The sequence below is a fragment of the Vigna umbellata genome, chromosome 5 (genome assembly GCF_029865625.1).
Source record: "Vigna umbellata cultivar VRB3 chromosome 5, Vumbellata_1.0, whole genome shotgun sequence".
Lineage (NCBI taxonomy): Eukaryota > Viridiplantae > Streptophyta > Magnoliopsida > Fabales > Fabaceae > Vigna > Vigna umbellata.
The window spans coordinates 10,822,490-10,966,668 of NC_142169.1; the positions used below are offsets into that span (position 1 = coordinate 10,822,490).

The following is a 144,179-nucleotide window of genomic DNA, read 5'->3' on the forward strand; positions in this document are numbered from 1 at the left end:
TGAGTACAAAAACAGTGAAATCATCTCTTCTAAGAGCAATCACCACCAGCGACCATTTCCTGTGGTAGAAACTCCAAGAGAAATATCATACAAGGAGATTGTTTCTGCTACAGATAACTTCTCTGATTCAAGAAGGGTGGCTGAGCTAGACTTTGGAACTGCTTACCATGGCATCCTTGATGACAAATGCCATGTTTTGGTGAAACGCCTTGGGATGAAGACTTGTCCTGCACTGCGTGATAGATTCTCCAACGAACTCCGGAACCTGGGACGGCTTCGCCACAGGAATTTGGTTCAACTTCGTGGATGGTGCACTGAGCAAGGAGAGATGCTTGTTATTTATGATTACTCGGCAAGTAGAATCCTCAGCCAACTGCTTATGCATCATAACAATGGAACTCGAAGTGGAGCTTCTTTCCTCCAATGGCATCACAGGTACAACGTAGTGAAAGCACTGGCCTCCGCAGTACTCTATCTACATGAGGAATGGGATGAACAAGTGATCCACAGAAACATTACTTCTTCCGCTGTCATTCTTGAGCCAGATATGAATCCAAGACTCAGCTCTTTCGCTCTGGCAGAATTTTTGTCAAGGAATGAGCATGGTCATCATGTAGTTTCTGACACTAGAAAATCGGTTCGTGGGATTTTCGGCTACATGTCACCAGAATACGTGGAATCAGGCGAAGCAACCACTGAAGCTGATGTTTATAGTTTTGGTGTGGTGGTGCTTGAAGTTGTGAGTGGACAGATGGCAGTAGATTTTAGGCAACCAGAGGTACTTTTGGTGAAGAAGGTTCATGAATTTGAGATGAGAAAAAGACCATTGAAAGAATTAGCTGACATTAGACTCAGTGGAGAATACAATGACCAAGAATTGATGAGATTAGTAAGGTTAGGAATTGCTTGCACAAGTTGCAACCCGCAGCTAAGACCAAGCATGAGACAGATAGTAAGCATCCTTGATGGCAATGACAAATTACTTGTCCAGAGTAGCAAAGAGAGCAGGGAAGAATGGAGACAAAGAAATTACCGTTCTTTGTCAATGGTTAAGAGAATCCAAGCTCTAGGAATACAGTAAGAAATTGCAGAAGGACATTGAAGTTACCTAATGGGAACTGAAATTTTTGTAACATAGAAAAATCTCTATCTTGTTTTTGTCTCCATGTTTTATCCATTTTGTCTACTTAATATCTATACTAGGTTGTATATTATATAAAAGAAGCTTCATGTATCAGTGTATTTTTATGCAGAAGCATGGCAAAAATCATGTGTTTCTATTCATACTTCAATTTTCTAGTTTTCAATTCCACAAGCAAAGTGTATAATATTCTCCAACACAGTGTTAAGAACATGGAGACAAGTCAAGCTCACACATTTAGCACAATGTAACTTCAAACTCTTCTCTCTATTCATCTGCTTCAATCCCAACCCAATTAATGAAACCAAATAGGAACTCCCTGAACGTGACCTGACCATTCTTGTCCCAGTCCATTTCTTCTGCAAGGAAGACAAAATCAGAGAGGGAAATCAGAAAGGTAACATAAAATAAGAGAGGAGAAAGGAAAGATCAAAAACAGATCATGCTATAGAATTGAAGTGAAGTAAATAATACGAAATCGGTGTTTAGAGATGCGCGCAGGGGATCTTTCACGAGGGTTGGTCTCATTCAGTGTCCTGATCATGTCCTTTTTGTTGAGCTTTCCATCACCATTTTGATCAAAAAACACAAAGGCCTCCACTATGGTATTGAAAATTTCTCCAACCTGTTCTAACCCTGCTTTAGATGACTGAAAGAAAAATGTAATCATGATGAAGTCATTGCATAGTTTAAGCAGCAATTTCAAGATCAATAAAGCATAAAATTAAGTTTCCAATGAGTACATTAACAGAGGATGAAGGTTCTGCTAGTAGATGGATGAGGCATAGAAGAACTATAAACTCATTGAACTGTATGCCCTTGCTTCCATCAAGATCACAATACTCAAAAAGATTCTCAATCTCCTTCTCTTTAAGATGAAGTTCTAGATGTTCTAAGAACTTCTTTAGCTCATTGGGTTCTATAGATCCATTAGAATCCTCATCTGTGAATGATACAAATATAAAACACTTACTTTTCTACCAAAATTGAATTGTAGCTCATTCAAAACAGAATATTGGGGCTGTTATTGAAACTTACCATACTGTTCAAACATTCCTCTTAGAGTTTTCAGCCTCTCCTTAAACATTGGGAACATCATAACTATACTATCAACTGATTTCAACTTGCTCTGTCCAAATTTATATCTTCTCATTTCAACTATTTTTCTTTCAATCTTGTCATCCAAGCACATATTCTTGCTTGACTTGCCAATACATGACATTATCACTCCCATTTTATTGGCAAAGACTTCTGAAGAAAGCAAAAGGTAAGAGTAACAATCCTTGAAATCAGGTATACGGAAACAAAAAAGAAATTAATCATGTGTTAATTTTTGTGAATCTAACAATAGTGTCTTTGATATCTTTCAGTTGATAAATATCAGAAGTAAACGAAGTATTTTTAGTTTTTCTTAAGACTGTTATCAATATGCATGTGCAAGGGACACAAGAAATTCTCAATTCTTGCAATTTTTCAAATTATTTTGTCAAGTGATGTTCTAGTAAATTAGAAATTCCAAATGTTGTCCAATGCCTAACAAAATATGAAATGGATTAAAGAAGAGAAAAGAATACGACAAGAAAAAGAAACATACCTGCCAATTTTCTGGTGCTTGGCTTATGACAGGTAAATAAGGTAGTTTTGGGAGAACCAAAGGATCAGAAAGAAGCAATTTCTAAATATGCAAAAATTTTGAAGAATAGAGAAGCATCTCAAAAATTATACGGAAAGAAAAAGAGAAGTTTAGTGGATTCCAAGTGGGGAGAGTAGCCATCTTTTCTTGAGTGCTAGGCCCTCTCCAAGTATCCAAGTTCCAAAGGGGTACTTAAGGAATATGTTCCATTGACTTTAAAAACTGCATATTATGCTTATTCGTTAACAATTTTTCATAACAATTTTTTTATAATAAGAAAAAAAAAACAAACTAACTTCGGTTAGAAGTACAAACATTCGGTCTCTACAGTTAAATAATAAAAATGTTTTTAGTCTTGAAATTGGAATTTATTTGAAACTTTCTATCTTTAAACTTTAAAAATCATGTAGTGATACATTTTATTAGTCTTGAAAATGGAATTTATCTTCAAACTTTGGATCTTTAAACTTTAAAAATCATGTCTAGTTCAAATGTTAATCTTAAAACTTATTTAACATATAATTTTTTTTAATATATTTATATTAAAAATATTATATCTATTATTTTTAAAATTTGAATATCAATATATCAAATTAAAAAAAAATTCTAATTTTACGTCTAATTTAAAATCTTAAAAATATATTTAATGATAACCTTTAAGTTGGTTTTGCCTAACGTTTTTCTAGGCGCTGCCATTAGTTATAGAGAAATAGAACATGACCAGGTAGCCACAGTTGTTCCTGGTTTCTCCTTGTACCGAAGATATCATATTTGACAATTTTCTGGTGAATAATATTGCTGAAACTGTGTCCAATACTTTGCACATTTCTATGTTGACATTCCTCGTAGATAATGTAATGTTCTTTGTCGAGAAGTTTCACCAAAAGGGTGAAATATGAGTCAATTTGTTTAACATTCCGACTTATAAAATATACATCAAGGGCATATGAAAACCGTGGCAGTATTGGACAAATCAGAAACAGCAGTTGGAACACAATATCACGTCATTCGTTGGATGGTCATCTAAATTACGTATAAATATCTCAGTTTTGTTCAGTTTTAATTAATATAAAATTTCAGCAGAGCTGTGCTTTGGAATCTATCAGTTTTAGAGTGATGCTCCCTCCGGATCCCATCTTCTCCCTTTTTACTTTTTATTTTTAACAATTTTACTTTTTATTTTTCAAAACTCTAATTTCAATTTTCTCACTTTCACTTTCATCAACAAGTTATTCCTCTTCATTATCACTTTCTCTCTTTCTCTTAATTTTTACATTGGTTAACACAAAATTTGACAGAAAAAATAAATTCTTCATAGTATAAATTTAAAACATTTATAGATTCTGATGAGCTTTGAAGTATCATGATTCCATAATATAATCTGCTAAAAATTTCTTTCACACTTCCTTGTCTTTAAATAACCAAACTTGAAAATCTATATTTAAACTTGAAACTCTAAACCACCAGGAGATAATAACCCTTGCCATTGTAAACCAAACCATTTAGGTCGCAGGAGCTGAACTTCTCTTCGATGATCACTGGGTGTTTGGTGAATCCCGCAAAATTTGAAAGAAAATGAAAAATATTATGTTAACGAAAGTGAAAATTTGCACCCACTTATATATTATAAATTGACCTTATCTCTAGTCGATGTGAAACTTCCAACATTTGGTATGCATTAAGTAGGGGAAAATCTTAACACCTCCACTCCCAGTTTCCGTAAGTATCCTCTTCCTTTCCCATTGAAGCGAGAAACAAAAGCAACATAACGTAGTGTAATTCATGAATAAATGACAGAGAAGGAGCTAGGAGGGGTTGTGAATTACCCAAGTTCAGTACAAGGAAATGGGGCTGTTAGTATCTATACTGAGTCTAGTTCTTGCTTGTCTGCTATGATTCACTTTATAGATTTCTGTTGATGGTAATGTTTAATTCCTGAACTTTGACTCCTTATTATTATGCACTCTATGACTCCTTAATATTTTAGGTTTCTGTTGAGTAATTCTGCTATGATTCACTGATATTTCTATTGATGAGTATTTATAAAAAAAACAGGGTTAGGTCTTTCATCCAAATAAGCCAGGCCCATTGCGTTCACGCGTGCTTTCATCCTTGATTCTCTAATCCTATTTTCTGAGTTCTGGAAGGTCATTAACAAGAATACCAATTCACAACAACAACGATTCTACCCACCTCCTCCATAGACATGGTTTGTTTTCGTTATTTCTACCCTTTTTGTTTTTCTGTGTTTTAATGGAACATTTTCAGTTTCAAATTTTAATTTTAAGTATGAACGTTTGGGGTCTTATAATTGTGTGTTTGATTCCAGGCTACCCTTGCTGATTCTTTTCTTGCCGACCTCGATGAACTCTCTGATAATGAGGCCGAAATTCTAGTAAGCTTCTTCTTCTTCTTCTTTATCTTTTTATTTACTTTTATCTAAACTAAGTTTGAAAGAATTTAGGAAAAGTTTTGCTACAAATAAGGTGGTTGATTCCTTTTTGTTTCAGGAGAATAACGATGTTGATGCTGCTGACATGGAAGAGGATGTTGATGGTGATCTGGCTGACCTAGAAAACCTCAACTATGATGACTTGGACAGTGTTTCCAAGTTGCAGAAAACACAGAGGTACATTGATATTATACAGGTAAGTTGCTCCTCATTTCTTTTGAAGTGATTATAAATTGACCACAGTCAAGCATTTAAATTGTGGACATTGTTTCATCGTGTTCCTTGATATTATGCCAAATTGGGGACAGATGCTGTTGGTGCAGCCACCACCATTGTGATCTTTTTACAGTTGCAGACACCCTATAAAACGTGACGTTGCAGCCAAAATGATGGTCACATACTGTTACTTAAAACCTTGCTACCAGTTGCTGTTGGTGGGACCTTCAATATCGCTACTACTACTTTCACAATTTAAAACCAGGCTTGTCTGTGAATAGTCATTGTTATTGCTATTGCTGTTGGGTGCTTTATTGACTTTTGTAGAATCTAAAATCAGTTTGTCTAAGCGGGGAATTTAGGTTTCTTTCTTTTTTATATTGTGAATGGTGTTGTTCTGTCTTTTTAGTTTCATTTCTTTTGCTGATATCTAGGGTGTTTTATTTATTGAGACATACATATTGACATTGGGGCATGAATAAGGTATAATGTTATTTTTTATTGCAGAAAGTGGAAGAGGCCCTTAAAATGGGGTCAGATGTCTCCACTCAGGGACTGGATCTAGAAGATGATCCTGAATATCAATTGATTGTGGATTGCAATGCTCTGTCAGTTGACATTGAGAATGAAATTGTTATAATCCACAATTTTATTCGTGACAAATATCGATTGAAATTTCCTGAGCTTGAGTCGTTGGTGCATCACCCGATCGATTATGCACGTGTTGTTAAGAAGATAGGAAATGAAATGGATTTGACTCTTGTTGATTTAGAAGGGCTTTTACCCTCAGCCATCATAATGGTTGTGTCTGTTACTGCTTCAACTACAACTGGCAAGCCTCTTCCGGAAGAAGTCCTTAGTAAGACTGTCGAGGCCTGTGATCGAGCACTTGATCTTGATTCAGCAAAGAAGAAAGTTCTAGATTTCGTTGAGAGTAGAATGGGCTACATTGCACCCAATCTCTCTGCTATTGTTGGAAGTGCTGTTGCAGCTAAACTGATGGGCACAGCTGGTGGTCTGGCATCTCTAGCAAAGATGCCTGCTTGTAATGTTCAGCTTCTTGGTGCCAAGAAAAAGAATCTTGCTGGGTTCTCCACAGCAACATCACAATTTCGTGTAGGATACCTTGAGCAAACAGAGATATTTCAGACTACTCCTCCATCTCTAAGGATGCGAGCATGTCGACTCTTGGCGGCAAAGTCTACACTTGTAGCACGTGTAGATTCCATACGGGGTGATCCATCTGGAAATACTGGAAGGGCTTTCAAGGATGAGATTCACAAAAAAATTGAGAAGTGGCAGGAGCCCCCTCCTGCAAAGCAACCAAAACCACTACCAGTTCCTGATTCTGAGCCTAAAAAGAAGAGAGGTGGTCGGCGGCTTAGGAAGATGAAGGAAAGGTTAGCATAGGCTTAAATTTTTGTTTGTACTGGAGTTTTAGGTAGCTGTGTTGAAGGTATGCTGCCTTGTGCCTTTTTTTTTTTAATTTATGACCTGTTGATTCTAATTACAGGTATGCAATAACAGACATGAGGAAGTTAGCCAATAGGATGCAATTTGGAGTCCCAGAAGAGAGTTCATTAGGTGATTTTACCAGTTTGCTCTTGTCCTGATCTGATTACATTTGCATAGCAATATTTTCCTTTTTGATTTTTTTTTTAATTTGATGCTTGAATTTATATTTATTATATTGAAAAATATAGGGAGTTAGGGATTATTTAAATGGAATAAAAAGGAGAACGGGAAGTAATTAGACTTTTAATAATTAAGTTGTGATAGTGATGCAATACCGATCACATAAGGAAAGTGAAGGATTATTTGGAAAAACAAGGGAGGGAATTGAAAATATATCCACCCGCCAATGTAGTTGGTGGTAGTGGGCAAAAAGGAATGTGACATTCTGTTAGGCTATTAGTGAACAACAGGATTGAAGTGAAAAGTGAGCAAGAATTGAGTTTGGAAAATGGTGGGTGACAGGAATTTCTCTATTTCTTTGGTCCAGTGTGTTCTTCTGTATTACACATCAGAGATCCCAAATAGCTAGCTTTTTCTATCCGTTTGTTATGGCAATTCTGGTCTAATTCCTAACAATTATTAATCCAATTATACTAATAATTGATGCAGCAACTATGCGTGAAATTCACAACTCAATTTGATGAATTCTGATATTTTTTAATTCAAAATGTTCTTAAAAGGCAGAGTATGAAGACATCTCAACTCCAGGTTGGGCATGCAAATAGTAAAACTGAAAATGAGGTGAAAATTAGGAAAATAGCTTGAAATATAATTTTATGGGTTCGGTACCTTGAGATATTGAGAAGAAAAGTCTGAGTTGCTTACTTTATCACTCATCTGCATATTATATATATATGTATGTGCGTATGTGTATGTATGTATATATCAAAAATGGAGCAATGAGTATACTAACATAAAAGAAAGCAGAGCAGGCTTCGCCTATGGATGGCAGTAGGCTACAATTCAGAATAGGGGAGAAGAAGACAGCTTTTTTCAATTACAAGAAGTGCATACAATATATTATCTAAAGTTTAATTCTAGAACTCCCCTTAAGTTGGAGCATATAAATTATATGGAATTTAAATTGATACCCTTTTAAAGACTTTGAGGCCATCTGCAAATTGATCATTTAAGTTGAAAAATTCAGTAGAAATTTCCTTGGCCAAGAACGTCTCTTGAATAAAGTGACACTTAATCTCTATATGTTTGGTTCTTCCATGGAACCCTGGGTTAGAGGAAAAGTGAAGGGCTTCCTAGTCGTCACAATATAACTTCATTTGTTTAATATTAGAAAATCTTAACTCTTGAAGTTGTTTAATCCATATCAATTCACAAGTGACTATGTCCATTGCTCGGTACTCTGCATCTGCACTAGACCATGCAACATTCTCTTTCTTACACTTCCAACTAATAATATTACTACCAATGGATATATAATGCATTCTCTTTCTTACTCTTCCAAGAGATAATATTACCACCAATGGATAACAATACCTAGTAGTAGATCTCTTGTCTGGTGGATATCCTGCCTAATCAACGTTACATACCTAGATATTTGTCCCTTCATCCCCATACAATAGACCTTGAGCTGGAGTTGTCTTAATATACCTTAGAATAATAGGAATCACAACATTCTAATAATAGGGAGCTTGTGACTAATTACATCGACTGCAAAAAAAAAAGAAATATTAGATCTTGTGATTGCATGATAAATGAGTTTTCCCACAAGTCTTCTATATTTCTCTCCGTCAAATTATGGCTCACCCCTTTCTCCCATTGACTTCTATATCTATGTGAATATTACTTCCTTTTCTTCATAGTATTACTCCTGCATTCTTGTGTGAGTGGATCATGTGACTGTGTTGGTCACATCCAAACTTGTATGAATAGGAGTATCCTCTTTCCTCCAAAAACACTTTTGAGTACTCTTCTCTTCTTATCTTGGGTCTTAGCCTTGTCAGTTCCGTAACTTCAGAATATCACTAGAGAGGTTCCTTTTATATTCTTGGGGCTTTAAAGGAAGTGCTTAACCACACCTTATGTGTTCAGCCATTGAGCATTATCTTCAGATTGTATTTCAATTTCCTCCTCTATGTGGTCATGGTATCCTTGACCAAGAAAACAAAGCTCTATTCATATGGATCATGAAACGTAGTTCTTTCCATTCAGTTTTTCAGTAGTAAGGTTAGGTGTTCCAGAGAAAGACAACTGGACCAACAGATGATATGTTTGGGGACCAAAACATGAATGAAAATCTCCTTCAAGGACTAAAGGAGAAGAGTGAAGTGCCCGTGCCTGTCAATGACATAAAAAGATAACATCTAATCCTGAATTTGTTATAAACATTAGCAAGAAAAAAAATTTGATGGTTGCTGGCAACAACAGATGGTGGTGACAGGCAGTGGGGTGGGATAGTGATGTCCAGTGGCAGCAGGTGGTGATGGATGACGGTCGCCATTGATAGAGGCAGCAGATTGAATTAACGTGCTCCGGTACCAGCTTAAGATATTGAGAAGAAAAGTCTGAGTTGCTCACTTTGGCACTCAACTGTATATTATATATATATATATATATATATATATATATATATATATATATATATATATATATATATATGTTATGTGTATATAAAAAGGGAGCAATGTATGCTCTAACAGAAAATAAAGCAAAGCAGATTGCCTATTATAGATGCCAGCAGTCTACAATTCAGAATAGGGGAGAAGAAAACAGCTTTTTACAATTACTAGAAGTGCATATATAGTATATATATTATCCAAAGTTTAAATATACCAGGTATAGGTAAAAATAGTAGGTTTAATTATTCTTTTGGTCCTTATTTTTGTCAATAAGTTTCAAGTTGATCTTTTAGGTTTTTTTGTCTTAATTTGATCCTGACGTTTTAAAAAATTATTTATTTTTGTCATTTTCGTTAATACTGTACAGTTGGTCTATATATATTTAGTTAATTTGGTCCTTATTTTTTCTTATTTTTTAAAATTTTTCTTCCACATGTCACTTCACAGTTGGTCTCTCTCTCTCTCTCTATATATATATATATATATATATATATTTGCTTTTGAGATTCAATTTAGTCCAAATTTTGTAAAAACGGATTAATATTGTCTCTCTTTAAATTGGGACGAAATTTATTTTTTTGTATAAATCTTATACCGTTACTTTTACTAAAATTGACATTTTTATTAAATATTTCTGAAAATATTTTTAAACTAACTTTAAAATCTATATAAATTTATTTAAAATCTTAGTTAGAGTTTGAATGTGATTATTAAATCTAATATGAAATGGAACACAAATTGTGCAACCAAAAAAGACGTGAATAAATTAAAATGAATAAGTTGAATAGTATAATTAAAATGAATAAGTTGAATATATATATATCAATTCACCCGTGTGACTTGTCTTAAATTAAATATTTAATTTTATTGTTTTTATACTTGTTTTCCCTTTCAAAAATTATTTGTTAGTTTCAATTTGGTATAGATTTTAAAGTTAACTTAAAAGTATTTAATAAAAATGTTAATTTTAATAATAATATCAGTAACAAATTTATACAAAAAATAAATTTGTCCCAATTTAAAAAACAAATGTAGGGATCAAATTGAGACTGCCCACGAGGCACTATCACATCACACTGTTATTGTCACGTCACATTGACTGTGTCACTTGGCACAACTTTGAAGTGACATGTGGAAAAAAAGAAAAAAAAGTAAAAATTAACACATGACATTAACTTTAACACCATTTGGACAATACCTATGAAAAAGACCAAATTGAATCACTTTTTACGGAAGAATCCAAATTGAATCACTTTTTTAAAAAAGTCAGGACCAAAGATGAAAAAAATTGGAGGACTTGACACTTTTCAATAAAAATAAGGACAGAAAGAATAATTAAACAAAAATAGTACTTAAGCCCTATGCAGAATACTATGTCTCTAATGTTCCATGTTTGCAATCCAGGTCAAAGTACAATGGTAATAGAAAGGTAAAGTATTGCATGCTTAGCCAAATTGCTCTTATAACACAATAAGACCCTTAAGTACTAAAATGGCATTAATTACTATGTATGACATCCTTTGGAAACTTAAAATGGAAAATTTTTAATCTGTCCTTATATTCTTATATTTATGCATGTGAATTATAGGAGATGGTCTGGGTGAGGGCTATGGAATGCTTGGTCAGGCTGGCAGTGGCAAATTGCGTGTGTCTGTTGCTCAAAGCAAACTTGCTGCAAAAGTTGCAAAAAGGTAAGTGCTTCTCATTGCTTGAGTTCTATATTATGTTCTAGTTACTTGATATTCTGATTTTGTTGCTAGATGATAAATTACCATCCATATCTCTAATACCTTATTTATCTAACTGACCACGATGACAATTCTGGTGGACTACTTTTCATTTGTCAGATTCAAGGAAAAGAATTATGGTAGCAGTGGTGCTACATCTGGTTTGACATCAAGTCTTGCATTCACACCAGTGCAGGTTTGGTCATCTTTTTGTTGTTTTTGTATGTTTTCTCCTGCTCTCTAGTACCTAACTAGTGCAAAAGTAGTGAATTTTGCACAGAATTGTTATGACAAGTTGTAACTGGAAACATTGTTTAGCATTTAAATTATTTAGGCTGTACCTATAGTCTTTGGAGTAGCAGTCATCCTGCTATCACTCCAAAATTAGTGAATTTCTCCTCAATGGGTTGTGGGAAGCTGTGAATGAAAACATTGTTTAGCATTTTAAATAGCTTGTATCTATCCATAGTGCTTGGAATAGTGATCATCTTGCTATCTCACTAACACTAGTGTTTTTGGGACTGACCAAGGTAGTTGAATTAGGATACTAATTGTGAATTGGAAAGCCAATTTTCCAAATTGCAAACCAAAATGTATTGGGAATAGTAAGATTCACTATTAATATAATAAGTTGAACATACTTGAACGATTGAGGAGGAAATCTGATTCAATTTCTTGATTGTAAACTAGTGCAAGAGGATACATTATTTAAAACTCTACTACCCTAGAAATAATTGCAATAATAAGTAATAACTCTTTGTATACCTAAAATATTTTATTGGTAATAGTTGCAATAATTGATAGTATCCCCTTGTAACTCAACACTCACTGGGAATGAATATTTATTATTCTCTCCTTGCATGTAAGCATGTAAGATCAGGAAACTGTTCTATGGAAAGTCCTTTGCAAACAAATCTACAAGGTGAAGTCCTTATGGGATATAGAAAGTAGATGTAAGGCATGTAATTTTTCATTGAAGTGTTGGTCTATCTATGTTTATGTTATCCTGTTTTGTTGAATTGGATTATGAGCAATATTAATAGCTGATTTATTTTCAGAAAAGAATCATAGGTTCCTTACGTTTCACTTTAAGATCATTCAAAATAATTTTCAACGTCAACAATTCACATCTCTTGTGCCATAACTTGAGATTTTGGACCTTGGTACTACATTTTTGGCCACAACGTATCTCGCAGGATTTATATCGGCGGATAGCGCATATGCACGTGTTCTTTCTTATGAGTTAGTTCATATCAATAATTTAACTGATATTTATATTGACAATGGAATACTTGATTTTGATAGAACTTTTAGCACAATAACCAGTTACTTTTTCTTTCTTTTAAGTTTTGCATTAATATTGGTTACTTATATTATTTTTCAGGGGATTGAGCTGACAAATCCACAGGCTCATGCACATCAACTTGGTAGCGGAACTCAAAGCACCTACTTCTCTGAAACAGGAACATTTTCGAAGATTAAGAGGACATGAAACCGTGCATGTATTCAAATTCTCATTCAGTCCAGACAATCCTTGGTTAACATGCCTAGAAACTGTTGATGCCGGTGGATATTACTTCGTAGGTTTATGATAGATTTTTGAAGAGTAGCCGTGTTGTGATTATGTTGTTGATACGTTCGCTTGTATATGACTTCTGCTATGCCTTATACCAGGTTCCTTTTCATAGTCACAAATTAAGATTTTTTTTCTTAAAAATAGAGATCTAAATTACACAACCTAAATAAAAACAAAAGAAGACTTTTGTATTGTGTGATTTAAAAGCCAACAATGATTTATAAATTGTGCAATTTAGAGGATAATAGTAATTAACACCTCAGATTAGTAAAATCATTTTATATTATAAATTTGATATTAGACAAACATAACATAGAAATAATCTATGTATTACAATATTACTTATAAGTTACATAATAAAGTTTTATCTAAAACATAATTGTATTCCAAATTAGAGGAAATATCTAAAACATTAAAGGAAATGTACTTAAACAATTCTTTCTATTAACACCACTCCAGAGTTATCTCATTACTGATAACTTTCACATACATTATCTTCTGGTCACCTAAAAAAAATTAGGTAGATAAAACCATGTATAATATACAAAAAAAGTGGGTAAACTAGAGATTATTTAAAACTTATTTTAGATTGTGTAATTAGAAGACCGATAAGTTTCATATTGTGTAATTTGGAAGTCAAATAATCTTCGGATTATGCAAGTTGGATTATAGAACTTGGAATTCAGTTTTGGTTTTCAGATTGTCCAATTTGGAAGTAATTTTTATTTTTGGTTTATTTAATTTGAAAGCTTACTAGATTATACATTTTGGAATTCAATTTTTATTTTTGGATTGTACAATTTATGAAGATAATAATGGTAATTTTCATATTTGTAGGATGTAGGACAAAAGTACGGGGTGTAGGAAGAACTGGCTGCAATTTTAAAACTTAGTATCTTCATTGCCTGAATGCTTAAATTTAAGAAGGCAAATTCTTCCTACATCCATAATATTTTGTCCATGGATATAAACATTTCCATTTCGCGTTTTTTAATTGTATAATCTGAAAATTAAAAACTATTTTTAAATTATTCAAAAATCAAATAATTTTATATTTTACAATCTAGAAGTCAAAAATATAAAAAATATTTACATATCACATAATTTGGATATATATATATATATATATATATATATATATATATATATATATATATATATATATATAAAGACTTTTGGATCGGACAATGTGAAAGCAAAAATAGCAATTCGAAAGCCAGAAATGTCTTTTAAGTTTTGCAATTTGAAAGTTATTGCTTTCTTAACCACACTTCAAAGTATGAAAGTCATTTTCTTAACCAACTTCAAAGTATGGAAGTTATTTTTTATTTCCGTATTGCATGGTTTGAAATTCATATGTGACTTCTAGATTACGTAATTCGAAAATGTGACCATATAATCTAGAAGTCATTTTTAACTTTTATATTGTACAATCAAAAAGTTGTTTTTTACTTCTACATGCAATCCGAAAATATATTTTTAAGAAAAAATATAATTTTAAATTGTGTAGTCTGAAAACATTTTTTTATTGTACACTCCATAATTCATAATAGCAGTAAATTAGGTTACTTCATGGTGGTGTAATGTCATAATCTAATTATAAGTATATTAAGAACCTAGGTAACACCTACAAGTTTTTAAAAGTGAAAACAAACGTATCTTAAATTGTCCCTTTTAATGATTACTTATAAAATTCTACCAAAACAAAGCATATTTTTATATCATCATAAAATTTTAATTCAAATTGTAATAAGAGTTCAATTTCATCCAGGCTTAAAAAATTTTACAGTATCAATCAATAAAAAAAATATTTTAGATATGAATTTTGACGTATTTTTTTATATAAATTAACAAATTTATCTTTTATGACAATATGATTTTGATTAAATTGTTGTGGTAACAACCATGTTAGCCAAATTTTATTTGTTATAGTGAACTGTGTGATTACTAGTTTCTTAATGTGAATGAACATATATAAAAACAAGTTCAATCATATAAAAACAATTGTCGGATTCACTTTTCAATCAAAAGTTTTGAAAATATTTTTCAAATAGTTTTAAAAGGATTGTGTAACCCTCATTTCTCATATGTAAATGAAAATATACAGGACTAAGGTCATTGTGGAATCCAAAAAAGAAATTCAAAAATATTTTCTTTATTAATTTGTATTTGTCTATTTTGTTTAATTTTTGAGGAAAAATAGGTATTTTAAAAATTACATTAATGTTAAACATTTAATCAAGGAAAACCGTTTTTGAATAAATGTTGTAAATGCTAATACTTTTGTTATGCGTAACCAAATCTTGAACTCGACTTAGTTTCACAAACTATTTTTATTTTAAGTTTTTTAATAGTTTTTCTTAATAAACTATGATGATGACTCTCTCACTTTTGAGACGAGAACAACTATGTTCTTTAAGGATATTGAATTTGGAAGGAATAACAAGATTAGAGATTTTGTATTAAAGGAAGAATCGGTGACAATTTCATAACTAATTTATAGAGTCTCTTTTGATAAAACAAGTTCAGAACCTCTACAAAATATTACCATTCAAGAAAACTTGGTCGTTCATGAAGAACAAACTTAAGATCCTCAAGATCCTTAAGAACATGTGCTTCATGAACTAGTACCTTCGTGGAGATCCACGAGAAAAAGAAAAAGTATTATTCTATATTATTATGTGGTATTTCTCTAAGAACATGAAAAAAATAATGAGATTATGGAAGATAATTAAATCATGCAAGATTTCAACTTAGAAAAGTATATTGAAGTAATGAATGAAAAATATAAGTTCATAAGAGACTTGGAAACTTGTTATGTTACTAAAAGGTGTCAAACCTATTTATTACAAATGAATATTTGAGACTAAGCAAGATTCCAAAAGTAATATAAAATTATACAAGGTCCATGTTGTGATTAAGGATTGTACAAGGAAAAAAATTGACTTATATTTTCTCTCAAGTTTGTTTGATTAAGATTTGATTCACATTAAAAAAATGGTTTTAAACCATGAATGTTCAAAAGAACACCTAACTAAAATTAATATTTGAAATAAATTGATTTTATTCATATAGACCTTTATTAATGATTGATTAAATATATATTATAAAATATTAAGAATATAATAAATTAACTTAGTTTTATTTACTTAAAGGATTACAAATTGAATAATTCAATGAACCGATGGTATAAATTTAGTAAGGCAAGTTTATATTTAAGTAATTTTCATTTTGTAAAACTAAACCTAACATCTTCATATCATAGTTTATCACATCACATAGTTTTAACAACAATAACTCAATTGAAAGTTTATTTTATTTTTCCTTTATCTTCTTATCTTTATTTTTATATTAATATTTTATGGTTTATTTCATCTCTTAATTTTTTTTCTTTATTTTTAGTTTTATCTTCAGTTTTATGTTTGTATCTTTTTGGTTTAATGTCTCGGTAGGTCCCTATTTTCGGCGTGAATCTCAAATAGGTCCCTTTTCTTTTCGGCGTCTCAATTGGGTCCCCATTTTTGTAAAATTGTAACAATTAGGGGTCTGCCGTCAAATTGAACAAACGGCCGTTTAATTGTTTGTTACGTGGCATGAACAGTGTTTTCAATAATCACACGTGGCATGATTCCCATTTGACATGTAAGAAACAATTAAACGGCCGTTTGTCCAATTTGACGGCAGACCCCTAATTGTTACAATTTTACAAAAATGGGGACCCAATTGAGACGCCGAAAAGAAAAGGGACCTATTTGAGATTCACGCCGAAAATAGGGACCTACCGAGACATTAAACCTATCTTTTTCTACCCACTTTTACTTTATTTAAATACACTTTTTGTATAATTATCTATGTAATGAGGACAGTAGATGCTTATAATTTAGATTGATTCTTTTGATTTAATCTCGTTTGACCTACTCAAAATATATTTTAATATTTTCACAAATTTTATTTTTGAAACTGTTTTAAACTTTTATTTCTATGGATGCATTGGATATCTTTTCAAGAAATTTAGTTTTCAGGATGATTTTGATTGAATTTTATGAAATGGATAAGGATGGATAATATTTTTAATGGATCAAAATGAATTAAATATTTTATTTAGTCTCTTATAATTTAAAATAAAATTTATCTTATTTATCAATATTGTTATTCTTAGTTTTCATTTTTGAATTATTATTATGGATTTGATGACGAATTTAAATATACTTATACTATACATTTAATAATTCTAAATACTACTTGCATCATATAAACTTATATTTATAATTTTTTACTTATTTTTAAAGCCAAAAATAATTATATTATACATATGTAATTGGTGAATGTTGAGTGAAAAGATTCCAATGGAACATACTCACCCTTACTTTTTCTTTTGGAAAGTTCACTTATTTCTTTCGGCTATTCCCTTTCTTCATATAATTAATGGTATCTCTCTTTGTGGTTTTAAGTAAAGTAAAATAGGACTCATACCATTTAACTTTTAAACATATATTTACTGTTAGGTTTTTAGTAAGTAATATTTATCTCTTTATATTTTTAATAAATAACATCTAACCCTTATACTATTAAAAAAGTAACCATAACAATTTTACTTTATTTAAATTTAAGATATTAGGGGAAACATATTACCATTTGTTTGTCCACATTTTTTAAATATTTGTATTATAGCATAAGTTAACTATGTTTGATTATAGTTTACGACCAAATTCAGCATTTTTTTATTCTTTTTCAATTGGGAGTTTCAGTTAGTTGGTCACTATCATGGTATTTTACTATAGCAAACTTTCTATTAATGTTTTAATTGTTCATTTTTATAAAATTATCTTCAAAAAGCTTATTTTTGAACTTAACAATTGATTGATAAAGTCTCTCAAGGAAAAATGAGCTCTCTTAGCACTGGATGAATTGTTAGTAACCTAAATTATATTTTTTAATGAATTTTTAATTATATTTTTAATTAAAAATATAATGTGTGTGTACTATGGCATGTTTATTATTATAATGAATTTTTAATTATATTTTTTATTTTATTATCATAAAAATGCGTACATACAATAATAATATGGCATGTTTAATAAAGGAGAGGATGTTTATTTTGTCAACAAACTAATATAATATTACTTATTAAGAATTAAATTTATTTTCCTGTTTGTTTTTACTTTGAGACGAAGTAACCTAAATTTTTTCTAATATTCCTTCCTTATAAAGTGAAATAAATTTTTTAGTAACTTTGGAAGTAGAGTGGACAGGTACAAAAGAATTAAGCTCAAAGTAACATTGGTGACTCGTGCAGAGCACGTGACAGATGAACACTAAAAAACTTGACTGTTCATGAAGAAGTGTCAAATGAAGACATAAATACATTACCTGTGAGATGTTACACTCGTCTAACATGCACACCAGTATTTCAATATAGGTTACACGTGAGCAACAATCTATAGTTAAATTATATTAATTTCAGAATTATAGTAAATTAAAAAATACTTATAAATTACATGCACACATATGTCTATATGTGTGCTATTTTTTACCATAATAAAAAGCTGTAATTATTACAATAAAAAATTGTTATTAAATTTATAAATATTCATACATATAAATATCATACTTATATTTTATTAATTTTATAATATTTTTAATTTCTCACTACAAATAATCAATATTTATGATGAATAATTTAATGCATACCATTAAATTAATAAAATTCATTATGTTTAAAGAGTAAAATGATGGAAAAAAAATTGTACTAACACCATCACTATAAATAATTATATTTATAAGACTAGAAAGAAAAAGTAGTGGAAGTAGTGGAGAGAGTAGTCATAAAACACAACTCTATTTATATAAAGTATAAATTATTCTTGAAAACTATGATACATTTGTATTTACTTTTGGTATAATAATAAATAATATAATTAAAAAAATGTTACTGACAAGAATATAAGAAGTTATATACACAGAAAATAATTATAAAAATATGTTTTACTAATTTTTAATGCTATAATTATATAATAAGAATACTTATCATTTTCATCAAAATAAAAAAAAAATTATACAGTAACAAATACTTCTAATTTTATAGCTATTTTTTTAAAGTAATAAAAACTAAAAAATTATTAATAAATAAAAAGATAAAAATATTTAAACCAAATAGAAACTATATAAAAGTCAATCCATATTATTAATTTGTTATAAATAAATTAACTATCTTACAAATCTTTTAAAACTATTTCAAGTTTGAAAAGAAATTATCATTCTAAACATATAGAAAATGATATTTTAGAATTGCCATTTAAAAATAGTAAGATTAGATTATTTCAATATTAAAAAGATCTAGTATATATAAATTTTTTATAAATAAGTTTTATTATTTTAAAACACACAATCTCTTAAGAAATCACTTTTTTATAGTTCTCTCATTTTTCTATAGAAGTTTTCCTTCTATGTTTATTTCTTTGAAGATCTGAAATCATTGAAGTGATACTTTTGACGACCTCTTCAATTTGGATTGATTAGTTTTTCCGTTCATGTAGTCCTATTTTGGTCTAATCTGTTTTGTCTTTGCATGCAGTCCTATTTTGGTTGCATGTGTCATTTATGCCATCAATAAGGTTCTTTATTGGTCAATGATCATAATAGTATGATATGATCATTATTGTGATGTTTCTATGTAGATAGAGCATCTTGTAGAACTAAAAGATTCATGGTATTTAGAAATATTAGAGTTGTTAAAGAAGCAAGGAAAGCTAGTTTATTATTATGATTGTGCCTATATGTTGATATTTACATTACATGTGGATGGTGTGACAAATCTAATGTATAAATTGTTGAAACTGTGTTAATTGTTGTAAAGATAATGATTTGTGTTGAATAAATGTTGTAGTATGTGTTTTGGAATATAATGAATTATGGTTTGACATGGAAATTGAATGAGAATATTCTAAAATGAGAAATTATCTTGATTAGTATCAACTAAAGACTAGTTTTTAGCTATTTGAATTAAAGAAAGAAGTAGATGTACCAATTAGAGGTAATTGATCAAGCTAGATAATTCTCATTCATTTTTCTGGTGTTTGATATGGCGTTGAGCGCCAGTGGAGGGGCATTGGGCGTCAACTTCAAAATTTCAAGGTCTGTAGCCATTTCGCCCTAGGGTGTTGAGCGTAAGATGATGTCGTTGAGTGACACTTTGATAGTGGCTCTTTGACTTGGTTTTCCTTGGGCGGACCTATGCTACTTTGGGCAACACCAAAGTTAGTGAGGTCACTGACTTTGAACCGCTGGGTGCCACCCTATGCTCTTGAGCACCAATATTTAAAATTTACCTAGAGGTGTTTTAGGGGTTTTGTTGTTGAGTGCTAGGTCCCTTGAGCACCAACACAAGGACGCCTCTAATATCGCTTAACGCCATTTGTTATGTATCTTTTGGTGGTTATTTTCTTTAATGTTATGATACCAATTGTGGTTTTAATACTCTATTTGGTTTGTAAAGTGAACAAAGGCATGATTGAAGGAGTTGTAGGGTATTTCCAGGGAGGAAAACTCATTGAATGTGTGTTTCACTAGGATGTGCCTTGAGGTGAGAATTGTTTCAATTTTTGTGTAATTGTCCTAAACTCTATTAATCTTCATATTCATGTAGAAGAGAATGATTAAGTGGTGAGAGTCACAGAAGATCCTAAAGTTTTTATGATCGTGACAAGGACTAACCTTGTGTGTGTAAGCTCAATAGAGTAGTATTTTATGACCCGAAATGCTTGGTTTCACTAGTCTGACTTAAGAGCACGTATCCGGATAACTTGAGTTCTAAAAGAGTTTAGTTGTATGTATGTTTTTGTATGATAGTTAAATGACATGTTATATTACAAATGTATGATATGTCTTTTTCCAACTAGCTTACATTCTTGTGTATTTTGTGGTTGTTGTGTTGACTTCTTTTTTTGTATTGAAAAGGTAAGCAACTGAAGATGCACATGTAGAAACACCTCTTGTGGATGATGAGCTAAATGTTTAAGTCATGAGACAATATTATATCATGTTAGGTATAATTATAATATAGTAACTTTTGAAAATGTACATCTCTTATATCATTATAGCTTTATCTTTTAAACGATTGTACTGATATAATATATACTTTATATAAATTGTTTTCTGAATATTTATGATAAAATATTTTATTTTAGTGATGAAATATTTTATTTTAGCAGGATTATGCTATTTTTAGTTTTTGAATATATTGGTGTATACATTTTTATTACTCCTTATCATAATAAGTTTTTGAAAATATTTCTTTTGAAAGAAAATTTTGGTGTTGGTGCTTACAATATAAGTTTATATTTAAATATTACAATTTAATGATCATATATTGAATACCGTCATTGTACGTATCCTAAATGAAGATTTTATTTATTTATAAATTTAGGAATCAAATATAATTATTTGCATTCATAATAATAATTCTAGCATCATGAATATTAGCTAGATAAATTAGTAAAATAGTAAGTTTATTTGAATTTGGCCGGTGAAAAAAATATTCTAATAATCTTTAGGATTCATTTGAAGGATGGAAATTCAATTATAAAGAATTTGATAAAAAAAATTATTAATGTTGGGATAAATTATTCATACAACTAATTATGATACTACTTTTCGAAATATTTGTTTTCATACGTTATTTTTCTCTAAGTTCGTACTTTTTTTTAAGTTATTTTATTTTTTATTTTTTAAATAATCTCATATTTTACACTTTTATCTAGCGATAAAAAGATAGAAAACTAAACCAAATATAATTTTGTTATCAAATCTTTAGTTGTTTTTAGCATTTTGCATACGTAGATTTCGGAATGCTCCGTAAAATCCAAACAAAATCATTGCATTTTGGTTAATTTATGTTATAATGATGTATTTTGTTTGTAGGACTTTCAAGTTAGAATTTTTCAAGTAGGTGTTGTTGTTGGCTAGGAACATAACAGTGAGTTTAAAATTTTGAGACTTTATATGGCATGGTTGGATTTAAATGGATGATGTAGAGTTGGCCTTGATTTTAAACACAATTTTGGTTGGTATAGCTGTACTGAATTGTATTAGTTATATTTTGCAAAATACGTATAAGGTATTCTTTGAAATGCTTAAAGAAAGTTCGTTGCTATGTCGTTTTATGTTTTTTAATATGGTATAAGATTTTTTGAATGATCATTTTGTTTATTGGGTAACAATTTTTTTGTTTACGTGGGTATATATAAGTTTAATTAAAAAAATAACTTCAACTTAATATTTAAAAGTAAGTGTAAGGTTTATAATGAACAATTTTGAGTTGTACTAGTTTTGTGAAATTGATTAAATTTGTTTTTTAATTTTTAAATAAGTGAGAACTTTTACCTCAAACAAAAATTGTAACATCTCATTTTTAAATAGAATTAATACTATAAAGGAATAATCACATCACTAATAAAAACACAAATATAAAGTTAATTTATAGTCATCTAACATAACTATAAAAACAAATTTTATATATAAAACACTAAGCTAAAAAAAACACAATAATATGTATGTGAAACCACCAAAGTTAAAACATAATTGATAAGCATATAAACACTAAAGTTACTACGCCTCTAAATCAACTTCACCTAACACTTGCTTCACCGTCACATCATCTTTCTCTAATCACTCACTAAAATGATCATTGCCTAAACAAGTACATAAAGATAACCGAACAAAGAACACACAAAAACAAGGTAAGCTAGTGTAAACAGAAATGTCAAAGAATATTTAAGATTTCAACATAGATCACATTTCAAGCCAAGTAATCGAACATCCTAAAATCATGCAATAAACTTAGACTTGATTATCCGAATATAATATGAATGTCGAGCTATGACGGATCAAACACTTGTAGTGGTGAAACAATTGATCCACTCCAAGCTACCACAAAAGGTTAGTCCGTTAAACAACGCCTTAGGCCAAGGTAAAGTCCCTAGACTAATACCTCCTACTACTCTCACCACATGTGTCACCCCTCTCTACTTGAGAATGTATGATCATTAGAGTGTCAGGATAACCCTTAAGATTAAGCTCCCTACATTAATACCAACAACACTGTGATACAACCATTAAGAATTCTCCTTAAAACTCTTATAAACCTCACATTCATTCAATCATATGTTCCAAACCATATTACTGAGTATCAGATAAATCATCACAGCATATAAATCCAAACACATAAGAGAAATAAAAAATAAAACAACCAAATAACCCCAAATCACTTGCTTAGCGAAAATAGCCTACTCGCCTAGCGAGAGCCCAAACAGGAAGCCTCCTCAGTCAAGTGAGGGAGCTCGCCCAACCCCTAAAACTTACTGCCAAAAACACCTAAAGCTTGCCCATCAAGTAGCCTTTGCTCGCCCAGCAAGAGGCAAAACAATAAGGGGCATAAGCCTAGCGAGCTGGCTCGCCTAACCATTGGAACTCACTAATAGAACTCCCATAAACTTGTCTAGTGAGCCATTCTTGCTCGCCTAGCCTCGCTGCATAATTTTGCAACACTAAAATCTACACTCCTAAAATCCTCATGACCTATCCTAAATACTTTTACCAAATTCTATTACTCCTAGATTGAATCCTAAACTAAAATGGACCTAACCAAAAGTGTATAAACCAACTTAAACTACTTATCAACATGATTTACAACCAGATTCAAACTTAAAACACTCAAAACACCACTTGTAAAGACCACGATTCAAATCTAACAATTTTAGCTTATAAACAAGTGACTTAGGGGTCTGAACAAGTCACTTAGGGGTTTGAACAAGTCACAATTGACTCAAAGGCAAACCTCAAACAATCCAAATCTCTTCAGGTCTTTCAATTTAAAATCTCACTCTCGAACACCCCTAAAATGCACAAAAATTCACTTCAAGCCACCTCTTACTGTCTATTACACACTTCTAAATCACCACACAACCAAGTCTCAAATAGTCACACAAAAGTTATTAACTTACCATACCTCCTTCTAGATCATTATTTCTCAAATTCACCTATCAATGCTCTCATTTTTACACCAAAACTAACTTACACTAGTGCAGAAAAAGCCTTTAACATCACCCTTTAGACGTCCTTTAGAAGTCGACATCATATCGGGAGATGTTAAATTGATGTCGAACATAGAACAATTCGACGTTAATCAAACTAACGTCAAATTTTGTCAATATTCGACGTTAATCAATTTTTTTTAATTAATTGTAATCCTTTTTTACAACTCAACGAGACCTGAAAAATAGGAAAACAACAAATTTCAGTTTTTGATATTTTATAAAGCATGAACTTTGAATGTGTAGTATCAACAACAAACAATAACAAACAACAAATAAGTTCAATCAAACAACAACAACAAACAGGTTCAACCAAACAAAAACAACAAAGAAGTTAAAAAAAAAACAAGTTCAACAAATAAGTTTTTCAAAACGAAAACGAAACTAACCTTCAAAAGTGGGTTCGTCAAAATAAAATATTGCCACCAGTGAGAGAGAAAGCAGAATGCACCTATGAAGGACAAGAACACGAAAATAATCGGTTAAAACAAACGAAAATCATACATAAAGTAGTTAATTAACATGCATTTGTAACAAATGAAAGAAAGATTACATGTGATGGTCGTCAAACTTTGTTCCAGAAAAGTTTGAGCAGAGAAGAGGGTATCGCGCGCTAAGATAAAGTGAATGAATTTTCAACATTTTATATCCTTTTGACATCTAATTCTAGGGAATTCGACGTCATACGTAAATACATTTTCACCTTTGCGCCAAACATTTTTGCAAAATTTATCCAATATAACAAATTGACGTCGAATTACAATTCTAAACTGCGTCTAACAATTGCATTTATTTACAAAAATGTCACCGGTCATTTTTAACGTTGGTTATTCAGTGGTTAAGTGTTGAACGTGTGACGTTATACACTGTTTTTGAACTAGTGAGTGTAAAATTCATTCAATTCTTAACCAACTAGTTAAGTTCTACAAGATAGAATACTTGTTGAGACAAGATCGTCTAGAGAGAGATTGGATCGTCTAGAACATCTCTAGTTTTAAAGTTTAACAACAACATTAAATGTCTAGAAAAAAGGGAAAGGACATAGATATATCACACAAATAATAAAAAGAATAAAATTTCAATCTCTAATGGTCATAAGAGAGTGAATGTTTGAACACTAGAAAATGGACAACATAGAATCATCTAGGCATCCATCAAATGGACCATCTAACTGAAAAAAGAAGTCAGAAAGAAAAAATGTCTAAAGATTATAAGCATTTAAGCGCCAAGCCAAATTAAAATAAAAATCAAAGGTTATATCTAAGGCTACACAAGATGTTTAAACATTAAAATAACGAAAGAAATAAGCTAAAATGCTTGATGTATTCTTGAGAAGAAGCATCTAATGAGTAGGAAAACCCTACGTACACTTATCAAGACACTGTATTTAAAGATATATATATATATATATATATATATATATATATATATATATATATATATACACACACACATTCACAAAGTGATGAGTATAAAAGTGTCTGAGTAAATCTGGTAAAGCATTGAACGCAAAAATCTATCAAGTGAAACATTATAATGGGTACCTTCTAAAGGACCAATGCGCAAAACAAAGGGATATACCTTAAGTCTAAAGGATGACACTTCACTCTTAAGAAAATATATAATACTAGAGGTTGATGTCTCAAAATTAATCAGTGCCACAAGAGGAGAAAAAGCTAAGGCAAAAACATCGTTTAAGGGATATTAGCTCTGATCAATAAAGACATGATCTCAAACTTGTAATCAATGGAAAGTGTCTTGCAAATAACATTGTAGGATGAAAAGCGCATCAATCCTTATGTATCAATTACTTTTCATCTATAAGTGTATAATTCTTCACAACAAATAACAATATACCTTATATTGTCTAATATTATCTGAATGTTGTGATCAATTGATATATTTATTGACATGATGCATGACAGGATGTTTTGAGCATATAATGTAAGATAACGTTCATAAACAATCAAAACATTTAATGTCATTTAATGCATGTATGGTAAAAGTATTATTTACTTGTATACCTTGTCCTTGTTTAATATGCATATCAAAATTACACAATGGATTAATCAGAGCAACTACAAACGTGGATAAACACGTTGGGAGAAGAAATGAATGTTATGAAGATGATCTAAGTAACTACTCGACATGACATATAAGTCGCGGTTTAATAAAGATATGATCAAATATTGTACCTTTGCATGACAAGACAAGTGAGTGTGACCATCTACGAAAATGTACTAAAGAAGCCTACACTAAGGTCAATTCCATGTCCAACGGTCATCTCTTCAAAAGGCTATATAAAGAAGATCCGAAGAAGAGAAAAAGACTAACAAAGCAATAAAAATAGAAAAAGAGAAGAAATGATCATGATGCCTAAGATGGGATGAAGAAAAGAGAGAAAAAAATGAGGTTGAAAAAGTTGAGGTTGAAATGAAATTAAGAAATGAAGTTGAGAGAACATTAAAGGAAGAGAAGAAAAGAAAGAGAGCATAAATTGAATATTCACTCCATTGCTTACCAAGCCTATACACATTATCTAAAGTTCTTCCATCCATAAAGAATGAGGAAGATAAGGAGAAATCATTCGAAAATTTATTGAATATTCAATATAACTACTCCTCTAAGCTAACATAGTCTATAGTTCTTTGATCAAAGAAGAACAATTTCATCAATGAGAAGAGAAAAGAGAATGTGCAAGTACTTGTCCTACTGTTTTTCACGTGCATATCATCTGAAGCTTCTCCATTCAAGAAGATTCAACCTCACTGAAGTTAAGAGATAAAGAGCAAACATAAGCATGAAAATTGATCATCAATGATGTTACTCATCAAGTTTACATCGTCTGATGCTCTTCAGCAAAGGAAGCAACCTCTAAATTACAAGACTACACTTCATTAGATTTATCCTCTCTAGGAGAGTTTAATTAAGTTTGTAACTTTACAAGTGTTACATTGTAATTGTAACCATATCCTCTCATGGAGAGTTAAACATCTGTACCTTGTAATATCCCGTAGTGGATTTGTTGTATGTTTTGGAGAAAACTAAAACACTTGTAACCCAAAGTGAGGATACTCAAGTAGACAACATATCAAGTTGATATCAGACGTCTAGGTGTCAATAATTATGTGAATACTCAACTAGACAGCGTATCAGGTTGATATCAGACGTCTAGGTGTCTGGAGTGACTGGAATAATCAACTAGACAACGTATTAGGTAGATATTAGACGTCTAGGGATGCTAGGAGTGATGAATAATACTACACAACCAAAAATGGGTTAAAATTAACTAGAGAGTTGTCTAGGAAACTAAGAGTGGTGAAATTCAAATAGACAACGTATTAGGTTGATACCAAACGTCTAGTGGTGAATAATATTGCATAACCAAGAGCAGGTTAAACTCATGTGTAATCTTTGAAAACGATAAATGGAACCCCTCAAGAGTTCTTGGGAGAGAGGCTGCACGTAGCTTAGTTGGAGTGAATCAGTATACAAACCTTGTGTCTATATAATAAGTTATTCCTTTAAATACCTTTTTGCTTTAATTATAAAAAGACAACGTCTGAACAAGTTGGTTAAACTATCTACTTTTCTATTTTTCACTAGTCATTGAGTATGTGAATTACAACATGTGAATAAGCACATTTTTATTCAGATGTAAGATGCTTAAAGTATTCTTTTTGAAACTCACACTTCTTTTTATTACTAATTTAAACGCTATATACAATTATTCTTGTGAAATCCTTCTAAACAATCCCTATACAATCCAACGTCTAAAAATGTCCCTCGCTACTAATTCTCATTTATTTATTAGACGCTATGTTGAAGAATTTGAAAACACTATTCAAACCCTCTATTTCTAGTGTTTTTCTGTGATTTCAATACTATTATGAAGTACAAACAAATATTCTTTTAAATTGTAGTCACTCTTGGCTAATCATGTATGAGTATTCTTTTGGGTCGTAACTACGCTTGGCTAACCTGACTAAGTCTTCTTTAACACTTAGTCACTTTTGACTAAAAACCTCAAGTTTTATTTTGAATTGTAGTCACTCCTAGCTAACACTATTTGAGTATTATTTAGATAACAAGACATTCTAAGCTTAACACGAACATTATTTAACAACAAACCACTCTTGGATATAAACAAATAAAATATCTTTATGGTTAACAAATTGTAGGATTTTCTCACTAAAAAAGGATTGAGTCTTTTTATGTTTACAAGGGTGGACATTCTACATTAGTTTGCTAAAATGAACACAAATAATGTTATTTACAATGCTTTCGAGCTAAAAAATATTTTTTCATCAATTCAACATTATTTTTAAATTTAGCTCTATTGCTCTTCTTAAAAGATGGGTTTATAAAGGATTGTGAGAGAAAAAAGTCATTATAAATACTTTTTTTTATTGTTGGGTTAGCTTTAGACTTACTTAAATGACTTCATTAAATTAGCTTTGACGTAGAATATGAATTTAATGTGTTTTATGCGTGCGTTAAAAACTTCATTTCTTTAAGAAATATTTTGTCGCGTATACATATAAGTATTTTTGTTATATTTTGTCCGCGTATACATATAAGTATTTTTGTTATCCCTAAATGCAACATTTACTTAGAATTTATGTGCATATTGTATAAGCATGTAAATGTTTATTGAACATAGAAATAAGACTACATAGTTCAACATCATATGAAACACTTGCGTCTTTCACAATTTATTGTTTGAGCTGTGTCTTATTTGTTTTAACCACCTAATCAAAATTATGAGTATCAAACTTTCTTAGCACTATGCTCTAGATGTTTAAATTTTGAGTGATAATCTAGCTTGAGTTGAAACTTTTTTAGAACAAGAAATTACATGTAAGAGAATTTGTAATGTTTTCTATAGAACCTTATAATTGATCGTTTGAATGTGAAAATGACTTGTGAATAAAATCTTGATTTTCATGTAGAGATTATGTATATTTGATTGTTTGAAATTGAATAAGAATGTTATTTGAGTTTTTGATTAATAAAGAATTGTTTTAATATGCTTTGAATCTGATACTGTTTTTGAAAGCAAAATCTAAATTCTGTGAAAATGCAAATACAGATAATTCAAAATGTAGCAAAGTGCATCCTTTAACTAACTCAGGAGGTGGGAGTTTAAGTCAAAGTAGCTCATACATTACTTTTTTGGTTGCATGCATGAATACCTTGCAGTTTGCTTTCTTTCTTCCCTTTTCTGGTTTCCAGGAATCACAAATTGGGTATTCTTTGTCATTCCAATTTTAGATGATGCTGCTATCCTTCTTTTCCATCGTATATCGTGTAATGTTTGGTTATTTGAAATACATTGGTAAGAGCCTTAATAGGACTTTAATACTCATTCAACATTTGATGCAGGCAATATATTGCACTTCTTGTACCTATATATGTGATACTTAGACATAAAAGGAAGCTTTATGGTTCAACGTGTTCTTCAAATTTCTGAATAATGCATAGAAGACATGGCTGTATATAGCAACCATTTTCACAAATACTGATGGTGGCTCAATGTTGCAGGTCCACTTTTGCTTTTAATCATGAACCAAGGTTTCCATAGTGACAAAGCTAAACATAGAAAAATAATTAGGCTGCCAAACTATGAATAAATTATTTCAATTTCTTTATAGCTAATATGTAAACTTGGGACATGTGTGGTCTACATTTTTGTTTACATTATTTGATCTTGTAACGATACTTGATGAAGTTGTTGTTTATGTTCATTTTATAAGTATGTTACATGCTAATTATAAATGTTAAAATTTTAAAATCTTGGACTTTTATAAACTTTCATTTGTTTTAGGATTTATGAAAAAAAAACATAGCAAATGAAATATTACTGGGAGTTTGAAACCCCAAGAATAATTATTGAAAATTAATTATTGACATTTGAGGGATTTAAAATTCCCGGAAGTAGTTTGAGTTTAAAAAACCTCCAAAAGTAATAGGGGTTTTAAAAATCCTGGGAACTAGATGAAATTTTATGATCTCTCAGGAAGTAACATCGTTTCAAGGGTTGTTAAAAATAATTGATAATCCACTTGTGACTTAATTTATAATAAACTTATCATGATTTATTATTTTTAAGTCATATGTTAATTTTTCTCTTCAATTGAATTTGATGTTAGTCTCTAACAAGACATGTAATAAGAGTATAATTGACATTTAATTTGTTGAATATACTTTTAAATATAGACTTATGAGGTCTATATGGTTTTTAAATGTTTGTATTTGATAAAATTATTTTTTTTATAATTTTTAGTTAAAATATTTCATTTTGTTTATATTTTTCTTAAGTTAAATTTTTGTTTTAATAATTTATCTTGCGTGTATCATTTGTGCATTGGTAGATATGATTGTACTAGAGGATATATAAATAAAGATGTATGAACTACGTATCAAACATATTAAAGATTTAATTTTGACTCTCTCTTTCATATATATATATATATATATAATATATATACTTATCTTATATGTTTAAGTTGTAATTTAAATACTAAATAAATTCTTCGTTGTTATTTTTTATGGAGTGAAATGCTTAGATTATTTTATAAAATATTAATATTTTCGACGAATTTTTACCGACGGATCAATATCTGTCGATATATCTTAATTTCCGACGGAATTATCGACGGTGTTTTTAATCTTTTTTATCGACGGTCAAAATCCTTCGGTAAGGCCGTCGGTAAGTGACATGCACATTACCGACGAATTTACCGAAGGTTTTTGGCCATGGGTAAGTGACATGCACATTACCAACGGCTTTACCAAAGGCTTTTGGCCGTCGGTAAGTGACATGCACATTACTGACGGATTTATCGAAGACTTCGGGCCGTCGGTAAAAAGAGCGGGAATTTTCCCGCCCATTATTTCGCTGGACGACATTATCGACTGATTTACCAAAGGCCTCTGACCGTTGGTAAAAAGGCGGAATTTTTCGAGACCAGCTTCGCATCCAGTGCCAATATATGTGGAAAACACTCACTTCTCCTCTCATTTCTCTTTATCTCAATCTAATACTTCTTCCTATCGTTGCTCTCCACCGTCACTGCTCTCCACTGCCGCTGCCCTTCACCGTCGCTGCCCTTCACCGCCGCTGCCCTCCACCACCGCTGCTCTCCACCACCGCTGCTCTCCACCACTGCTGCTCTCCACCGCCGTTGCTCTCCACCGCCGTTGCTCTCCACCGTCGCTGCACTCCCGCCGCTGCCCTCCACCACCGCTGTCCTCTACCACCGTTCTCTCCACCACCGCTGCCTTCTACCACAGTTCTCTCTACCACATTTTTAGGATTAGGAACATTTCTCTTACAAATCTGAGATTTGTAGAAAAACTCTCTATGATTCCCTTTGATTTTAACTATTGAAAATAAATTGGTTGTTTGATACTTTGGAAATTAGTTTGTTACTCGCGTGATGCCGTTTTGGTGGCGGAGTTCGTGGAAATGAAAAAACAAATTGACACAGCGACGAAGGAAGAGGAAGAAGATGAACCAGGTCGCGACTTTGATAATTACCGACGGACGAAAGATCCATCGATAAAGTTTACCGACAACGTTTTTACCGACGGTATGTTGACCGTCGATAAGCCGTCGGTAAATGCTAATTATCGACAGATTTTATACATTACCGACGACTTATGACCGTCAGTAATCTCAATCATTCTTGTAGTTATAATAATAAGCTATGTGAATATTTTGTGACATTAATTAAATTTCCTCCCAAAATCAAATATTTATTGTAAATAATATTCAAATTACTTTAAGTAGATATCTTTATTATAAAGGTGGTTTAAAATCTGAGTCTTATAAAATCTTTTCAATTTTATCTTTATTATAAAAGGTGGTTTAAAATCTGAGTCTTATAAAATCTTTTCAATTCATAAAATTTAAGATTTAAATCTTATATCAATCCTGATGAATAAAAATATTTATTATCTTTAAAATATCAACAATCAAATAAAATACCAATTAAAATTTAGATCTTGTAATACATTCTATTGCTATTAAAGCCGTGCCATATAATAATAACAATTCCATATGTATTAAAAACTTAAGCAACTAGGGTAGGTTAAGACATAAACGAATGATAACGTGCTTTAAAATCTTCTAAACAGTCAAAATGCACGTCTAGTAAAGTTTCATATATTATAAATTAAAATATGTATTTAGCTAATATACTTTTATAATCTTTACTCTTTTAATTAGATATTTCAATGAAAAATGTTGGTAATATAATTTTTAAAATACTTTCTGCTATTAATTGAAATCTATAATATTTTGTAAATCTCACTAATATTTGGATTTGTTTACCGAAAAATATAAAGTTTATGCAAATCTTTCTATAATTCTTATTTCCTGAATTTTACTTATATTCTAATATATTCTAATGGGTTCCACTAATTCTATTTAATATTTACTGAAAACTATAAAGATTTTTCAAATCTTTCTATTATTCTTATTTCCTGAGTTTTACCAATAACATATTAAAAGTTGTGTATAAGAAGTTAGGATATATTATTAATGTTTCCTTTCTTTTCATCTTCCACCACTTTTATACTTATAAATTTCACTATTATTTTAAATACACTCGTCTCTTCTGTGTTTTATATTTTTATCAAAACACAATGATTTTCTTTTATTTTTTAAATAAATATTTACGTATATTTATAACTTTAATAAATAGCATTTAATAATCTTATATTTTTGATAAATTGATACGCACTTCCTTATTTTATTTAAAAATTCATATTCATTAACATTTGAATACAAGAATTAATCTTTAAAAATTTAAAATCTGCAATAAACAATATTTAAAAAATATTTCTTTTTAAATAAAAAACATTATTTTATTAGAAAACATAAAAGTATGTATAATTTATTAAATTACTTGGTAAGTAAGTGTATATTTAAGATATGAATATCATTTAATATAATTGTAAGCTCTAAACTCCTCGTCTCCTAATTTAAATTATATTTCTCACATTACTCTTATAATATCTAGTAATTTTTAAAAAATAATTTTATACCGTTCTTTACTTTATTAAGTGTACAAGTATATTTGTTTCTTAACCGTATATCCATTTTAGTTTATTATTTTTTGACTGAAGGAAATTATTAACACTTAGAGATAATCTTATACCACAATTTAATCTTTTAATAACAATGAGTTATAATTTATATACTAAAATATATTGATTTATCATAAATTTCAGTTATGCTATAATTTATATAAAATAATACTTATTAGAAAATCTAATTATATAATAAAATATTTATATGCTGCAATATTTGATTAGAAAAGTTTAAACTTTAAGCATGTGTTAGTTGTTTAGAATGTGTTAATGGTAACATGATATAACAACTTTTGGAGTAAATCATACGACTTTCCATATAAAAAACATACAACGTAATGTTTTTTAACCACTGGTAAGAACCAATACAGATAAAAAGAGTTAGAGTAATGTATGTAATTTTAAAAAATCATAGAAAGTCTTAAAGAAATTTATTCTAAATTTTACTGAAAATTTCTTTGGGGAAGAATCTAAAATAAACTATATTAGCAAACTACTTGAATTTATATGACCACTAATTTCATGATTTGATATGTTTAAATTATTTGAATAATAACATTTTAGAAGATTATAGCAACAAAATATACTTGAAAAAGAATCCTCCATCTAAAATCTAAAATACTATACACTTCACTCGATAACTGTTTGTCAAGAAGATAATAACTATTTTTAAAAAAGTAAAAAAAGATAATAAAAGAAAATATTACCAACACATTTAGATGCTCTCCTTATGTACTAACTAAAATGTCAAATAATCTTATCGCAACTAAGAAATCTCATTCCGGATCACACAAACAAACTAAACTAAAAGAAAAACAAAAATTGTTCATCAGTTCATTTATGTTGCAAGGAAAATATATGATATGAATTTTATGATTAAGAATGTAAGGACTAAAAAGTATGACAAAGAAAATATAAATGTGCTAAAAAACTTAATGTTTAAAAGTAATTTTTACATTTTAAAGATTTTAACTATTTTTTTTAAATTATTACGATTGACTCTAGAGAAATTCTATTCATATTAACACGAAGGAGGGATATACATTTAATTGAAAAAATTTCGATAGGTCAAGAATAAAAATACTTTTTTATTATAAATAAAGTTTTTTGAATTAAAAACTATAAAATTTGAAATAAGAATTGGAATAAAACTAGAAACCATGTGTAGTAGTTTGTTTGTATTATCTGGATATATAGTTAAGAAATTGAATATTAATTTTGAATAAATGAAAAGAATTATGATAAAAATAAAAAATCTAGTATTATGTAGGGGTTAGTTTGTTATAAAATAATTTGTAAATTTAAGAAAGTAAATATTAAAGAATTGTTTAGAAAGATGGATATTTGATTTATTATGAATTGAGAAAGGGAATGAAGAAAGGAATTAGAAGGAGAGGAGGGTATCTATGATCTATCTCACCAAAAGCGCGAGCGAGGCGTTTCTGAAATGATCTCCTAAAAAACCTACCCTTTCTTTTGACCACTCTCTTAAGCCTCACTCTTAGGACGAGTATTTTCGTTTTTGTTACCACGCTTTCGCACACTACTCTCTCTCTCTCTCTCTTTCTCTTTCTCTCTCTTCTCTTCCCAAATCGCCCTTTCCTTTCTTCTATCCATCGGTCTCAGGTACACACGCCACTGGGAAGCACCATCCACCGAATAATAACAATACAAAGGGAAAAAGGAAAACAAAAAGAAACCCTAATTGCACACTCTTCAGGTGCCTCACTCTCTCACCCAACTAACCTCACTTTTTCATGTTGTTCCTCGTACGGGCTTTCTCTGCTTGCGTGCGATGATGACGTGGATCTGCTTGTTTCGTTGCAGGGGAAATTGAGGAGGGAAAATTTCTATTTTTTCCTCTCTTTTTGTGTTTTTGTTTTGTTTTTCAAGAAACTTTGATTTTGAGGAATTAAGGGTTGGGATTTATGTCCTTCAATCAATCAAAGTCCGAGAAGAGCGACGCTGTGTACCGAAAATCCGGGCGATCCGCCAGCTTCAATCAGCAGCGAGGCTCCTCCGGCGGTGCGTACGGCAGGGGCGGAGGCGGCGGTGGCGGCGCCGGGCCTTCTCCGTCGCTCTCCTCTAACCGGAGGTGAGTTTGGTAGGGTTTGCAATTTTGAGGTTTTCTTTCTATTTGATTTTATTTTTCTTTCTTTTTGAACTTTTGCGTGTTCTCATAGGTGTTGGGATTGCGATTCTTATTTAACCTTTTTTTTTTTAATTTCGTGTTGGGTTGGGTTGTTTTCAGTGTGAGGTGGTGTGGATTGGAATTGAGTTTGTTGTTCGGTGACCTAGGGTTATATTATTTGCTTGTGTTTTCTCTTTAATCGTTATAAGTGGCGTGCTTTTGTTCTTTATTTTGTTTCTGTTTTGTTATTGTTATTGATTTATTGTTGCCTGTGTTAGTTTTAACAAGAAGTCTAATAACAATGCACAAGGTGGGCAATCTAGGGTAAACCCTGCACTGGTGAATTCGGCTGAGTCTAATAGTACTTATGCAGCCCGGACTGTTCCAAACGGTTCCCACTTACAGCCACAGATTCATGGTAAGTTTGATGTAAATATGTCTTTTTGAGAATTGGTTCTTCGCTTAGTTGGTTTTTGAGTGCGGTGGTATGTTGTTTAGGGGAATTATATGCACATTGCAATTGGCAATGTGAGCGTATTTCATGTATTTATTTGAGTTCTTGATATTGTTTTATGGACGCGATCCGCTTGTAATATTTTGTTATAGGAGTATCTGATGCGCCAGTTACTAATGCAACTGCCAAGCCATTTGAATCGTCAGCTGTGCAAAGGAGCACCAGAGCTGTTCCAAAAGCTCCTACCTCTCAACCTCCCTCCATGAGTTCTGATCCAGCCGCCCCTACAACTCCTGCTAAGGGTATGTTGCCCTTGTAAATTTTTTATGCTGTACATTAAGTACAGAAAATTAAAATAAGATTTAATCTGAATCGTAGTTTAGGGTCATAGTAAAGTTACATGTTATGAAATAACTTTTTATTCGTTACATTAATTTGTTAGAGTGATTTGAATGTTGTTGTATGCCCCAGCAGATGCATCTAAGTCGTTTCCTTTCCAATTTGGATCCATCAGTCCTGGCTTTATGAATGGGATGGCTGTAAGTTTAATATCTACTAATTGCTCACTGTCCTCCTGGAGTAAACTTTTGTTCAGTACATAGCTCCTGTAACTATAGGGGGTTAATCATGTTTTGCTATTACTCGCAGATTCCTGCTCGCACAAGCTCAGCTCCTCCTAATATAGATGAGCAGAAGCGCGATCAGGTTTGCATTTTATTGTCTGTCCCTTCCCCTTCCTTTTTAAATGTACAACAATATAGATATAAATTTGCTGCCGCTGCTGCATAACACTTTAGAAAGAAAGTTGTAATTGATGTCATTGACATCAACTCCTTCTCTGTCATAGAAAGTTCGCTATGACTTCCTTTTTCAAAAATTATAATCTGATAAGTGGGTGCATGCGTCTGTGTTTTAGTACTCAGTCTATTGAAGTAATCTTCATCTCCAGTTTGCATACTAATTCAAGCATTTTGTTTTTGGTGTATAATTTCATGAAATTCAGGCACGGCATGATTCTTTTAGACCTGCTCCCTCCGTGCCAACACCTCCTGTTCCAAAGCAGCAGGTAGTGAAGAAGGATACAGGTGTTAGTGACCAATCTAATACTGGGGAGACTCATACTGGGACTAGGGCAAAAAAGGATACTCAAGTGTCACCGTTACCCCCAGCAAGCCAGATGCAAAAGCCCTCTGTCATTCCTTTAACTGGAATTTCAATGGCAATGCCATACCACCAGTCACAGGCATCTGTACACTTTGGTGGTCCTAATCCACAGATTCAATCTCAAGGTATGTCATCAGCACCTCTTCAGATGCCCTTGCCAATGCCTTTGCCGATTGGAAGTGCCACACAAGTGCAGCAACCGGTTTTTGTTCCAAATCTTCAACCTCATCCTATTCATCCTCAAGGAATCATGCATCAAGGTCAAAGCATGGGTTTCACTCCTCAAATTGGCCCTCAGTTATCCCATCAGTTAGGCAACATGGGTATTGGAATTAGCCCACAATATCAACCGCAGCAAGGAGGAAAATTTGGTGCTCCTCGTAAAGCTACTCCTGTTAAGATAACCCATCCTGAGACACATGAAGAGCTAAGACTTGATAAAAGGGCAGATGCATATTCAGATGGTGGGTCATCTGGTGTGAGACCTCATTCTGGTATGGCTTCTCAATCTCAGCCTGCCCAGCCATTTGCAGCTTCTCATCCTATTAGTTACTATCCATCAAGCTCATATAGTACCAATTCTCTCTTTTATCCAACTGCTAGTTCTCTTCCATTAACAAGTAGCCAGATAACACCTAATTCCCAGCCACCCAGATTTAATTATGCTGTGAGCCATGGTCCGCAGAATGTTAGTTTTGTAAATTCATCATCTCATAGTTCCCTGCCTGTTAATAAAGCTGGCACTCCTATTACTGGAAATGCTGAACCACCTAATCCTGAATTTTCTCGTGATGTGCATAGTGCAATCTTATCTGCTCCGTCAGGAGTAACCTCTGTGTCAATTAAACCAAGTGGTGGATCTGGTGTTGTGGATTCGTTTGCCAATTCCAGTACCCAAAAGAGTGTATCTCCTAGTTCTGCATTAACATCTGGTGATGCTTTCTCTTCTGCACAACTAAAAGGGTCTGAAATAGCTGAAATATCTTCCCAGCAGTCTAAGTTATCCACTGATTCATCAGTCTTGAGCTCATTTCCAAATCTATCTTCTGCAAAGCCTGCATCAGCTTCCTTGTTGCTTTCTACATCTGCTGTCTCTGAAGATTCTGTTTCAGTTATACCTAATAATGAAGGCAGAAAGAAGGAATCTGTTAGTAGGTCAAATTCTTTGAAGGATAATCAGAAGAAAATACAGAAGAAAGGGCAATCACAGCATCAGGTACGTAAGTTAATATTTGTTAAAAACATCTTTTTCCTCGTTTGTTTTGATTTGCTTCAATTGTGAACATTCTTTTACCTTTTTTTTATCACTTTTTCACAGGTTGCTGTGCAATCTGCTCCTGTGCTTAATGTGCCTTCCCAAGCTGTTGATGGTGGTATACCTGATGAAGTTTCTGAAACTACGGGAACTGGAACAAACGATTCTGCAGTAATTACGAGTGAAAATATCTCAACTGCAACGTCAGACTTTTTATCGGCTACTAGTGGCAGCATGCCTTATGCTGTTGAAATGAAAACTAATGATTCTACAGAAGTGTCAACTCGTGCTTCAGCTGAGGGATCTTTCATGGGGGTGGATGATTTTAACAATCTTAAGAGTGCTGAGCTAGATGAACTGTCACAACAGGATAAAGTATTGCAGTCAAATATCATGGAAGTAGTGGGTAAAACAGAAAACTTGTCGCTTGAAGGATGTAAACAAGATGTCAGTGTTGGTGGAACAGAATTAAGACAAACTAAACAGGGTGATGTAAAGCTAAACACTGAGGCTGTAGCCTTGAGGTCTGCGCAGCCAGGGCAGGATGGATCTACAAGTTGTAGTGCAGGAAGTGATGGGACGGCTGATGATACTTCTTTGGATAGGAAAGATGTTTCCTTGATCAGAAATGACAGTGTAATTAGTAATGAAGGTTTTTCTACAAATTCTGGCACATCAGATCAGCAGTCTGCTGATAGCATAGAAACATCTTCAAAACATTTGAAGGATGGTTCAGACAGTACTAGCAGTGGTGCAGTGTCTCTTCCAGCATCAGGTACCAAGGACAAATTGGTTTCGGAGCCTAGTAAGGGGAAACCTACATCAAAAAGTAAGAAGAAAAGAAAAGAAATTCTTCTGAAGGCTGATGCTGCTGGGTCAACATCTGATCTTTATAATGCATACAAGGGACCTGAGGAAAAGAAAGAATCTGTGATAAGTGCAGAGAAAACAGAAAGTGATTCTGCTTCTGGAAATTTAGAGCAGTTGCCTACCGAGGTTGCACAGTCAGATGATGTAGCAGACAAGCAATCTAAGCAGAGTAAAGCTGAACTTGATGATTGGGAGGATGCTGCTGACATGTCTACGCCAAAACTTGAAGTTTTAGATGAAACTGAACATTTTATTGAAGGAATTGCTGTTACTGGCAAAAAGTATTCTAGAGATTTCCTTTTGAAATTTTCAGAGCAATGCACGGACTTTCCTGAAGGGTTTGAAATCACGGCTGACATAGCTGAGGTTTTGATGAATCCTAATTTTAGCTCTCATGTAACTGAACGTGATTCACCTTCTAGTGGAAGAACTATTGATAGGTCAGGCAGCATGTCTCGTCGTGGGAGTGGTATTACTGAGGAAGACAAATGGAGTAAAGGTTCCAATGCATATCATTCTGGTATGCGTTTGGATGGTGTTGGTGGTAATGCAGGATTTCGTACCGGCCAAGGAGGCAATTTTGGTGTTTTAAGGAATCCACGCACACAGACACCTGTGCAATATACTGGAGGAATTCTTTCTGGTCCAATGCAATCCATGGTAAATCAGGGAGGAATGCAAAGAAATAGCCCTGATGGAGAAAGGTGGCAGCGTGCTACAAACTTCCAGCAGAGGGGTTTGATTCCATCTCCTCAAACTCCTTTACAGATGATGCACAAAGCTGAGAAAAAGTATGAGGTGGGTAAAGTGACGGATGAGGAAGAGGCAAAGCAGAGGCAGTTGAAGGGCATATTAAATAAATTAACTCCTCAGAATTTTGAGAAGCTTTTTGATCAGGTCAGAGCAGTTAATATTGACAATGTTGTCACTCTCAATGGTGTCATCTCACAAATCTTTGAGAAGGCCTTGATGGAGCCTACCTTCTGTGAAATGTATGCCAATTTCTGTTTTCATCTGGCTGTTGCATTGCCCGATCTCAGTCAAGACAATGAAAAGATAACTTTTAAGAGACTATTGTTAAACAAGTGCCAAGAAGAATTTGAAAGGGGTGAAAGAGAGCAAGAAGAAGCTAACAAGGCTGATGAAGGTGAGGTCAAGCTGTCTAATGAGGAAAGAGAAGAAAAACGAACCAAGGCAAGGAGACGTATGTTGGGTAATATTAGATTGATTGGAGAACTATATAAGAAGAAAATGTTGACAGAGAGGATAATGCATTCATGCATCAAGAAGCTATTGGGTCAGTATCAGGATCCAGATGAAGAAGATATTGAAGCTTTGTGCAAACTGATGAGTACGATTGGGGAGATGATTGACCATCCCAAAGCAAAAGAACATATGGATGCATATTTTGAAATGATGAGATCACTGTCAAACAACATGAATTTATCTTCTAGGGTGAGGTTCATGCTGAAGGATGTAATTGATTTGAGAAAGAATAAATGGCAGCAAAGAAGAAAAGTTGAAGGTCCAAAGAAGATTGAGGAGGTTCATAGAGATGCTTCTCAAGAGAGGATGGCCCAAGCTGGTAGGTTGGGTCGTGGTCCAGGCAACAATCCACCTAGAAGAATGCCTATGGATTTTGGTCCAAGAGGGTCATCTATGTTATCTCCTAATGCTCAGATGGGTGGACTTCGTGGATTGCCTTCTCAAGCTCGTGGGTATGGTTCCCAGGATGCTCGTATTGATGAACGGCAAACTTATGAGGCTAGGACATTGTCAGTTCCCTTACCACAAAGACCTTTGGGTGATGAATCAATAACCTTGGGACCAATGGGTGGTCTTGCGAGAGGAATGTCCATTAGAGGTCCACCTGCTGTTTCAAGTTCAACCGGTCTTAATGGTTATAATAATTTTTCGGAGCGCACTTCATACAGCTCTAGGGATGATCCTGCATCAAGATACGCTCCAGATAGATTTTCTGGTTCTACTTATGATCAATCTAGTGTTCAAGATCATAATGTGAATTATGCAAACAGGGACATGAGAATTGCAAATAGGTTTGCTGAAAAACCTGTTGTAACTTCGCCACCTGCCAGAACACAAGGGACAGCAGTCTCCCAAAATATTACCCAGGATCGATTACAGGACATGTCCATGTTAGCAATCAGAGAATACTACAGGTACTGTTTTCTCTTTATGGTGTTTTTAATCCATTTTGTTTCAGCTTGCTAGGCCAATTGTGCTTTTTCTTTGAGAAACACAATTTATAATTTAGTATTAGTCATTTAATTATAACTCCCATATAAGCAGTTTTCTTTTTGTTCTCACTTGAAAGCACCTTGTTTCTCTTGTAAGACAGAATATTCCCTTTTGGTGAAGGATTTTTTTTGTTGGTGGATATTGTGTCTTTTATTGTTTTGTTTCAGTAAATGCATTGCTGTCAAAGAATATTAAAAAACTGATTTTAAAATTGCTGACATTGATATTCTATGCACATTTTTAAGCAATGAAATTTATGCCAAGTTCGCTGTGGGTTCTAGCATTAGTAAATGTGAAGAAAATATGTATATGAATTTGATGTATACATCAATTTTTAATAGCTATATAAATGTAAAGTTATAAATGGATGACTTCATGTTTTATTTGTTTCTCATTTTTTTGGCCTGATTATTTTTTCTAATCCTATAATTTGATAGAATAATGCCATTTGAAACATCCCTTCATTACTTTTGTATGCACGTGATGAGTACAAAGTGATGACCAAACAATAGGGTTTAGTTTCACTCCTAAACTATGATATCTTTTTATAGTTTTGAACCCCTGACCTTTACAGTTGTGGTTATTATTTTTTATGGTTGCGGACTTGCAGTATGTTTAATGGATTCAATTTACTGTATTGGGAAATGTTCTGACGACTAGATTAATTTATCATGTTTGGTCTGTAATTATTTTTTCCAAGCGTGGATCTTGACCTCGCTTCATCTTTTTATCTATACGGGGCAAAGTGATGACCATACCATGGGTTTTAATTTTGTTTCTCCCTGCTTTTATTTCTATTCCTCCGGTGATTCAAACTGTTTTTGTTGCTACTGCTACAATCATTTCAAATTGTTATTTTGCTGCAACATCCGGTTAATGTTGAAAATTGTTCAAGATATAGACTCGCCCTTTAAGCTTGTAATCATAGTTTGTTATTAGAACCTTATGATTCACAATTCAAATCCTATGATTTGGTTATTTTTTTCATTTGTATTGTGAGATGTATATCAATGACTTCTATACAGTAAGTTAACATGAATTGGATTTGAGCAATTTATATCCCTGACACAAATCACGCCATTTAGTGATTGTTATTTTTTCTTTGTTAAAAAGATGAAAAAGCTATATAAAGCTTAAATTGTTAAAAGATATTTAAGGAACACTTAGTCTAATTGATTATTCCACATCTTAACTCATGCAATGCACGTACTCTATTTGGCTATTTCTTTGTTTTGTTCCATGTGTCTAAAATAACTCAGATGTAACTAATAATTTGTTTTTACAAGACTTATGGTTTAGTTGCTTTATTTATTTCTTGGACATTTAACACTACATGATATAATATCTATAAGTAAATTCTCACTGTCTTTGAATCTTACAGTCCAATACAAATTATATTTCATGATAAAAAATTAGCTTGAAGATTCACTGTTGAATCCTGACTTAAAAGCCTTTTTTAAGCATTTTCCCAAAGAATCTTATTTCCAAGTTATTGTCTTGTTTGGTATTCTTCTGACTGTTTGATTGTTCAATCTAGTGCGAGGGATGTGAATGAAGTTGTTCTATGTATCAAAGATCTGAACTCTCCAAGCTTTCATGCTTCCATGGTTTCTATCTGGGTCACAGACTCTTTCGAGAGAAAGGACACCGAGAGAGATCTTTTGGCCCAGCTGCTTGTCAAGCTTGTGAAATCTCAGGATGGACCCTTGGGTCAAGCCCAGCTCATCAAAGGGTAAGATTTTTTTTTTATAGTATGATGACAAGTATTTTTAAGACTCTATCCTTTAAATAAAATAAATTGTTACTGATTAACATTTTGTGCTGGCTAGGTTTGAATCTGTTCTTAGTACTTTGGAAGATGCGGTTAATGATGCCCCCAAAGCACCGGAGTTTCTTGGCCGTGTTTTTGCCAAAGCTATAACAGAGCATGTAGTCTCTTTGAACGAGATTGGGCATTTAATACATGAGGGTGGAGAGTTACCGGGGAGCCTATTAGAAGGTGGGCTTGCAGCTGATGTTCTTGGAAGCATCTTGGAGGCAATAAAAATGGATAAGGGTGATGCTGTTTTGAGTGAGATCTGTGCAAGCTCCAACTTGCGGTTGGAGAGCTTCCGGCCGCCGGAACCTCTTACATCAAGGAAGTTAGAAAAATTTATTTAGGGGGATAGAGGAAAATATTTATTTATGTCTAGTGCTAATAGGATGCTCAAATTTTCAGAAATGGTTCTCCATGGAGGTGGGTGGGGAGATTTTATGTTCGGATTTCTGTCTAAATATTATTTCTGCCATATCTTCACTGCAATTATAAAATGCTTCAGTTAAGCGTCTGAAAATTTTAGGCCGAGTTATATCATGAGGTGAGGGGTTTGGTTTATTTTTGTATCATTCAACTGTCCATGAAAATATACTGCCATATTGATCTGCATAACGTCCATGTATATAGGTAGACTCCTAGTTTAGTAAGAATGTGATGTAAATGGGATATGTGATTAAGTATAACGCGACATTCTAAATTGTTTTAAAATATTACTTCACCATTTTTCCCTTTGTAGTTTTGGTAATGGGAGAAGTATGTGATGCTCTCTGTCGACCAAGTTGAAAAACCCAAAACTAGATATTGCATGGGCATTAATGGACGTATGCTTATAGTTTAATTATTCGCATTTTCTGTTTTGAAGATTCTGATTTATGTATAATTTTTATTAATTCAAGATATTAGTGTAAATCTCAACGACTCTTTGAACTTGCTGAAAGATTTTAAATTCAAATTTAATGGTGTGATAAACTATCTGCTGATTATTATATGAATATGTGTACATCTAGATATAAATATCTGCCTTGGAAACTAATGTGATTCTGAGCTCCTGCAATTATCGTTCTAACTATTAATTTTATAATTTAGTAATTTTTAGAAAAACTAAAACTGCACTTTCGTAATGTTTATTGTAATTACACATCTACTCCTCTTATCTATACCAAGAGTCACCAAACTTTTGTGAATTCGTTGTTCTAGTTGCAATTTGCACATGCATTTTCTCTCTTGTTTTTTATTTTTTGTGCTTTTAAGTGGCATAAAATTCCATGACATTTATGACCGTGTTTTGTTATATGTTATTCTGACTCCACATTTTCAAGTTAAGTTCAAATTTAATTTTAAAATTTATGCAATATTATCTTCCATCTCATTGGCACATGAAATACTTAAAGGTGGATAAATGTACATTTTTTTGGTTACTTCACATATGTGTAATTCTTATACCTTGTTAGAATAAATTGTAAAAGTAAATTTTGATGACTTTCCTTAGGAGGCACGTCTTGATCAAGATTTTGCATATCTTCACATAGGCATATCAGACTATAGAAGACTTTTTGCAACCAAGATTGTGTTGGATATCATTTTGATAGAAAAAGCACAAGTTAATTCATGGTTAACAAGAAGCAAAACTCTTGACTTTATCTATAAAAATGGTGGAGTACATGTTAAGCAAAATCTACTACTCGTAACTTTCATAGGTAAAATACCAATTAAAAGAATTACTTTTTGCTTTATAAACAACATTTGTATCCTCATAATACTAGTACAATTAATATATCTAAGAACTCTATCCAACATTCTAATCTTAAGTATACATGTATAGGTTGAAGAAACCTCAGACCACAGAGGGACGAGGACAGCTCAACCTGTACCAAGAGTTTAGAGACATGTATGACACTAATGTAATATAGATTCATATAAGCAAAAAGACAGATCGTAGAAGAACTAAGGATAAGAAAGTACATTAGGAACCCTAAAACTTACCTACGAACCTTAGGTCTAACAAACATGACCTATCCAAATACTATATATAGTCATTGTTCACGAGGTTTGTTGGTAGAATCATTTATTATAACTTTATTATTTATTGCTAGCAACTAACTTGAGCATCGAAGTATCTTTGTAAACTCCCTCATTGAGGTCATCTCACTCTTACCGAAAGAGAACACATTGCCATCAGCAACAAAGGATGTATAAGAACAAGAGTAAAGTAGAGTGGATACGTGAAGGTGCCCGATATACCTAGACCTAATAAGAAGAATAATGTGCTTTTTAGGTACGTCTAGGTCTAGCATGAACGTTTGGCACCTACATGGGGTCGAGTTCCATCTTCAAGCATGGTATCGACGAGGAACATGGCAAACAATGGACGTAACAATGACGCAAACGAAGGACTGAACCTTATGAATTGGCGGAGTTGAGGAAGCAAAGCGTCAAAGACACCGAGACAATAAGAGTGTGGAAGAGGAGATTATGGGATGAAGAAGAAAAGGGAGGAGGCCAACCTCAGACTAATTCTAAGACAATTGAGCAAGGAACAAACCAACGAAGAATTAGCACAACTAACATATCCACAATGCTCCTGGGCATAATGAGTCATCCTTTTATAGATGGTATTGTGGAGACACCTCTCCCCTAGGATGGAAGGCACTCCACATGGACAAATACAATGGCAGTACCGACCTAGAACGACCATATACATTCTTACCTTACTTAAGTTTGGTTCTATTCCACCGAAGACACGGTCCTATGAAAAGTGTTCCCTACTTCCTTAAAGGCATAACCATCACTAGGTTTATCAAGCTCCCCTCAATCTCTATAGATTGCATCGACACTCTAGCCTTCCACTTGGGACCCAATTTTTCATAAGCAGACCACACCATCTCACATTTATAACTCTAATTGACATACGCTAGGAAAAGGGAGAGTCATTATCAACATTCATGGAATGCTTTGGCAAAGTAACATTCAACATTCCATCCTTAGTCTCGAAGTTGCTCTCCATAACATGATGACAACTCTGTGGCCTACCCTTTCATGGGCAACCTGCGTAAAAGCCTGACAACAATGATAAATGAGCTACAATAAAGAACAACCAAATACATGCAACTCGAGGAATTAAAGGAGTTCAAGAGAAAAATTATAGCTGAAAACATGTATGAAAAAAACCAAACACAGATAATGCCCATAAAATAACGTCTCAACCTTTCTTACCCAAAACACCAAGATTCACCAGGTACACCCATTGAACGCCCCTAGGTCTCAAGTATTGGAGGAGGCTATAAATGTCGTCCTCCTCACCACCCTGAGGAAGGCAAACTCACTTCCTATCGTAAATACTATTCGATAATGCCAATATTACATAAACTTTAGTCACAATACAGGCAAATTCACTACGATCAAGGATAAGAAGGAGGAACTTATTTAGGTTAAGCATCTACGACGTTTTATAGCTTAGGAGGGAGAGTTGGTCAAAGGGAGCCCAAGTGATATGAAGAAAGGAGAAGAGATTACCAAAGACGTAAGAATGAATATAATGATCATAAGAGACGAGATCAACCAATGAAGGGGAGAAATCAACATCCTGATTCCAAACCCTCTTTTAAAGGAACTATTAACACCATTGCAAGAGGGTTTGCTGGAGGGGGTCCTCGACAATCGTAAAGAAAAAGTATCTAACGACAATACAATCTGTTAATGCAATGTTGACATCCATGAGAAGGTGTATGCCACCCATCACCTTCACCAACACAAACTTTAAGGCCATAGATCTTAAACAAGATGACCTATGGTGATAACGGTGGAAATAAAATGTTTAGCGGTCAAGAAGGTACCTTGATTAAGGAAGTTCAACAACCATTATATGTTAAAACAATATCGTCTAGAGATACTAGACTGTCAATTCCAAGTTTTGAAGTTTAACATACAACACTTAACGAAATATCATTTAGTGAAGTATAACGTCGAAGCGAAGTGCATATTAGGACATATTTATCAAACGCTAGCAAGATAAACAATTATGTGTCAATTATAAAAGGTTAAACACAAAAGCGTGTTTAAGAGACTAAACACTAAATATTTTATCAATTGAGACACTACTTTGCAAAGTACAGACTCGCACTAAATGCTCATACAACGAATCATGCCTAAACACTCTCTTAACGTAAGAACATTAAATGCATGAGCGTACTGTACTTCTATTTATTTTTCTTTTTCTCTTTATCTATGTAGGTAGTGACTACCCTAAGTTTACTTAAAAGCATTGCACATGGATCAAAAATATGTGTAGAAATAGGAAGACATTCTTGGAATGTTTTCCTAAAGCTTTGTGTCCTGTCATAGTCTTACAAGCTCTCACTGCTAAAATAATGCTGCTTTTCCTAAGATATAGAAAAGTACAAATCTTCGTACTAGAAGCCACCTACTCTCAAGAAGGTCAACTCTTTCTGAGTAATGATCATTTCTCGAAGAAAGCTATACAAGGAGACTTGCTAAAGAGAATAAAAGAACTTTTGCTATCATTGAATCGTTACGCTGTTATTCTCTTTTAATGCTTACATTGTCTGAGTCTGTTCTTAGAACAAGAAAAATTCTTTCAAGTTATCATATTTCATTGTATTCAATTTCTCCTCTCTTTGAGAGTTATTTGAATATGTACTTGTAATTAAAACACTGATTGTGTTTGTATATTAAGTAAATTAATACACTTGTATTGTTTAACTCAGTTGAGTTAAACTGTCTAGACAATTGTCTAGGATTGATACCAGGAGTGGTTAAACTCGAACTAGTTAGGTTGACCAGGGGAACCAAAAGTGGTTGATAATACTTGTATACTAAGAGTGGGTTGTACTCATTTATAATCTTGTATAAGATTAATGGAAATCCTTAAGAGGTGTTAAGGGAGAGCTGAACGTAGCTTAGGTTGAGTAAACTAGTATAAAAATACTTGTGTTATTGTTTTTTTTGTTCAAAACATTTTCCTAAATGTTTACTCGAAAACACAAGCATCTAACCACTATTGCAGTTTATATATCACTCGTAATAGTTATTAAACATTATTTTTGCGAAAGGAATTTGAAACACTATTCAAAACCCCCGTTTCTAGTGTTTCCCTATATTTCATTCTATATTGGGAAACATTCAAGAAACTACGAATCTTGGAGGACAGGATGTGCCCACACATCGATGAGATTGTCAGATATATAGAGAGTAGAAACTCGGGGATATATATACCTATACACCATGTTTGGTGAAGGTCAGAACACTAGGACGATATTCATAAGGTACCTTGTAGTTGATGCATGCACTTCTTACAACATCCTCCTAGGATGCCCCTCCATAAACATGTCATGAGCTATCATATCAACACCTCTCTTAGCTATGAATTTATCATCCTCAACGGAAGACATTATCATGGTTCATGTGAACTGGAAAATAAGACAAGAATCCTACATCACCAATTTGTAGCTCCCAGCCTCGTAAATTCCCCATTCCTTTAACAATGTAGAAAAAGTTGTTTCCCAGTATGAGCTCAAGGCAAAGGATCTTGATCCAATGGTAGAGGATGAAGATCGCGTTAAGCCAATAGGGAACACCAAGTCCCTCTCGATGATGTCAAGAAAGTCTTAAAAAATGGGTACCATTCTTTAGGGGTAGGATGAGGAAACTTTGGCCATTGTTCTTAAGGACAACATTAGGTCATTCTCCTAGATAACAATAAAGCTATTCGACATAGATTCTAGCATAGCATGTTGTAAGCTATCAACTTTCAAGGAAGCTAGACCTATGACACAAATAAAGAGGAAACTAGAGGAGGAGAAGAGAGAAGTCGCTAAGGTGGAGGTGGGTAAACTCTTATAAGTTGGCTTAATCCAAGAAGCACGCTATACAACATGGTTAACGAACATAGTCTTAGTTCACAAATCTAATAATAAATAACGCTTGTGCACAAACTATACCGACCTAAACAATGTTTGTCCCAAGGATGCATACCCTCTACTCAACATAGATTTATTGGTGGATGGGGTAGCATGTCATGGCATACTTAGCTTCTTAGATGCTTACTCATGGTATAATCAGATACCCACAGATCCTAGAGATAAGTTGAAAATGACATTCATGACTGAGAGTGCTAATTTTTATTATGAAGTCATGCCTTTTGGTCTAGAATACACAAGAGCCACCTACTAAAGGCTCATGGATCAAATGCTCAGGGGCTTATTAGGCCGAAGCGTTGAAGTTTATATCGATGACCTAGTCATCAAGTCCAATTCGCTACAACATGTTCAAGACTTAGCTGAGGTCTTCTCTACTTTACAAACATACAGTATAAGGCTTAACCTAGACAAATGTATGTTTGGAGTAAATGATGGAAAGTTTATAGGGTTTATGTTAAAAAATAAAGGGATCAAAGCCAATTCCGACAAATGTCAAACAATTATCAACATGTGAAGCCTGAGGAATGTCAAGGAAGTTCCAAATCCGATGTGAGCCAAGAAGGATGATAAAAGCCCAAACTCAGAGTTGGACATTTAATTGGATAGTATCAAGTTAAAGGCAAATTGTTACTTTAATATTATCACATTTTTAAGATGATGTTAAAGGGGTTTGAAGAATTCCAAGTAAAGCATGTTCCTACAGTCAACAATAGCAAAATTGATATACTTTCTAAGTTAGCTAGCATTAATAACAAATGCAAGTATTGTTCAGTGTTGCAACATGAGTTGTCAACATTGTCCACCAAGACCAACAAATGCATGTCAATTGAAAACACGAGAAGTTGGATGACACCCATCAAACATTTGCTAAAGATAGGAGATTGGCCGGAAAATGCTAAGAAAAGACTTTGAAAAAATGACGACCAGGTATACATTGATTAGAGATGAGCTCTTCAGAAGAGGGTTATCTTCATCACTACTCAAGTGAGTTGACCCCTTATAGACATACTAAATTATGTGAGAGTTATACAAGGAAGTGTGCGGGTGTTACTTGGGAGCAAGAGCAGTGACAATTAGGATCTTGAAGGCCGAATATTATTGGCCCACTATGATGGCTGATTCCACCGAGTATGTTAAGAAATGCATGTACTATATGTTGTAGAGGCTGACAATAGAACAATAAAGATCACGAACAAAGGATTTCCCGATTCGTGTAGATCATTGTCTTTAAGGACTTATCCGCGGTGTATTGCGCAAGCCCCCTAGGATACAACAGGAACTGCTCATAATTTTTGAGGATCTTAGAACTAGAAAGGATCTCAGAACTAGCAAGGATCTCTAAAAAGAGAATAAAATAAACCCATAATATTTTTAGGAAAAGAAGAAAAGAGAAAAAATGAAACCAAGAGAAGAGAGAATGAGAAAAAAATGGTTTTTGATGATGTTTTTTGGAGTGAATGAAGTGCTCTATTTATAGAGCTGGGGAACCAGGCCCATGATCCAAAACATCCATAATATTTACTATTAAAAAATTATTTGTAATAAAAAAAAGGAACGTTGAAACCAAAATCTAAACGTTGGCAGCGTGCATTTTGAGAAAAAAAATGGTTTTTGATGATGTTTTTTTGGAGTGAATGAAGTGCTCTATTTATAGAGCTGGGGAAGCAGGCCCATGATCCAAAACATCCATAATATTTACTATTAAAAATTATTTGTAATAAAATAAAAGGAACGTTGAAACCAAAATCTAAACGTTGGCAGCGTGCATTTTGGGAAATATCTTCAAAGCAAAACGTTGGAAGCACACGAAGCTTGCGGGAAAAGATTTTGTAATCCCTAACTTTACGATTTGATCACGTAATCTTCAAAACGTTTTCTCTGATAAACTTTTGCAATATATAGGCTTTTTTAATAACCATCCCCACATATTGCAAAAGTCGAGAAATAAAAGAAAATTTCTTGGGTTTTATAAGATGTAAAGTTTCAGAGCTGGTATAGCAAGCTATATGAATGGGTCCTAGATCAAGAAACTTAACACACAATGTAGTTGGTATAGCAAGCTATATGAACCAAAGACACTTGAGTGTGTTAGAGGTTTATCAATCATAGTACACCCCACAATCCTTGATGTTATCGTTGTGATGCGCTTACTAGGCAATGCGTGTGCCCGGTATTCATGAGTTCTATAAAGATCATGCCAAGATCTCATGCAAACTACCCTACTTGACACTCATATAGGTGATTTCATCAAGTGTATGATGCAAATCATACACCATCCGTGAGGGATATGGAGATCATTAAAAACTTTGTTTAATCACGAAGTTTAACCTCTTAAATATGCAGTCTCTAGCACTTTCACACACCGTAGGAAAGGGACATATTTGATTTAAAATCAAACTAGTGCTATTAGAACTAACAAGTGACTTGTTTTTTCCTGTATGAACCTTATTCATGGGATCTCCAATCACAAAGGTTGGGTTACAATCACCTGTTTGTTTGCCAGTGGCTTAAGTCACATTCCCCTCGATGTTTCTAAAATTTTATTTCTTCCCAAGGCTTTTTTTAGAGGATCTGCTAGATTCCGGTCCGACTTCACATAGTCAGTGGAAATAGTTCCACTGCTTCACCAAATTGTGTCTCAATTGGATATGTCTATTCTTTCCATTGCAATTCTTGTTTTTAGCCATTAGCCATTGTTGATTGGCAATCATAGTGTATTGACACCGATGTGATTGGTTTCATTGCTAATGAAATATTTGCTAAGAAGTTTTTCAGCCACTCAACCTCACTACCAACCATCTAAAGAGCGACAAACTCATATTTTATTATTAACCTTGCAATAATTGTTTGTCTGGCTTATCTCCATGTAATCGCACCACCCCAAGTGTGAATACATAACCACTAGTGGATTTTGTTTCATTTGAATCAGAGATCTAGTTAGCATCATTGTACTCTTATAGTATAACGGGAAATTCATTGTATTCAATGGTAATCTATTGAACCTCTTAAGTATCTCACAAGCCTGAAAAGTGCATCCCAGTGTTCTTGATTTGGACATTGAGTGTACTCAGTCTACCTACTGCATAAGCAATATCAGGTCTAGAAAAATTCATGAAGTGCGGTAAGTTCCCAGTTATATGGGCATACTGATGATGAGATACAAATTCTCCTCTATTTTTCATTAATTTAGAGTTAACATCATAAGGGGTACTCACAGGTTTGAAATCATAATACTCAAACTTCTTAAGAAGTTTCTCAATGTATTGTTCTTGAGATGGTAATATATTATTTCCCTTCCTTATGATTTTAACACCTAAAATTACATTAGTTTCACCCATGTCTTTCATTTCAAAGTTCGATTCTGGAAACAATTTAGTTCTAGCAATAATCTCATTGCATGTACCAAAAATTAACATGTCATCCACATACAAACATATAATGACACAATCACCATTTTCAAATTTAGAGTACACACATTCACTAGTGCAGAAAGAGGTTTTAACGTCCGATATTTTGGCCTTTTGACGTCCGCCGTACGCCCGACGTTTATGTGGGTGACGTCGCTCAGACGTCCGTTGTGGAAGGACGGACGTCTCTGTAAACGTCCGTTGTGTCAGCACGGACGTCTACATGAACGTCCGTTGTGTCATGACGGACGTCGACATGAACGTCCGTTGTGTCAGGAGGGACGTCTACATGAACGTCCGTTTTGTCTGGATGGACGCCTATGTAAACGTCCGTTGTGTCTGGACGGACGCCTATATAAACGTCCGTTGTGTCTGGACGGACGTCTATATATACGTCCGCCTCCTCTCCCCTGACGTCTACCTTGCTGAAATGTTTTAGGTAGGAGCTTGGGGGTGGACGTCCGTGTGTGCACTGACAGACGTCTATAGACGTCCGACTGTGCACTAACGGACGTCTACTGGGCGTTTTTTTTAAAAAATTAGTTTATTTTTTCAATAAAACCACACCTGAAAAGCAGAAAAATGTCCCAGAACAATTTTGCAATAATATAAAAATGCGTTTTATATAAACAAAGTTCTACTTAATGTGGAGTTCAATCCACTACCAAACTATCAACATAAAACTTAAACTAAACAACTAAACAATGTTCAACAAGAAATATAACTATTCCTAACTCCATCTTTGCAGAAGATAAGCGGTCCACTCCTGCCTTATCTGTTTAATTGTGTCTTCTGTAATAGGCGATGTAGTCTTGAAGCGCTGCAAAATTCAACAAAGATTCATTATTGTTTCATATATAGTTGAAGATGAATATGATTTGTAATGTATTGAAGGTATACATCATTACCTCATTCCAGTCATCTGTAATGACTGCTCGAATGATGGTCTTAATCCAACACATCACATAGAAGCCACATTCCCATGAATCTAGCTGGTGGTTACACTAAAATAACAAACTAAATAGTTAAGAATTTAGATCATTCAATAACATAAATGAAAAGGAAACTATAAATGACTTACAACCTTTGGATACAAAATTTGAACCAGTTGACCACGAGATTTACCAATAACTCTGTATAGATTGAAAACACAAAGTATAATTAATATGACTATTTTATCATAAAAGTTGAAGGTGAACATCAAATTCAAAGTCATTTTTGGAGAAACACTTAACCTTGAAGCATGGTTCTCAACTCAATTTTCATCCTCCTGTGCAACAGACGTGTAAAGTTCGAGCATCCTGGGAACAACGGTTGCTCTGAATCATTAATAAGAGAATCATACAAATTAGCCCTTACAAAATTATCTTCACCGACATCACGTATCATGTCCTCTAAATGGTCACTCATCCATTCTTCCACATAATCCGTTCCTCGTGACGTGGTTTGCTGCTCCAGTAGTTCTCCATGCCAAGTCCAAACGGTATAAGTCCTCATTATGCCGTACATGAATAGATGGTCACGCACATTGCCTAAGTCTTGCCGTATTTGATTAAGACAACGCACACAAGGACAAAAATATGTCCCGTTGACAGACTTAGCATTTTGTTCAACGTATTGCAAGAACTTCGAAACACCCTTCTCATATTCTTCACTGATGCGACGTTCCTTCATCTAGCTTCGATCCATACTATGTTCGTAAAATCATTAGTTCAAGTGTTTTAACTCTCACAAGGTTAGGCCCTACCCATTCAAAAAAACTAATTTTCACAATTATATCAGCCACGTGCATTGAAGTCTACATCATAAAATTGATAAGATTTCGGCAGCATTTCGCATTGGTCTCCGAAATACACGAAATGAGAGTAGTCAACGATGACCACAATCAAATATGCATCCGGAGAACAACACAAGTACTGAACCGAAATTTTATCAATCTTATCCTTAAACTCCAAATGACATGGAATTGCAAATTATGGAAATTAATTTTCTCAAACTGTCCAATCGGACAATTCAAAATTTAACACAAACGATTAAAAGATTAATCGTTTGTCTTAAATTTCAAACGGGAACTAAGTGTCACTCAATGATTTGATACTTATATAATACACAACTAATACAGATATATTCAAAAGCCAATTACGCAGTCACATTTTACAGTAAAAAACGTGCATTCACAAAACTCAATTACATGCATACAAAAAATTTTCAACCAACAAGCTAACCTGAAAAGTAGATTCGAAATGAAAAAGGATGAAAACGGAGGAGTGAACGGCCTAAAATGCAGTCCAAAAACAGTCAAAGAAGCCGTCCAAGAACACGCAAGAGTCTGCAAAAAAACGGACCGAAAACGATTTTTAATCGGTTCAAATCAAAGGTATTTCATCACAGAGCAATGTAATCGGATTGAAAATGAATTTAAACGGTCCAAAAACGATAAAACTCACCTGGAAATCAATGGCGCAGCAGCGTTTTGCGGAGGAAGACGATGAACAGTGCGTTTCCAAACGTTAACTGGTCACGGGTTCGCGGGAGCACGATATTATACTCTTAGACGTCCGCCGAGCTTGTGGACGGACGTCTATAATATTATAGACGTTCGGGTCGTCACTAATGTGACGTCTTTGAGGATTTAAAAATGATATTCGCGGGGTGGGTTTAAACGTCAGTCCTTGGTTGCGCCGACGTCTGTAATATGATAAACGTCCATTTTGGGGGGCTGACGTCTATTATATTGAACAACTGAACGTTTCAACTCCCCATGGCAGGCCCTCAACGTCAGTGCTAAGAGGGCCCGGACGTCTATAATATTATAAACGTCCGGCCCCGCATATTGGACGTCTCAGGACCTGAAGAGAATTAAATATCCAACCACCCTGTCAGTACATTAAACGTCCGGTCTACGAGCTCGGACGTCTATAATATTATAGACGTCCGTGCCCCCCGAACCACAGACGTTTAAGGACCTGAAAAAAATTAAATATCCAACCACCCTGTCAGTACATTAAACGTCCGTTATGCGGGCACGGACGTCTATAATATTATAGACGTCCGAGCCCTCCCAAAACAGACGTGTAGGTCCCTACTTGGGAAATTGAAACGTTCAGCCTCGTAGACGTCCGTCCCCCTGACACAGACGTTTAAGGGCTGCCATGGGTACTTGAAAACGTTCAGCTATAAACGTTCAGCCTTTTAACGTCCGTCTCCTAGGACGGACGTTCGCTGAAATATAAACGTCCGTCTCGGCCAGGGACGGACGTTCAAAGGCTGCACATGGTTTTCACTGTTCAGCCTAATAAACGTCCGTCACTTAGGACGAACGTTCACTCAAGTATAAACGTCCATCTCGGCCAGGGACGGACGTTCAAAGGCTGCACATGGATTTTCACTGTTCAGCCTAATAAACGTCCGTCACTTAGGACAGACGTTCACTCATGTATAAACGTCCGTCTCGGCCAAGGACGGACGTTCAAAGGTAACACATGGTTTTCACTGTTCACCTTATAAACGTTCAGTTGTCTGCGTATTAAACGTCCGTCACATGGGACGGACGTTCAATCAAGTATAAACGTCCGTCGCGGGCAAGGACGGACGTTCAAAGAGCTGATAGGTGTTTACTAGTTCAGCCTATTAAACGTCCGTCACCTAGGACGGACGTTCAGAACATTATAAACGTCCGTCTCGGGCAAGGACGGACGTTCAAAGAGCTGATAGGTGTTTAGTAGTTCAGCCTATTAAACGTCCGTTACCAAGGACGGACGTTCAGAACATTATAAACGTCCGTCTCGACCAAGGACGGACGTTCAAAGGGCTGACACGTGTTCACTTGTTCAGCCTATAAACGTCTGTCACCAAGGACGGACGTTCATAACATTATAAACGTCCGTCTCGATCAAGGAAGGACGTTCAGAGGCTGACAGGGGTTCAATTGTTCACCCTATTAAACGTCCGTTTGGCAACGCTGGACGTCTATAATCTTATAGACGTCCGGCTCGATCCAGGACGGACGTCTACAGTTCCACTTATTTACTAATATGCCACCGGTCAATTATATACGTTGGGGCTTTTGTGGACGGACGTCTATTGGGAGACGTTAAAACCCCTTTCTGCACTAGTGATTTATCAGCATCATTAGGTGAAAAACCATCACATAGCAATACATTATCTAGTTTTTCACGCCATTGTCCTAAGAGGATTTTCGTTTCTTGCTCTACGCCTGCACTATAATGCATGATGGCCCGACTTCCCACATACGAAGCAATTTTCTTTCTTCTTAAAGGCGGGGTTAGATGCGTTGGGGAGATATTTTTGAAAAATATTTTTCTTATTGTGATCAGGTTTGTGTTCGTACCTTTTCGGAACAAATCTGTCTTCTACCATGTTTGCTTTTGCAGATAGAGCTTTGGCCCTTGCAGCAGTACACTCTTTCTTGTTGGTATCTTTAATAATTATGTGAGTGATCAGCTCTGAAAGTGACATTTGCTTGTGTCTGTATTTCAATTGTTGCTTATAATCAGTTGAGGAAGGCGGCCGTTTCTCGATCAAAAGCTCTGAAACAAACTCATATGGTAGAAGAATATTCTCCACTTTTATATCTTCTAGTAGCTTATGGTACTCATTGATTTGCAACTTTATGTCCTTGTCTTCAACCATTTCCCAACGATAGGAACTCCCAATAATGAACTTTTGTCTGACTATAACTTCAGTAGTGTATTTGAGAATCAACGAATCTCAAATGTCTTTCGCTTCCTTATAGGAACAATACACATCGAACAAATCGTTAAAGAGTGCACTAAGTAAAGTATGACGACATACCTTGTTTGCATGAACCTAATCTTCAACTTGTTTCAGATTTGGAGGGAGACCAGAGTCAGGTTTTGGAGATGAAAGAGCAAAGGCGACTCCGTACATGTCTAAGAGGGTTGACACATGTTCTTACCAGCTCCGAAAATTCTGACCAGAGAAGACTTCGATTTTTGATAGCTCCGAAAAAGGTTTCACGAAGACCGTCTAAGTTCTGGAAACAATATTCGGATTCTCCAGGATTGAGTTGTTCTTGTCAGCCATAAGTTCTAAAGATTGTTGTAGAGGATGACAATAAAAGAATAAAGATCACGAACAAAAGATTTCCCGAGGCGTGTAGATTATTGTCCTTAAAGACTTATCCGCGGTGTATTGCACAAGTCCCCAATGATACAAATGAAACCAAATGAAGAGAGAAGGAGAGAAGAATGGTTTCTCATGATGTGTTTTGGAGTGAATGAAGTGCTCTATTTATAGAATTTAAAGCAAGCTCATCATCCAAAATATCTACTATTAAAAATAATTTTAAATAAAATAAAAGAAACGTTGAAACCAAAATCTAAACATTGATAGCGTGCATTTTGGAAAATATCTTCAAAGCAAAACGTTGGAAGTAAGTGAAGCTTGCGGAAAAGATTTTGTAATTCTTAGCTTTACAATTTGGCCACGCATCTTCAAAATTGTTTTCTCTGATAAACTTTTGCGATATATAAACTTTTTTAATAATACTATATATAGAATAATTCTTTTATAACCTTAATATTTATTGATAACAATTGACTTAACGTTAAAATGTGTTTGCAGACTCCCACGCCGAGGTCAACTCACCTTTACCATAGAGAACATATGGACATCAATAGGAAATGATGCATGTCATGAAGGTAGAGTGAATACATAAAACTTCTTAGTACACCTTGGCTTAATAAAAAGAATAGTATGCTTCTAAGTATATCTAATAGGTTTATCAAGAACTTTAAACATAAGAAAAATATCACTTTATTTGTGATTATGAGTATAAAATTTTCAACTAAAATTTGTTAAGATAAATCATGAAATAATTGACTTATTTATGAAGACATTGTCCGTAAAATGTTTTGAAATCAATAAATCAAACTTCAGTATCAATATTATTTATTTTTTTGACGCATGATTGATCAAGCGATAAGTTTAAATATGTACGTGTTTAAATAACATGTGAGAAGTTTATTTCCATAATTGTTTCTAAAGAAAATAGATAAAATAAATAATTGGTTTAATATAATAGATATTAACATATTTGATATAAAGAGAAAACTATACTTTTACAAATTATGTTAATTTTATTTAAATTTTGCTAATAGTTAATATTTAATATTTTTTAAATTAATTATATGTTAACTTTATTTGTTTTTATTTAATAAACATATATGTGATAATTACTAAAAAGACAAACACATATCTAGTTATTCCAACCTTTTAATAAAATTAATTTATGTATTAAAATTATAATATTTTTTTATGATACTAAAACACAAAATGGATAATGAAGTCCCTCTTTATCCAAATAAATATGTTTTGAAAAAAAGAAGATAAAATTTTACTTGCTAAGTACCTTTCTTTTATTAATCAATCATATACTTGATAAGATATATATAAAAAGTAAAATAAATATAAACAACAAAAATAAACACCAGACCAAAATCATGTAACCGATGGATTTTACCGTTACAGATCGCAGTCCCAATAAACTATATACTTGATAGATTTATTTTTTATAATTATATTTGATATGTTTTATTTTGAATCATATCTATATTAAAAAAATTTAAAATATCTTTGTTGATTTTAGCGAAAATATTATACTATATTAAAATTTGCAGAACCTCTGTTACTCCAGTTAGTTTGCCCCAACGGCGATGGCGTCAAAAGGTTCAACACCTCCGTATCCCAGTGCTGCTAGAATCGCCGATTCTCAGTGTTTTCCGCAATACACCGCTTCTCTCAAATGTCAGTACTCTTGTTGCTCTCCTCCTTCATCCTTTACATTTTTTTTTCTTTTTCACTTTTACTTTTCAAATTGATCAGGCTACGGTTTCTGATGATTGATGTTCTAATTGAATTTGAAATGGCCGTAGAATGTCTTATCTTTTGGATATAAGTGCGTAATTTCCGTACCTCAGATATATATGTATTTTTAAAATAATTTAGGTATCACGGTTTTGGTGATTTCGATTGGGAATTAGTGGATTCAGTCAAGTGGAAATCAAGTAGTTATCTTTTCAAGAATGAAAGAAGGAAAAAGATGTAAAAGAAAATTGAAGGAACCTGGGTAAGAACATTCAGTTTAGTTGACATGGTGGATGAAATGGAAAATTAAATATTGTTGAAAATAACTTGATCTCCATCAACATAATTTATGATCCTCTGAACTATTTCTCTGTGTAATAGGCTTCATTTTTTCTATGCTAAATATTTTGTATGACCATACCGCAGATTATAAAATTTATTTGCTTAGCTATATTGGTTTTTGTTCTTTTATAACATTATTCGAGAATAAGATTTTGGGCCTTCCTAATGTATTAGGTTGTGTTGTCGAACTTTCATATCATACTCTTTATTGTAGTGAGTGCCTTCTTCTGATTGATGATTGAATTAAGCATAAATGTTGAGTAATTGTTGGACCAGGGCAACTGTTGATGGTATACCTAAGGAGTGACAGTTCATAGTTATGTGATTATTTTGAATGTTGCACATTTCCTTTATGGGATCATATCGACCTTGAGCTATTCAGCCAATTATCAGTGTATCTTACACTCTTTTTAAACATTTCCAGGTTTAGAAAAATTTAATTCTGATAAGAGTAAATGTCAAGAACATTTTGATCTTTACAAGGAGTGCAAGAAAAAAGAGGTAACAGAAGTTATAGCATCTTGTTTTTTGTATTGTTTTACATTTTTCAATATTTTGAAAGTGTTTACATGGATCCTAGGAGGATTAAGTGATTCAAATGAATTGTGTATCTCAGCTGAAATGGGATGCTGGTATACAAAACAAGGAATCTGTCATGTTGGCTGAGCATATTTAGTTTTCTGTCAGCACAGAATTGTTCAGCCGTTAAGCATAATTTCTCCTTCCTTTGTCCATGTTCTCTCTTTCTCCACACTACCTTCAGAATGTTTACTGGGGCATAAATATTTGTAGGTTCCTCAGAAACACGGGGAAGAAAATTAGTTTTCATGGTGACTTAGCTAGTTACGTAAAGTTCAATCAGTCAATCTTTACATCAAATGGGCAATTAGCAGCGGAGCCTTGTCAGATCAAATTATGAAACTAATGGCATGACATATATATAATACAAAAAGAGGTTTTCAAAACATCATGTTATTCAATGCTTGTGATTTTAAATCACATGTTATAGTTTTTTACCAAATCTCTTATTATTTGAATCATAATAACCTCATCTAGCTTTGCAAAATTTTATGATGTAATATTTGTTATTTGGTTGGGTTGGGTCATTATTGTTTTCACTGATTCATTGTTTTAATGTGATTGTTGAAATCAGTTATAACATGGAAATATGTAAATTGGGGCTGGTTACTATGATTAATCTTTAGTGGGAATAGATTGTAACAAGGTATTTTAGGGAACTTGGTGTATTAAAATAATGCATTGGTGGCTAAATATGTTACTTTAGGGTGTAATTCTCTATGACGATAGGTAATCCGTAATAAACATGATTTCTATCACAATTAGCAGGGAAATTATTAAGGTTTTGCTTCTTCTAAACTAAATCTTATGGGGTTTGGTAATCTGCAGCAAACATGATTTTGATAAAAATGAGTACGAAACTTACCTCTTAAGTTTATGCCTCTTTTAAAACACGTGTCATGTAGGGCTTGAATTATGGTTTTATAAGTACTTCTAATTGCATCTTACAATCCATTGAACAAATAGTGCAATAAACACTGGTGTAAATACGATCCATTGCTACCTTTGTGACTGTTCGTCAACTTAAATAGGCAGCTCCGAACTGATGGAATACAAGGTTTTTTTAAGTTTGGGCATTTTAAAATAATACTGAACAGGGCGTAGGGTTAAAAATGTACCATTTGATTCACCAAAAATGGGCGAGTGTTAGAGCAATATTTAAGTTCCTTTTGTGGCCTAGTGGTCAGATGCTCAAATCCTATTAACAGCTTCTCTACATGTGGGAGTTGAGGCTGTAAAATCCAGAAAATAATAAAATGGGGTATAGAATAAAATAAAAATGAGTTAGTCTTGTATGGATAGGTGTTGAAATTGTTGGAGGAATAAACTAACTTATAAATTTGTGCTGTTATAGAAACACACGGCTGCAGCTCAATGTTCATCTTTATCTTTATTGTTTAACACTGTTAATTCCCCTACTCAAATCCCCCTCCTGGTTTGCCCCTGAATTTTAAAATGGAGTTAGAGCTTGATATATCTTCCTTGGGAACCATTGCATCTCTTCTTCTTCTGCAAACAGTACTCAGTACTCATCTTTCAGGGAATTTTTTTTATTGCTGCAATTTCATTGTCAAAATATTCTTTTCAGAGTCGATTCTATTCAAGTTGATGTCATTATCCATAACTGATACCAGTTTCTTCATTTTAAATAATATTCAGTTTATGAAGGTCTATTACTGGACACTGCCAGCAGTCAACAAGTTTTGTCATGCGTAAATTTTATTGGTTTTCATTTGTTCTCACACCTTAGAAAACGTAGGTCTGTGCCAATCACGACAGCCTTCTCTGATAGGTGAGATAACTGAAGGATATTCTAACTAGGAATGATCATGAGGTCACCTGACCAACGTTACCCGGGCTAAAATTTAGTTAAGTTGGGTTAATAGGTTGAATGAATTTCAAAATGTATGAAGTAGAAGTAACCGGTTGTATTTGGAAATTTTGTACCCAACCAACCTACCAAAAGCACTTGATATATGTAATTATCTTTAATCTTCAACTTTATTTCTCTATTCTTTTCAAGATCCAACTTTTGATATAAGATATCAGTTTTCTTTCAACTTTATAATTGTCAGATTTTTTTTTCCTATTCTTTGTGGGTTATTTTTTCCAGTTTTCTGTTTTATTTATTTTTAAATATTTACTCCAGCGAGAACCCAAATTGATTCTTATGGGGTCAGGTTAACATCTATCTGAATAGCCATAACTTCAACCGATCAATTTTATCAGTTTGTGTTCAAGATTTTCCTGAACTTGGATCCAATCAATGATCACTCCTATCCACAGTCTCTTACTGAGTATTATTAGTTAAGAAACCATATTACTGTCATTTTGGATTCTTTATCATTATCTCCTGTATTGTGTTCTCATTCTAAACATGTTTTATGATAGAATATAGTGGTATCAGTTGGTCTATTTAGCCAATTCCACCTAGTGTGAGAAAGGGTTTGTTGGTTGTTTTATTCTTATTATGAATTTCAGTTTGCCTGCATGTTTCCATTTGGTTACACGAGATATAAAAATAAATGTTTAACTCAAGGCATCGCATAAATTAAATGGTCGTAATATCTCTCTTAAGGATACAATGAATTTCGTTGCAGTACTAGTTTAGCTTGGCACTGTTGCATTTGTTGAGATATAATCGTATTAACTGCACATATATCCATGAATACATTGGAACTATGGCCAAGTCTTCCTCTGTTTTCTTTGACATAAATGCGCCGACTAACTCAGATCTAATATTGTTTCTAAAATTAATTTTCATTGTATTACCCATTGCTTGATAATGCTGCTTAAAATGTTTTGACCAGTTCCTTCACCTTGTTTAACAGAGGGAAGCACGATTGGAACGAAATAAAAATCGGTCCCTCTTCTCATGAAACCCTGGCTGGGATTTTACTGATTGTATCATAGAAAACAAAATCAAGACTTCACCAGGCCACTGGTTCACCTATTATAGCACTGAGGTTATGAAACTTTCTGAAACTGCTGCGAGATGATGTTCCAATAAATGTGTACAATGGTATTCTACACTATGCCCTTTTTGTCTCAATTCTTAGTTAGGTTCCTTTTTCTTTTCTTTTTTTTACTGCGGTTGTCTCACAGGGCCACTAGAGCAAAATGCATAGAAGTGTGTTAACGTCTGTTAAATTCTAGCAAGAAAATTTAAGTTAATCGGTGAGCACCAATGTTATTAATGGCAGTTAGCTAGCAGCAAGCGAATAATGGACTATGGCAAAAACATGGTAGCAATAAAAAACGCAAGTGACTAAGTAACATCTGTGCTCTATGAAATTGTGGATATTCTTGAGTCTAGCACATGGCGGAAACAATATTAGAATTCAGCAATAGCTAGAATGAACGTTTCTTTAGAGAACAATGCATCATCTTAAAGCATCACCTTACATGGAGAAACATAGATTGACTCAATTTTTGATACCTAAAGCTACTGAAGCATGCTTTTTCAGCACACATTTTTCTGGTTGCTTCTCCATGTTTATAATACTTCCAATTTTGTCCTTTTTAAATATATCTAAATTAATAAAAATATTATTTTGACTTACACGTTCTAAAATGTTTTTTTTTTCAAATTATGTAAATGACGGTTGCATTACGTAATTTTGAAATATGTATTCCATAATATCTTTTACTATTATTCTGAAATATATTTGATTATATTTCGGAATGTGTCTGACATTTGTTTGAATTGTGCATTCGGAACACTCCTTACCCTCTAATTTGTTATCCTGAATATGTAATCTGAGGTTTTTCTTCCTGCACCTCCGTAAAAAGTTGTTCTTTCCAAACTATCTTTCATTAAAAATATAATAATATTTTTTACACACTATCTTTCATTAAAAATATAATAACAATTTTTAGACGTCTTTATTTTTAATACTTTTCGGTTGGATCTTTGGGAAGGTAAAAAATGTTCTCTCAGACACGTAATTTGAAATAAATAAAAAAATGTTTCATAAGATATTTTTAGATTCGAAAATATTTTTTGAAACCCTCGTTCTTTCAAATTTTGGATTACAATTTATCTTTTTCAAACAAGTGTGAATTGAAAATACTTTCCTATTTCGGAAGTATTTTTTAAAATACTCCAAACATCTTTTTTCCATGGTGGCAGGCAGCGCCTCTGTCGTAGCGTTTCCCACACTTGTCACATTAGGGCATCATCTTTCCTGTTTTTCTTCACATTTCTTCTTCTTCCCATACATTTCTCCCCACAACAGAGAAGATGAGGGACGCCATAGTAATGCTGGAAAGGTTGAGGAGTTCGCTGCAGACCTCCATTCACAGGGACTATCAATCCTTTCTCCTGAAAACGTTGATGCTCCCGTTAAAGCTCCTTCGCTCATTATCTTTGCAATGCCGCCACCACGAACGCAAGATGCATCACTGTAAAAGTGAATAAGCCCTTTAAATAGGCGTAAAAAAACTGACAATTCTCTCGACAAATGTTAGGTAAGAGAAAAGATAAATGCAAAATTATTTTTATATTCGTTCACTCTAAATGACCTACTTAGAGGGTTTTATTATAATCTTCACAAGATTACAATTAAGTATTTTTATTACTTTTGGTTTGAGTATTCACACTACTCCTGGTTTGAGTATTCACACCACTCTTGGTACTAGATTATCGCCCCTAGATTTTCCTTGGGTATTCGCACCAATTTTTGTACTAGATTACCGTGCTTAGATTTCTCTTGAGTATTAGACTATCGTGCCTATATTTCCTTTGAGTATTCGCACCACTCCTAATACTAGACTACTGCACCTAGATTTTCCTTGAGTATTCGCACCATTCTTAATACTAGACTATCACGCGTAGAATTACCTTGAGTATTTGCACCACTCCTAGTACTAGAATATCGCGCCTAGATTTCTCTTGAGTATTCGCACCACTCCTGGTAATGAGGTTTAGAGGTTGGACGAGCTCTCTTGCTGGGTCGAGGAAACTCTTTGTTTGTGCTCTCACTGGGCGAAGAGAGTAGCTCGCTGGGCGAGCAAGTCATCACTGAGCACCAGATTAAATGTGTTGAGCGCCACTTTTCTAGTAGCGCTTGCGTTGAGTGCCAAGCTAGTTGCGTTAAGTGCCACTTTAAGACTTAATACCTATTTTGGTCCCTATATTTATTATTTTTTTTAAAGTAATCATTGATTTTTTTTTATGTTCAAAGTGATTCTCGAGAATTTTCGGCGTTCAAAGTTTTTTTTTTTGTAAAATTTGTTCAATTTAGTCTTTTTTGTTGACTGCGTCTAAATTTCTAATGACATAGAGTCCGCGTAAGAAAAACGAAATGAGCTGTCACGCAATAGAGCTCACAGTGGCGGGCTCACATCATCATCTCGTTATGTCATCACCATCTTCCTCAAATGTGCACCACACTCAGGCCACCATCTTTTTCATGTCATTGGACCATCGTGAGTTTCGCCATTAGCAAACGCCGTACTTGCATCTCCATCCTCGCACAACCATCACCATGTGAACCATAATCAACATCTCACCATCTTGATCTTTTTCATCGCGAACCAAAGAACTTCATCTTCGCGAGAACCTCTAAAGTGAAACCCCAAAAATCACAACACCATTGAACTTGTAGGAAACCCAAAATTCCCAAATCTCCTTCGAAGATCAACCCTAGTTCGCTTAACAATCACTAACCTTTTCGAACTAGAACCCTAACTCACGTAGATCGCATTCAACCCTTAAATCGAAACTGAGATCCTTCATCGCAGTAGGTTGTGTAGCCTTCATCATCTTCCTATTGCACCATCATCAACACAAATTGCAAAAACCCAATTCGCGATTAACCCTCAATTCGCAAAATCGCGTCTCTTCCATGAAAACCTGCAAAATCTCAAATCACACCATCATTAAACTCGTTCAACCTCCATTTATGACTCAAAATCATGTACAACGAGTGAAACTCTCAAATCGCTTTCCATTAAATCACAAAACCTATCGAAATCAGAATCAACCACAATCCATCATCGAACTTTCATGCCTCCACCACTGACTTCACGACAATCAGACCACAAACATTCAGAAAACCCAAAACACAGTTTAGATTCTTGCGCCAACCATCTTCTCCTCATTCACAACCCAATTCAGACCAGAAGCCAACCACCATCCCACTAAATCATTAGTCAGTCACTATGAGCTTAGGTCTATTACGTGATAGCTCATTTTGTTTTTCTTGTGTGAGTTTAGCTCTATTAAGTGATAGCTCATTTTGTTTTTCTTGAATGAATTCCACGCGCTTAGCAATTTAGCAATTTAGATGCATTAGCAAAAATATCAAATTGAATAATTTTTTTAATTTTATTTAAAAAAGAACTACTTTAACTGCAAAAGAATTCGAGAAAAAAAATGATAAATATAGAAATTAAAATAGATATTAAACTTAAATTAAAATAATTTTGGATTGATAAATTAAGATAGTATGAATAAATAAATGGAGTTTTCTTTTGTTTCAATGAGTCCGACACGATAGTGAATGAAATTTCCGAAGCATGGGTTTTAAATTCGAATACGAGATTCGCAGCAGTGAAAGTAGTACTCTGCAATGACTACTTCGACACTTTTCGGAATAACCACTCCGGAAATCTTACCGCGGTACCGCGTCAGGTTCACCCACATGGGCGTTAGCCGGGAGCAAGGGAAGTTGAGCGGATTGCCATCGACGACCGGGGGTATTATGGCAACGACAGATCGACTGCGGAGATGCAACACACTGTTTACAGCGGCACATGGTTTACGGCAGCCGCAGTGAAGGAGAATGGGGAAGAATAGGTCAGGTGGTAAAAACGAACTGAAAGGCATTTTTGTCTTTTTAATTTTGCTACGGGGTTGCTGGTTGCAATTAAGGTGGTGCAGGACGCAAAAGTCCTAAGTAATGGTTCGGGTTTTTGGGCCGAGAAAACTAGAAGAAAAAAACCGTTGATTATTCGGGTCATGCCGGACGCAGTCGGATTGGAAGTTTCATAAACGGTGACCGGAAAGCAGAAGAAGCAGAAGATGGAGCAGAAAAATTGGAACCTTCTGGACGAATCGCTGGGGCTTCACATTAATGACGACGCGAAGCCATGGCCTCTGTGTGGTCGCTTCGTGCTTGTGGAGGACTGTGTTGACACAAGCGCCGCTTTCGTTCTTCACCACATCCTCAAACGCTCCTTCTCTTCTCACCCTTCTTCCGCCGTTCTCTTCCTCGCTTTTTCTCATCCTTTCTCCCACTACGATCGCGTCCTCCGAAAGCTCGTATTTCCCTTCTCTCTCTATACATATATGCTCTCTTTTTTTCATGGGTACTGTAATCCTGTATTTATGTACGTTTCTTACTGTTGATTTGGTGGTGAAATTGCTTTTGCTATTGATAAGGTGGCTAAATATTCAATTTCACATTGGATGCATTTGATTCTGTTATTAGCTAATTGTATTTTCAACGACTGTAGTGCCGGAGGCACTATGACAGTGCCAGTCTGTCTATCTTTATTTTTGGTGGATACTAGAAACTGGTCCTTGAAGGTATAGACCATGCCCTGAGAACTATAAATTGAAAGAAAGGTTTGTGAAAGTGCAATTTGTCACTTAGTTTAATCTAAAAATGAAAAACGTACTGTGAATAATACTTTAACATAATTTTAGGGACTACAGTTATAGACTGATAGCATGAGGATTTATTTTGAAGTTTCTCCCTGGTAGGAACTAAGACTAAGGACCAATTTGGGTATTGGACTTTTTTTCTTGAGTAAACAATCAATTTGGTATAGCGCGTGATATTTCGCAAACTAAATTGATCGTTTGCTCTTTTGTTTTCGTCGTAGTTTGGTTTCATAACATGCTAGTCAATTGTTTGTCAACCAGCATTGGTTGACCACAGCGGTAGTAAATTGTGTCCCTCAATCAAGTGGTCCAGGTTTTGAATCCTGATTATGCCACTTTAGGTATGAAGTAAATCATGTTGGGAGAGGAACACTCACCTTCTGTGCCCTAAAGTTTCTGAATCATTGCTTCCAGTGATGAACGATCCTTACTAATACCATGGTAAAAATGTTGTTTGTCAATATCGTTTTCTTGTACTCTGTTACGATGTCGTTGTTTACTTGGTTGAATTTACCAATGTTCACGGGTACTTGTGATGTGATAGGGTTGCAACTTAACTGCTCAAAGAGATAATGGCAGATTCTTTTTCCTTCCTATGCTTATGTTTCAGTGTCCAGGTGAGAAACTTTGTTATTGGTATTTAGCTCTTTTTTCTCATTGTTTGTTTGAAAAAGATTACTGATGCAAGAATGAATTTGTTCCAATAGTTTGTCTTTAATTGTTACTGGTGTACTGTGTTTAAAGTTTAGATCAGAAACTACATGAGTTTGTCATTCATGAGTCTTTCCCTAACTCTCCTTGATTACTTGATTTCATTGTTATAATGGTTAAAGTAGGTGACGGAGTTACAATTATGTCTAGGCGATGTATATAGAAGAAATGCACAAGAATGAATAAATAAGTTTAAATGGAGAGTTAAGGAGTAATTCGGTATTAATATGTGATTGTTGTATGGAAAGTATGAACCAGAGACACATTGTGAAATTCTTGATGTTCTTCAGTAACTGGACAATTTTCTTAAAATCTATTGATGCTTTTTGACGTCAGTAGTAGCAATACAAATTTTTACTTTTAGATACTCAATATACTTCCACTAAAAGAAACAGAGGAGCATGAAGTTTAGGTGGCTATAGGTAGTCAAATTAGTTAGTAAACAATTGATGAAAAAGAAGTGGAATTTTTTAGTGGTCTACTTGTGTGTAGCTCGTTCATATCCTTGTTTGGGAGGATATGCAGGTAACTGAAGATAGTGAAAACTTTCCTTTATAAGTCACGTATGGACTGTAAATCTCATGACATATATTTGAGGTTGAGAATTTATCCGTGTTTGGGTCCCCTGATTCACAATGCAGGTTTTGTAGCTTTCAGTAGTAGTGAATCAAAAGCAAGGTTTGAGAAACATATTCAACATTAAAGAATTTAAAGATCTAAATTTTAGATGGAGAAAAATGAATCAGCAGCCCAGTGTTTGAAGCACAAAAGATTTGTTGTGTTAATTAATGATATACGAAAAGTATTTGAGCTTATATGAAAGTGTTTTGGTTAGTCAACAGCGATGAGAAGCCAACAATGTGTTTTACATATGAAGACACTTGAAATTTGGTTCATGTGTTTCTAAACTTCAATAGTTTAATAAAATCCTTTATTCAACAATTTCAGCCTGAAACTGTCAAAGAAATTAGAGTGTTTATACTTTATTCATCCGATTAAAGTAAATAAAGTCAACTATTATGTTAGATTGTTAGATATCCCATATTGACTTTTGAGTTGGTTTTGTTAAGTTTAGTTAAAGTCCACTTTCTAAGATGGGATTAGAACATGTATTAGCAAGTCAACTATTATGTTAGATTGTTAAATATCCCATATTGACTTATGAGCTAGTTTTGTTAAGTTTAGTTAAGCTTAAAGTCCACTTTCTAAGATGGGATTAGAACATATATTAGCAATGTATACTGGGTCATTATATCATCTACTATCGTGGTGTTATTGGACCATCCATCCATCCATAAATCTCTATTCTCATGTTTGAGATGTTCAGCCCTTGGTGGTGGGAATTTGTTGAATACCACATTTTTCATAGAGATATGATCAAATTATAATATATAAGTAGGATTAAACCTCATCTTTTATGTCAATTTTGTGAGATTGAGTTAGGTTTAAAGTCTACTTTCCAAGCTATTAAAAAGTAGCAAAAGATTGTTTTCACAATTTATTATATGAAGCTAAGAATGAGTCATAAAAGATGTCCAGAAGAAGAAATAACACTAATTTTAATCTAATTAATCTTGACTATATATTTCAAGATGATCCATTCTCTCCTTAGATCAAGGAAAGAGAACATCCACTGATGGAAATTGGGTGGTTGCTGCCTAGAAATGATAGTGATAGGGAGGGATATATGGAAGTTGGTGACAACATATCCAAAGATATCATGCTATAGGCATGACAGGAATCTAATGACTGGTGTGATATCTTCTAGACCTATTCTTTCTAATGGTTTATTTGCTGATAGCAAAAGTTCTGTGGTTAACATTGTAGGAGAGGAAAAATTTAGCAAAATGTTATACCTGAAGATTTTTCCAGTTCTATTATTGTACGAAGTTTTAGAGACCATGGTATTGATAAATATCTCAGAGTAGTTAAGGGTCAATAGAATGGCAAGTGAAAATCATTATTTTGGTGCAGTGTTGAAAGTTCTATTCCATTTAAGCATTTACATCCCATAATTCTGAATTAGCAACTGATCATAATGCGAGGTGTGAAGTTTGCGTGAACGCCATTCATCTGATGAGATTAAGAAGTTAATAATTATAAGAAAAAACAATTAGTTCCATTCCATGTCGACCCTTGTGTGGTTCTGTCTACTCCTTACGTATCTATCAATTCAAACATAGCTTTAGGAACATTAATGAAATTTAGAAATGTAGAGTCTGTTGGATTATATACATCCCTGAGTAACAAATTTTTTTGATGCCTAGGGGAAGGAAAACCCAATCATGATGGGCTTGCTTCTGTGTTTGAGCAAATTGAAAGAGTGATCACTGTGTTACATCAAGACAAGAAATCCATCTCTATCATTATAGATGATATATCTTTTCTTGAAGTTGCTGCTAATGGTTCTTCAGATGATGTTTTAAACTTGCTGCATTATTGCCATACGTTAACATCAGAATATGTAAGATAATACTACCTTTTCTTTGTTTGAAACTTATTCCTATGTTTTTAGTTCTTCATTTCTGTGTTTGTGTGACAGGGTTGTGCATTGATTGCACTTGATCATAAAGATATTTATTTGAATGGAGACAGGACTGCTGTTATCTTAGAGATGGAGTACCGTGCTGACATTTTGGTCAAGGCTGAACCATTGGCCACTGGTTTAGCAAAAGATGTGCATGGTCAGGTAGACTTGTATCACTCTGCACTGCAGTATAATAAATTCATACTGAAACTGTTTATACAGACCCAAGTTTTTCTAGATCTTAATCTTATTGAGAATAACCCGTTTAACTTCCTTTGGAGTTGACACCGACACCTTATAGGTTTTCCTGTCCATTGTAATCTAAGTTTATGACAGAATTGTTATTTTATATTTTTTCACTTTCTTGATTAAGTATACCCTGCCACTGCTGCCTTTCTATTGAAATGGAATATAGAATAGGATAGCTTTGGCTTTCAAAACATGGATTGCTACAAGGTTTTCAGTTTGATCTTTACTAAGAAACCTTATCTTAAGTTTTATCGTTTTGTAATGTCTGCTCAGAAGTCCTCATATTTAAACTCCCTTTCTCCATGTGGTGTCTTTTCAAGTGTATATGATGAACTTATTTTACTCTAATTCTTTATGGTGTTTGGGTAGAAATCAAATGACTTAACTTTTCATATAGACCTATTAATTACGTTTTTCAAGTTTCTCAATTCTTAAGTTAAAGAATTGAATCTGAATTCGACCAAAAGCAGTATTGTGTTAAAAATTCACCAGGGTATAAGTAGTCTGCTTATTGAATTTGATTTCTCTTTTCTATTCTTTCTGATTAATCGTCACAGTCCATATACGAGGGAGCTCCAAGGGTTGCTGTTATGACAAAAGTATCAGAACAGTTAATAAACAGAGTAATATGGAATATCAGAGAAAAGTTTATTGATGGCAGATTCTATTTTTTCTTTCCCTGCTACCATGGATGGTCAGGATACAATGAAAGCAATTAAACAACCATAATAGAAAGTCACAGAGAGAATTTCTCAGAGAGATGGGTCAAGTTTCTTTTTCCTCACTCTTTCTCTTTCCTCTAACAGAATTTGTACTCTTTGTCAACACTGAAATCCACGTAATTTTGAGCTGGCTCACTTCACAAGTGTGCTTTTCCTGCACTCAGCCTCTCCTTTTGGTTCCACCTCCTTTTCAACCATTACAGTTGCTTTTCGTATTTCAGTCAAAGAAAAAGGTCTTATTTTTATGTTTTGTCGCTAGGCCTAGCTTAAATTTATTCTATTTCAGGTTCATCTTAAAATATAGCAGAGCACTTGTTACAGAGTTGATCTGCAGACCCATAAACGCAATGACATTTTCTTCTATATCATGTTTTGACCCACAATTCATTTTCCCCAGCTTCTCATTTTAGTACCTCCAAAGTTTCAAATAAGGCATTCTGATCTTTATTGATTAAATGTAAAAGAGATAACTACCATTATTGTTTATCTCCCCTTTGTTGAATTTTGTTGTATAAGTGACACTGCAACTGCTAATAGATCATGCTACTGTTTGCGTTGATTCCTTTGGATTTCTCTTAGATGATGATTTAATATAAAAACTTATCTGTAACTTCTGATTAAATCATATATCCACCGTGGTTGATTTTGTTTATTGTTCGTTTTATATGTAGTTGATGGTGTTAAATAAGGAAACACAACATCAGCATGGAATTACAGCCATTAAGAGTTACAATTTTCACTTCAAGATCAAGGAAAATGGCATCGAGTGCTTTTATCCTGGTACAAAAATCCAATGATGATCAATGATTCTTGATAGGTACAATACTTAATCGATTGTGAGATGATAGAATCCAATGCGATTATACTTGAATTGGTGATTGACACACTTAGAGTTATTGGTTTTATTTGTGCATCACTGATTGGTGTCAAAGATTTTTTTCACTTGATCGTGTATTATGAGTAATGAAAGCCTTGGAGCAGTAAATTTTAGCCATACATTCAAAATGGATGCACAAGTTTAGATTTAAATAAAAATAATATTAATTATTTGCATAGTTTTAAGACGAAGATTAACTTCTCTCCTGCTTTCATTAGATACGCGAAAAAGATTCAGTTAAATTTATTATGAAGGGAAATGTGGAGAGCATGAGTTGAATCATTTTATTAAAAGCTTTTCAATTTGCTTCACATCAAAATACAGATGAACTTCCTACGCCTTTTATATTTCCTCTTGCACCCTTTTTTTCTTTTTTTAAAGCCTAAAAGTATACATAATTGTCAATACATAATAATGTTTGTGTTTCGAAATAACTAATTCAAAGCCCTCAAAAGGTACGGGTGTACATTTTAGAATACGTATTTTGAAGTATAAAGATAACATATTACTTATGAAGAAGTTCATATAAAAGGCGTATGTTTGTTTAAAATAGGTATCTTGTAACATAACGTACTTAATTTCAGAATAATTATTTAGGAAAGTAATGAGTTTATTTTGGAATGTTCTAAACATGAGATGTAACAACAGATCCGTTAATTTAGTAGCATCTTTATATCACTTCGGATATTGTAGTGCGGATTTGGTAATTGGGAAACATATGCATGATAGATATAGCCGGTGAAGTTATTAGATGAGAGACTAACATAAGAATTTTACATGTCAGGTATAGGGTGTAGCATTTGCTTTGTATGGTATAGAAACAAAGGTTGATAGACTAACATGAAGAGGCAGAAAGAGAAGAAAATTAAGTAGATGAAAAGGTACATGTTAGAACAGAAGTAACAAGCAGACATGTTTAGAGATATTACACGACAAAGATATTACAGGAATATCTTTTGAAGATCATTTCGATATATTCTGTGAAGTCATCTTGATGATCTCGACAAAATACCATGTATAGTTCATCTTAACAAAGTATTGTTTCACTGAAATAAAGTATAGTCTAGGCTTGAATTTAACATTTATTGATCTAAAATTTATTTAATATTATTTTTTCTAGTATCTTATTTTTTTATAGTAATAAAATCAATTATATCAACATGCTAAAGAAAAATCAACGTTGGGTATAAGATCACCGAAAAAGTACACTCTAATTAATGGATTGATGAATTAGATTTTTCTCTCTTGTGTCAACTTGGTCTCACGAGTAAAAAAATATCATATTAACTACATTTAGATAGATAGGCTTTTTTATGGTATCAAAGAATCAAGTTGGTAAAATGTATTAAATAAAATTTATACTATATTTGGTTTAGGTGCATGTAACGACGCAATGAAAATTAGTAGAAAGTGAAATAAATTTATTTTATTTATTATTTTTAATATTTTTTAATTTAATAATACAAAATGTAAATCTTAATAACATGTCTAAAACATGTTTGATTATGTAACATAAACATAATTGGTTGTGGTGTGATACAATTGATTATCTAATATAAATATAAGAAAACATTAATGACAATTAATCACGTTGGTTACTTTTCATGTCTTTCTCTTCATCTGTGATTATAAAATGGTTGCATCCTTTTCTTTCTTACAATTTTCATTTTTCATGGTCATTGAAAGCAAATGCAGAGAGCGTTAGGTTTACCATGTCTTGCAAGATTATATTTTTAAGGTTTAAACCCTTCCTTGTCCTCATTTTTGTATGAAAATCTCAGTTTGGTCATCATTTTTTCATCTGTCTCAATTGGGTCATATTTTTTGTAAAAATGAACACATTTTACCCTAACCGTTAAATTGTAACAAACGGCGTTAGTTGGTGCTGACGTGTTACATAATTAATACGCTGATGTCAAAATATTTTATTACGTGGAATTTTTATTTAATTTGAGAGATTATGACATGGCAACCTTTGGTCGTTCTCTTCTTCTTCGTTTTGATCTTTTATCTGGGGCAAGGAAAGTGCTCGCGATGGCGCAACCAAATGGCATTTACGGTAGCTCGTGGCGGCGTGAGAAATAATTTACTAGGGCTTAGATTTTGTATCTCCTTTCTTGAGCGTCAGAGATTTTTTCCCTTTCTGGAAGACCAGAGACTGCATCTTGTGAGTGAAAAACCTGTTTGCATCGGTGGAAAGCAATGGCTGGTATCTACGCATTATCAGAATCAAGCTCCTCCTCCAAAATGAATCAGGTGAGCATCCGAGAAAGCCCCATCTCCCAATTAAGGGACAGCCCCAAAATGGGGATTTCAACGTAGGATTATTGTTAAGGTAGCCATGAATACGCTATCTTTTTAATTGATCTGGGAAAGGAAATTGATCTGGGATAAGGTTTCTTTTAGGTATTAACTTTATTAATTAAATTTGAAATCCTAATTGAATAATTAGGATGAAACCCCCCCCCCCCCCTTTGCCTTCTCTAATGGAGTTCTGCACACTTCCAATTAGGGTTCCTTTTCTCGCTGATTGTCAATTTGAATTGGTTTCGAACAACGAGTTCACTGCCTTGCGAATTTTGATTGGTTGCGAGTTTCCAATTCTCGTTTTTGGTGTGCTAAACTGTGAGCTTTGTTTTTGAATTGGGGGATTTTCGTGTTTCGGTTGGGTTGGGTGTGCGGATGCATTATGCTACGTGTTTTGCAGATGGATTGTGTGGAATTTCGAAATGGTTGAGAGTTTCAGTTGTTCTATTGTAAATGGTGGAGTTTTTTTTTTGTTTGGGTGATTTTTCTTATGTGTATGCTTTCTTTATTAACTGCTGCAGGGGTTTCGGGATGTGTATCTGCAACTGAATCGAGAAGAATGTCATTTTTTTGGTCTGTGATTGTGTTGTAGATGGTGGGTGGCGCCGATGGAGCAATAATGGGGAAGGAAGCAGAGGGGGAGGGAGGAGAAGATCTGGTTCTAGTCAAAACATCACCACGTGGCCTTTCAAATCACCATTGTTTACTTAATTAAAACACTCCACGTAAACTAGGAACAAACGTCAACACATTCTCTCTGCACCACGTGTCTTTAATTTAACGCCGTTTGTTACAATTTAACGGTTAGGATAAAATGTGTTCATTTTTACAAAAAATATGACCCAATTGAGACAGATGAAAAAATGATGACCAAACTGAGATTTTCATACAAAAATGAGGACCAAGGGAGGATTTAAACCTATTTTTAAAGACTCCTTTGTATTCTTAAGTACATGGTACTCGAATTATTGATGCGTATGTATCTTTTTCTGTACAATTTTTAATACTTTTACATGCTTTCTTTATGAGAATATCCAAATTAAGTGGAACTTTGTATTTCTCTTACACAAACGTTGGGATTACAAGCAGCAAGCAACTTCATTGCTACGCTCAACGCCACGCTGGTACACCATGCAGGACGCTTCCTGATCGAAATCGACTGCTAGTCAGTTTGCAAGCAAAAGATGATTGAGCCTACGTAGAGATTTCGTTGGAGCTATTCTTTGGGACAAACTCGAAATGAAAAATCAAGTGAAAGGGACGGAAGAAATTTAGAAACAGTTTTCACCGGTTAACTATACTCAAAATATAATAGATTTGGTTTTTTTAAACTAAATTAAAAAATAGAATAATTAGTTTTTAGTAAAAATAAATTAGTTTTTTTAATTATAAAATAGTACAGTTAACTATTAGAGTAGTATAATTAAATTATTTTTGTTCAATCCTGAAATTAAGTCTACAAAATTAAGAATATATGACGGTTATAATAATGATGATGGTAGTAATTAATTAACAATGCTTCCTTAATAGCTTGAATTACATATTTTTTTGCCGTAAAATATTAGTTCGGTGTAGAATTAGTTAATTGTACAGAACATAAGATATTTTATAATAATGATGACCCGGGTCGATCCAGTCTGGTCCACCACGCGTTGGTAATTCAGTGAGTCAATTTAATCTGGCTCATTTATTAGCAATGAAAAAATTCGAACTCGACCCGACCCACTTCGGATTCGTGGATTAAACGGGTTGGTTTAGTGACTCATTTAATTATAAGTTTCTTTTAAAATAAAAAAATATATAATTTTTTTAATTCAGATATAAATAAATTTCACTCTAAAATGATGTTAAACTCCAAAGACAATTCAAAATAAAAAAAATCATACAATCCAAGCGTAATCCAAAAGCAAGCACAAAAGGCGAACAAATAAGTTTTTAATATTGATAATTTTTGTATCACTTGTCTATCTATAATATTAGAGTCTTGAATAGATAAATCTATAATATTTTTTTCTCTTGAAACATGTTTTTTTTTATCTCATCTATAATATAATAAAAAAATGGGTTGGTGAGCGGGTTCTAAGTGAACCGGGTTGAAAACTAACCCGCATAAAAAAAATTATAGTTTTTTCAACCCAACCTGTCTCAAACTAGTGGTGGGTCGGGTTGCCTCACGGGTTATAACCCATTTTGGCAACACTATGGTAATAAGTAAATATGTTTTGAGTGTATGTTTCAAGTGTATGGTTTCCTTAAAAGTTACAAATAAAAGTGAATTATTGTGAATGATTTCAAACATTAGAAGTTGCACAATATGGTAATATTGGTTCCAACAAATCTATAAAGTGATTTATTTTGTCCATAAATGTGTTTTCATTTTATTAGATAGTCATTATGTATAATTACATATAAAAAGGAAATCAATATTAAGTGATACATTTGTTAGTAATTTGTCTTTCTCAATCAATGAAGTTCAATTGTGTAATACTCTTAAGGAAAAACATACAAGAAAGGGCGTTGAATTATATAACTAAAACAATTTGAATTTTTAAAAGGATGTTTAAGTATAAAAATGAGTTTAAAAGCCTTTTAATAAGATGATATATTTGAAATGTTTAAGTATTAAATCAAGTTTAAAATTTTTTTAACAACAAGGTTAAGATATATGAAAAACACTTTACTTTTTATATTAGTTTCTTTCGATCACTAAAACGATGTCTAGTTCTTGGCATTTTCAATAACTCACAATATAAGTATTTTGGCCTATAGTCTTTCAAATTTTTCAATGTACATGTTCACCATTTAGTTAGCCCCTAAAAGCATTGAAATTAAAAATTAGGTTTAATAGCCTCTTTTGTCCCCAGTTGTACTCGGTTTTGTCAATTTGATCCTTGGATTTTAAAAAGTGTCTACTTGGTTCTAACTTGGGAAATTTTGTGTCAACTTTGTCTCTTCCGTTAAAAAGAAATAAATGGAGTTAATAGTCTGATGATATGGTAGTTTCTTTTCAATTTTTTTTAATCTCTGGGCCACCTATTCCCTCCTGCCACGTCAGTTTTGCCTTCCCAAACAGCAAAAACCCTAATTTCCCCACCGTCAACCAAACCCTATCTGCCACCACCACCTTGCCTCGCTGCAACAGTGAAGTCCAAAGCCTATCCAACTATGCCGCCACCACACCGTCAATGCCGCAAAGAACCTGCAACCACCACATCGTCTTTCACCATCAATGCCGCAACCACCCACACCGTGAAACCCATCCACCACCATGAACCATGTCGCGTTGTCACCACCATGCCGCGTCGTCACCATTATGCCGGAAATCGCACAACCAAGTTCGAACCTACCCTCCATCATCAATCTCGCGCAACCCAAATCACCAACAACAACATCATCTTCTTCCTCACGATTAAGACCCAGAAAAATTCCCAATTTTCGAACTCCCAATTCGCGCAGAACAGAAATGAAGGCTTACCATGTGACAGCCCTTCCCCACCCAAAAATTAGGGTTTCAGATTGGGGAAGAGTGCTTCTGCGCCGTTAACTCGCGAGAATTAGGTTTCGGCCTTCCCATCTGCGGTGGCTACTGGTAACGCGATGGTGTTTGGCGAATTTGAGGTCTTTTCCTTTTTGCAGGTGGTGAATTCAAGTGGATGGAGGTGCGAAGATGCGAACTCAGATCTCGTAGGACGAGGCTTTTTTTTTCTGATTTTGTGGTTTGCAGGTTTGGGCTTGGAGAAGGTGATGAAGGTGTGGTGGTTATAGGTTCTCGCGTTGAGTGGCGCGATTCTTACGACGGCAACAGCCTGAAGTGGGCTTTGCAGCGCGGTAGCGATGGTGATGGCACGAGGCAGTGGCGGTGGTGAGGTCGCACTTGGGTTCGCGATCTTGCAGGGAGAGGTTCGCTCTGCGATAGCGGCGGCATGGCGATTTAGGGTTTTGCTTGGTGTGGTGATTTCTGGTATGCAGGTTTGGTGATGGTGAAAATTGGTGGCGGAGCTTACGGGTTTGATGGGGTGTGAGATGGTGGTCGCGATAGCTTGCATGAGCTCGTGATGAATGGTGCCTTGTGGCGGCTTTGTAGCGCTGGTGGTGGTCTAATGAAGATATTTCATGGTGGCAACAACGCATGATGTTAGCAGCGTCGTAGCTATTGACGGCGGAGATTGTGGATGGTTCGACAGCTAAGGTTTGGTGCTTGATGGAAGTTAGGATTTCTGAAGATGGTGATGACGTGGCAGCCAAATTTAAACTGTAAAATCCAATCTGTAAAATCCACCTCAACCTCTCATTGACACGTTACCAATTTATACTGCCATATCATCAATTCATTAACACCGTTAGTGTTTTTTAACGGAAGGAATAACGTTAACACAAAATTTACTAAGTCAGGATCAAGTAGACACTTTCTTAAAATCAGTGACCAAATTGACAAAACCGAGCACAATTGGGAACAAAAGAGGTTATTAAGCCTAAAAATTAATATCCTAATTTAAAATTTATCTTTCATGTTGATCATTTGTAACAAAGTAGTCTAATAACATAATGAATTGAATGCATATCAATTGACACCATAATCTTAACTGGTGACCATTGATGCACTTTTTAGCATCAAATCTTTTATAATTTAATTAAAAAAATTAGTTAAAACATTATTTAATGAATTATTTATTACTAGGCTTAACCTAATTATACTTTTATTTGTTTATCTAATATATTTTTACCATACTCAATGGTTCACATCTTTTAAAAATTGATGTAAAGTACATTTGAAATACTTTTTTTTCTTCTTCTATTATCTAAAAATAAAACCGTGACGCTTCCAATATTATGAATTTGTTTAAAAACTAAAAAATTTCAACTTTTGTGTTTTTTTATATAAATAAAAACTTGATTATCACTTATATATCAAATGTTTCAGTATAATTTTTTGGGGCCGAGATATAAACCTTGTTGATGATGCTTTATTACTCTTGTACATCTGGGACCGTTGTCCTTCCTTCAATGAGAGTGGGGGTACTTGCGAAGATACTCCAATGCTAAAGTCAGATATGAGTAGTGAAACTTTAATTCTCTCAATCAGTGAATTTCTGACAAAGTGATCTCTTTAATCTTAGAGCAAAACCTACCTTTTTTTAGGTTCTCTTGTATTTAACCTAAAAAGTAAAATAAACTGATTACCTTAAAATCTGGTTAGTTGGTAAATCCGGTACTTGTCCGTAATCCACGTTAGTCTTGAGATTCGGTTAGTTGGCTCCGTAACCTGCGTTATTACGGTTAGATATTTTTTGACTACTTTCTTTAACTGGATTATTGGTCCAATTATTTAAGTTTTTGGGCTAATTGGCCCAACCTCGTTTAACGTAATTGAGCGTCTGTCAACCCCGTTTAACGTAGTTGAGCGTTCGCTGATTCTGGCTGATTCTGAGTATCATAATGTCGCTTGACTTTTGTCGAACGTTTTTCTTGCTTTCAACTATAGGATAGTTGACGAGCGTTCGGTATAATTGGAAGATGGTGAGTCGTTTCTATAGTGGATAGAGCAATCGGTCGATCGACTGTGGCTGACAACTGCTTGGTTTAGATATCACACTATACATCAAATAAATTCGAAAACTTTCACTGAATTTTGTATTTTTCAAAAAAATGTGTTTTTAAAGTATTATAAGTAATCTATAAGAGAAACATAACTTAAATATTTTTCAAACAAATCACAATAATCCTTATCTTCCTTTAAGGGTTTAAAAAGAATAGAAAAAGACGTTGAAATATCTTGGAAAAGACCATTATTTTATTATAAATCTACTTCTCAACTTATATTGAAAAAAGAAAACCAGGAAATATATATTTTTTTCATAATTATACATTTGTTTAAACTAAAAATTATGAGTACCAAAAAGGGTTTGAAAGACAAAAAGAGAAAAGAACGTGGGATTCACGACGTAAAATTTGCGGACAAGAAAACAGAGACGAGGAGAAAAAGACTTGCTCGGTGACAAATATACCAATACCATATTATTTCGTTGATATATATGATGCTCTATTAATATTTAACGCTACATAACCTTATTCTCTTTTCTTAATCCAGTATTTGACCTTAAAACAACTAAACATTTCTATTTAATTTCATCATGAATGATTTAGTTAATTAATGTATAAAAAAGATAAAATACCATATTGGAAAATTAAGTATAGAATCAAATATTTTCTAAAGTCTAGAGATTCAACTTAAAAATTGTAAATAAAAACTGAAACACTGTCTTTGGCTAAAGAGTATTTTTGTCCCTAAAAAAATTACAAAGTCTACATCTTGTTTGTCATAACTTGTCCTATGTTCTGATACTGGCCTTTTCTTTTATAAATTTAATTTTTATTATTACATCATCGGTAACGCATCATCATATATTTAATAAAAAAATTAAATATTAAAAAATTTAAAAATAGTATGAAATTATATAAATAGTTAATATGATAAAAACAAAATACAAACTAATATTTTTATAAAGATCAAATATAAAATTTGGAGACATTGTGACTAAAATTAAGAATTTTCTTATTTTATTTTTATTTATTTATTCCAATTATTTTGTTTTCGGGCATCTAATGATCCAATCAGCCATGGCCATTACATTATATATCAGAAAAAAAAGATTAAAGAAAAAGAAAAAGCGAGCTTGAAGTTGACGTAAGGAGATTTCAAAATTGGAAAGTCCAAAGGATATATATATATATATATATATATATATATATATGGTTTGGTTGGATAGTTGCTTAAAGTAATTTAAAATATAGTGTATAAAGATTTTCAATTAAATTTTTGCTTTAAAATTTTTCCACTCAATTTTACTACCGTAAACTCATCGCAGACTCCGATTTTCAAGCACAAGACATCCATCGAGAGAGATTCGCTAAACCCACAATTCCACCCCCTCCGATAGCCAGAAATTAAAACGGGGTACAAACAAAGAAACAAAACCACACGCCGTTAAACCAAAATACAGAGAATAGCAAGTAGAAGATTTGGAACTTCATAATAACGGAATCTTTGGAGCGAGCGAGCGAGTGAATGATTTTCGATTTCTTTCCCTTATGTAATGCATCAGAAGAAATCAGAGGTTCAGATCGGAAAAGAAAGCGTAGGCGTCTCTTCCGATTTCAATCCTTCGCCGCCCCTGCAATACCAGAAACACCCTCACCATCGTCACCAATTCTATCCTCAAATCGAAATCGACATCTCCCCACCGCAACAGCGCACCGGACCGCCGCAGGGGACCCCTCCGCCCTCGCTATCAAAGCAGAAGCATCTCCATCCGCACGCCCAGCCGCCTCTCTTCAAGTCACACAACGCCGCCTTCTTTTCCGTAACGGTCGCCGCCAAAAGCGCCGCCTTCCGCGCTCTGCGTCGCGTGAGGCGGCAGCGCGCGTTGCTCCTACTCGCCGTGCCGCTCCTCTACCTCTACTTCCTTGTCTCGCGGTCCTTCCTCCTCGACCTCCTTTCCGCGATCGCCTTCTCCGCCGCGCTTGTGTTCTCTCTCAACCTCGCGTTCCCGCTGCCGCTCCGCTCTATTCGCCTCAAGTCGCCGTCTGCGGTGGTCGCCCGCCCCGCGCCGCAGCTGCCGGTGTTCTGGACGATTGGGTCGCGGCCCAAGTCGGAGAAGCGCGTGGCGTCGGGGTGCTGGGTGCAGGTCTTCGGAAACGGCGACGTTTACGAGGGGGAGTTTCACCGAGGGAAGTGTTCCGGCAGCGGGGTGTATTATTATAGTAGGAGTGGGAGGTACGAAGGGGATTGGGTTGATGGAAAATACGATGGCTATGGGGTGGAGACTTGGGCGCGTGGGAGTCGCTACCGGGGGTGTTACCGGCAGGGTTTGAGACACGGGTTTGGGGTGTATAGGTTTTACACCGGGGATGTGTACGCCGGCGAGTGGTCTAATGGACAAAGCCACGGGTGTGGGGTTCACACATGCGAGGATGGGAGTAGATACGTTGGAGAGTTCAAGTGGGGTGTCAAGCATGGCCTTGGTCATTACCATTTCAGGTTGGTTTCTATTTTGTTGTGGTTTTTTGTCCATGCTTGCTTCAATAACTGTTATTGGGTTGTGTAACAATTAATTAAAGTTTAGGATTGTTCTAAGCTAACTTTGGAACGAGTAGTGAACTTGGGGATAGGTTTTGTTTTCTATGTATATGTCTGTGTGTGTGTTTCCGTGGTTACGCGTCCGTGTTGGAATGATACTGTGTATCTTTGATTGCTGTTGGAGGGAGGTTCTGTTACTGAGTGTGAGCATCAGTATTACATTTTATGTTCCGTCAGCTTTTTTCACGAGCTAGAATGGTGGGTGGTATTGCAGGTTCTTGTTAGTAGAATTCAGTTGTTATATATTTGCTGTTTGCTAGGTTAGTGGGGTTTGAGAGCTGTTGAATATAATTCTTTGTGTTTCTTAGAGGTTCACTTGTGTTGATAAGGAATGGAACGTGCAAGAATTCAACATAGGTTTTTGGGGTTTTGGTTTTGAAAGTATACCTCTCAGATTAGAAAATATCCTGGTTTCCCTTCTGTAACTCAGTGCACCCGTTGATAATAATGGATTAGCTGGATATGTCGTACTCTATTATGAAGCCAATTTTTATGGATATTCATTTTTAACACATCTTCAGCCTTCAGAAAAATTGGATCGCTTCAATTCCAAGCTGTTAGGTTTTTGCATGAGTATGCAGTGATTGTGTTTTCTAGTTGTTAAGAATTAAGAAAAACACAACTAAGAAAATTGAGAAACCAATTAAGATTTAGTTTAAGATAAACTATAACCTTGTATATGATCTCTTTCTTTGCATATTTAGAACGGTTTATCACCAAAAATGAACATGGTATTTGATGTGTGGTTGTGTTTTTGTTTCAAACTTTACTACTGTTTTACCACTACCAACAATTCACAGTCATAGTCTGAGACAATCCCCTTCTTTAGTTCTTGTCATGTTTACTTTTCCCAATCAGAGGGGATTGATTTCTTACTATTCTGTCATATAAAAGCTTTTGAACTCCCCTGTATTTGACAGGGGAGAGGGTTAGTTCTACAGTTGGGTGGGAGAGATAGTAGTGAGGTAGTATGAATAGTAGGGGAAGCTTTAGCTTTGGAGTCAATTGGGAGGGGAGCATTAGGACATTCATATTTCAGGAAGCTGTTGGGTATAATTTTTTGTATCCCATCTTTTTCATCTTCCCTCTTGATTCTACGGTCATGATGTTTCAGAATCAAGGAGAATAGGGCTGGCCCTAAAAGTTCAATTTTCATTTTTTTTTCTTCTTTGGTCTTGTTTCTATCAACGAGTATCAGTTGAGACTAAAAGAGACTATATTTGAGTGTTTGAGAGAGCTTGAACACTCCTCTCATTTGTTCGCATATTTATATTGACAAAGTTTTGATACCATGAGTATAGGGAATAGCAAAGATCAACTTGATTCAGGTACAATAATAGGTACAACATATAACGATTTGCCAATACAACTACTACCTATTCTAACACTCTTCCTGAAGTTGGAGCATACAAATTGTATCTACCAAGCTTGGGACCAATAAATTTAATTTGAGTTCCTCTTAAGGATCTTGCTAACACAATGACAAGTTGATAATTGGATTTGACAAGCTTACAAATTTCCATGGGCAACAACATTTTCCGAACAAAGTAACGGTTAATCTCTATGTGTTTAGTTCTCTCATGGAGTATTGGATTGGAAGCAATGTAGAGAGCAACCTGGTTTTTCAACTTCAGCTATTGATTGGGAAACTACATTTTGTTTCTTACTTTTCCAAGAAATAATATTTCCTCCAATGAAAACACAATATCCTATAGTAGAGTTTGATAGTAAAGGATCTTGCCTAGTCAAAATCACAATATCCAGATATTTGAGTATTTTCTTTATCTTCAAATAATAGACCTTGTTCAAGAGCCTTTTTGAGGTATCCTAGGATACAAATGACAATATTCCAATGGTCAATACAAGTAGCTTATATGATTTAACTAACAACACTAACCGCAAAAGATAGATAAGGTTTAGTAATAGTAAGATAAATAAGTTTTTCAACCAGTCTTCTATTTCTTTTTGGATCAAAGAAAGTTTTACCTTGTTTTGTCATTCATTTTTTATTTAGGTTTGTAGGACTATCCACTGGTCTACAGTCAATCATACTTGCCTCTTTTAGGATATTAAAAACATATTTCCTTTGAGAGATTACAACACCTTCTTTTGACTGAGCTACTTTAATACCCAAGAAGTAGTTGAGGCATCCAAGATTCTTGATTTGAAAATGTTTAGAAAAAATGTTCCTTTAGCTTAGATATTCAGGTAGCATCATTCGTTGTAATGACTATATCATCAGCACACTATTAAGTAGACACGTTTTCTAGGGTAGGTATGATGATAAAAAACTGAATGACCTGCTTCATTATGTTTCGGCCCAAAGGTTTGAACAATATTGCTAAATTTTTGAAACCATGTACGTGGTTATTACCTGAGATCATGGAGAAAAAGCAATTGAGGGGAACTTTTGGTCTCGGAGCAGAGGTTGAAATGGATCTTCAATACTCAGATTTACTGGAGTTGTGCGTGTGTCAAACATTAGTCTGTATTTATTCTTTTCCGTCTTTCTTCTGATTCTGCTATCATTTTGATTCAAATTCAGGGAGAAGAGTGATAGTCAATAAACTCCATCCTTTGTTTATGTATTTTTACCCTTTTTTGGTTACAGTTTGTCTGTTCTCTGATGATTGGACTTTTTGGTAGATACTGTGTCGAAACATTTCATAATATGCCCACTGCATTTTCCTCTCTAAATCTAACAGTGTGGTTAGTATCAATTTGTTTGATCCCTGGCATGCAACAATCGGTGCTTCATCATGTTAAGCATCAGTGTGTTTTTGTGTATAACGAAGCATTTCTGAAAAATAATTTTTATGCCTTATTGTGAACATTGTGTATGGGATTGTCTTTCTTTTTCTCTGCTTACCATCAAAAGTTATTTCTTGCATTTCTTTGGAATTAATTACATCTGTTTAATTAGAAATGGTGATACATATGTGGGTGAATACTTTGCGGATAAGATGCATGGTTTTGGGATATATCATTTTGCAAATGGCCATCTATATGAAGGAGCCTGGCATGAAGGTAGAAGACAAGGACTTGGCATGTATACATTTAGAAATGGTGAAACCCAATCCGGTCACTGGCAAAATGGACTTCTTGACATTCCAAGCACTCAAAGCACTACTTATCCAGTTTCTCCTGTTGGTCTATCTCATTCCAAAGTCCTCAATGCAGTGCAGGTACATTCTATATGTCTCTGAGTTATTTCTGAGGTTCTTGTTAAATGTTTCTTTACAGTTATATATATAAAAGGGTGAATAGTGTTGAATATTTTATCTCATTGTTCATATAGGGTCCTAGGTAGTATGTCATTTCTGGTTGCCATGGAAAACTATATTCGAAAGATCAGGATGATGTCCCAGTCTATCCTTGTACTAACTTAGCTTGGGTAGTATTCAAGCTAAAATATGTTTTTCATTCAAGCATGGCCAATTTTCGCCTTTAGTACTGTAACAAAAAAATGGATCCGCCACCATACAACCACTATCGGTCCGTTTGGGTTTTAGTCGCAATTGTTAATTGTGATGTTAAACGCTGATGTGGATATTGTTAAGTGAAAAATATTGGTGTGTATTAATTTATTATGCTTTTTTCATACGACTAGTATTCTCGATTATCATTTTTAGTATAATTAAAAGACTTGACCAGTCTTGATGCAGCACAGAGAAAATAGCTGACTTGTTAGTTACTTACATGTACAACCAGTTAAATACAAAAACATAGTTATATTCAGTTAAATCTATGAGCAGCCATTCATTTATAAATTTTAACCTTCTGTTGGACCATGATCACCTAGATAGGGGAAGGGAGGTGAGTGGATTGACTATCCTTTGAACATAATGTCTACTCGCAGACAAGTGTAGTTAGAGGCGTTATGTTCATGAGCATTTTTGTCGCCAGATAAGGAAATATCGGGGAGATTTTTGTGAAAGTCAAGAGTTGCTTGCCACCCTTTTGAGAGCTCGAAGAACTCGAGAGGTTGTATAGGGGTTCTCTAGATTCTAGAATTTGGATAAGCTCTAGGGCTCAATGAAAAAAAAATTGCAAACCCTTCAATTTGGACAACTCCAAAGCTGTATCCCTAAGTTCCTTGAGCTCTTAATGGTGGCAAACACCTCTTCTTCCACAAAAACACCTTCTTAGCTAGACTGGGCTTGACCTGGACAAGTTGACCAAAGACATTTCTCTGTTCAATGATGAAATTATACTTGTTAGGGGTGGGTCCACAAACCTTGCGAATAACGAACTCACGTTTGAAAAACCATTATGACCATCAGGAAAATTGAGTCTAGTCTGCAAAACCTGCGGGCTTAACGGATTTAATGCTTGGTTCACAGACTTACTGTGGATTTTACCAAGTATTTATCAAGGATCTTAAATTTTAATTAAGGTTGTTTAAATTTTGATGCTATAAATATTGATATGTTTGTTATAAATGTTAGTAACATGATATATTTCACAAATTGGACTTCGCGGATTGGGCCTTAAACAGGTCAAACTGGTCTGCTTACCTACTTGTTGCATTAAGACCAGTCAATGTCTGTTACGGCAGTGATATACATACTTACGTGAAAAAACATGTAATAGGTTAACACGTCACAAGTAACATATGTGACTAAAATTATCGATACATGTATGAAAAACATATTTGCCCTTGTTATTATTTGATTCATTCGATTTTGTGCGTTGTCCTTTTAATTTTTGTTGTAAAATTACTTCATTTTGGGTGAGATTAGCTCAACCTTGTAAATGGAAAGAGAAAAAACGAATTGCAGACAGTTAGATACATTACAACACCATGAGCTAATTTTCATTATAAATTGTTTTTATTGGTTTCACAAATAGGATGCAAGACGAGCAGCAGCGAAAGCATATGAAGTGGCAAAGGTAGATGAAGGGGTAAACCGAGCTGTAGCAGCTTCTAATAGAGCAGCCAATGCAGCCAGAGTAGCTGCTGTGAAAGCTGCACAAAAGCGGATGCATCAGGTTAACAATGAAAGCTTCGCAATTCCTGTTATGTAAGAGTATCTCAGCTGCTTTTGTATTAAAAGAGAAGGTTGAGATTGTAGAAGAAAGCAGATTCCCTAGGTGGCTACATTAGTTTAAACAGCTTCATCCCCATTGCAATAATTGCTTTGGCATTTTGCTTTCTTTGATTTGATCTTTTGATTATTGGCTGAAAGAAAGCAGATTTGTTATCTATATCGGCTGCGGTCATTGTATAGAGGGAGGAAGGGTGATGGCATCCATATGGTAAAACTATTTTATAGATAACTTTTCATTTTTTTCCACTTTTTGTAAATTTACAGTGCTGGTGTGCAGGTGAAACCTACAACCGGCTCTTGTTGTATAATTGCTTGGTAAAATAACCAGAGGAGAAATATATACAATAAAGAGTTAATTTCTTTCCCTTGCTTGAAAGTTGTTTCGGTTAGATTCTGGGATGACGTGTGAGCTGAACAGTTTACCAATCTTAATAAGCTAAATGGTACATATAAACAGTTGAGTACTTTTTTATGAATAAATTTTTCACTGATCTGGAAAACTGGATGTTTTTGTTTATTGATTCTTTTTGGGTGCCTTGAAGAACCTGCGTTTTAAATGTGAACGTTTTCAGAATGTGCCCAAAGGGTGTGCGACGAGAGTTAGATGAAATTTTATCAAAATACACCAATTCTATTTTATCGATTCGGAAAATTTAGCAAATTTGGTGCCTGTTGGTTAGATCTTACTTTGCGTAGAAAATAATGGAAATCAGATTTCATTTTACTGCTAGTACATTCATTAAATGAATTCGTAATCCTGCAGTTAATTAGTAAGTTTTAAAATATTTATTTTTGAATCACAATAAAATATACCGAAAGTATGGAAAAAGTCCTTAAATATGATTGGTTTCCTATTGTAGGTACCTCTTGGTGAAATAAGAAATTCAGATTTTTTTAGTAAAAGATTATTAAACGTGGTTCACCAAGCTATCTCAACTATAAGAAAAAAAAGTTAAATATGTTTTTAATTTTTAATTTTAATGTAAAATTAAAATTTGTTCTTATCTCAAACTTTACTATAATTTAATATTCTAATTTAACTTACTCTTTGACATGATATAATAATAATAAGAGTAAGCAGTTGATAATAAGCGGTAAATTACAGTGGAAATTTTTTTTTCACTAGTGTGCCTTCACACAAACCAACTATATTTTCTCTTTATATTTTGATTTCATATTTGTTTCTTCTCCTATTAAAAATTAAGTTACATCAAGTTTAAATTGTTGAAATAAGAAACATTATGAATCGATCAAAATTTAAAATAGTTTGGAGATAACTCTAAAATTTTAACTTGAAAATACTATTTTAAGGTAAGAGAAGTTAGAAATATTTTCTAGTGCACGTTTAGGTTTATTCGATATGTTCATATATGTTTGATGTATTATGCTTTCATATATCTTTTTCTCTTAGTTAGTATTGTATGAATTATTGTAGTGCAGATTGATTCTTGGTATAGACTTTGATCTTATTTATTTATATTGTATAATATTTTAATCATCCGAGGTTGAGTTATCTTGATAAAAACTGTGACAGTAACACATATTTTTAAGTAATCATGTTGATACGATCCTATCTAGGAAAAAAGTATAATCTTTTCTGAATTTGAACTGTCAAGGACACAACAAAATTAAATTAGAGAAGAGTAAGAGAGATGAGAACACCACAATACAACAGATTGATAAGTCAAGTTAAGATTTGTCACAAAGATGTTAATCTTTGATAAGAATTAGAGTTATAATCCAAAAACCAAGAGAATCCCCTCTAAAAAATGTAAATGCATATATTATGACTCAAAAAATATCTACATATGTATTTAATACCCATATATATAGGCACAAATTTTTAAGTCCAGAAATATTGGCTCCAAAAATAACTTGAAAATTTAAAAACAAAAATAAATGGTTTTGCAATTAAAATAAAATTACAATTTATTTAATTTTCTAAATTATTCTTTAGTTGTGCTCATGATTTTCATATTCTTTAAATTCATTTCTTCATGAAACATTATACGATTCAAGGAGACATGTTTTGATCTTTGACCTTTTCATAGATCCTTTAAATTGTAAATGTTCTTCTTTAAGTTCTTCTCATATATTCAGGATATAGTCCTTTATCATACCATTTTTCTTGAAGAGAATTTGTCCTTAAATTCGTACCATTGGAAGATTCTTTATCACCTATTGTGTTATTGAAATGAGATATTAAATATTAGAATGTGTATAATCTTGATAAAATCCTTTTCTTTTTTACTTTTGACTGTTGGATGGAACTAAAACTTTTACACATAGTCTATAATATATATTTCTTCAATCTAACGAGTGTGATTAATCATTAGAAGTATGTGGTTACAAAAATAACTTTCATAAGTTTGAGAGAAGTCTAAAGGTCACTTTATTTTTGTTTGTTTGGAATTGTCTCAGTAAAACTCTTGTTTCTACTTTGTTAACCATTGGATTGACCTTAAACTTTTACACATGGTTTATAATACATATTTCTTTAACCTATCGAGATATTCCATTAGAGGTTTGTGTTTAGAGAAGTCAATTTCACAATTTTAGGGAGTTGAACATTATATTATTATGTTTTCTGAGTTGTTTCTGTAAAATCTATATTCTTAATTATTTAACTTTGCCTTGGCTTGGCTCACTGTGCCTTGGTTTAGCCTTTGGTCTACTTTGGTCCAACAGACGTGGTTCAATAACTAGGTCTAGGATATGGTGTTGACTAGGTCAACAATTTGTTTGGGCACAAATTTCTCTTTCTAAAGCTAAAAGAAACTTCTAATATTTTTTTATTATTCTTTTATGAATTTCCTATTATTTATTTTTCTAGAAAAAGGAAATCTTTTATTTCAACAAAATTTGCCATTAAAAACAATTTTTTAGCAAAGATTTCACAAAACACCTGTTTACACACAAAAACCATAAATCTATTCTAATTCTTGAAAATTGAAAACTAATTAAAACTAATAAAACACTTTTATCAAAGAAAAAGAGATAAAAATGGAGTGTTCGTAGTATGACAGTATGTGAGGACTTAAGACTATATAAGAATGTGATGAATGAACTAAGTGTGATATATTGTTCTTTGGCTACTTTCTTGTGACTGTACTTACTATCTTGGTAATGTTTATTGTAATGTTTAGTGTTTAATATGTGTGTGTGAAAGAATTTTAATGGTGGATAATGTTGAATGAGATGATGATGTGTGATTGAAATGTGATGGAGGTGGAATGGCTTTTAAAGGAGAAACCATTTCACTCTTGTGATAAGTGTATTGAGTTGTGGCCCAGATGGAGATTATCCCAAACTCTACTATGTATTCTAACTCACATAGAATAAAATATTTAGTTAGTGAGAGTCGATAAAGGTTCTTATGATAAAAAATGTAATGAAAATGATTCCTTCTAGTGGTCATAAGTGAACTAACCTTGTCATATATGAAGATTGGATAGAGACATGATTTTATAAGCCAAAATCTATTGGTATCCTTGTGATAGGTGCGAAATCTCAAGTGTTTGGCTTAATACTGGGAAATCCTCTAGAGGTAGTTGTTGTAGGTTATCTACATAATTATGTATGTTTGAATGAAGTTAATGCTTCGCGATTTTTGTTTTAATAATTTTTAACTATTTATAAGTCTTTTTCTTATTAAATATATTACTTTATCCTTATGGTTTGTGTCTCTTGTGGTTTATTCACTTGATTGTATATTATAAATAAACAAAAGAAATACTGGTAGGGGATTTGAGAAATAATAAAAATACTCCACAGATAAAATATAAATGACGCTTACATATATAATTTTTAAATTGTATAGATCTCCTAATTGATAAAAATTTATTTATCATTTTAAAGTTGAAATCAAATTTTTCTCGATTTGTAAATGTATTTTTATATATTTAATGTTGATTTATGCTTGTTATCAACTATGGAATGTTTTACATCATATATCACTAATATTATCTAACCCTATGAACTAAAAATAATAGAAATCAAAAGTTTAAAAAATTAATATACTTAATTTAAAGGACTAAAAAGAGATTTAAATATTTAATTTTTTTAAAAATGTACCTAAATTTACTTTAGGTAAAAAATGTTGAATAAAAACTAGTTTACCAAATGTTTAACATGAATAACGTGGTATAACCTTAAAACTAAAAATAATATTTTACAAGATTAAAAGACTAAATACATTTAATTAAAAAGAAATAATATTCCAATTTCAAATAAAAACATATTTAAATTTAAATTACGATATATGTCTCATATTATTTAAATTCCCGAAACGTGACATATGTGTGAAATTGGGGCTTGAAGGTATAGGAAGGTCAAATGAATCTTCGATTAAAATTCCAGGAAATTAACTTCACCAAATCCTAACAGAACCTTACTGAAATAAATAATAAATAAAAGAAACACGCTTTTGCCTCTATTCATTCTCACAAACAAAAACTCTGTTAATTAGTTTGACACCCTTCAGCCTCTTATTCGGACCCAAGGAATCGAAACCACACGCCAAATTTCAATCATACCCCTACCATATTCCCTAATTTACAAGCCTTTCTGTGTTGGCAGGGAATCATGTACAGCAACATGCTGGTCAACTGCTCCAACTGCCGCACCCCTTTACAGCTGCCACCTGGCGCAGGATCCATCCGCTGCGCCCTCTGCCACGCTGTCACTCTCATCGCCGACCCACGCGCCGTCTCTTCTCAGCCCCCGGCTTCCTACCACCCGCATCCGCCACCATCCCCCTACAACCACGCGCCGCCCGGACCCCCGCCCAACCCCCACGGCCGCAAGAAGGCCGTCATCATAGGCATCTCGTACCGGTTCTCGAGGCACGAGCTCAAGGGATGCATCAACGACGCTAAGTGCATGAAATACCTTCTCATCAACAAGTTCAGTTTTCCAGAATCTTCCATCATTATGCTCACCGGTACACTTCTCATCTTTTGATCGCTGATTTTGTCTTCGTTTCCCGAGATAATTTTTCATGGAATGTCATAATTTGGGATTTTTGTTATCTTGTGAGTGGATTTTTCTTTTTATTCTTGATAATTCATGTTTTAGTATTTATTGCATTGGTTGATTTTGTTTTAATTAATTATTTCGAGCTAACTGAGATTGAGACGCGGGAGTGGTTTTTATTTTTTTCAACTGACGCAATTCTCTCAAATAATGCAGGCTTAACTGCTTGTTGAAACATTCTAGGAGTACACTTTTTATTTATCTATTTTATTTTGATTATATATTAGTTTATTGTGATAGACTTATTCTGTCATGCGCTTAATAATTTTCAATCTGAAAATTTCCATATCTAGCAGTTCTGTTAATATTACTCTGCTTGCAGCTCGGTAATCTTTTTCACTTTTCTTCAATAGAGATGGAAGGAGAATTTCTGGAGTTGAGTATCCACTAGGTTTTTTGAATAATATGGTTGAGAAATATAGAATCGTCAATGGTTTACCCGAATGGTTTGAATAAAAAATCAGTCACTATACCTGCCTACGTTTAAAAAGTGACACTTTGTCCCCCAGGTTTTGCTTTTGAAACATGTAAACTCAATGCCAATTTGTCTATAACCTCTTTGATGTAGGATATTATTCTTTTTCTGCCTGTTGGGGATTGAATGTTTGTAAAAGTTTTCAAGACAACAACGAAAGTTTTTTTTTTTTTTTTTTTTTTTTTTTTGTTTTCAAAAGGGAGCATATAAAAACATAACTATATATTCAATGATCTCAACAATGTCTGCACCCAAGACTCTAACAATCATCTGCAGCGTGCCCTGCTAATATAAAAACAAAAGAAAAAACAGGACCATGGGGGGACATAGGCCAAAACCCATGGAAGGGTTAGGAAAATATAAAACCAGGGAACCCATGCCTATCCCTATTGAAATGTTCCCTTACAAAGGGGGTGATTGAAGCCCATCAAAAAGACCTTGTTACCGTAACTGGCCAGTTTGTTCCCAGATGTATTGCCTTCATGGTAAATATGGCTAATACAAAAAGAAATGCTTTTCTTGACAAACACATCTACTAAAAAATGGATAGAAGAAACACAGGTTGGTAAACGATCTCTTTGAGGAATATAGTAATTTTCCAGTTTTCACTTTGTTTTTGAATTGTTTCTCTATCTGAAGGTTTTAATTGAATTAATTGTATGCTACTATGATATCTGAATCTTGTATTTTAGTTATTTGCTTATAGATAATGTAATTAATAAGCAGTTATTTTATTAATTGGTTATTTATATAAATAGCACATATGGAGTTTAGATGCATGGTTTCTCTTTTATTTTTCTCCTTATTATCCAAAAGTTGAAGAGAGTTAAATTCAATAAATATCATTTACTCAATTTTTGGTGAAGAGGGTAACTTCAATAGAACATTTCATCAACACCATTTTGTATTTCCATCAAAAGCTTTTGGGAGGACATGAATCGTGTGCTAAATTTTATGATAATGGAAGTTCTGTTACATTTTAGCCTAGAAGGTAGGTGGTGTGAGTTTGTCATATATTAGGAATCAGGTATGTATACTTTCTTCACATAGTATCTGATGGAAAATCCATACATATGCTCTCTTCAGTCTTGGTTTATGCCAGTTTATATTTAAGCAACAATTACACTGGCTCATTAACCAGCGCTTGCATTGTGTTGCGCCCTTTAAAATTTGGGCAAAATCTTATTAGTTGTAACAAGTTTACATGGCTTTAGATAGATTGTTTAACTTTATGAATTGAACTTTGAAAAGTCACCAATACGCAATTGTCATTTGTCAGGCAGATTTTTGTTATCTACTCTTCAAGTTCTAAGAATTTAGTCATTAACTCAATTCTTTTTGGTTTCCTGTTTCTCAAATACAACTCTAAGCAGTAGACTTTAGTCACCTTCATATTTGTTAATCAATCCAAAATATTGGTGCATGGCATCCAGCCTTGAAACCACTATAGTGGCATAATGGATGGTAGGATAGGTTCTATACTGAAGTTTATGAATACAAACTAAATAATATGTACTGTATACACATAAATGCTTAAAATATAAGTTCTCCAAAAAGTAAAGATATTCAAAATTAAAAGTAAAAAAATCATAGTCAATAGCTGCACATAGTCAATAACAACTGACACCTACCAATTATCTGCAACTTTGAATTGCCTATCTGAACAGAACATATGAAGAATCAAAGAACTGAGGAAACAACATGTAGACATGCCATGAAAACAGGAAATATACCATAGCAAAAGAGGTTAGTTAGTTGTCCTAAAACGCTTCCAGATTACTGACTCATGGTTGGCCAGAAACACAAAACAGAGCTGCGTGTTAGATAGTTTGTGTTTAATAGAAGTTAGATAGGAGAGGAGATCAAAACTCTATCTAATGAAAAACGAGGAAAATAGCTGCTAATTGGTGTGAAAGATATTAAAATCATGTCACAATGGCTTTTATATAGTAGACCAAGGCCACAATGCAAAATAAGTCCGCAATTGTTGCACTATTACATGCAATTGATAACACTGTTTCCATGTACTTATATCTTTCACCTAATCCTGGAATATATTTTAACTGTGCTGTTTTTACCGACAAAGTAAGTGTGAATCTGAAATACATGTTGGAGATTGGCATAACTATTTTTCGAAGCAAGCTGTGTTTTCATTCTTTAATCCTATTGGTAAAGAGAAGAAGAAACATCTGTGAAACCCTTTTGACATGTAACTAGTTGAAACATGTGCTACAAAAATTTTGTGTTCTTGTATGCATGTTAATCTCTAATTTATAGTGTGATCACATGGCTAACGTGCTCACTAATCATGAGCAAAATAAATCAGCATTATCATGAACATGGTTGAAATGTTAGTATCGCAAACATGAATGACAATTGTTGAAAATGTGAATACAATTCTGTATTTATTGTAATAATATTTGTTTATAAGTGTTAGAAGTAATTATTAAATGTAATTATTAAATCTAAGTGTGCTAGAGTAATCATTAAATTAAAGTAGGGAGTAGTGTGTTGGTGATAGAACCATGATAAGTACAACGGGAAACAATACTCTGGCTTGTAAATCTTTATTGCTTTATTTCCAATTTTGTACCTACCAATGTAATAGGCATAGAAATGGCTTAGAATGTTACAACTTATTTTCCCCAGAGGTTGTTCACGAGAATCTCACTCTCCACAATAATCCTGAACTTTTCCTTCTCTATCTCCAAAATCTAACTGCTCACCTCCTAATAAGACTATTTATAATAGTCTGTTACAGTTATGTAATTACAACTGTACTAACTAACTTCTCTTTTCTTTCTTTTGTAAACTGTACCAAACCTTTCAATACCCCCTCCATGAAGATTCACCTTGTCTTCAAGGTGATACTTTATGAATGCAGGCAGCAGATTCCCAACTATTCTCAATATTTGAAAGATGTTTCCATTTGATAAGAACTTCTAAGTCACCTTGAGTGGTCTTTCTAGTATCTAGCAGTTGTTCTGGATATATGATAGGTTCATTGGAAAAGTCTATACTAGGAGAAATAAATAAAGGAGGTAGTTATAACCTCCTGCAGCTGTAACAGGTTGTAATAGACTAGTATATATAGTCTGTGTTTAGGCTGTTGTTTTTAGTTTTTGGAGTTTTAGGAGGAAAACCCGAAAAGATATGTGTGTTCTGAGGCATCTTGGGTTGTATACCTACCACATTGGCAGAACAACTCTATTCATAATAAAATCATTCAGGAACCTGTCTTAGATCTTTCTGTAGCTACTGGTTGTCCTATCAATTGGTATTAAGAGCTCCTTTCTTGGCCCTGTGGTAGCAGTGTAGGAGGCTTATTGATAGGAGGCTGAGAGTCTATGAGAGGAGAAGGAAGAGTTAATAGAGTTAGTTACTCTAACTGTCTTAACAGTTAGAAAAGGCGCGGGATAAACTTGTATATAAAGAAAGTAGTTAGCTGTTGAAGGGGACTTTTGATTACTTACATTCTTTGTACAGGAAACAGTATTCCTGTGGGGGAGGTTAGGCTCCCATAGCTATCTTGTAAATGACTTTCTTACTGTGAATAAGAAGTGTGGATGTTATTCAGGATCAGGGAGTGTTAGTGCGATTCAATCCTCAGGTTTCATTGATTGGAAACCTAACAATTTGGTCCGACCTGCCGGATCCCAAATTTGGGGAGGGTGACAATCCGAGAAATGGAGAGTGCAGCGGAGGCGAGATTGGAAGCGATTGAGATAACGATGGAAGGGATGAAGGCAGAATCGGTAGCGGTAAGGCGGGACTTACAACAAATCATGAAGATGTTGGGGAAGCAAGTCGATCAGGCAGAAGGGAGCTCCAATGACAGTTCCGTGAATGACAACCGACAAAGAATTGGGAGGGAGATCGGAGACGGAGGAACCGGCGATAGGAATGATGAACAAAAACCGTGGAGGAGAAGGGTGGAATTGCCCTCGTTTGATGGGGCGGAACCACTGAGTTGGCTCAATAGAGCCGAGAGATTTTTCAATATATAGAAGGTGTCCAGTGATGAGGAGAAAGTCGAAATTGTGTACGTCAGTATGGAGGGGAGTGCGGCATATTGGTTCACCTTTTGGAGGGAGAAAGCGAGAAATCGATCATGGGAAGGACTAAAGGGAGCCATGATCAACCGGTTTGGAGGAGTTTTTAGGGGAACGGTGTTCGAGAGGTTGGCGACTTTACGCCAGACGAGTACGGTGGAGGAGTTCGTTCGTGATTTTGAGGTGTTGATGGGGCAGACGAGGGGCATACCTGATGAATAGGTACTGGGGTACTTCCTGGCGGGATTGCGTGATGATGTAAAAGTCCAGGTGCGAATTCAAAACCCATCGGAGTTGATGGAGGCGATGCGGATTGCTCGGGATGTCGAGGGGGCCATCATACAAGCACAGGGAGGATACGGGAATGGGGTCAAATTTAACCTACTGGGAACACGATCAACGGGGGGTGTGCTGCGATCGGAACCCAGTCGAAACACTACTCCGCAAACGGGGAGAACGGAGGGCACAGGATCGGGGAGAAGAGATGGGGCGACGACGCATGCAAATGCGAGAGTGGGTGCACCCGCGGGGAACGAAAACAGAGGACGGATGGTGAGAAATCTACCATATCCAGAATTTCTCAAAAGAAAGGAGGAAGGTCGGTGCTTCCGTTGTGGAGGACCGTTCGCGCCAGGCCATAGGTGTACTGAGAAGAGCCTGCGCGTGTTGCTATTAGCGGAGGATGAGGAGGAAGATGAATGCGAAGAAGTGGGAAACCTAGAAGAGAAACCCATGGAGTTATCCGCCTGCTCCGTGGAAGGGTTGACGACACCCAATACTCTGAAGTTGAGAGGACGAATTGGAGAGAGGGAGGTAGTGGTGCTCATAGATAGTGGTGCAAGCCACAATTACATCAGCCGGAAGTTGGTGGAGTTAGAACTACCGACGATTGATACACGACCATACTCGGTTAGTTTAGGGGACGGGCACAAGAGGGTGACGCGTGGCCGCTGTGAGAAAATCGGAGTGGAATTGGGAGAAGCCACAGTCGAGGAGGAGTTCTTTGTCTTTGAACTAGGAGAAGTGGACGTCATTTTGGGTGTTGCATGGCTGGGAAGTTTGGGTGAAGTGAGAGTTAATTGGGGAGAGATGACCATGATCTACAACGTGGAAGGCAGGAAGATTAAGATACGGGGTGACCCAACGTTGGGGCGACAGCTGGTAGAGCCCAGAACGTTGTCCAAGATAGTGGATGCTGAGTCATGGGCATTAGTGTGGAGTCTGAATGTGGTGGAGCAGGAGAGAGATGACGGGTGGAGCGGTGATTTGACGGGAGAGCAGAAAGCAGAGATGGAGGTGCTGCTGCAGGCGCACTATGGCGTTTTTCAAGAAACCAAAGGCTTACCCCCATCACATGACAAGGAGCACAATATTACACTTAAAGAGGGAGTGGATCCTATAAATGTCCGTCTCTATAGGTATCCACACTTCATGAAAAGCGAGATCGAGAAGCAAGTGGCCGACATGACAAAGGCGGGGCTCATCCAACCCAGTTCTAGCCCGTTTTCCAGTCCCGTAATATTGGTGAAGAAGAAGGACGGTAGTTGGCGTTTCTGTGTAGACTACCGAGCCCTAAATAGGGCCACCATCCCGGATAAATTTCCTATCCCAGTCATAGAAGAGCTGTTGGACGAATTGAAGGGGGCGAAGTACTTCTCTAAAATTGATCTTAAAGCAGGGTACCATCAGATTAGAATGAATGAAGACGATGTACCCAAGACTGCCTTCCGCACTCACCAGGGGCATTTTGAATTCTTGGTGATGCCCTTCGGACTAATGAATGCGCCAGCCACCTTTCAAGAAGCAATGAATAAGCTGTTCCAGAACTATCTCAGGAAATTTGTGCTAGTCTTTTTTGATGATATACTGGTGTACAGCCCCACATGGAGAGACCATTTAGAGCAGCTGGAGTTGGTGCTAAGAACACTGGAACAGCAACGTTGGGTAGCCAACAATAAGAAGTGTGAATTCAGGAAGCAACGAATCCGCTATCTGGGCCACCAAAATTCTGCACTGGGGGTCGAAATGGATGGGGATAAGGTGCGGGCAGTATTAGAGTGGGGTGAACCGAGGAGTTTGAAGGAATTGCATGGGTTCCTGGGCCTCACAGGATACTACCGTCGTTTTGTGTCGGGGTATGGAAGAATAGCGAAACCACTGACCGATTTATTGAAGAAGGGTCAGTTTGCGTGGTCAGAAGCAGCAAGCACAGCCATGGCCAAGTTAAAAGCAGCTTTGACCACGACTCTCGTGTTGGCCTTGCCCGATTTCCAGCAAGCTTTCCACATAGAATGTGACGCTTCAGGTGGGGGCGTAGGGGCGGTGTTAACTCAGGAGGGCAGACCCATTGCGTTCTACAGCAAGGCATTATCTGCAGGATCACTGAGTAAATCAATTTATGAAAAAGAATTGATGGCTTTAGTCATGGCCATTCAGCATTGGCGTCCCTACTTAGTTGGGAGAAGGTTTATTGTTCATACGGCTCAGCGAAGTCTGAAATACTTCCTAGAGCAGCGGATAGTCACCAAAACCAACAGAATTGGTTGGCTAAATTGATGGGGTATGATTTCGAAATAGTCTACAAGAAGGGAAGCACAAACAGAGCGGCGGATGCTCTGTCTAGGAGAGAAGAGAGTAATATGGCAGAAGGGGAGTTGCACTTGCTATCCAGGCCATTCTGGCTAGATTTTAATGAAGTTTTGAAGGAAGTGGAGGAGGATGAAGTATTGAAAAAGCTGATTGATGAAATTAGGAAGAACCCCGAGAGTCATCTTGCTTATACAATGGAGAATGATAGGTTGCACTACAAGGGTCACATGGTAATATCGGCGAGTTCAGCATGGATCCCTAGGCTGCTAGATGAATTCCAAGTAACTAAAACAGGAGGCCACTCGGGAATTTACCGCACTTATAGAAGAATTGCCCAATCACTATATTGGGTGGGTATGAAGAAGATGGTTACTGAGTATGTTGCTAGGTGTGAGGTGTGTCAGCAGCATAAATACTTGGCTGCTTCCCCTCAAGGGCTGCTACACCAGGTTCTAGTCGAATGGCAAGAAGGTGGAAGAGAGGGAGCTACATGGGAAGACCGATTGGTCATCCAAGACCAATATCCGGAGCTCAATCTTGGGGCCAAGATTGTTGAAGAGAGAGGGGGTAATGATAGGAGGCTGAGAGTCTATGAGAGGAGAAGGAAGAGTTAATAGAGTTAGTTACTCTAACTGTCTTAACAGTTAGAAAAGGCGCGGGATAAACTTGTATATAAAGAAAGTAGTTAGCTGTTGAAGGGGACTTTTGATTACTTACATTCTTTTTACAGGAAACAGTATTCCTGTGGGGGAGGTTAGGCTCCCATAGCTATCTTGTAAATGACTTTCTTACTGTGAATAAGAAGTGTGGATGTTATTCAGGATCAGGGAGTGTTAGTGCGATTCAATCCTTAGGTTTCATTGATTGGAAACCTAACACTTATGGTTAACACTAGAATGGACTCAAGATTAAAGGCTTTAGAATGTTTGTTTCAAGAATCTGAGCATGATAGAGAAAGATCGGAAAAGGAGCAAAATGAACATTTACAGAGGACGGAGAATTTGATTAGTGGGTTGTCTGGTGTGGTGGAAAAGATGACATGCACTGCACCGTTTGGGTCAAATCAGAACGTGTTTTCAGCCCATAAGTCAGGACAAAATGTGCAAAATTGGAAGATGTAGGGAGGTTCAAGGTGGCGTGAACTCGACATTCCAATCTTTGCATGAGAAGATGCATTTGGCTGGACTAATAGATTAGATAGATATTTTCGTTTGCAAGAAGTCTCTAACTTTGATTTCAATGGTGGCTTTGGAGGGAAAAGCTTTACATTGGTTTCAATGATGGGAATCTGATAGGTTTTCAGACCTATAATGAGATGTTTTAGAAACTGCAGATCTTTATTCCAACAACATACCGGGTTTCTTCCAATGTGGAGAAACCAAACACATACAATTTCTGGTTATTCGAGAGAACCAGACTCTCCACTCTTCCTTTTCTTTTCATAATGTACAAAAACAATGAAAAACTGCTAAAAACAACTGTCTACACAGACTTTATAACAGTTCGAGACAATAAAACCTACCCACAGGTAGTTATAACTGTCTGTCCCTTTTATTTCTCCTAATATAAACATTTCCCTTGAACCTATTAGAATCTTGGACCTCATATCCCACTTGGGAATCTTTCAAGATAGCAGTGGTACAACGTTTCCAGCCAAATATTTTGCAAAATCCTTTCGAAGTTTTGTTGGCATTAAAGAAAACAGGAAATATAGAAGATTATGTTGAACAATTTGAGCAATGTGCAAGATTGTTAAAAGGAATGGATCAAGACTATCTCATTGGGATATTCTTGAATGGGTTAAAAGATGAGATCGAGGTTGAAGTCAGTTAAAATGGAATACAATGGAATACAAGAATATGTATTACTTGGTTAATACACCCTTCTCCTTAATCCTATATTTATAGGATTAAGTGAATGAAACACACCTCAGACACACTCAGATACAGCACATACACACTCACAGCTCACATACACTTAAACACAACTTAAACACAACTTAAACACAATAACCAATAATTCTAATACTCCCCCTCAAGCTGGAACATACAGATTGTATGAACCAAACTTGGAATAATTGAACTTGGTTTTGAACTGGATGATTTGTCTTCAAGAGTGTGAGACAAACAAAGATGGGTTATCACATGTCAATGAACTAACAGTAGCTTGTAAAACTTCAACTTCAAAAGTGGATGAAGGAGAGAAGCGGTGGACAATGACAAACTGCAAGGATTGAATCCCCATCAATGATGGATGAGTGACGGGATCTGCAATGGTTGAAAGCTATAAAACTGCAGGGACTACACTGAATCCCCATCAATGATGGATGGGTGATGGGATCAACAGTAGTAAAGGCTACAAAACTGCAGGGACTACACCCATGGTGGATTGACATTTCCTTTGCAGTGTTGTCTTGGAATGATACTCCCCCTCATTGCAGGGACTAAATTGTCATTACTGACTGATGGGGCCTGCAGGGACTAAATTGCCATCACTGACTGATGGAGCCTGCAAGGACTAAATTACCATCACTGACTGATGGGGCCTGTAGTGGCTGGAAGCGACAAAACTACAGGGACTGCCATCACTAACTGTCGAGGTGATGGGGGCCTACAGTGGTTGGAAGCATACTCCCCCTCACGACAAACGACGAAAATGATGACTGATGGAGCCTGCAAGGACTAAATTGCCATCACTGACTGATGGGGCCTGTAGTGGCTGTAAGCGACAAAACTACAGGGACTGCCATCACTAACTGACGAGGTGATGGGGGCCTACAGTGGTTGGAAGCATACTCCCCCTCACGACAAACAACAGAAGTGATGACACCGCCGATGACAAATCTTGAAGGTGGAAGATCTTAATGGTCTCTTTTATTCATCAAACGATAGTGACACCGTGTGATTCCGACACCGGAAAGGTGGCGTGTGACAAACAAGCGCCGGAAGCTTATCGGAGAGAAGTCGTGCGTGACAAGATGAGAATGAGGCAACAACTAGGGATGGGTCGCACTCCTTGAGACGCACAAAACCCCTAACTTTGCCAGAGAAAATGTGACAATGGCGGAGACGAACGTCGTACAAATGTGGCGCACATGGCGGCGCCAGGATGAGAACTAGCCCTCTCGCTCAAGGAGGCGATCCAGATCACTAGTTGTCAGACTAAACCGTGGCAGTAGATGGCAATGGAGGACAATAGACGGAGGTTGGCAGCGAACGGTGGTCGGCAGCGGATAGCGGCAGACAATGACGAACAACGTCGGGAACAGAAGTTGATGGTGACAAACTTGTACAACTCTTCACAGTGGCAAAACAGTGCTAGATGGACAACGACAAATGGCACCAGACAACGACAAACGATGTCAAACAGCGACAAACAGTGCCTGGACAGCGGCAAACGGTGCCTGGACAGCGGCAAACGGCGCTGGGACAGCGGCAAACAGTGCCGAACAACGGCAAACGGTGCCTGGACAATCAATGGCGGAGACGAAGACAGACGAAGATGGCAACAATGGCTGCTCTGGAGGGTCTGAACAGAGAGAGGGAGGTCCGACGAGACGACCGGCAGTGGCGCAGTTTGATACTGACGCCGAGAAGGCGGCGCGTGATGAACACGCGTCCGAGATCTACTGGAGAGAGGAGGCGCGTGACGGCGCATGCGGATGAGACAGAGACGGCGACCGCCAGGGTTAGGTCGCGCTTGAAGAGACGCTCCAGATCCATTGGACACCGGTCGGAACTGTGACGGTGGCCGACAAGGTGGCGCGTGACAAACACGCACTCGAGACTGGCTGAAGACAGGCGGCGCGTGGAGGCGCGTGAAGATGAGTCTGGTCTTGACTCCGGCGGGGTTGGCCGTTGCTCGAGGAGACGCTTCAGATCCGCTGGTCACCGGTCGAGACTGTGACGGCGGCCAGCGAGGATGGGAGAGATCTGATGCTGGTGGCGGCGTGTGACTGAGAAGTGGCTCTCGAAACCGGTGTGGTTGGCCGTCGCTCGAAGAGACGGTCCAGATCCGCAGGTTACCGGCTAAAACTGCGGTTAAGTGAATGGAACACACCTCACACACACTCAGATACAACACATACACACTCACAGCTCACATACACTTAAACACAACTTAAACACAATAACCAATAATTCTAACAATGTCAAGTTGTATAAACCTTCCAATTTGGATGAATTGATGATGACAACTCAAATGGTTGAAGATGAAACTAAAATTTTGTCCAAAGGAAAAGGTTTAGCAGAAAATAAGGCTGTGACAACATCCAAATCCAATTACATGACTTGTTGTTTTGCAAGAGATGGAAATTCTCAAATGGCTGCTATGAGAAAAGGAAAAGAAGTAGGAGGAATAAACAATTTAGTGGGACGCAACCAAGGTTCAAACCACAGTAGGGGATCATCTTTTAAGCGCCTGACAGATAAGATGTAGGACAAAATCAAAAAAGGATTATGCTTCAGATGTGATGAGAAGTATAGTCCTAATCATATTTGTCGGAACAAGTAATTTCATATGCTTTTAATTACAAAAGTATAGCAATAGCAAATGGAAGAAGAGACAAACATAGAGATTGAGGTGGAAGAGGCGAAAACGATGCAGCTGTCCATGTTTACTATGGTTGGCTTAACCACCAAGAAATCATGGAAGGTTTGAGGACACATTGGTAAAGAACAAGTGATTGTGATGATAGATTGTGGGGCTTCCCATAATTTTATTTCCAAAGAATTGATGGGAAGATGTGGGCTGGCATATGTTGATACTCCTACATATGTGGTGGAAGTATGGTGGAAAACTGAAATTCCAAGGAAAATGCACAAAATTGATGTTGGAAATTCAAGGTTTGAGGATTTGTCAAGATTTCTTTATCTTTGATATTGGAGGGGCAAATATTGTTCTTGGCCTAGAACGGTTATCTAGTTTTGGTGAAGTAAAGGCAAATTTTGGAAAGTTACAGCTCGCTGTTGGTGGAGAGGGTAATCAAGTCACTGTGTTAGGAGGCCCAACTTTGTCTACCACAACCACTTCCTTCAAGGGATTGATCACTGAATTGCAAAAAGGAGATACATGGTATTTGGTGGAGGCAGTTAATGGGGATACACAGAGGGGTCAACTACCGTGCCAATAAAAGTAGATAAACTATTAAATTCATACAAGGAATTTTCAAAGTTTAGAAGTAATACCCCTAAAGAGGCAGCAAGATCATGCTATTCATCTTTGGGAAGGAGCTTCCATTCCTAATTTGAGGCCTTACAAATATACTCACCAACAGAAGAATGAAAAAGAAAAGCTAATTAGTGAGATGTTGAAGGCCATCATTCGCCCAAGCATCAACCTTCATCCTAGTTCTATAATTTTGTGAGAAAAAAGGATGGTGGGTCAAGATTTTGTGTAGATTATAAGGCTCTTAACAAGTTGACAATCCCCAATAAATTTCCAATTCCAGTAATTGAGGAGTTGTTGGATGAATTAGCTAGAACAACCATTTTTTCTTAACTGGATCTTAAATCTAGCTACCACCAGATTCGAATGATGGACGGAGACATTGAGAAGACAACTTTTAGGACTCATGAAGGCCACTATGAGTTCCTTGTCATGCTTTTGGGCTGACTAATGCTTTAGCTACTTTTCAGTTTTTAATGAACGAGGTTCTAAAACCTTTTCTCAAGAAATTCTTTCTAGTGTTCTTTGATGACATGTTAATCTGTAGCCCTTCATTGGATATGCATCTCCAACATTTATCCCAAGTTTTACAGTAACTGCGTGAGCATCACTTGCAAGTCATTAGAGAAAAGTGTAGTTTAGGCCAAGCTAGCATTGAGTATTTGGGCCATGTGATTTCAGGTGCAGGGGTATCTGTTGACCCTGAGAAGATAGAAGCAATGTGGAAGTGGCCAATCCCAAAAGATGCCACTGCTTTACGTGGATTTTTCAGCCTTATGGGTTATTATAGGCAGTTTGTGCAAGATTATGGAAAAATTGCAAAACCATTGACAGTTATTGAAGAAGGATTGGTTTCAATGGAATATGGAAGCTCATAGGGCTTTTGTATTCTTAAAGACGCCTATCACGATTATCAACTTTGGCCATTCTAGATTTTTTGAAACCTTTTGTGGTTCTTCCAGAGATTCAATTTCCTCCATTGTGGGGCCTTGTGGAAGCTTTTAGGCTCTGAACAATATATATCTTTAGCTGCTATCGAAGCATAAATGATAAAGTCAGCATATCCAAACTTCTGTGTTGGTTTGGTCGTCCTTCTCTCCCTATCACGCGTAATGTGATATTCGATGTCAACTTCTCCATATTTTGGCCTTCTTTAGTGAAAGGTAGAAGGTTGGCTTACATCCTCTAATGCTTCATTGTCTAACACCTCTAGAGGGTCTAATACGATCTAGAAGGCTCTACCTTGATGTGGAATTTCTCTTTCTCTAGATCTCTGAATATCATAGCTATTTGAGTTTCATGCAATGTGTGGGGTCAAATCCTGTCAACAGTTTGTATGAGCTAAATCTGATTTTAAAATTTGACATGCAATATGTGGTTATGATTTAATCTACAAATTTGGAAGAGTTGATTATCCTATATTTTCTTTTTCAAAAAAAAGAAATTCATAAAGCATTTGAATTTTAAAATGCAGAAGAAGAAGATCCCCATGGCCCTAAATTTCCATCCAAGCACAACATTAGGATGGCAATGTATTGGCTTGCACAAGGATCTCAACCTGGAGACTCTCTGGTTTTCCATTATTCTGGTCATGGTTCACAGCAAAGGAACTATAGTGGTGATGAAGCTGATGGATATGATGAAACTCTATGTCCCCTGGATTTTGAAACGCAGGGTATGATTGTAGATGATGAGATCAATGCAGCCCTTGTTAGACCCATTCCTCGCGGAGCTAAGCTACATGCACTAATTGATGCCTGCCACAGTGGCACTGTTCTAGATTTGCCTTTTCTTTGCAGAATGAAGAGGTTACCTTATAAAACAGTCTGTTGTTTCTGCATGGTTTATCTTTATTATATTTGGCTTGGTTGACTTTAGCATTGTGATGTTTAATGAAATTTTAACTTTGCATTGACGCTTCATGAAAAGGAAAAGGGATATAATATAAATATATGCACTTTTTATTTAATACCGAGTAGTATGAGAATTAATAGCATACGTGTAGGAAATATTGTATGCCTGGGAAAGTTGGAGCGTCACTTATTGAGTAAAAACTGAAGCCTGTATGTGGCGTACTGCATGTGTAGGATAAAACCAATTTATTGCATTATTTAAATTTACTTTGCTTACTTACATTTATTCCTTCATAAATAGAGTTCAATGGGAAAAGCATTTACAAGAAGAAAACTAAGATGTGTTTTGCTTTTTCTTCCGTTCCTTCCTATGTTTTTATACATTCAGTTTTCACTTTATTTTTTGCCTAGATTGTACATATATAGAGAAAAGAGATGGAAGCTGGCGAGAAAGAACCAAAGGAATATAACCGAAAATAGAGAATAGAATTCTCAGGGGTTTCTACTTCATGAATCCCTTCAATTTACAAAATCCATCAAATTTACAGTTTGTCTCTCTCGAATCTTCTTTCCCCATTTATAGAAATATCTTCTAAGGTTACTAACAAACTAGTGAGTAAAGCTAATTGTCTAATGGACTAACTTACTAACAGCTGTCGTTGTTGACTCATCATATTTCCTTACGGTCCACTGATTCTTCTATCTTTGTAACAGGAATGGACAATATGCATGGGAGGACCATCGTCCTAGGTCTGGTGTATGGAAAGGATCTAATGGTGGGGAAGTTATTTGCTTCAGTGGATGCGATGATGATCAAACTTCCGCTGATACATCTGTAAGTTTCAGCAAATTCAAATTGATTTATCTCTGACCGTGTTTCAATCTAGACTAATGAGATCCGTTGTCCGAACATATGATCACTATATTTATAAACAGGCTCTATCAAAGATTACATCGACTGGGGCAATGACATTTTGCTTCATCCAAGCAATAGAGCGAGGTCATGGGGCTACCTATGGCAGCATTCTCACTGCAATGCGCACTGCCATCAGAGATGCTGGCAGTGGCGGTGGGGGTGGAGATATGGTGACATCTCTTCTCACAATGCTTGTGACCGGAGGTAGTCTAAGTGCTGGTGGACTGAGACAGGTAAATATAGTTTACTTGACAGTTGTTTGATCGTATCACAAACCATGTTTTAACTGTTCCCTTTCTATCAGTTGCTGGATGATATGAAGTTCTGAACTCATTACTTGTATACCACCTATAAGAGTTCCCTTTTTATATTTGTGTTTGTGCTCACCGAGTTTCCTTATGTTAAACTTACTTCTGTTGTTTTTCCTTGTTGCGTTTTGTTTCGACAGGAACCTCAGTTAACGGCTTGCGAATCATTTGATGTTTATAGAAAACCTTTTTCCTTGTGATACTCAATATTCTTTGTTCTGCTATTTGTTTTCTTTGGCATTGCCCCTGTATACGACATTGATCACAATGATAAATTCATGTATTATAAAGTAGATAGGATCCTTTTTTGGAAGTTACTGAGGATATGTTTGGATGATTTATGTTACCCTTGAGAATTTTATATGCTCTAATAATAACGACTCGGTTGCTGCTGCACTCATTGGATTAATATGCTGATTCGATTCCTAATTGAATTCCCCGTAAAAAGGTGAGCATCTTACCCTTTCTCCTGATTAAATTAGGTCTTCTTTTACCTAAAGTCTCAATAATGACAAGTGATTGTCTAGTGTTAATCTTGCATCATGTGCATAATTTTGATGTAATTTTAGATTTAAATAGGTTTTTAAATTTCCAGTATGAGGGGTGTACAGAACTAGACTGATCCACGAAACAAAAAATCTGATTTCCGAAAACTGATTAAACCGGAAATTTTTGGATCGATTTTGAATTTTTTTTTTGGGAACTGAGCCATTTGAATCAGTTTACAAATTTGAAATTTTGGAACCGATTAAAACCAAATTGAATTGAACCGAAAATAATTATTTAAATATTATTATACTATCTATTATGTCAGTTATAGATGTGTATAGAAGAGAAAAATCTAATATACCTTTATTGATTTATGGCAAAAAATATATAATACAGGAATAATATGTTTAACATATGGATAAGGGGGAAGAAGAGTTATTCTAATGGTGTGAATGTTAGTATTGAAAGAGAAAAAAATGCCAAAACAAATAAAATATTATTGAAAGAAAACAAAATAGAAGACCTAACTTTGATGTTTATGTTTAAAATAAAACTTTTTAAGTGTTCAAATTAAGTCTGATGTAATTTTTATGTTTGGTTTAGATGTACTTCTAACTAAAAATCAACTCAAACCACATTGCGAGCACTCTTATCCTATCCAACATTTTTCTTATCAATGTCTAATAAGTTATAGTTTTTTTTAAACATGCTAAGTATGAGTACCTTAACATTACATAAATGAATAAAAAATATTATTAAGAAAACAAAAAATAATGAGAACCATATCAAACCCATGTACTAAATTATAAAAATTTGATCTAAGTTTTTAAAAAATGTGTACTTTTTTATACTAATGGTATGTTGTTTTTTTTAATTAATTTTTAAAATATTTATAACTTTTTTTCCTTTAACTTTTTTATATTTATTCAAAAAATATTTAGTAATGCAAAATGATCACAAAATGTCATTGAGCTCTACTCATTTCCCTTCAAGAACTACATTGCATTGATAATTTTGATCATATTGTTGAAAACTTGAAGAAATCTTGGAGAGAGGGTTTAATAGAAACTTAGTATCCTTACAAGATCGGCGGAGGAGATTCAAGCTAATTGTGTTATTAGTAGAGTTGTCACCTTGATCAATGGACAGTCCTAATCCATTCTAGAAAAAACACATTTTTAGGAAACTCATCAACTAGGGGCAAAAATAAAATCCACAACTTCTAGACCCCTTATAAGCGGGTTAAGATACAAAATTTTAATTAATTTTTAAATACAATATCATTTATTGATATATATATATATATATATATATATATATATATATATATATATATATATATATATAATTACAATACATGTTATTAAAATCAACGGACTATTTATTTTAAGGAGTCAATTAATTGTTATTTCCCCTATTATTTTTAGTGAAATGCGATAATTTATTTCAACGAAATACGCATATATCTAGTGCTTAGATAATGCATCTCACTCCCTAGGAGAAAGGGCAGTGGTGGTTTGTGCCGACGCAGTTACAGAAGGTATGCGTCATAAAAAAAATGAGGTTTTTTCAGCATCAAACGCATGAACTATCCAAAGGAGAGAAGAAGATGTGGTCCCAATATCATACGGAATTTGACATGTTTAAATGTACGAGGTGAAGGCACAAAGTAGAAAGGACAAGGTCGTAAACTTCATTTTTTGGGAGTGTCTGAAAGGCTTATTTTCATACAACGTGGGAAACGTCTATTTGAAGACAGACAGGGACCAGCACAAGATATGTTAGAGTTTGAGTAAATAGCTTCATTTATCTATTTTGTGTGGTTCAACGTATTTCTGGATAGACCATAATCAAAGTAGGTTAAACGTGGAAAATAATGATTTTATGGAGACTGCAAGAGTTAAATAACTTCTCTTTTAAATCAAGATTTTCAAATAAAGTTTCCATCTTTTTTCAATTATACTTTTGCATCGCACATCAGATTGTGTTGGTGATAAGCATCTCTCAAAGTGTAACTGAATCAAAGTCATTTTAATATGATAAGAAAATACTTTGGATCAAACTAAGATTTTTTTAAGATAAATTTTTCGCTTTTAAATATTTTTGTTATATGTATTTTTTAAGTTACTTCCAACTGTCCTTTAAACTTATTTCATCATTATAGTACGGATGGGAAGCACAACGAAGTTTATAACGAAATTAAAAAAGAAAAATATTTTTTGTAGGAATGAAAAACGAAGGCTACACTAGTATAAAAATGGATTTTTAACGCAGCTGTAGCCTTCGATTTTGATGAAAACGAAACATAAAAGACGTGATAATATTTTTTAATTTTATAAACTTATATGCTTCAGTTAGAAAATACTCAAGTTATATATTTTTTTTACATTGGTTAATAAACAACTAAAGCCTAAAGATAGATTACATATATATAAATTTAAACTTTTCACTTCAGTACACACTAATAAGGATCAATGATATCAATTACTCTCAAAACAGATGTTAGAGTCTTAACAATTCCCCTATAGAGAGATGTGTCAGCTTTTTAGATTCTAAATAGGTCAATGCATCAGTTCTTTATAGAACCGTTGTCATAAGTTCTTAACTTTACACCCAACAGAAGGAACTTAATCAAACTGTTCAAATTATGAAGATATCTATGGCCTCGGTTGTTCAGAGAATCGATGTTATAGACCCATTTTGCTTCGGTTTTACAAAGAACCAAGGCCAAAGATTTGAGCCAAAAGATAGAAATAACTCTAAAACTTTTAATTTTTAAATATTTTGCAGTACTATTTGGCATCAGTTCTTAGTAGAACCGAGGTCATAGAGTACATATTGCTTCAGTTATTAAAATAACCGAGACAACATGTCTTTGTAGTGGTAAAAAAAGTGCAAATTAACATAACTCTTTATAGTTTTTTCATGTATCTTCATTGCTCTCGAACCCTCATTTATCCTAATACTGCTCCATTAACTTCGAACGTCGTGGTCATTGCCTTTAATGCCATCGCCATTGCCTCCATTAACATTGTTTGAACTCTTTCTTAGTGATCTTTCATTCATTCGTTCGAGTTTCTCCGCGGTAAGCCTTCGTTCCTTCGTTTTTTTATCTTTTCTTTGGGCATTCTTTACTTGCTTTCGGTTCCTGAGACTAATAAGGTTTTTTGTATTTGTGTCCATGTATTTTTTTTTTTGTGGTGGGCTTTTGGTGCATTCCAAAACGCAAGTAGAGTCACCGTTCTCCATTGTTCTCTGCCTTTTTCGCTTCCAACACTAGTACAAAAACCACATATAACGTCATGTGTTAAATGTCCAATAACAGAACAACCAACGTTAAAAATTGCAGATGACATTGTTGTAAACAAATTCAATCGCTCAACGTCGTTTCAGAATACAAATTGTAGTCTAAAAAGCAATGACATCCAACCATGCACAAGTCACACGTTAAACAATGTCCTTAGTAACCATATAACGTCACCTTAGGATACACCAGACGTATAATCCAAAATAAATAAATAATAAATAGTCATTTGCATCCCCAAAGAAAATGTCTTTACAAAATGGACATCGAACTCCTACAAAATGCGATGTTACCCTCCTCATTGGTAACAACAACATCCACTATGACTCGTCATTGCCCTTCCCCATGCATAGATCACGTTGTACAAAACCTAAGTTTGACGTCAAACACCAATGTCTTTACAAAATGGACGTCGAACTCCTACAAAATACGACGTTACCCTCCTCATCGGTAAGCAGTATCCATTAAGACTCATCATTTTCCTTCCCCATGTATAAATCACGTTGTATAGAACCCAAGTTCAACGTCAAACACCAATGTCTTTACAAAATGGACGTCGAACTCCTACAAAATACAACATTACCCTCCTTATTGGTAACAACAACATCCATTAAGACTCATCATTGACCTTCCCCATGTATAGATCACGTCGTACAAAACCCAAGTTCGTTGTCAAACACGAATGCTTTATTAGTAATAAACAGTCGTTTGCATTCCCAAAGAAAATGTCTTTATTATGATGGACGTCGAACACCTACAAAATACGACGTTGTCGTCCACATTGGTAACAACAGCATCCACTGAGACTCATCACTACCCTTCCCCATGCATAGTTCACATCGAATACAAACAACATTCGACGTCAAGGAACACCTCCATTTTCTTTAAATACAATTTTGGATCCTTGGATAACCTCTACACCTCCATTTATAAAATTTCTTGTAACCACTCCCTCTGTTAACTTTTTTCTTTAGGTTTTTATTAGTTCCTTCAAGGTCACAAAAGTGAACACTTCTTTGTGGTTGATTCTTCGTCATTGTGAAAAGCTTGAAGGAATGATAGAAATCCACAGAAAAAATTTAATAGATTTGTATTTCGCACCCTTTGAAAACTCTACACATTCATTCACCAAATTCATGTTAACTTTTTCTTTTGGTTTTCCATCAGTCCTTCACGAAACAAAGACATTTCTTTGTTAACAATGATGGTATTATGGAAAACCAACAAAAAATGTTCACACTTATGAATTTAGCAAACGTTCTCCATTTAATATTTTGATGTTGTGTTGATTTTTTCCCCGTGTTTCGTTGAATGTATTTGCTCTTATTTTGTTTTCATTTTTTATGCTATGTCTTGTAAAAATGGATTTCTTATAGAAATCCTATATGATGTAGGACGTCAACCAGGTAGGAAATTCGACGTCCAACTTTAAAATACAACTCCTGAAGAACTTAAAAAAATGAATCATTCAAAGGGATATGCATGTTCTTTGCATCGGATGCAACCAATATTCGACGTCAAACCTTTAAAATACACCTCCAGGAGAACTTAGAAAAATGAATCAACCAAAGGGAAATGCATGGTCTTTGCATCGGATGCAACCAATATTCGACATCAAATGTGTATATAGATTCATATATTGAATTGTCTTCAAGTTACTTCCACCCTAAGATATCAATTAGCTCTGAAATCTCACAGTATAAAACAACTTCAAGACAATTTAAAAGATGAATCATACATTGCTAAATGAACAAGTTGGACAATTTTTTAGAGCTTTATTTTAGTTCTTAAAATTGTTTCAGCAATAAACATATTATGAATCATATTTTTTTTTCCTGAGCACTTCCCTTTCAATAAGATATCCTAACTATTTATGTACTATAAAAAAAATTTGGTGACTTGAATTTCAAAGGGCACCTTCACATCAATTAAGCTGAATGTGCCACTTTGAAATTCAAGTCAACAAATTGAAATTTAAAGGATAGAAATGTCTGAAATCTAAGAAAAGGTAAATTCAAAGGAAATAAAAAAACATGGATCCTAATATGTTCAATAAGGAAACTTAAGGTAGGAAGTAATGTTAAATGCATGTTATTTATAGAAGAATAACGGACATCAAAATTCAAAAGAATTCGACGTTCAATAAGCAATTCATCATAGATAACAATACTAATTATGCCTACTAACTTCCCCTTTGCAATACCCATAATTGATGTCCAAGCCCAACCGAATTCAATGTGTAAACCATCGTAGGGAATTGAACAACTATATGAACAAGTATACCTGTTAATAATATTTTTACGTCGAAACCCTATAGAAATCGATGTTCATGACTTCCTTGGTAATAACACATAATTAATGCACCCAACCACTCCATGTCCCTAAGCAATAATTTCTTATGGTTGTGTTTTTTTCCACATGCGATGATCGTATAACTCGTGTTGTTGTAGGGAGCAGATAATGTTACAGATAGTTCTATGGATGCTTAAAGCGGCGAGGATAATGAGAGACTTAAGGATTTTATTTCTTTGGGTTATTTTTTAACACGAATGACTTTTATATGATTGTTGAATGGTCATATTAATAAAATAAATAAAACATGTAGTATGCACACAACACAAATCAAACCCATGACCACCAACCCATAACAAGGAGCTTTAATAATCTGTGTTACACTTGACTTATTTTTTCTTATTTTAATTAATGACATCTAGACCCACCATCTTTCTAGGTATTTTGTTTTTCCTAGGTCTTACAAAGGTCGTTATCCACTCATGCAGCAACCAGAAACACCTAACCGTGCTTATGATGATTTGAGTCAAAGGTTCGGGAATTTGCAAAATCTAGTCATGAGATTCATGCCTTTAGAAGCATAGAGTTGTGTTCAACAACCTTAGTCCATCCCAACATATCCCAGCAACAACCTAGTCCAGTCTAGTCCATCTACTCCAGCCACATTCTTAGCACTAATAATAGGATAATGATGAAGAAGAAAACAATTATAATGGATATGTAGATTATTAGCATTTTGTTACTTATAAACATGTTTTTAAAACTTTTATGTTTATTTGAATTACATTATCAACATGTTTGTGATGTTTATGTTGTATTGTATTCATGTTTGTATGGATTTGATTGTCTGATTTACATCATTAGTTTTGTTGACTTTTAAAAGTTTATGTTTAGGATTCCATGTGTGGTAGGACAATATAATCCACTTTATTGAAAATTGTCACACCATTTATCAACTGATAAATCTGTTACAAAATTTATCAATAGATATATTTCTCAGTAATTATTAAGGATATATATGTCGATAGTTACTGATCTCAAAGTAATAAATTATTACAACACATTTAAATAAACAGAATAACTTGGTAGGTTTGCAACAAAAAAACTTAATATTTAACACAACATAGTAAAACTGTGAAAAAAAACTTAAGCTTAAAATAAAATGTTGTTCCAAAGTCATAAAACTGTAAAACATATATATATATATATATATATATATATATATATATATATATATATATATATAATATTGTATAAATAAAAATATTATTTTTTATTGTGATATATTTGATTCCTTTATATTTGTATACGTACTATTATAAATAAAACTTTGATACTTCTATTGGAGATTTTCCACTAAATCCAACAATAATTCCGTTAAGAAAACAACCACTATATCGAAAGAACAAATGCAATGAATTCAACACATAATTATCCTAATTCTCGTTGCGTTATTGGACACCACTATAGAAGCTAATACCTCACAAATATTATATCATATTAGTAGTTATATGTAAGACTCGTTCTATTTTAGTGAAAATGTTTAAAATATCTATCTCAATTAGTTTTACTAATTTATAAAAATATCAGTCGTATATTCTTTATTACATGTTATTTGTATAGTTTATACTAACTGTTAGAAATATTATATCTTTTATCTTTATCTTTTATCTTTCAGTTAGTTTGTTATTATTTCTTATTTGTATTTTGGGCTTAGCCTATACTTCTTCTATTATAAATAGAGAATTCTATGTGTGTTTAACACAAGGGAGATTAATCCATAAATAATTTTCACTATATTTAACATGGTATCAGAGCAGGTTTTCTGATATCTTCCAGTGGTCTTTGTTGTCTGCCGGCGGCCGACCGTCATGGTCGCCGGCAGCCCCTAAAAATATCCAGAATCAGAGACAAGTCTCCTAGAAACCACTGCCTCCTCTGAATGACCGGACCGAAACCACTGCCTCCTCTGAATGACCGAACCTCCCTCTCTCTGTTCAGACCTTCCAGAGCAGCCATTGCTGCCATCGACGTCTGTCTTCTTCTCGCCGCATGCTTCCGCATCTTCGGACCTCCTTCTTCTTTCTGCGTTTTTCGTGTGTAGTAGAGGGTTTCGCCTCTGTAGTAGAGGGTTTCGCCTCTGTAGTAGAGGGTTTCGCCTCTGTAGTAGAGGGTTTCGCCTCTGTAGTAGAGGGTTTCGCCTCTGTAGTAGAGGGTTTCGCCTCTGTAGTAGAGGGTTTCGCCTCTGTAGTAGAGGGTTTCGCCTCTGTAGTAGAGGGTTTCGCCTCTGTAGTAGAGGGTTTCGCCTCTGTAGTAGAGGGTTTCGCCTCTGTAGTAGAGGGTTTCGCCTCTGTAGTAGAGGGTTTCGCCTCTGTAGTAGAGGGTTTCGCCTCTGTAGTAGAGGGTTTCGCCTCTGTAGTAGAGGGTTTCGCCTCTATATTGCTATTCTTGCCTTGTTCTTCCTTTCTTATTGTATCTGCCGCACAGATCTGCTGCGTTTATTGCCTCCTTCTCCGCTGCTCTCCTTCATCCACTTCTGAAGTTGAAGTGTTTATTGCCTCCTTCTCCGCTGCTCTCCTTCATCCACTTTTGAAGTTGAAGTGTTTATTGCCTCCTTCTCCACTGCTGTTTGTTCATTGAGATGTGATAACCCATCTCTGCTTGCCTCACACTCTTGAAGACAAATCATCTAGTTCAAAATCAAGTTCAATTATTTCAAGCTTGGTTCATACAATTTGTATGCTCCAGCTTGAGGGGGAGTGTTAGAAATATTATATCTTTTATCTTTATCTTTTATCTTTCAGTTAGTTTGTTATTATTTCTTATTTGTATTTTGGGCTTAGCCTATACTTCTTCTATTATAAATAGAGAATTCTATGTGTGTTTAACACAAGGGAGATTAATCCATAAATAATTTTCACTATATTTAACACTAACCTAAACAATACGAAATAAATTAATGTTTTTTTGTCATTTTTAAACCATGTTTATATAATTTCAAAATAATTTATAATCTTCTTGTTTCTTTTATTCATAATACATTAATTAATATTAATATGTATATACGTATTTTTTTAAACTACAAGAATGAATTGACATATTTAATTGTTTTATTTTTTCATTATATTACAGTATACTTATTTTTATATTTTATTAATTTTTTTCATGCATTCAATTTTTAATTTTTTTAATTTAATTTATTATTCAAAATTTCTACATATAAATGTTTTATCATCAAATAGTATTTCATAGTTTAAAATTATTTTCAATTAATATTATTACTTCAACAGATTAAAAATGTAATTTTATTAGTTAAATATTTCATTATTCATCCACATTAAAAATTTTGAACTATTTTTTTATTTCACAAAAAATTACTTTATTAATTACCAATGGAACAATTTAACAAACAAATTGTAATTAACAATGTAACATAATAATTGTAACTGGCAACATCAGTTAAAGTAGATCCAGTTTTGACCGTAATCAGTAAATACGTATTGGTATATAATGTTAAGATGAAGTTTATTTGTTTAATATATTTTGAAAATAAGTTTAATTAAAAAAAATACACTCGAGGAAAGTTATAATCTAAATAAAGAGAAAGCAGTATAGATAAGATATAAACTTTAATTATTCTTATTCTTATTATTGATGATGTTTTAAAAAAAAATTCATTCAATTGACAAGTTAAAATATTAATATTTTATTTATATTTATCTGATTTGGTTACTTAATAAATATATATATTTTAAATTAACAGGCTATCTTTTTAAGATAGTCGAATCTTATTATAGTGAGCCATGCGATGATTTATTACAACGAAATAAGCATTTAGTTAGCGCATAGATTATGTTGGTCACCGAATAGAAAGAAACTAGGCATGACTTTTTAGGAGCAGTGATGGTTCATGGAGATCAGTTGCAGATGATGCAGGCGAAAGTCTCTCAAACCGAACCCATAAGGCTGTGCTAGCAATCTGGGTGACCACCAAATGCCTGTTTCTAGCAGCATCAAACATAACCCCAACATAACCACACGAACTAATGTCATCAGGACAGAACAAGATGTTGTAGCCCCCAATGTCATAAGGAACACTCTGAATCTTAAACCAACCGCTTACGGTGTTGTCGTATCCAGTAAGTTTAACAGAGAGTTCTCCTTCCTCACCCTTCACAGGAGTCCACAGAGACGGAGTGGGAGCACACAGGGGCACAGCAATGAACCCAAAGTCCAAATTATCGCCTTCGCCTAAATAAAGGATTCTTAATGGGGATGAAATTTGTACCGGGAAGCCCATAGAGAAAGGATTGGGATTTTGGACAACGGACAAAGGACAAGTTTCGTTTCCCGTTGCTGCATATTCTACTCCACCCCCGTTGCCACTTATTATAACTGGCCTCAGACCGTATAGGCCACCATTTCGAAGAGGTTTACCTTCAGTGTCCACCACATCAGCCATGGCTAATGGAAGTTTCCACGTGAAGGCACAAAGTAGAAACAGAGAGAAGAAGGTCGTAAACTTCATTTTTTGGAAGGCTCTACAAGGCTTATCTTCTGTTTGTGTGAACGAATAATCTAGGAAACATGTATTTATAGACGCGCGAGTACAGAGGCAGAGACCACCACATGATGTTTTCTAGTTTGAGTGAACGATGTTTTATCTATTTTATGTGGTTCAACTTTTCTCAGTACAGAGACCATGAGCAAAGTAGGTTAAACGTGGAATGTAAGGAGTTTACAGAGACTGCAAGAGTTTCAAGCTTTCTCTTAAATCCACATTTTAAAATGAAGTCTTCATCTCCTTTATCTCTAATAACTTTGTATGGTGATAAGCTTCTCCCAAAGTTGAATCACGTGAATGAACCAAACTTATTCATAACAATTTATAAGCTGAAAAAAAAAAAGTTTCAAAAGAACAAGATTTTTATAACAAATTTATAAATTTTTATAAAATACATTATGGTTCTTATGAGAGAACACGTGTTTTTTTTTCTCTTCATCTTTATTGGAAGAGAAAATTAAAAAGAAATTTAAGATGCATTACAGTTAAAAAATCAAATACCATATTTTTTCATTTGTATTATTTTTAATAATCAATTCAATTTTCGTATACTACTATTGAATATTAAAAAATACTTTTTTCATTAAAAATTTTATGGTTAATTTATGATCGATCTCGTTGGCTATTCATAACAACATCTGCATCTCCTTTATTTCTTATAATTTTGTAAGGCATATCTCATTGTAGCGGTGATAAGCTTCTTTCAAAGTTGAATCACGTGAATGAGCCATAGCTGTTGATAAAAAAGTTATAAGCTGAAGGAAACAATTTCAAAAGAACAAGATTTTTATAAAATAAATTTTAACTATTTAAATAATTTATTAACAGAATTTTTTTAATTTTATTTTAATTGTCCTTTAAATTTATTTCATCAATATTATAAATAACAAAAAGATAGCTGTGAAATTGATTTCATAGAACAACTCTTGGTATTTAATTGAAGGGCATCTATTCATAGACTACAAGATCACAAATGTCAGGTTCACTATTTCATCCTTACCACCCTTATCTTTAAAGTGAAAACTCGTTTTCATTTTTATCTCTGTTTAACATACAGGCAATTTTGAACATATCTCATCTCTGTTAATGAGCATACACGTATTCATCTTTTAATATTTCAAATATTAATTAAATTATTTAAAAATATAAAAATTAAAGATTGATTATTTACCATGAGGGGAGGAAAACCTCCATACAGGCGATATTCTGAAATTCATCTTACAAGTTGAATTCAAGGGAAAATTTGTGCCCTTCACCTCCACGAATCCAATAAAAAAATCTCCTTCAAAGGTCCAGAAGCAGCAGCCGACGATTTGGCAAATATTGAAGAAATGACTGACAATATAAGTGATAAAAAAAAATCAAAGTAACAGATATAGACGAGAGAGCCAGGGTTCAAGAACATAAAAAACAAAAAGATTACAACAGAAGAAGACAAATGAGTAAAACAATAAATTGGACTTATATTATACGAGGTAAAAAAAATGAAGGGAGAAAATAAAATGAAAGGTATCTATTTTAAAGTGATTAATAATTGGGTTAAAACAGAAGAATATATTTATTGTAAATTGTATTGAATATTAATCCTATAAATCTAATATGATTTGATAGTTAAGATATAAATTGGCCACTATTAGTGTTAAAATATGGCTGAAATGAAAAAGGGCACTAGTGTAGTCAAATAACCGCAACTAAATAACTATTCTTGTTGATTGAAACATTGTGGTAATTTTGAAATAAAAGCCAACTTTTCTACAACGGTTCCCTCTCAAGCGTAGTTAAAAGCTCTAAGTTAGAGAAACAACGATAGTTCCAAAGTTGAATCATCGTAAAAAAAAATGTTTGAGTTGAGAAACAACAACGGTTCCTATATTGAACAATCATCAAATCTCAATGTACTACTTATTATCTTTTTTGCTTTTCTTCACTATTCTTACTCTCCGACCTTTTCTCCCTTTGTGTTATTGTACTTCAGTCATTGCATTACCTTCTGTTTCTGTTGAAATGAGACGAGGATTAACCGCCTGTGAGATCTTCCTTGTGCCAAACGTTTCTCCACTTTGTGCTCTGGTTACTGATCAGCGTATGGGGGGTGACCTGCAGAACACACTCTGACGCTCAAGTAAGAATTTTTCTTTGTAGGCCTTTAGTAATTCAATATGAGTCAAAGTAAAAGTTTACCTCGAATTAAACCCTTATTTATAGAGTTTAAAAGAATCTGACCAATTAATTTACCTCTTAATGATCATTATGCAAACCTTAATCGCTTAATAGTAGTCGTTGTGACATTAATTGCGCCTTAACTCTAGTCAACAGTTGTCGGGACCGAGCGGTCAAGAGATGCTTTCCTGGCATGTCAACCGCTCAAATCTTTCCAACTATCTTGCCACCTTACCCGATCGGTAGGCTATAAGCCCATAGTAACATAGGCCCCTCAAGCCCTAACAACATGGATTTTGCGTAGGGTTTTGAAGTCTTGATCGTTCGGTTTAGGGTTTTTGAGTTGTGAGCTCATCAATCGCCACGTCCCTTCAATATCTGCAAAATGACGGGAAGAGCAGAAGTCGAAGAGTCACGGCTGAAAAAATGGGCAGAAAAAGGTGATAACATAACGTCACGATGCTTGAATCGTCAAATCTTTTCCCTTTGAAGGCCTAGATGAATTTGGTAACCACCTTTACCCTCTATAAATAGTAGTAGGGTCACCCCATTTTTTCACTTTTACCCTCGATATCTCCATAAACCGCACGGTTTCCTTGCCCTTTCCTCCTTTCAAGAGCTTCAAACTCAGTTTTTCAGGTAAACATGTCCTCTCAATTTGTTTCTTCTGACTCCACCAGAGGAGAAGGCGAGGGGTATGTTGACAACAGAGTTGCTACATCTTCCTTCACCACCTATGGTGCCCTTGACGAAAGGAATTCCCCCTTCGGCAACTAGTTCGGGCCGTCAGGCAGTGAGGATTCCTCATGCATTCTGGAAGACAATGACGTCGAAGAAGTGGGTATCAACGTGGACTTCACTGGTGCTTGGGATAGAAGACCAAAAAAATGGCCCATCGTCACCGGCTATGATTAGGCTCCCCACGAGGTAAAGCAAATCACTTCCTCTTTCCACTTCTGCCCTCCCATCAAAGATCTTATTTGAGGACTTGGCCTAGTGAAGACGGCCATGGATGGGGATTATTTTAAAATAGTCGTCTGCCGGATGATCGAACTAGCATGCCACGGTCGGGAGGGATATGCCTCAGACTTCTTTTATGCCTACTCCACCTTGTTCAAGGACTTAAAAGTCCTTATCCCATTCTTTGAGTTCCAAATGGGTGTTCTACAAGAGCTCAATGCTCCTACCCAACTGCACCCGAACAGTTGGGCCTTCATGCGGGCATTCTCGGCTGTCTACAAAGCTCTTGCCCTTCCACTACAAGAAAATTGCGTTTTATATACAGATTATTACATACGGATTTTAATCTGTATATATTAAATATTTTACATACAGATATTATATACGGATTTTTAATTAATTAATAATTAAAAATACTTTAGAAAAAGCCCCGATCTTCTTCTAACTTTGAAAAAAAAAAAACTAACTACAACTCTCCAAAATGAGTCCCTCACTCACTCACTGACCCTTCCTTCTTCCTTCATTTCAGATAAAAAAAACCCACAAATCCTTACTTCTTTCTTCTTCCTTCCCTCCTTCCCTCCTTGTAGCCATGCGTTCTTCCTTTGCCATGTCTTCATTCAGACCGCATCATCAGCCACATTCTTTTTCTTCTCGAGAGCTCACCATCAACGGTAAGCTTTCTTTCTCTTCAAACATTCATTATCTTATTTCATATTTCTTTCCTGCCTCAGCCTATTTAACAACAAAATTCCTCTTCCACCGATTATCTTCATCTCCTTCTAGGGTTTCGTCATCCTTTCACCATTTTCTTGAAGTTTCACCGATTAAATCCTCTTTTACTACGTTTAAAAGCTTTTCCTCCGATTGAAAATTCTTTTCCACCGTTCAATCTCGTTTTGAATCGATTAATCGGTTCATTTTAAGTTTCCTCCCTTTCTTGGGTTCCTTCAGTCCAGATTAGGGTTCCTACTATATTTAGGGTTTCTGTGAGTCCTATCTCTGATTCGGTTCGTTCTCCTTCAAATTCTCTCTTCTATTTTTGCCCAGGGTTGGTGCGAAGGTTATCGCCCTTAGGTCTTGGTAGAATCTTTCTCGATCTCTAATTCCTCGTTATTTCGCTGCGCGTCGCGCGTTCAGTTCTCTTCCTTGGAGCCTCTTTCATCAGGTGGTATTCAGAGCTCTGATTCTTCCACGAAATTCAAAAGCTAAGTATCTCTCCTTTGTGTCGTGTTTTCATTTGATTCATTATTGTGTTGACATTGTTTCGCATCTCTGTTTTGATGTTTTTCTCTGATTCATGTAAGGTTGAATTTGTATTGGCTTGTTTTGTCTTAATTCTGAGTATTATATGTTAATTTTGCTCATAAACTGTTTGTTTAAATGTCTAAGAGATCTAATATGAGATTATTCATTCTTGATAACTTATTACTCTTCATATTAAAATGGACTCTCTGTATCCTCACGCCAAAGGCATATTGTCCTCAAGAAATTGGGCTTCTCTTCATTCGAGCACCGCTGTCCCTTTCAACTCCATGCTCTTTTTCGATGATGAGAATAAGAACATCCAATCGGTAATAATATAAACTCTCACGTTTTCTTTTAAATTCATTTTGTTGTCATCATCATCGGATATTATGACAAGTTGGTAAGGAATGACAAGTTGGTAGAAATTGATGGAAAGGAAGATGCAATCGAAAACAGAACAACTGAAGTATTGATGTTTGAATTCCCTTTTTTGTCATTGCTAATTCTCTATAACCTAACAAATCTGAGCTGCTTTTATCCTGAAAAACACCATCTAGAATGTCCCAAATTAGAAATCATGCATGTGGCCTACTGTCCCAAGTTGAAGCTATTCACATCAAAAATTCATGACAGTCACAAAGAAGCAATTACAGAGGCTCCGATAAAATGCCTACAACAACCTCTGTTCATTGTTGAAAAGGTGACAACATTAAGTAGATTCCTCTTTTTCATTATATATTTTCCAACTTTCTTCCTTCAAATTTCCATTGTGTGTTTTCTTTTGAATCGGCTTGAATTGAATGTAGGTTGTTCCCAAACTTAAGGAATTGACACTGAACGAGAAAAACATGATGTTGATGAGCGACGCACATGTGCCACAACACTATCTCAGCAAATTAAATCTTCTCCAATTGTGCTTTGAGGAAGATAAAAATGAGAAAGGTACTTTGCCTTTTGATTTCCTACACAGGGTACCTAATTTAGAACATTTTCGAGTGCAGAGATGCTTTGGTATCAAGGAGATATTTTCCTCTGAGAAATTGCAAGTTCATGATGGAATTCCTGCGACATTGAAAGCATTAACCCTATTTGAACTAAATGAGCTTGAGTCAATAGGATTCGAACACCCATGGGTAAAGTCATTCTCTGAAAAGCTTCAAACATTAAGGGTTATCAGTTGTCCTTGGTTGGAAAAATTAGGGCGTGGCGCAATGTCTTTCATCAATCTGAAAGTGTTGTATGTGATGGACTGTGCTCGAATGGGGTATTTATTCACACTTTCAACTGCAAAAAGTTTAGTCCAACTTGAGACCCTAATTGTAAGGAGATGTGAATCAATAAAAGAAATAGCAATGAAGGAAGATGAAGATGATTGTGATGAGATCATATTTGAAAGACTCAGAACATTAACTTTGAATTCCTTACCTCGACTACAAAGCTTCTTATCAGGGAATGCCACTATGCAGTTTTCATGTTTTAAAAATGCATATGTAATTAATTGCCCCAATATGAAAACTTTCTCCGAAGGAGTCCTAACAGCCCCAAGGTTTTTTGGGATTAAAACATCATATGAGGATTCAGATTTATTCTTCCATGATGATCTAAACACATCATTTCAGAGATTGTTTCAAAGACAGGTAAGGAATTCTTCATCTAATAAATTCAATTGTTATATTTTCTTCGCTAAATTGTACTTTTATTCTCTATAACTTTTGTCTTCTTATTTTATTCACAGTTTTAGTTTTAGTAATCTAAAAGTTTGTGTGTTGCTTCAACTCTACATAGATTCATCTATTTATTTACATTCAAAGTAATTAAATTATTTTTTGGTGGTATTTTAAATACTACAAGAGCATTAATTAGTTATAGTTTCAGTTATATGATACACTCAAACAGAGTTATTTTAATAATTTAATTAACAGTTAGATTAAAAAAAATTAACAGAATTAATTATATTAAACTTAGAGTCCAAAAGCTAAATTAATTTAACTTTAAAATTTATATTTATTTAAATCTGAGTGGGTTACATAGGTCTTTTGAGAGAGATTTAACAAACAAATGAGACTTAAGTCAAAATTACATAACAGACTTATACTATCTTTAACTCAACATGCGACTTAGAATTACACTTTATTTCCAACAAAACCTTAATATATTTTATTTTTAATATGTTATCTATCATAATATCCAAAACACGTTGGCATACTAAACATGCATAAGCATAAAATAAGTGAAACTTTTGTCCTGCATAAGAATATTAAAATCAATTATTGTTTGACATACAGGTGGAAAAGTCTGCATGAGATATAGAGCATTTAAAATTTGATTATCACTCACACCTACAAGAGATTTGGCTTGGTGTAGCTCCAATCCCAACAAACAATTCTTTCAACAACTTGGAATCTTTAACTGTGGTGGAATGTGAATCTTTTTCCAATGTCATCCCTTTTTTTTTACTTCCATTTCTATGTAACTTGAAAGAGATTGAGGTAAGCAACTGTCAATCTGTGAAGGCAATATTTGATGTGAATGATGCAGCAGCAGATATGAAACCGATTTCTCTTCTTGAAGAAACTCATTCTAAATCAGTTGCCAAATCTGGAGCACATCTGGAATCTGAATCCTGATGAAATTCTGAGCCTTCAAGACTTGCAACAAGTGTCAATTTCTAACTGTCAAACCCTTAAAAGTTTGTTTCCAACATCAGTGGCCAATCATCTTGTTAAGCTTCATGTGAGAGCTTGTGGAACATTGGTATAAATTTTTGCAGTGGCTGATGCAGCCATCAATGGAAAAACTAAGCAGCTCAATTTCCATTGTCTGACCTCATTAACACTATGGGAATTGTCTGACCTCACTTTTTGACGAAAATAGTATGCTACAAAAAGTGAATTTAGAGTACAAAATAAGGTTGAATATATAAAGGTTAAGTCAAACAAGTTTAAGTTTCATATTTCAATGATATTCTTATTGATGTTATAAAGTAATTGTTCTTTATTCTTATGACATGTAATCTTACATTACAAGAGTTATTATACAATATCTTAGTTAATTTTTCTAGATTTCTATCACATCATTCTTAATATATTTGTGCAATTTTATTTCAATAAAACGATTTTAATATATCTGTATAGCTATTATTAATGTTGTATTATTAATGTTGTAAGTTGTTGTCTTAACTAATTCTTATGTTCTTTTGTAATAGCTGCAGTTGAAGCACTTTGAAGATGGTAGAGAAAGTGGAAGAGTTTAACATGAACTAAGTGATAGAGGAATTTGAGAGGGTGACAAAGGATGCTAAGAGGTTCAGGACTGCAAAAGGAATAGAAAATTAGGATAATTTATTTATTTTTTAGTTCAAGACAAAAAGAAAACAATTGTTTCTTTCTTTTTGAGTTCCTCCTACACGTTTCATCTTTTAGCTGGTTAGTGGAGAACCAACTCCAAGCAAACTACACGTGAATGTTGTTTTCGTGAATGTTGTTTGGCAAGACATGGAGTTCATGAGTAGGAGAGAGAAGTGGTGGTAGTAATTTATGTATTTATTTCTTTGAACTCTCTTTATAGAGTATTCAAATAAAATTTTCATGTTTTAATTATTTGATTTTCAACACAATTATATATTATAAATTCTTAACATTTATAATCTGGTAGTAATTATTTAAAATTTTATGAGAAGTTTTAATGTCTAAAAATTTTAATATTAATTATATAACTATTACAAAAAACCAATCTAATTAAATATGTTATATAATTACATACGGATTTATCCGTATGTAATATCCGTATGTAGATTACATACGGATTTATCCGTATGTAATATCCGTATGTAAATTACATACGGATTTATCCGTATATAATATCCGTATGTAAATTACATACGGATAAATCCGTATGTAATTTATATACGGATTTTTCCGTATGTAACTTAGCTACGCCTTTTTTATATACGGATTTTTGTCCGTATATAATTCGTATGTAAAATCATTTTATATACGGATTTTTGATGTTATATACGGATTTTGGCGGTATGTAATAGTAATTTTTCTTGTAGTGTTCGTCCCACTCCTTGCGACTTCCTCTACTTCTTCTGCCTGATGCCACACCCACATAAGCCTTGGGTTTCCCTTAATTCCGTACCGGAGAGACATCTTTTTACGCTGTTCAACACCTCCTACAAGGATTTTAAAGGGAACTTTGTCAAGGTGGTCATTTTGGAGGTCGGTCGTCCAAGCTTTTATTTCCCAAACGGCCAACCCAAATTTCCCTTCTACTGGACTGATCATCCTAAGAAGGTTGTCTCCTGGCCCAAATCCAGAATGACGCCTGAGGAGTTAGACATGGTCCGCCAACTGAGTCAGCTGCCTCTTAAGTCCTCCTCCCCCAAGTTGATAGGATTTCTGGGCAATAAAATTGTTTGTAAAATTCAGGAAAAAGAAAATATCTAGAAAGGTGATATGAGCGTGGACAATATTAATTAAAATGACAAAATATAAGTTATACAGAAGTAAAGTGTGACATAGTTAGTTAAAGTTTTTTATTTTAAGTTGGAGGTCATGTGTTTTATTCTTATTGTATGCATAAGACATGTTTTATTTCTTTTATTTTTATAATATTTGAACATGTGGTTCGTGATATCAATTGTATTATTTTTCGGGCACGTGTATGATAAGATAAATGTGATGTTATATACCTTGTTTTAACGTGTTGTCCTCTCTTTTGTTCTATATAATGTTCATATATGGTTCTTATGTTTATTGGTGGATATAATCTTTGTTGTTGGTGATGGGAGTTTCTATGAGTATGTATACGTTGATTTAGTGGTGGGAAAATTCTATATTTATGGTTTATGTTCTAGTTACAAGAGAAGTAATTATCAGGATATATGAAATATCTTTGAGACAATATTATAGTTTAATTTTGAAATTTTTGAATATTATTATAAGTTATAATTAAATTAATTATTATTTTCTTAGGATTTTAATTGTGTTCATGTAAGAACTTAGAAAATATATTATGAGTTGATAGGTGTTTTAAAATAATGAGACCAAGTATTTTAATGTTAAAATAATTCAATAGTACAAATATAATGTCATAAACTCGTCTCATTATCTAAAACACTCACCATCTCTCTAAAACTCTTTCTCTGAGTTCCCTTTCCCTTCTCTCTGTAATTTCTAACTCCTAAATCATCTGTTTGATGATCAGAAAGTGTCTAAGCACTTACGGCGATGAATCCTTCATTCTCTACCAACCAGTTTCTATTCTAGAGCAAGGTTATGCTTCTTTTCTTAAATTCATAGTTTAAGGCACATGTAACTAGAGGTTTTCTCACATGTGTCACTCCACCTCTCTTTTCTAGTTTCCTGTTGATCAGAGGTCCTAAGAACTCACTTCGATCACAATTCTGTTGGTTATAGGCGTTTCTAGAGTTCCTTTACCTTGAAGCAAGGGTTATGCGTGTATAAATCTTGGTAGCATTTTTATTAAGGTAAAGGAAGTTAGTGCTTATGCTTAAATTTTGAATTTCAAGTATGATTAATTGTTGTTGTGACAATATGATGATTTAATTGTAATTGAGATGAATGTTTTGGTAATAATGATGTTTTGATGTTGTGAAAATAATTCAAGTATGATTAATTGTTGTTGTGTGTTGATTGATTTCTTGTATGATTCCATGTTGGATTGAAGTACTCTTATGAATGCTATTGTTCTGAAGTTGGTGGTATTATTTTTGGTTGAATTTTTGAGAAGAATTGGGTTAGAAGAGTTAGAGGTCATTTTCTTGTATAAAACGGAGGTTTGATAAGTGAATTTTAGAAATAATGGTCTAAGGGGAGAAATGTGAAATCGGGACAAGTTGTATGGTCCTCTGAAACTTGTTTGGGTGTTTAGTTAGCATAAATGTGATCTAGAATATGGTGGTAACCAATTGATTGTGTCTTAAATGATTTTAAGTGCATTTTAGGGGTTTTGAGTAGTGAGTTTTTAAAGTAGAATGTCTAAGGTAAAGTGGTATGTTTGGGATCTGTTTTTGGGTCATTTTTTACCTATTCAAACCCTTAAGTTTCTAAGTTATGTGTTAGAATTGGTAGAACGGAATTATGGTCTATATGGTGATGTTTTAGTTGATTTAAGTTGGAATTTTATTATAAAATGAGTTTAAACTTTGTTTGAGTTAGATCATATATACTTGGATAGGTCAATTGTAGCTTAGAATACCAAATGAAAGTGGTAGAAGTTGGTAGAAGTGCATAAGATAGGACATGTAAGGTTGAGAGGGAGAAAATTATGTAGAATTGGGCCAATATTTGGGTGTTTTGACAATGTTGTTGGTATGAATGTAGGAAGCTTTGTCTTGGAGGTTATCCTAACACTTTAATGATCATTCATTCTCAATTAGAGAAGAGTAATGCATATGGTGAGAGTAGTAGGAGGTCCTAGTCTAGGTACTCCATTATGGCCTAAGACGCGGAATAGACCAGCCTTGTGTGTGTGATAAGGTGAAACTCATTGGCAATCACTATGCAGAGTGATGGGGCTGTCGCGGCCCATACAAATTTGATGTGCATTAAAAATGCAGTATAGTACTATGAAGTGACTCCTAGGTCGTCTCTCAAGGATCAAATGTGGTTCAGTCAATAGGTCAAACACGTAGTGGGGGGTTTGAAAGTGTTTTTGCAAGGAAATGAACTAAATGAAAATGGAAATTAAACACAACCAAACATAATTAAAAGCATTAAAGGATAAACTGCTTGGACCAATTAAAAATGCAACGGTTGAGCTAAACGTTAAGTGTTTCTTGTATTCAAACAAAAATAAAGTAAAGCATAATGATAAGCATGAAATGCATTACTAAAAAGAAAGAGAGCATGAATAGTGAAAGGCATAATTTAAATTAGAAAGTTACTTCAATGTTAAATTCAAATCTATAGAATATAAAAATGCATCTTTGTTCAACCGTGAAGACCAAAATAAGGGACCTTAGTTCTCATTTCCCAGGACGTGGCAGCAGCCTCTTGGTTCAGTGTTCTTTTCATAAGCAAAAAGTAAATAAAGCTGTATGCACCTAATCCAACAAAATCAAATGAAACTGGAATACGTTTCTTCTCTCATAAATCGGCATGTTGCACCGTCTCCAACCAAGCTGGATGCTACTTCTCCCAATTAATTACCTTCCTATTCTCTAAATAAAGAAAAGAAAACTCATTTCCCCCTGCTGCAAAATTTAAAAGAAGAAAAACGCTCCTGGATGTGCTAGACGTGAATTAGCAGGACGTGTGCTTTCCAAATGAAAAACGAAATCTCCCCAAAATCAAATCACCACGTTTTCCTTGTTGGACGCTGCAGCGTGCTCTTCTCCAGCCAAAAACGAATCAACCCTCCTCATTATCTAAAAAGATATGAAAACATTTGTGCTGCTGCAGTAACAAAAACCGAGAGCTCCTCTCCTAGAATTGGGAATTACATTCTGCTGTGCAGCAAGCTGTGGCAGTTGTGTGCTTACTTCTCCTTCAATCCATCACCGTGTTGCCCATAATAAAAGAAAGAAAAGCACTCCAAAATGAAAATAAGGATCTTTATTACAGCGTAACAACGTGCACTCGTAACTTGGTTAACTCCATAAAAACAAAATCAATCACCGCTAATATTGTCTAAAGAAAGAAACACTCGTTTTTCTTGATGGATAAAAAACCGAGAATTTATTTATTCATGAGTAATGTGCACAGCAAAATGCTCCCCATGCAAAATAAAAATCCATCTGTGTGGCGGCTGGTTGCCTAGCACCGAATATCTTTTAGGTTTTTTTGAATAATAATAATAAAGAAAAAACTAAACCTAAATCACTTTTGGGCCCAACATCTTTTGCCAAAAATTTCCCAAAATGAAAAAGTTGGTCTAAAAATCCTAACTCACTAAATTACAATATAACTAATTCTTAAATGCGTGGAGAGTCTTGAATTATGTGACAGCCCTTTAATGTCCCAAAATATATTTCTAAAATTTTCCCTGCAATCAATAATGATAATAATAAGCTCAGATAATTCAAATTAATTAAAATAAAAATTTATGGTCAAATTAAGCACAATACTGGACATTCAAGCACAATTCCCTAATTAAATCTAGCACAATAAGCTAAGTGAAGTGAAGAAAATATCGACTCATCACAGAGCAGTAGAGGCTTTAAGATGCTTATCAGAAAAGGCAAAAATCACACTCCTCAAGAAGACATCAAGGATATCAGAAGTGAAGTAAGTCACACTATAAAGTCAAAAGAAGTTGTTCCCAATCTAAGATTTCAATCATGCAGGAAGTGTCTAGCTAATTCAACCCACAATAAGAAACACAAGTTTCGGTGGGTATCGAAAGCTCAAATTCTCAGACTCTTTGATGCGTTAGATGATCGAGTAGAACACTGATTATAAGACCAAGAAAAAGGCTACTAACGATACATAATCAACAAAGGGTATACATTTTGCAGCATGATAAATCAGATGAAGGAAACAACCACCAAAACGAAAAAATGACAAAGCAAAGATAGAGATCAAACAAGAAAAAGGTACGCCCACCATACTATGACGCAAAATAAACTATTGCAATTCATAGTAAATCTTGTAGGTTGTAGTTTTGTGTTGCATGCTATTCTACATGTCTAAATAAGTGGATACTGAATTCATTAAATTAATTGGGAATTCCAAAACATGTAGTTAAATATCCATTATTGTTTGGAAAACATTAAGAACTTCTCTAGAAAAACTCTTGCGTGAACACAACGATTAATGTTAATAGATTAACATAAGTAGTAATCAATTACCACATGGAAACTCAAAATAATCCTTTTTGCAACTTCTCCGATTTGGTTGAGCACCTTCCCGGGGTAAAAATTATACATATAAATAGTAAAATTAAAGCTCTTTAAGTCTAGTTTCCAACAAATAAAAGAATAAACTCATTTGAAAATTTGTACAAAGAGTTATGAGCAAAATAGTAAGCAAAGGTGAAAGATGATTACATGCTATTTGACACTTATTTTTAGGCTCGACACAACTTGGTATGGCTTCCACTTGCTCAGGTCTTATAGGCCTCACCTCTCTTGGAGCAATCAAACACTACACCACCACAATCATATCTCCTAGAGGCTGTGAGCTTCTACTCCATCCACACCTTAGCTCATCATCCTCTGACCATTTACCACCACATTTATGCATCATCCGTCCAACAAAACACCCATCCATGAACATCTCCTAGCTTTGGTCCAACCTAGTATATGGGGATTGCTATCAACTTGGATCCCATTTATGAAGAGAGGGAGATGGAAGTATAATTTGGAACGTGAAATAGCTATAGAGAAAGAGGCACTGGTGAGAGAAAGTGAAATTAGAGTAAATGAGAAAAATGAGATTTTTTCATGTAACTTTGGAGAGAAAAGGTTTTGTGTTGGGGTGTACCCTAGGTGGGGCCGTGGTTGGTAACAAGGAAAAGGGTGTGACCATTTAAGGTGCAAGCAAAGAGCATTGCGATAGTTAGGAAAAATGTGAATAGTGAAATGAATAGTGTATTGGAATTAAGGTGCAGAGGTGAAACTCTTCTCTGTTTATCTCGAAAAGCTATAAATTGAGAAAACTATAAATTGACGCACTGCACACTACTCTAAAGACTTTTGATCATTCTAAACTTTCATATCTGATATTTGTGAATTGAGAAAAGAATTACAGGTGTGCTGAGACTCCCCAAGAAACAAGATATACAGAAGTTGATAATCTTGAAGGTTTCTTAAAGAACAGATTTGGTTTTCACTATTGATCAACTACTGCACTATTGAGGTGTACTCTTGACTAATAAGATTTTATTTTTAGCAATCTTGAATTGTGTTGTTCCCTGTGCTTGCAGCTAGGAAGAATAGCGATGAGTTCTTTGTACTTTGGGAGGTGTTTCAAAGGGGTTTTTGTAGAAGAGGATTGTTCTTGCTACAGGGATTTGTTATTGGCTATATTAAATTAGTGAGTTAGAGAGATGTTTTACATTTTGACAGATTGGTCATTGTAAAGCCTTGTTGTAAAAACTCATATCTTTATAGTGTAATTGGTTTTCAATCTCAGGTTGATTGAAAGGACACTAGATGTAGGCATTGAGGCCAAACTAGTATAAACCCTGTGTTTGCATTTCTTTCCTTATCTATTTTACTTTCATTGCATACGCCTTATTGCGTGGATTTTAAGAAAGATTAAAGATCATTCTTAGTTCCCGAAAAGATTTAAAAAGCAATTGTTTTTATTGATCACCAATTCACCCCCTGCTAAGAGAAACAAGACACTTCTTGTTTAACACTCTTGCTTAGGGTTTTGATTTGGGAAAAGTTTTTGGGTTTTGATTTAGGGAAAGTTTGAGTAAGGGTCAAATCTTTGAGGTATCTGAAAAAAAAATTTGAGGGAAAGGAAAAAAAGTAAAATGGAAAAGTGGAGTATAACTTATATAGGGCATGAACCTCTTCAAAAAAAGAACTAAAATCTCCACTATTATCATCTTTTAAACAACTCACCAAAAGTCATCCTAAATCATGTTAGTTTGTAGGAGTTTTTTATATCCTCTTAATAACGGTAATTTTTACCATTATCTATGGTGCATTTTATACCAAATCAACTCTATCTAAGCTTGAAGCTTACTTAATCCTCTTATTTCTCTGACTTTTGTGAATAAGTTTAGTATATGTTACACTTAATGGTTTTCGTCACTAATTCCTTCATTTTGTAGGCAAATTATGTGCGTTGGAAGAGCATCAAAACCATCAAGGAGTTGGAACCCAGGAAAAGCAGCAAAGTAATCAAACTAGAAGACACATGAAGGCCTTGTAGGCACGCCTGAGCGCCTCTCCAAGGGCGCTGAGTGCCACTTGCCTCGCAGTCACGCTTGGGTGCCCCCTACAGGGGCGTTGAGCGCCACTCGCCTCGTAGTCACACCTGGGTGCCCCCTCTAAGGCGTTGAGCGCCATTTGCTGCGCAACTTCGCTTGGACGCCCCTTCCAGGGCGCTGAGCACTATCTAGTTATGTTGAGCTCGCGTCAGGCGCCCTCCTGTCTGGGCGTTGAGTGTGACACTTGCTGATGTGTCACTCTAGACCTATTTAATGTTACCATGCAACAAGGGTATCGTCTTTATGCGGCTGAAGAACGAAAACACCACTTTGGACCTCTTGGAGCAAGTTTGAGTGTGTGGGAGCTCTCCATTCCTTTTCCTTGGGTCTTCATCTCCTTCATTTTCTTCCATTGTAAGCTCAAGCTCTCCATGACAATGGAGAGCTAACTTCATTTTTTGTTGGGGAAGGATGTAACCTTTGAACTTCATGTATATGAACATGTTTTGAATATATATTAAGCGTCTTTCATTGAATGCTAGTGGTTTTCTCCTATTCTTAATTCTTGTGATGTTTTTGGCCATTCATAACTTGAATTTTGGGGTTTATTTGTTGTGGAAAATAGCTTATGAACCTTGACTTGGATTAAGCTACCTAAAGGAAATCCAATAATTATATATCTGATTTGACCTATGGACGAATATGCAAGCATATGTTTCATGCTTGTTTGGGTAATAGCAATCAGATTCCCCAATATCATGCTAAGAATAGCTAGGATTTCCAGAAGAAGATGTCATTCGTTTGATGAGAAATAAAAGGGGATATCGAAAATTCGAGTGTCTGAAGCTGAAGCAGTTGTATCTAGGAATAGAGTTAGGACATTTAGTTATCATAAACTTCTTTTCATAATGCAGAAGTGATTATTAGGGTTTTCAAGAAATTGAAGTCTAATAAACAAGTCTAGGCTCTTTATTCTAAAGAATTGGGTTTTGAGTAATTTAGTAAGTTGATATTAGCATTTGAATGAATAAGATGAGTTCTAATATGCATGAAAGTGAAGTAGGTGACATCTAACCCAACATTACCATCTCATATCATCTTTAATTTCATTCATTCACTCTTGTTTAGCTACAAAAGATCATTTTACATTCAAAGCATTTTGTTTAATTTCATTGCACTTAAATCTCACTAAATATATTCTTTAGTCTTAATTAGTTAAACAATTATACAATCATTTAGTGTCACGTGAGTATCTTGAGAAACAACACTTGCTCTTAACATTTTATATGACTTGAACGATTCGATACACTTGCCGAGATCTTAACACCTCTGCAAAATAACCTTCACTAAATATCATTTTTATCCATATTCTATACAACATCTTAAAACATACCTTTTGGAAGGAGGTGCATGTTGTCCACGAGTTTCTTTCACCTAAATAAAATTCCTTCAATGACGCGGTGCAGGAACCAAATGTTGTTACTGATGTACGGAGAAATTAGTGCACAAATATGGAGGAGATGGCTGTGCATAATTGTGAAACAGATCTCGAGAGCACTTTGAGAACCAAATGTTGAGGAGAAGGATTGGAGGTGGAAGAACAAAGAGATGAGAGGGAGATGTGTGGCGAAGGGAAATTGAGGGAAGGGAAAAGTAAGGTTATGGTTTTGATGATGACGGAAAACAAAGTTAAAATTTCTTAATTTAGGGGGTGCACCAGAAAAAAATAAGGGGTGCAATAAGAATGACACCTTCCAAGTTTGCATGGCAACAAAATGAATTCGTCTTGATTGGGTCGATAATCGATTTGGTCAGTTATCTTTTGTATTTTACCACAACTAAGAGGATTTGGTGTCACGAGTCAAAAAATTGCAAAAAAATTTGGCAATGAAAGATTTTTAACTCTGTTGATAATAAATAATTTCAAATAGACAACAATAATATTGAGAAGGTTTGAAAGTAAAATAAACTGAGTTGGCCAATCTGATGAGTCATTTTCATTTCCTGGCATGATTAATTTGTTTGGGTACCATGAGTACAGCAAAAATCTTGTATTCATGATAAAGAAATTTTAAAAAAAGAACTGGTCTTTAGAATGACCATACTCATACCGTGACACTTGAGTTAATGATTCGAATTGAAGGTTTGATTGGTCCGGTTACAAGGGTTAACACACTGTTAAACCAGTTCAATTAAATTTTCGAACGTTTCCCACGTTTTGCTCTTTTTGCAACAAACATCTTGCATTATTGTACGTGACAGCTGTTATAGCCTTTTACTCCTTTTATACTTTTTATCATAATCATTATTTATTAATTTTATTTGCTAAAAATAACATTAAAAAGTTATTTGTATTTAGGTGATAACCACAGTAGCATGCGATTATAATGGATGAGATAACATATGATTATAAAGTCAAATCCACAATAACTAAAATAGAAAAAAACAATTACCTCTTCTTAATCGAATTAATGTATCCTTGTAGCTATTTATTTAATAGTATTTCCCATTTTCCTAACAAAAAGAATTGCACTTAAGCAAAATTTCTAAAAGAATTAATAGTAAGAAGAATATTTTTTATTACCTTGAGCAACTTAAAATTATTTAAATATATAAACTTTTAGGTCTCACACAGTGGTGAGCCTCTGGCCCTCCTCTAGTATTGGATGTCAATAATTTAAACTTTCGAAAAATCTTCATATTTATATTTAATATTTGAAAGTAATTTTGATTGATTTTTTTTAAATGTATAATAAATATGTCAAAATGAAAAGCTAAAAATGATTTATTTTTATATTAAGTTAAAAGTGAATTCTTCTATGGATGATTTCTAATAAATTTCAATTAATAATCTCTGTCACTAGTAAAAAATATATTTTTAATTCGCCCAATAGACATCGATCTAAGAAAAACTGAAGCCTATCAGTAAGCGGTGTCAATTTTGTAGTTTTGACGAACTTATATGCCTCGGTTCAGTGAGAACCGAAGCATATAGCGTCTGTTACCTCGGTTCAAAATACAACCAATGCCTAATACTCTGCCAAAAAGTCACCTACGGCTTTGCAAAACTGTGTTTTGGCCTATTAACTCGGTTAAAGGTGGAACCGAGGCCTATTACCTCGGTCAAATCTCCCATTTTTCACTCGCACCTGACTTACTCTCATCTACCCTACTGTTCGTTTTACATGAAGCGGTTTTCTTTCCTCTGCCAGAAACAAAGAACAATCTCCCTTCTCCCACTTCACAGCCACGACGCGAGGAGGTTCTTTCCTCCATTGCAGAAGCTTGTGCTCCGACGATGATGATGATGGCGGCCGGCGTCGAAAGCGGAGGGGAGGCGTGATGGTGAAGACGAGTACCGCGGCGGCGATGATAGGAGGCTCGCCGATCTAAGGCGTTTGGCGAGCAGAGAAGATGGTGCCTTGGAGATGATGGGAGGTTCGCCGATCTAAGAGTTGAACGGAGTTCCTTGGCAACGACGACAATGGCGGATGGAGATGATGAATGGTGACACACCAGAAGAGCATTGATCACGGCGACTTGCTGAATAGATAGTCAGGGCGCGATTCTCGGTTGGTTTCTGTGGAGGCGCTCACGGTGGCTGTGGTTGACAGAGAATATGAAGATGATTGGCGAGGTCGTGGCGAGGGCGTCCTGCAGCGGTGGCGTTGGCGAGGCATGAAGAGGTGGCGGCGAAGTCGCGGCGAGGACGTCCTGCAGCGGTGGCGTTTCTGCGAGAAGGGGAGGCATCAACCTTCATCTTTTCTTTTCTCTGTTCTGGTTTGGCCTTGCAGGAGCCGCCCTTCTTCCCCAAATCGTTCTCAGAGTTGGTGATGACAACCTCCGCAATGCTCATTGCATCAAAACCCAAAAGCCTTTGATTCTTACAAAAGCTAAAAATGTACTTTTTTTCTGTTATTTTGGGAGCGATTTTGTTAAGGCTGGTGTAGTTGTTGTTACAGTGCTTGCTTCACTCCTTGGTTGCTTTCAGGGATTGGAAGAGATAAGAAATAGTAGAGCATTGGTGCCACTTCTTATTGATCTTCCGAGATTTGGTTCGGTGAAAGGGAAAGCAAATCCAAATGCATACCGAAAAAATAAAAAAATAAAAATACGCTATTGCCTCGGTTATCTAAGAACCAAGGCATAATCCTATCTCGTCTTAAACTGGTTCAGAACCGAGGCATAAAGCCACCCCTTTTTACCTCGTCTGTATATGTCTCGGTTGCAGAACCGATGCCTAAGCAAAATTAAACATGTCATTACTCCTTACTGCACTAGTGTATAAATTAAAATTAATTTATGTATAAGTTAATTCTCACATTAACGTCTAAAAAAATAAATTTTTATTTATGAACTAATTTTATTTTACAAAAAAATCATTTCACTTTTTTCTCATCTTTATATATAAATCCTTACAAGAACATTTATCCAAACACACATCTTTATAATATAAATTTACTAAATGGTAATGATAATAGCAGTAAAATTATAATTAAATTATCTTACAAAGTATATGTTCGTCCTAGTATGATTACTATATCCAGTTTAAATTCTTTTAATTAATTTCGCCTATGCATAAATGGAAAGATGCAACTAATTCATGGCTTAAGCTTTGATTATTTTATTGATAGCTGCAATAACAACGTTTACAAGTTAAAAACCAAAGCATATTGATTTAGTGATAAGCACATGACTTTTCAGGCACCGGTGCATCATGCACTTGCTTTGAATCTTTCCCCGAATTTCTTAAACTTAACCACCAAGCGATTTTCGTCACTCTTACTCACCACCAAACGCCTGTTTTCTCCATCATCGACCTCAACCGCAAGGTAGCTGCATTTACGAGGACGAGGGCCCGAGGGACAGAACAAGAGGTTGTAGCCCAGAAAGTAACCCGGAACGCTCCGAATTTGAAATAAACCCGATACAGTGTTGTCGTATCCTTTAATTTTAACATAGAGTTGCTCTTTCTCATCATCCCCCAAAGCAGTCCAGTCAGAAGGAGTGGCGCCACTACACTTAAGATCATAAGGAAGCTGAATATTTAAATAGTCCAATTCTCCGACGTAAAGAAAACCCGGCGGATCTGATCTAAATTTCACCGGTGTACCATAAACAGAAGAATTTGAATTTTGGATAACAGATAAAGGACAGGTTTCGTTTCCTGTACGGCTAATGCCTAGACCACCCCCACCGTTTATACTTGCTTCGTGCGGAATAAGAAAGTAATAGGCAGAAGAATACAGAACAGAATTACCCTTCATGTCTAGCACATCCGCGGTGCTTGAAGGAAGGTACGAGGTGAAGGCAGAAAGTAGAAAGAGAACGAAGAAGGTGGTAGTACGCATCTCCATTTCTTATGAGAGGCTTGTTGTGAATAACCAACCTAGGAAGAATCTATTTATGGACTGCCTGTAGTAAAGTGAGTCGTAGATTAATATGGAAATGGTGAATAGTATATTATGAGTTTAATATATTTTTCTCAAATCATAAAAATAGTAAATATAATTATTTTAATTCAATTACGTTGAATTTGTTTTGAGCTATTAAACATGTTTTAAGATAATATTTGAATTGTTTACGGATACATTTATGTTCTATGTTAACTCGTAAACACATTTAACATGTCAAAAAATTTAATATAATTTTATTAAAAAGACTATACTTATTTATTTTTAAAAACTAAAATATATTCTGACATAAATAAATTTTAATTTTAAGTCAAAATTTAATGACTAAAAATGATATTTAATCTATCATTGATGATACGAGACTGAATAATTAACTTATTATAGTAAGTGTGCATACTTAAAAAATTTTACATATATTTTTATTCTCTTTAAGTGAAAACTGGAATTAATCTATTTTTAAAATTTAGTCTAATTTAATCTCTCAACTTTATAAATAATGGATTTAATTTTTTTAAGTTTATTTTTAAAGTTATAAGATTAAATTAAATCAAAATCCAAAAGTAAATTAACTTTAATTTTTAGTAATAAAAGTTAAAAACTAAAAACATACTGAAAAACAATGATATCACGAGAAAATAAAAGAAAAGAATATATACGGATAAATTTTATGGGTTGTGAAACGAAAATGTTTAAAGAAATATCTATATGATCGAGTATGACTTTGAATATAATATATTCTATTATAAACGTAACGGATTATTTTTAAAATTATTTTATTGTTTATATTTATGTGTAAAAATGTCATAATAATTATATTATAATACCATATTATATATAAAAGAGTTAAAATTTTAGTATAAAAACATAATATAATATTTATCTATAATAAAATTATGAAAATAAAAAGTAAAAAATATAATTATTTTGAATTCTGGTATTTTATAAAATAACTTTAATATACTGTTATTTTAAATCATTTTATTTATTTATTAACATTTTTTCAGTTTTACTTTAAACTTACCTCTTTGTATTTTAAAAATAGTTTTCTTTTTATCAAATTATATTTAAGAAAATTATTTATTGATCATATACTTTTAAAAATTATTTTACAAACTATTTTAAGTTCATTGAGTTCACGTTATGAAGAATTATAATAGTTTCATTCACTAAAAAAACCTTTAATAGTATATTAACATTAAATGATAAGAACAATTATAGATTGTAGTTGAGTGATTTTTTTTGGAATTTGATGTCACAAAATTCTTAACGAAATTCCTAAAACACAAATTATGATAAAAAAGAACTAAAAAACAAATTAACTAAATTAAAATAGGTAAAAAAAATAAGATAAAAACAAGTGATAAAAAAATAGAAAAAATAAAAATGTTAGTGAAAAATTAAGAACCAAAATGATAAAATTTTTAGTTGTGTTTCCTTGTAGCGATGCCAAATTTGATAATACCATCAAACACAAAATTGACTCTTAACAAATTAATTCTTATAAAAATTATAACAACGGATTGGTAAAATATAAACAATAAAGAAGATAAAGGTAAATAAAAGATTAGATAAAATAAAAAGATATAAAGAAATAAATTTATAAGAAGATTTAAAAATATATAAACAATGACAAAGAAAATAGATTGGTTGCACTTTTTTTTCAAAATAAGATTTGTTTCGGTAGAATAGTTGAGGCCGAGATACGAGCGTACTGAATCGCCTCCGCTCCTTCCAGTGATACTGTTACTGTCGCGTCTCCTTCCTGTGTAAAACTCTTTGGGGGAAAATGAGCTGGGTACCTGCAACGGCACTCCGACGCTCAAGTCAGAAAAGGGTTATGGAGCCTCAGCTCTCAAGAGAGTGATTATAATATCACCCTAGAATATCATCTAGAGTCTCTAGAACGTAGAGGGAACGTACTTGGACTTTTGCCCTGTCATTGTATTTATAGGCCAATAAAAATAACCTTACCTAAAAATGTGGTTAGTTACTCATAAATATCTTAACTGCTTAAAATATCTAAGATATTTTATCCAATAAATATCTTACTATACATAATGTCCCCCAAGTCCGAGTTAACTGTTCTGTTTTATGTACGGGTAACTATAGGACTTATGAGTTTGAGGGAGACTGTATTCGCTGTGTTAGAGAGCGTGTTTCTGGTCGTTGCTCATCTGTGACGGGGGGTTTTATGGGTTTTCTCTTTGCCCTAGGCCGAGCAGTTGAACTTTTTAACACCTGAGGCCAAGGATGACCGAGCGGTTGTAGTCGAAGGACCAAAAAGATGAGAGGCCGAACGGCCAAAAGTTGGAACGTTTGAGGCCGCGAAGGCCGAATGATTAACGATTGAATATTTGAACACGTGAGCCCATGTATGGACGAGCGGTAGATGATGTGTGGCCGAACGTCAGTGAGGCTGAATGCTGGAACGCTTGAGGCCACGGATGGCCGAGCGGTAGAGGCCGAGTTGCTGCCAGGTTCATAATAGGGAGACTGACTCTATGTTTGCGTGGGCTAGGTGTTCTTGGGCGAATGTAACCTAGACTAAGGGAAGATCCCATAGATTTAATTTTTTGGGTGGCTCCGACCTTGCCAGTGGTGTGCACGATTGGGTTAATTGATGAAGGCATGGGTATCTAACCCTTAAAAATAGGGTTCGTGAGAAATGATTTCGTGAGTCACTGTCACGGAAGTTGAATTGCTCGTCGTAGGGGTTGCCATTGTAAATGCGAAAATCGTGGTTATTGGCGAAGACGCAAACCTGGGCGTGGCGGATGACACGAAGACTGTACTGGACGGTGCTGGAGGGTGACGTGAGGCTGGACCGGATGAAAAACCTCCACAACAGAGAATTAATCATCTCATCAGAGATTCACTCGCCAACACTAAGTTGTCGATCATGTTGGTGATTAAGCAGTGGTGTCTGGAGTTTGACGTTTGGGGAATAGAAATTGGGTTGGATGTCGTGAGTGCTGCGGAAGACGCGGAGGATGGGTCGGACAATGCGGCGGACTTGGAGGCGTCGAAAGGGTATGTCTCTGGGTGACAACCGTCTTCTCCCTAAGAAATGGGGATGCAACTGATAAGGGCATCCAGGGTATTTCCTCAAACTGCAGATTGACTTTTGTTATGAGCTCTGTTTTGGTCACCGAGGAGGTACCAGGGTGACTTGAAATGCTGAGAAGCATCATGAACTTGCTGATGAAACTTCATGTAGAGATGATGACTTTTTTGCTGTAGTTTTTGCCTTGCTGTAGATTCTTGATGTTGATCCGAAATAACGATGTCGAGACCGAGCGCTCGTCCTGGCTCCTTGCAGTATCAATGGGATGACGCTCGGCCCCACGGTGGGCGCCAAAATGTTTCGGTAGAATAGTTGAGGCCGAGATACGAGCGTACTGAATCGCCTCCGCTCCTTCCAGTGATACTGTTACTGTCGCGTCTCCTTCCTGTGTAAAGCTCTTTGGGGGAAATGAGCTGGGTACCTGCAAAGGCACTCCGACGCTCAAGTCAGAAAAGGGTTATGGAGCCTCAGTTCTCAAGAGAGTGATTATAATATCACCCTAGAATATCATCTAGAGTCTCTAGAACGTAGAGGGAACGTACCTGGACTTTTGCCCTGTCATTGTATTTATAGGCCAATAAAAATAACCTTACCTAAAAATGTGGTTAGTTACTCATAAATATCTTAACTGCTTAAAATGTCTAAGATATTTTATCCAATAAATATCTTACTATACAAGATTCATCATTGGTTATCTAAATATTATTGTTTAATTGATTATTGTATTAGATTTTCAAATAAATCAATTTAATTTTTTAATTAATTGGTTGGCGTTCTCACAATTAATCAAAATAAAGTTTCTAACTTTAATCAAAGTAAATTTTCAATAAAACCTTGGATTCACATGATTGATATGTTATGTAGATTTAACATCATACTAACTTGCTACAAATGTAAAAATCATTACTTTCACTTGATTAAGAGAAAAAATACATAGAAAAATATAAATCACAACAAGAATTAAGAGAACAAAAAAGTTTATTCATCTAACCTAAAATCTACTTAAGAAACTACAACAAAATCAACCATCGAGGCTTAACACTCCATAAAATGTAAAAATAACATAAAAATATAAGAAGAGAGAGTGGAAAACATGAGAGAAGAGAGAAAGGATGAAATTGGAAGCCCTAAGGATTCCTCAACTCGCCTAATGTGTTTCC

General features: G+C 34.5%; 11 protein-coding genes across 20 annotated transcripts in view; 8 read left to right on the forward strand and 3 right to left on the reverse strand.

Annotated features, from left to right (window-relative positions):
* Positions 1-1,284, forward strand: part of LOC124827706 (receptor like protein kinase S.2-like) — a 2,962-nt gene extending 1,678 nt beyond the window's left edge. Inside the window, exon 1 of the mRNA XM_047300821.2 lies at positions 1-1,284. This exon is cut by the window's left edge and continues 1,678 nt beyond it. Within this exon, the coding sequence (XP_047156777.1) occupies positions 1-1,081 (1,081 nt within the window). The 3' untranslated portion in view covers positions 1,082-1,284.
* On the reverse strand, positions 1,259-2,904 carry LOC124827707 (Calcium-binding EF-hand family protein). Its single transcript, XM_047300822.2, has 5 exons — positions 2,736-2,904; positions 2,180-2,392; positions 1,885-2,084; positions 1,616-1,790; positions 1,259-1,500 (listed from the first exon to the last, which is right to left on the reverse strand). The coding sequence occupies exons 2-5, from the start codon at positions 2,373-2,375 to the stop codon at positions 1,409-1,411; spliced, it is 663 nt and encodes a 220-aa protein (XP_047156778.1). The 5' UTR covers positions 2,376-2,392; positions 2,736-2,904; the 3' UTR covers positions 1,259-1,408.
* A 1,458-nt stretch (positions 2,905-4,362) lies between these two features.
* Positions 4,363-12,955, forward strand: LOC124827708 (U4/U6 small nuclear ribonucleoprotein Prp31 homolog). The gene is made up of 10 exons (XM_088116391.1): positions 4,363-4,493; positions 4,572-4,695; positions 4,830-4,983; positions 5,104-5,169; positions 5,285-5,422; positions 5,950-6,842; positions 6,956-7,026; positions 11,122-11,224; positions 11,381-11,456; positions 12,645-12,955. The coding sequence occupies exons 3-10, from the start codon at positions 4,981-4,983 to the stop codon at positions 12,750-12,752; spliced, it is 1,458 nt and encodes a 485-aa protein (XP_087972517.1). The 5' UTR covers positions 4,363-4,493; positions 4,572-4,695; positions 4,830-4,980; the 3' UTR covers positions 12,753-12,955.
* Positions 12,956-34,477: 21,522 nt separating this feature from the next.
* LOC124827709 (eukaryotic translation initiation factor 4G-like) lies at positions 34,478-43,692 on the forward strand. 2 transcript variants are annotated; one of them, XM_047300826.2, is made up of 10 exons: positions 34,478-34,745; positions 34,853-35,120; positions 35,435-35,574; positions 35,763-35,912; positions 36,082-36,149; positions 36,259-36,315; positions 36,614-37,990; positions 38,093-41,079; positions 42,696-42,890; positions 42,988-43,692. In XM_047300826.2, the coding sequence occupies exons 2-10, from the start codon at positions 34,954-34,956 to the stop codon at positions 43,316-43,318; spliced, it is 5,472 nt and encodes a 1,823-aa protein (XP_047156782.2). In that variant the 5' UTR covers positions 34,478-34,745; positions 34,853-34,953; the 3' UTR covers positions 43,319-43,692. The 2 variants fall into 2 exon arrangements, with proteins under 2 accessions (XP_047156782.2, XP_047156783.2); XM_047300827.2 differs by having other exon boundaries at positions 36,085-36,149.
* A 15,182-nt stretch (positions 43,693-58,874) lies between these two features.
* LOC124827710 (Cox19 family protein (CHCH motif)) lies at positions 58,875-63,261 on the forward strand. 3 transcript variants are annotated; one of them, XM_088115004.1, is made up of 4 exons: positions 58,875-59,106; positions 59,933-60,009; positions 60,125-60,212; positions 60,301-62,502. In XM_088115004.1, the coding sequence occupies exons 1-3, from the start codon at positions 59,016-59,018 to the stop codon at positions 60,182-60,184; spliced, it is 228 nt and encodes a 75-aa protein (XP_087971130.1). In that variant the 5' UTR covers positions 58,875-59,015; the 3' UTR covers positions 60,185-60,212; positions 60,301-62,502. The 3 variants fall into 3 exon arrangements, with proteins under 3 accessions (XP_087971130.1, XP_047156785.1, XP_047156784.1); XM_047300829.2 differs by lacking the exon at positions 60,125-60,212 and having other exon boundaries at positions 58,888-59,106; XM_047300828.2 differs by lacking the exons at positions 60,125-60,212; positions 60,301-62,502 and adding an exon at positions 62,919-63,261 and having other exon boundaries at positions 58,935-59,106.
* Positions 63,262-66,643: 3,382 nt separating this feature from the next.
* ELP6 (elongator protein 6) lies at positions 66,644-72,904 on the forward strand. The gene is made up of 5 exons (XM_047300830.2): positions 66,644-67,354; positions 68,244-68,316; positions 70,678-70,874; positions 70,953-71,099; positions 72,580-72,904. Exons 1-5 carry the CDS (start codon positions 67,115-67,117, stop codon positions 72,703-72,705), a joined length of 783 nt encoding a protein of 260 aa, XP_047156786.1. The 5' UTR covers positions 66,644-67,114; the 3' UTR covers positions 72,706-72,904.
* Positions 72,905-81,923: 9,019 nt separating this feature from the next.
* On the forward strand, positions 81,924-88,645 carry LOC124827713 (uncharacterized). The gene is made up of 3 exons (XM_047300832.2): positions 81,924-83,130; positions 86,153-86,414; positions 88,081-88,645. Exons 1-3 carry the CDS (start codon positions 82,187-82,189, stop codon positions 88,255-88,257), a joined length of 1,383 nt encoding a protein of 460 aa, XP_047156788.1. The 5' UTR covers positions 81,924-82,186; the 3' UTR covers positions 88,258-88,645.
* Positions 88,646-92,721: 4,076 nt separating this feature from the next.
* MC1 (metacaspase 1) lies at positions 92,722-109,082 on the forward strand. Its single transcript, XM_047300833.2, has 5 exons — positions 92,722-93,222; positions 107,071-107,404; positions 108,164-108,284; positions 108,386-108,598; positions 108,814-109,082. The coding sequence occupies exons 1-5, from the start codon at positions 92,865-92,867 to the stop codon at positions 108,871-108,873; spliced, it is 1,086 nt and encodes a 361-aa protein (XP_047156789.1). The 5' UTR covers positions 92,722-92,864; the 3' UTR covers positions 108,874-109,082.
* Positions 109,083-118,505: 9,423 nt separating this feature from the next.
* Positions 118,506-119,329, reverse strand: LOC124827699 (kunitz-type trypsin inhibitor KTI1-like). The gene has a single exon (XM_047300813.2). The coding sequence runs from the start codon at positions 119,284-119,286 to the stop codon at positions 118,636-118,638; it is 651 nt and encodes a 216-aa protein (XP_047156769.1). The 5' UTR covers positions 119,287-119,329; the 3' UTR covers positions 118,506-118,635.
* Positions 119,330-122,835: 3,506 nt separating this feature from the next.
* Positions 122,836-127,289, forward strand: LOC124836600 (uncharacterized). 7 transcript variants are annotated; one of them, XM_088114787.1, is made up of 5 exons: positions 122,836-123,116; positions 123,493-124,016; positions 124,324-124,390; positions 124,497-125,327; positions 126,896-127,289. In XM_088114787.1, exons 2-5 carry the CDS (start codon positions 123,826-123,828, stop codon positions 126,941-126,943), a joined length of 1,137 nt encoding a protein of 378 aa, XP_087970913.1. In that variant the 5' UTR covers positions 122,836-123,116; positions 123,493-123,825; the 3' UTR covers positions 126,944-127,289. The 7 variants fall into 7 exon arrangements, 4 of the variants coding, with proteins under 4 accessions (XP_087970913.1, XP_087970912.1, XP_087970915.1 ...); XR_015786472.1 differs by adding an exon at positions 125,976-126,615 and having other exon boundaries at positions 122,842-124,016; XR_015786473.1 differs by adding an exon at positions 125,976-126,615 and having other exon boundaries at positions 122,842-124,016; positions 126,902-127,289.
* An 11,865-nt stretch (positions 127,290-139,154) lies between these two features.
* On the reverse strand, positions 139,155-139,898 carry LOC124827719 (kunitz-type trypsin inhibitor KTI1-like). The gene has a single exon (XM_047300836.2). It carries the CDS (start codon positions 139,896-139,898, stop codon positions 139,257-139,259), a length of 642 nt encoding a protein of 213 aa, XP_047156792.1. The 3' UTR covers positions 139,155-139,256.
* Between the last annotated feature and the right edge of the window lie 4,281 nt (positions 139,899-144,179).

Bases quoted from the DNA above. Each gene is read 5' to 3' on its own strand.
- LOC124827707 (XM_047300822.2), bottom strand. From the start codon at position 2,375: ATGGGAGTGATAATGTCATGTATTGGCAAGTCAAGCAAGAATATGTGC. The intron at 2,085-2,179 runs GTAAGTTTCAAT...TATCATTCACAG, and splicing joins AGGAATGTTTGAACAGTATG to ATGAGGATTCTAATGGATCT. The intron at 1,501-1,615 runs GTATTATTTACT...TCTTCCTTGCAG, and splicing joins CATCTCTAAACACCGATTTC to AAGAAATGGACTGGGACAAG.
- MC1 (XM_047300833.2), top strand. From the start codon at position 92,865: ATGTACAGCAACATGCTGGTCAACTGCTCCAACTGCCGCACCCCTTTA. The intron at 107,405-108,163 runs GTTACCTTATAA...TCTTTGTAACAG, and splicing joins TTTCTTTGCAGAATGAAGAG to GAATGGACAATATGCATGGG. The intron at 108,599-108,813 runs GTAAATATAGTT...TTGTTTCGACAG, and splicing joins GTGCTGGTGGACTGAGACAG to GAACCTCAGTTAACGGCTTG.
- LOC124827699 (XM_047300813.2), bottom strand. From the start codon at position 119,286: ATGAAGTTTACGACCTTCTTCTCTCTGTTTCTACTTTGTGCCTTCACG.
- LOC124827708 (XM_088116391.1), top strand. The intron at 5,423-5,949 runs GTAAGTTGCTCC...TTTTTATTGCAG, and splicing joins GGTACATTGATATTATACAG to AAAGTGGAAGAGGCCCTTAA. The intron at 7,027-11,121 runs GTGATTTTACCA...TGTGAATTATAG, and splicing joins CCCAGAAGAGAGTTCATTAG to GAGATGGTCTGGGTGAGGGC.
- LOC124836600 (XM_088114786.1), top strand. From the start codon at position 123,826: ATGTCTAAGAGATCTAATATGAGATTATTCATTCTTGATAACTTATTA. The intron at 124,017-124,323 runs GTAATAATATAA...AATTCATGACAG, and splicing joins AGAATAAGAACATCCAATCG to TCACAAAGAAGCAATTACAG. The intron at 125,328-126,895 runs GTAAGGAATTCT...CTTTTGTAATAG, and splicing joins AGAGATTGTTTCAAAGACAG to CTGCAGTTGAAGCACTTTGA.
- LOC124827713 (XM_047300832.2), top strand. From the start codon at position 82,187: ATGCATCAGAAGAAATCAGAGGTTCAGATCGGAAAAGAAAGCGTAGGC. The intron at 83,131-86,152 runs GTTGGTTTCTAT...CTGTTTAATTAG, and splicing joins CTTGGTCATTACCATTTCAG to AAATGGTGATACATATGTGG. The intron at 86,415-88,080 runs GTACATTCTATA...TTTCACAAATAG, and splicing joins AAGTCCTCAATGCAGTGCAG to GATGCAAGACGAGCAGCAGC.
- ELP6 (XM_047300830.2), top strand. From the start codon at position 67,115: ATGGAGCAGAAAAATTGGAACCTTCTGGACGAATCGCTGGGGCTTCAC. The intron at 67,355-68,243 runs GTATTTCCCTTC...GTGATGTGATAG, and splicing joins ATCGCGTCCTCCGAAAGCTC to GGTTGCAACTTAACTGCTCA. The intron at 70,875-70,952 runs GTAAGATAATAC...TTTGTGTGACAG, and splicing joins ATACGTTAACATCAGAATAT to GGTTGTGCATTGATTGCACT.
- LOC124827710 (XM_088115004.1), top strand. From the start codon at position 59,016: ATGGCGTCAAAAGGTTCAACACCTCCGTATCCCAGTGCTGCTAGAATC. The intron at 59,107-59,932 runs GTCAGTACTCTT...AAACATTTCCAG, and splicing joins ATACACCGCTTCTCTCAAAT to GTTTAGAAAAATTTAATTCT. The intron at 60,010-60,124 runs GTAACAGAAGTT...TGTGTATCTCAG, and splicing joins AGGAGTGCAAGAAAAAAGAG to CTGAAATGGGATGCTGGTAT.
- LOC124827709 (XM_047300826.2), top strand. From the start codon at position 34,954: ATGTCCTTCAATCAATCAAAGTCCGAGAAGAGCGACGCTGTGTACCGA. The intron at 35,121-35,434 runs GTGAGTTTGGTA...TGCCTGTGTTAG, and splicing joins TCGCTCTCCTCTAACCGGAG to TTTTAACAAGAAGTCTAATA. The intron at 36,150-36,258 runs GTAAGTTTAATA...TATTACTCGCAG, and splicing joins GCTTTATGAATGGGATGGCT to ATTCCTGCTCGCACAAGCTC.
- LOC124827719 (XM_047300836.2), bottom strand. From the start codon at position 139,898: ATGGAGATGCGTACTACCACCTTCTTCGTTCTCTTTCTACTTTCTGCC.